The 114253-nt window shown below is 41.9% G+C and overlaps 2 protein-coding genes across 3 annotated transcripts; both read left to right on the top strand.

The window, feature by feature from the left end:
* Positions 1–12154: 12154 nt before the first annotated feature.
* Positions 12155–52373, top strand: LOC112261656 (gamma-aminobutyric acid receptor subunit alpha-2-like). Of its 2 annotated transcripts, none has more exons than XM_024437149.2 (10): positions 12155–12719; positions 13095–13180; positions 13882–14003; positions 25594–25661; positions 27532–27752; positions 28075–28157; positions 39549–39692; positions 39993–40145; positions 47715–47917; positions 49818–52373. In XM_024437149.2, the coding sequence occupies exons 2-10, from the start codon at positions 13110–13112 to the stop codon at positions 50121–50123; spliced, it is 1371 nt and encodes a 456-aa protein (XP_024292917.1). In that variant the 5' UTR covers positions 12155–12719; positions 13095–13109; the 3' UTR covers positions 50124–52373. The 2 variants fall into 2 exon arrangements, with proteins under 2 accessions (XP_024292917.1, XP_024292918.1); XM_024437150.2 differs by having other exon boundaries at positions 12155–12659.
* A 6517-nt stretch (positions 52374–58890) lies between these two features.
* LOC112261657 (gamma-aminobutyric acid receptor subunit gamma-1-like) lies at positions 58891–74489 on the top strand. The gene is made up of 9 exons (XM_042329987.1): positions 58891–59190; positions 63236–63399; positions 64141–64208; positions 64822–65042; positions 65348–65430; positions 65997–66134; positions 66259–66411; positions 66557–66756; positions 70606–74489. Exons 1-9 carry the CDS (start codon positions 59090–59092, stop codon positions 70882–70884), a joined length of 1407 nt encoding a protein of 468 aa, XP_042185921.1. The 5' UTR covers positions 58891–59089; the 3' UTR covers positions 70885–74489.
* Positions 74490–114253: the final 39764 nt, after the last annotated feature.

Below are 114253 nucleotides of genomic sequence, written 5' to 3' on the forward strand. Positions count from 1 at the left end.
GAGTGCGTTTACTTTAGCTTTTAGTTTCTCTGGCATTCTAGTCCACAAGCCGTTCAGGCAAGAGGGTGGTTAAAGATGGTGGCCACCTGTAGTCTCTTGCGGTGTGTGGCCACCTGTAGTCTCTTGCGGTGTGGCCTCAATGGCAGAGTCTGTAACTTTTTTCCTGAGGAGTATGTGGAAGGAGAGAGAACCACATTGTAAGTAGGAGAGTAGGCACAGTGTGGCTGTCTTCCTAACTGCTCCTCTTGAGTGAGGTCCAGCCTGCATTCCCTAATCAGTTGATCAGTTGATTAATCAGCTTCTTGATATGCCACACCTGTCAGAATTATGGAATGCCATGATAATCCACACCTGTTGAATGGATTATAATGGCAAAGGAGAAATTATCACTAACAGGGATGTAAACAGGGATGTAACATTTTTGAGAAATAAGCTTTTTGTGAGTATAGAACATTTCTGGGATCTTTTATTTCAGCTCATTAAACGTGGGACCAACACTTTACATGGTGCGTTTATATTTTGTTCAGTGTAGTTCTGATTATTTGCCATCAATACAGAAATCCTGGAGACTAATTTGAGCAAAAAACACCAAAACTAAATATCCCAAGTTTAATCCTCTGAAAAAGTTGTCCTTCTAAACTTCTCCATAAGATGGCATACTAAGTTTGCTTAATATCCCTATATAAAATATGCAACCATAGCTGTTATTATCATGTGCCCATTGTGGTAACAGTGTACTCACCGCTACCACAGTTAATTTGTTGTGATTTGATTTCCTGTTATTCATGATATTTTCAGATACAACATTGAACTATCAATTTATCACATTGATGTTGAGACTATTGCAGAAATTAGAATATGTATTTGCATATGGTTCTTGGAAATTACAGTGCAGATGTTTTAATAACAGCTTGTCACTAATGTTGTTACTCTTCATTAGCAGCGTCATCGTAATGTAATAATTGTATTTTTAATCTCTTGGAAAAAGGGAAAACCATCATTGAGGCAGCGGATGCCCTTGCATTTCTAATTTGGGCTTAATTACCTTATTGAGATGACTACTAAATTGATTATCTGGTCTGCATATTTACATTTGATTCATTTAGCAGACACGCTTATCCAGAGTGACTTACCCTAGTGTTGCAAGCCCCATGTGCTACCAACTGAGCCACATGGGACCAGCCTCAAGAGGCTAGCGTATGGGTCGGCTCCTAATGGCCTCTGTTCCTTTAATTGCTGTGATACTTCAATGTGTTCCCTGTTTGTCTCCATGGTCTGGTCATGCCTTCTCAACAATTCACACCCATTGCCGCACTGCTCCTGAGTTACAATAAAAGGTTAACATGTTAATCATTCAATGCAGTAGGAAATGTGATGACAGCACAGAGAAATAAGGGATGACAAGGCAGACAGAATAAACATACAATAAGTGAAACACACAGCCCAAAGTGATGTATTATCATTGCTGGATTCAAAAGAAAATGTGGGTCTATAAATCTGATGCATAGGCCTACTTCCACTGTTGCTAAATGACTAAGCTTAGCAGAATCAAGAAAGAAGAAGTAAGTCACCTTTCAAAATGTACCATCATTTCCCCATGCTGAGCATGCACCAGTGAAAATCCTAATAAACTACTTAAATCTGGTGGTCTGAAATGACCTCCCATCCCCATGAGGATTTAGTGAATGAACCAGGATAATAGGCACACGTGTCATCCACACCCGATTCATAACACCTACAGCCAAGGGTTAAGGGATGGATTCCCTATTGACGTTTTACAAGCGTTGAACTCAATCAGCCTTGCATGTTACTTGTTGAACGATCATTTAAACCACATCAGTCCCCAATTTCAAACCCATTAAACCACCATGCATGCTTTTCAGGTCCCCTTCCACCCATCCATCAATGGATATCCATACAGCAGCGGGCAGACTGGACTCCCCGAGGAGAGTGAGGGGCGTTGTGGCCTGGATCTAATGTGAAGATCATCGTAGAACTGTAGTTCATTTGGCAGCTTTTGGGTGCAGATCAAAACATCTCACTAGAATTATATGTGAATTCCAGTCAGGGCAATCAAACACAATAAACCAACCACTCCAAGTGGTGGACAAAAACAATGACTTTCATCTCTGTGCTGATTGAACCTCTTTAATAAGGCCTAAATGTAGAATGGAGACCTGGGTCTTGGTTGTTGTTGTAAAGTTTATATGCCAGTGTTGTCAGGATTTTTTTGTGTCCTAATCACTCAACCAGAACAGCTGCTTTGGAGTATCCGTGGAAGATGTTTGTTATATGTCATAAAATGTCAACAAATGTCATATACTAACTAGGCCAAATAAAACAGCACATTTCCCCTTATGCAATGATTGGACTAATAGGAAAACAATTAAGCAGCAAAATTCTGAACACTAGCTTTTTGGTACAGTGTGTGAAAACAGTCCAACAATAATTAAGCAAAGCATCAAGTCCCATGAAAGTGCTAAGCTCTTTTGTAATACAGAAATGAGTAATATACACATGAGGAACATAATCCAGTCCCAAATGTCTGCCCACGGCCTTTTCCCAACAGGGGATTGAGAGTAGGTTCAGGCGGAGCGGTTATTTGAAAAGGGAATAAGGGATCTGAACTATCTATCTATCTGAACAAATGAGGAATCAGCTTCATTACAGTATGTCTCACTGGGACTCACTAGGGTCTGCACGCAGTTACTTCTGTGTGGGGAGTTACTTCTGTAATATTTATACTTTCACACTTCATATGAACAAAAACTAAGTGAAGTAATACACTTTTGGAAATTAGACAACAAGAGCCCCACACCCTATGGGTCCACAGAACCAGGCTTGAAGAAAGCTGGAATAAACATTTTCATTTTCTGACAGGAAACTATTATATTTGTCTGGCATGAATTTTGCATATTAAGTGTGCTGTGGTACAGTTTCCACACGATGCTAAATATGTATGGCCTCTTGAGTAATGACTATTGGTTTAGGTGAGACAGAAGGCAAGCCATCAGAGATAAATTAATCCTATACACAATACCTAATGAATACTTAATGACCATATATGTGAATTTCAACATTTTGCCACTTTAGCCTTCTTTAACTCATGTTACATGCGTCACAAGTGAAAGCAGATTTTTCACAATACGTTATGTTTCAAGATCATGACAATTTCTGTGTTGACTAATCAGATTGTGGACATTTTTAAGGCCTTTGTTGTGTGTGTGTGTGTGTGTGTCCCCATTCATACCCTCTGCACTCATCCACTGGGAGATAATACAGATTATTGCAAATCCTCTGTTGATGACTGGGTTCGTTCTTGTATGACGTTGCTGTTAAATTGCTCTGCCATTATTAGTATTAGTATTATTGTATGAGGTATTCTTGTTGGGGTTACCCCTGTGCTGTGATGTGGGTTTTATATGTTGTGTATTCTCTTTTCTCTCCACTGGCTATCTGGTAAACAGGCTACACTCTAGGCAGTCTCTTCTGCTGATGTGTGTGGGTCTGGTAGTGGTACTCTCTCTATTCTACTCTTTTCCTTTCGACATGGTTAATACCTGCCTGGTGCCCAAACAAAATCTTTCTTTACCCCTCTCGAATAAATACCGCTACAAGCTTATATGAATCATGGCCATACTATCAGGGCCAGATTAAGAAATCATAGGCCTGTGGCTTAAGGTTCGGGTTAGGGTTAGTGGAAGGGTAAACTAACATGCTAAGTACTTGAAAAGTAGCAAGAAGTTGAAAAGTTGTCTTTGATGAGACTAGAACTCGCAACCTTTGAGTTGCTAGACATTGGTGTTATATGCTTACCAATCAACCCTCACCAACCACCATACTTTTATATTTGCCTTATGCAACCATACCAAACATAACATATCATACTAATTTGAGAGTGTCCTGGATTTACATTTACATGTGTATAAAACAAGTATACAGCCATGCAATCTCGATAGACCAACATTGGCAGTAGAAAGGCCTTACTGAAAAGCTCTGTGACTTTCAACATAGTCATAGGAAACATCTACAGTAGGAGCAACAACGGCTCAGCCACAAAGTGATAGGCCACACAAGCTAACAGAATGTGACCGACGAGTGCTGAAGCAAGTAACGCGTAAAAAATCTTCTGTCCTTGGTTGCAACACTCACTACTGAGTTCCAAACTGCCTCTGGAAGCAACATCAGCACAAGAACTGTTCGTCTGGAACTTCATTAAATGGTTTTCCATGGCCGAGCAGCCGCACACAAGCCTAAGATCGCTATGCGCAACGCCAAGTGTCGGCTGGAGGGGTTTAAAGCTCACTGCCATTGGACTCTGGAGCAGTAGAGACGCGTTCTCTGGAGTGATGAATCACGTTTCACCATCTGGCAGTCCGATGGACGAATCTGGGTTTGGCAGAACGCTACCTGTCCCAATGCATAGTGCCAACTGTATCGTTTGGCGGAGGATTAATGGTCTGGGGCTGTTTTTCCTGGTTCGGGCTAGAACCCCTTAGTTCCAGTGAAGGGAAATTTACAATGACATTCTAGACTATTCTGTGCTTCCACCTTAGTGGCAACAGTTTGGGGAAGGCCCTTTCCTGTCATGACAATGTACCCATGCACAAAGTGAGGTCCATACAGAAATGGTTTGTCGAGATCGGTGTGGAAGAACTTGATCGGTGTGGAAGAACAGAGCCCTGACCTCAACCCCATCGAACACCTTTGGGATTAATTGGAAGGCTGACTGCGAGCCAGGCCTAAACGCCCAGCATCAGTGCCCAACCTCACTAATGCTTGTGGCTGAATGGAAGAAAGTCCGTGCAGCAATGTTCCAACATCTAGTGGAAAGCCTTCCCAGAAGAGTGGAGACTGTTATAGCAGCAAAGGGTGGACCAACTCCATATTAATGCTTATGATTTTGGAATGAGATGTTCGCAGGTGTCCACATACTTTTGATCATGTAGTGTATTCCTTTTTTTATTATTATTTTATATAAATATCTTAATGTTAGAAATAGATTAGGTCATTAACAATCATAAAGTCCTGAAGCCCTCATAATAGTATCACAAACCTCACACATTACAATTCAAGGTCCTGAAAAAACTAGATACTGAATCCTGTCATATTTATATGCATGTCAGATGCTGTTAGACAAAGTTTATACAGTGATGTCTTTATTTTATAGACCGCAGACATTGTAGAAGCTTCCGTCACCAGACCCAACATATCCCAAGCTGCCTTTCCTGAAGCTCAACTCAGCAGCCAAATTAGTTATGACGTGTTCAGTGCAGTATACACATTTCTCCTGAGGGTAAAGAGCCTTTTGCTCATAGGGTCAGACTGGGAATTTTATCTTGCTGCCTTAATGACTCAAGTCATATACGGAACAGATACAAATTGGGGAAATGTCCCTTTCAAATAATTCTTCAGGGTGTAACACAGTAAAGATGTAATCTATAGCAACATTTTTAGTGCCTATTGAGCGTACTTGTATTGAATTGTAATCACACTTCTGCAACAGTGTCACAACCACAGCTGGGTTATACTACAGTAATTTGAGCATTCGCTTACAGTGACAAAAGAGGTCAAGCTGCTGTAATTCTACAGCGTCTGTTGTGAGGTTATTTCAGCTCTGCCATGGACTGCAATAGCATTCAGAGACAGAAAGTTTGAGCTCTGTCTAAATGGAGTCATTCTAGGTTACCATTGATTCGTATGATTCATAGCTACTCGACCAGGAGTGTTTCAAAGGTATCCTAGGTTAGGCTATATCTAGATCAATCTCTTTTTATGGTGTTAATTACTGTTTGGTCCTCCTAACTTTTTAAGGTTGGGAGCACCATTGCTACTAATGTTTTTATTTATTTAGAGCCCTGCTCATAGATTCCCTGGCTACTAAAGACTTGACTACACATAAGCTGTCACCTAGACTTTTTAATGGGTTAACACGCTCTTCTCTGGTTGGTGGGCCACTAACAATTCTTGTTAAAAAACAAGGCTGTGGAAGATAGTGTTATTATTACATTTCGTCCCTCACTATTGAATTCTTGTTTTTGTAAACCCATGGGACCCAACCTCTATGCAGTTTGTTGTGATAGGTTATTGTGACCCCACATTCACAAAGTAGATTCTCAGCTGGTGGCTGGCAATCCCCTAAATGACCCTTTTCTAAAAAAAAAATGTTTTAATCATACCTCAGAGGGAACACACTGCACTTTCAGTCACTCATTCTCCTGCTAAACTACTGAATGGTATTCTTCCCAGGCCCCTATCTCCCTCCATGGTCCATGTTCGTTAGTTGCCCCTTCTTGCTGGGCAGGGCGAAGCTGGCAAAAAGACACTATGAACAGAGCAGCATGTCCCCAAACCCTTCATCTCTGAGAAAAGGAGTTGGCCTATTCTCAATCAAACACCCTAACATCATAGCAAGGAATTGTTATAACCCAAACTCTTTATCTTTGTGGCATGTTATTCAATGGAGCCATTTCAGTACTAACAGAAATTTTATTTGAATTCCATAATTTAGAATTTGTATTACAATATTGAATTTGAATGTAATGCTTTTAAATTTGTAACGCACACATTTAATCATTGAAATCATAAATTGAACATGGATTTCATGACTTAAAACGGAATATTGAATTCCATTTTACAATTCAATTTCAAAGTAATTGAGTATTCAAAATCAATATTTATATATTCAATATCAATATGGTACATATTGTATTCATTGTATGTGTGTCAAGTTTATAAACAATCATTTAAAGTTGATCAAAGTTACATATATTCAACTTCTCAGTTGCATTCAGATTCAGTTTTCAAATTCAGTTCTCTATATTCAGATCAAAACCAGAGACAACACATGGTACTTTGCCAGCCAGGAAAGGTAGAAGAAAACAGATAGAATCGAACACTCGCTGTGGTAAACAGATGGGTCCGTGCTATCCCGGCTCATTGGGATGTCGCTATCTCATTGAAGTTGACATTTAAAATTGTTAAGGTAGGGTTAGAGTTAGGTAAGGGTTATGGCTAAGGTTAGAGTAAGGGTTATGGTTGATGATCACAGTCCGCGTTAGAAGGGAATGTCACAAAAAAATGCAATTTGGCCCCCGTAAGAATACAGTTGAATAGCCCTGTCATAGCCCTTCTAAGGATAGCCTTTCCACTCTCCATTTTATTTTGCTATTGTGACTGACTGGGTTCAAACCAGGTCTCCTGCATGTTTCAAGACTGTGTTAACCCACTTAGCTAAAGCCTATTGGGATACGTTCAGGAAGTTCATGTAAAGGATGACAAGCTACCTGCCATAGAGCATGAGTAACAATAACTTGGCTATTTACACAGGGTACCAGTACTGAGTGAATGTGCAGTGGTATGAGATAATTGAGGTAGAAATGTACATAACTAGGAATAAAGTGACATAATACACAGCAGAGTATATGAGGAGACAAAAAAAGTTAGTGTGAAAGGGCCAATGCAGATGGTTACCTGGACTAACTATTTAGCATTCTTATTGCTCTTGGGTAGAAGCTGTTCAGGGTCCTGTTGATTCCAGACTTGGTGTATCGGTACCGCTTCCTGTGGGAAGTCCCAGGGTCCTTGGCTTAGTGATGGAGGGCACTATGGCGTAGAACACTGAGCTGTAGTCAGTGAACAGAATTATCACATACATGTAGGTGTTCCTCTTCTCCAGGTGGGAAAGGACAAAGTGGAGTGCAGTAGAGATTGCGTCAACTGCGGATCTGTTGGGGCAGTATGTGAATTGGAGTGGGTCCAGGGTGTCTAGGATGATGGTGTTGATGTGAGCAATGACCAGCCTTTCAAAGAATTTCATGGCTACAGATGTGAGTGCTACGAGTCGATAGACATTTAGACAGGTTAACTTGGCTTTCTTGGGCACAGGGACTATGGTGGTCTGCTTGAAACATGTCGGTATTACAGACGGGGTCAGGGAGAGGTAGAAAATGTCAGTTTAGACACTTGTCAGCTGGTCAGCGCATGCTCCGAGTACATGTCCTGGTAATCCGTCTGGCCCTGCGGCCTTCTGAATGTTCAATTTTGGGGGGTAGATCAGCTTTAATATCGCAGATAGATTGTGGGGTCTATCAATATAATTTTTTGCATAATTTCTAATCTCTGTTATTTTTATTATTTAAATATGTTTTCCTTTTTATTATTTTCCCTAACCCTACCACCACTCCCCTAATTGGAGTAAACTAATGGACTTTGACTTCTACTTCTAGCTTATACTATATACATTTTAGGGACACAATACATTTTACAATGGTTATCTTTTTTAGTCCCACACTTCAGCTACCTTCAACCTCTCCCATGTACTGTATCTCTGAAAACCATCCAGTTTTGATTTCTACTTGCCATTCTTTTCTCAACTGTGCTGTAATGTTTCACAAAAGTTCTGAACCTTTCTATTCTAATATTTTGTATAGATTGTAAATGAAAGATTAACATTTTTACCAAGAGTATTATTATATTATACATTGATTGACTATGGATTTTCAAGACGCCCAACAGTGCTATTTTCAGAATGAGTTTTAGGTAAACGTTGTGATTTTTCAGCCATTCCTACATATGGGCAGCACCAAAACAAGTGATCTAATAATTCTGTCTCTTCGTAGCAAAATCTGCAGAGCTGGGATGGTTGTACCCCCCATATACATCACATTCTTTTGGTCGCAAAACTGTTGTATAATCAATTACAGTGGCAAGAAAAAGTATGTGAATCCTTTGGAATTACCTGAATATCTGCGTAAATTGGTCATCAAATTTGATCTGATCTTTATCTAAATCACAACAATAGACAAACATAGTGTGCTTAAACTAATAACACACAAATTATTGTATTTTTCTTTACTATATTGACTGCATAATTTAAACATTCACAGTGTAGGTTGGAAAAAGTATATTGGAATGCATTTCAATTAATAGGTGTGCCTTGTTAAAAGTTAATTTGCGGAATTTCTTTCCTTCTTAATGTGTCTGAGCCAATCAGTTGTGTTGTGACAAGGTAGGGGTGGTATACAGAAGATAGCTCTATTTGGTAAAAGACCAATTCCATATTATGGCAAGAACAGCTCAAATAAGCAAAGAGAAATGACAGTCCATCATTACTTTAAGACATGAAGGTCAGTCAATCCGGAAAATTTCAAGAACTTTTACATTTTCTTCACAGACAGTTGCAAAAACCATCAAGCACTATGGCTCTCATGAGAACTGCCACAGGAAAGGAAGACCCAGAGTTACCTCTCCCGCAGAGGATATGTTCAGTAGAGTTACCAGCCTCAGAAATTGCAGCCCAAATAAATGTTTCACAGAGTTCAAGAAAGAGACACATCTCAACATCAACTGTTCAGAGGAGACTGTGTGAATCAGGACCTGCCGAATTGCTGCAAAGAAACCACTACTAAAGGACACCAATAAGAAGAAGCGACTTGCTTGGACCAAGGAACACGAGCAATTGACATGAGGCCGGTGGAAATCTGTCCTTTGGTCTGATGAGTTCAAATTTGATATTTCTGGTTAAGACCGATGTGTCTTTGTGAGATGCAGAGTACAGTATGTGAATGGATGATCTCCGCATGTGTAGTTCCCACCGTGAAGCATGGAGGAGGAAGCGAGATGGTGTGGGGGTTCATTTGCTGATGACACTGTCAGTGATTTCAAATTCAAGGCACACTTAACCAGCGTGTGTCACGCCCTGACCTTAGATATCTCTGTTTTCTATATATTTTGGTTAGGTCAGGGTGTGACTAGGGTGGGTACCCTAGGATTTTTTGTATGTCTAGGGTTTTTGTAGATCTATGTTGGCCTGATACGGTTCCCAATCAAAGACAGCAGGCAGGCCTTTTTCCCACTTTCTGGTGTGGGATCTTGTCTACAGTTTGGTGCCTGTGTGCACACTAGTAGCGTCACGGTTTGTTCGTTCGTTCGTTCAGTTGGTTTTGTTTTGGTGAGTTTCAGTTCATTTAAAATATGCGCTACTCTATTCACGCTGCGCCTTGGTCTCATCATTACGACGATCGTGACAGCGTGGCTACCACAGCATTCTGCAGCGATACGCCATCCCATCTGGTTTGAGCTTAGTGGGACTATCATTTGTTTTTCAACAGGACAATTACCTAACACACCTCCAGGCTGTGTAAGGGCTATTTGACCAAGAAGGAGAGTGATGGAGTGCTGCATCAGGTGACCTGACCTCCACAAATCCCCCGACCTCAACCCAATTGAGATGGTTTGGGATGAGTTGAACCGCAGAGTGAAAGAAAAGCAGCCAACAAGTGGTCAGCATGTGGGGAAACACCTTCAGGACTGTTGGAAAAGCATTCCAGGTGAAGCTGGTTGAGAGAATGCCAAGAGTGTTCAAAGCTGTCATCAAGGCAAAGGGTGGCTACTTTGAAGTATCTCTAATATAAAATATATTTTGATTTTTGAACTTTTTTGTTTACTACATGATTCCATGTGTGTTTATCGTATTTTTATGTCTTCATTATTATTCTAAAATGTCAAATAAAGAAAAACCCTTGAATGAGTAGGTGTGTCTAAACTTTTGACTGGTACTGTATGTTTCGGGGAGTGTCGACTTCTGGGGAGGGTCGCCCGGGGAGGGCCAACTCTCCCAACAAATCACAAGGTAGACTTGCCAAAATGTTGCGATTGAAAACCAAAGTCGACAGGCAAAACATTTGCAATGGTTTTTTTGTGAAAGTAGTTATTGCAAACTTGCGAAATTCACTCATAAATCTCTATCTTGCCAAGTACTATTTTGTGTCTGGGGATGTGAACAACAGCGGATAAGACAGTGAAGTAGCAAGTGACGTAGTTCCTCTACGCCAAACTGACGTTGTATGCGTACAGACATGTAAGCTGGAACATTGGCAACCCATCTGTCTAGACAAGAGAGGTGAGGGGCATGAGATTTTAAAGGTTACATTTTCAATCACTTCATATAGCGCCAACATGTGGCCAATTGGCATGGTATTGCATGAGAAGGTGTGGCCCATGACCCTTGACCACCTTGCAAGGTTGTACCCTCCTAGGTCTTATCTCACAGGAATTTGCCTTTTTTCACCAAAACGGCAGAAGAACTGGAATAATATTAGTGGACATAAAACAGTATGGGAAATTCAATAGGGTTTAACCCCGAATAAAAACACTTCCCGACCCCACCCTGAGAGCACACATCTTGTCATTATTGCATGGTGTTTATGGTGTTTACAGATGTCATGAAAATAAACTTCAATCTAACAATATGCGGCAAATCTAAAAGACAAGGCCATAATTCGCTGCAGGTTATACTACATACAGTGCATTTGGAAAGTATTCAGACCCTTTGACTTTTTCCACATTTTGTTACCTTACAACAGTTGATTAAATTGTTTATCCTCTGCAATCTACACACAATACCCCATAATGACACAGCTAAAACTGGTTTTTAATAATTTTTGCTAATTTATAAACATAAAAAAAGTGTATTCAGACCCTTTAATCAGTACTTTGTTGAAGCACCTTTGGCAGTGATTACAGCCTTGAGTCTTCTTGGGTTTGGCGGTACAAGCTTGGCACACTGGTATTTGGGGAGTTTCTCCTATTCTTCCCTGCAGATCCTCTCAAGGAGGGGGATACCTCCTCTCAAGCCAAAAATATTTTTATTGGGTTGTTAACACATGTTTGTATATAATGCCAATGTTTTGGCATTATACACAAAAATGCCAATTTTTTAATGCCAATATTATTTCATTTAATGCCAATATTATTTTCCGGGCTCACGTGTGGTTCAGTTGGTAGAGCAAGGCACTTATTACGCCAGGGCTGTGGGTTCTATTCCCATGGGGGACTAGTACGGACAAACATGAAAATGTATGCTCTCACTACTTTAGTCTGCTAAATGACTAAAATGTAATACGGTTATGTCATCCAATTTGTATGCTGTTTTGTAACCGGGTAAGATACAGTCTCCTAGTATATGTCCTAGAATGCATATGATATTGTACAACTGCTATTCCATTCATAATGTAACCTAATATACAGTATCATACCAAATGGATTGTCACAGAATAATACCAATTGCCCTGAGACCATGTTCATTTCTGAATTAATTAGGATAGGCGAAGTCACGCAGCCTCTTGAGCGCATCCAAAGTGCCTCAAATAACATCTTAGCATCTATCCAACTCCTTTACTTGAGACCAGTTCTAGTTTTTACATTGTGGTGTGCTTTGTGTTGCAGAGAAATAGCTTTTCCAGAACCCTCAAACATAAATTTGTCCCTGGAAATCACATCTGGGATTTATTCTGGTGGACAAATGGTGGAAGCTTTCTCTAGGACCTAGTATTTCTGCCTCGCTCGTCTTCCTCACTTTTCTCCGTGGCTCGAGCCACGCGGAATTGGGCGCGCGGGTGCTTCCGTTACAGGTGAAAGGCGGGAGCCAATATCGAATATAATTGTGAACCACGGCACTTGGATACAGATGGACAGAGCTACATTCGGTCTTTTGGATTTTTCAGGGTTTGGAATACAATCAACATTTTTACGCGCACTCCGAGTACATTGCCAAATCTCCGTGGTGTAATTTAGATAATGCACAGTGCTCTTGGGCGCAACTTTACAGCTGAGTTCTCAGAAAGAAAATCAAAGGGGAGATACCTTGCGCTAGTCAGGTAGCCTAGCTGTCAATCGCCTCATTGTTTTTCTGCGTCTAAGTGACAGTTGCCTTGAAGGTTTGATGATTTCCAAAACGTTTTCAAAACATCTTCTTGCTCTCCATTCCAGCAAATAATAATGGAGTTTTCAATAACTTCAATACGTTAAAAAAAATTATGTATCATGTTTTTTATGGAGTGGTCGAATTTATTTGTGTTTGCATGTTGCCATCACATTTGATGTCTTTGCATGGACTTTATAGACTATACAGCGCATGACTATTTGATTTTGGATAGAGAAAAATATTTATAGAATTAGTTTGCATTCATTTGTTAACATAAGACAATAATTCAGAATGAATGGTATTGCTTAGCATTTTAATCGAATGTCTTCACGAATGGAATTTCGGGCTCTGAATATTGCCTATAATTAGGCATCCTCCCATTCTGTAGGTTTGGATTTCAGCAATGAGCAAGCGGTTGGATTTATCACATTATCTAGCGGTGTTCTTCTCGATGATGGTACTGTGGCAGTCAAGGTAAGTTTCGTTGTATTTTCTTTATAAAAAAATAAACAATCAATAGAAAAAACAGTAAGCGGTGTTTGCGTGCACTGCATCTGCACGTTCAAAATCTTCTCAATTTTGGCCACTCTAAATGGTTCTCAGATTGGAATAAAGCAGTCACGCGAAATGACTTTTTAATTTTTTATTATTGTGATAACATGGTGGCTGGCACAATTTGTGTGGAGAGCGGAGACACCAATTGCGCGGTGACCTGAAAAGGAGACTATAGGTGGAGATTGCGCACAGCTCCAGGAAGTTAGAACATTTGTATGAATCTGAAGAAAGAAAACTTAGTAATGTGATAATCGATTGATGCTCGATTTCTTGGTGCCTTCCTTCATTTATCTTCGGAAATGTTTAGGAATTTCTTTGGTGAGGTGGAACTGTCTGTTCTATAATGAACAAATGAGAGAGAGAGGCTGGTTGTCTTTGCAAGAAGCCAACTGAGCCACATTAATTCACTTTTGTGGTCCTTAATAGTTGGCTACAGAACAATTGTTTTTCCCGTAGTGCTCTGTCCAATTTCAAGAGAGGAAGTTGGCAGAGAGAGGTTGAATTAGGTTTTTATGTTCCTTAGGAAAACACACAAAAACAATGTTTTTCCCACATGTCAATTTTCCCCTCACATCTCTCCTAATCATTGATGTTTCTGCTACTTAATGTTACCTACATAGATCAAGAGTGGAATCATCGGCATATGCTTCAGAAGCCTTCAAAAACAACATCACTCTGTTCACCCGGATCTTGGACAGCCTTCTGGATGGCTATGACAACCGATTACGACCTGGACTTGGCGGTGAGCAGTTAACATTGCATACTTTTCATATAAAATTAAATAAAATGAAAGTTAAATTGGTTTTAAATGTTGATCAGCTGCTCAGCAGGACCTTGATTAATATAATCAGGTGTGTTAGAGTAGAACTGGAGAAAAAGCCTGTACACCCAGTAGGACTCCAGGACATATATTTTATTCAAAGTTTTAAATATCTTTGAGATTTAACATGTTCTTGTGTCAATCTCTTGCATTTCCCCAGATAGAAGCTTGTTTAAATTCCCAAATAACTTGTCTGGTGTCAGAATGAGTTACTGAGCTTGCATTTGCATCCCCCTTATCACCAAGACAACAACACAGAAAGTATTATCTGCTGTAACAGAAGAGATACTGTAAGAGCTATTCTAGGCTGTTTTATTTAGGGCTGACCCAGTCAATTTGAAGTTTTGTTTGCGTGCATCCATTTAAACCGTTGACACTCAAATGTCGCTGTGTGTTTTGCTGTGTCTGGCTCACCATGATGATTGAGCTGTGTATTTTATTATTTATTTTATTTTATTTCACCATTATTTAACCAGGTAGGCAAGTTGAGAACAAGTTCTCATTTACAATTGCGACCTGGCCAAGATAAAGCAAAGCAGTTCGACACATACAACAACACAGAGTTACACATGGAGTAAAACAAACATACAGCCAATAATACAGTAGAAAAATAATTCTATATACGATGTGAGCAAATGAGGTGAGATAAGGGAGGTAAAGGCAAAAAAAAGGCCATTGTGGCGAAGTAAACACAATATAGCAAGTAAAACACTGGAATGGTAGATTTGCAGTGGAAGAATGTGCGAAGTAGAAATAGAAGTAATGGGGTGCAAAGGGGCAAAATAAATAAATACAGTAGGGGAAGAGGTAGTTGTTTGGGCTAAATTATAGATGGGCTATCTACAGGTGCAGTAATCTGTGAGCTGCTCTGACAGCTGGTGCTTAAAGCTAGTGAGGGAGATGTGTTTCCAGTTTCAGAGATTTTTGTAGTTCGTTCCAGTCATTGGCAGCAGAGAACTGGAAGGAGAGGCGGCCAAAGGGAGAATTGGTTTTGGGGGTGACCAGAGAAATATACCTGCTGGAGCGCGTGCTACAGGTGGGTGCTGCTATGGTGACCAGCGAGCTGAGATAAGGGGGGACTTTACCTAGCAGGGTCTTGTAGATGACCTGGAGCCAGTGGGTTTGGCGACGAGTATGAAGCAAGGGCCAGCCAACGAGAGAGTACAGGTCGCAGTGGTGGGTAGTATATGGGGCTTTGGTGACAAAACAGATGGCACTGTGATAGACTGCATCCAATTTATTGAGTAGGGTATTGGAGGCTATTTTGTAAATGACATCCATAAAGTCGAGGATCGGTACGACAGTCAGTTTTACGAGAGTATGTTTGGCAGCATGAGGGAACGATGCTTTGTTTCGAAATAGGAATAGGAAGCCAATTCTAGATTTAACTTTGGATTGGAGATGTTTGATGTGAGTCTGGAAGGAGAGTTTACAGTCTAACCAGACACCTAGGTATTTGTAGTTGTCCGCATATTCTAAGTCAGAACCGTCCAGAGTAGTGATGCTGGGCGGGCATGTGCAGGCAGCGATCTGTTGAAGAGCATGCATTTGGTTTTACTTGTATTTAAGAGCAGTTGGAGGCCACAGATGGAGAGTTGTATGGCATTGAAGCTCGTCTGGAGGGTTGTTAACACAGTGTCCAAAGAAGGGCCAGAAGTATACAGAATGGTGTCGTCTGCGTAGAGGTGGATCAGAGACTCACCAACAGCAAGAGCGACATCATTGATGTATCCTGTGGCACCCTGTGGCACCCCCATAGAGACTGCCGGAGGCCCGGACAACAGGCCCTCCAATTTGACACACTGAACTCTATCAGAGAAGTAGTTGGTGAACCAGGCAAGGCAATCATTTGAGAAACCAAGGCTATCGAGTCTACCGATGAAAATGTGGTGATTGACAGAGTCGAAAGCCTTGGCCAGGTCTATGAATACGGCTGCACAGTATTGTTTCTTATCGATGGCGGTTAAGATGTCGTTTAGGACCTTGAGCGTGGTTGAGGTGCACCCTTGACCAGCTCAGAAACCAGACTGCATAGCGGAGAAGGTGCGGTGGGGTTCGAAATGGTCGGTAATCTGTTTGTTGACTTGGCTTTCAAAGACCTTAGAAAGGCAGAGTAGAATAGATATATGTCTGTAGCAGTTTGGGTCAAGATTGTTCCCCTCTTTGAAGAGGGGGATGACCGCAGCTGCTTTCCAATCTTTGGGATTCTCAGACGACACGAAAGAGAGGTTGAACAGGCTAGTAATAGGAATGGCAACAATTTCATTATGATTGTGGACTCTCTAATTCATAGTGCCCTATGACTCACAAGGCAAAATAGCTCCCAATACCTCAATGGCTCCCAAGAGAGGCTCCCATTGTCCCAGTTCTAATGAGCGGCATAGACACTGGATGTAGTGTACAAAGATTAGTTTTAGTCACAACTAGGGCATTTTGTTCGAAAAGGTAAGATAACGAAAAACCAAATGCCTACTGTGCCAATGTGATTATCCTGATAACTGTGTCACAAGGCTTTGCTGAAAATTCACATCCAGGAGGATACAAATTCACATTTGGGACAGCACTTTAGTCATGTGCAGTTTACAACTGGCCTTGTTTCGAGGTAATTTCCCTTACAATGGTACTATAGCTCCAATTGTGAATTGCTGGCAAGGATGTACTTTGCTTCTGGCTTCTTACTGATCCAAGAGCAGCCCATATTAGGTGTGAGTGGTGTGATTTATAATGCCTGGTCCGTAAAAGATGACTGATCATGGTTATACAGTACACTGATCCCAGTACAGTCACTGATCCCATTTGTGTGATTGAATATGCTTTCTTGACTCGTTTATTGAGGACTTACTGAGGTTTTAACTTTTCATGGATCCTAGAATAGCCCACAAGGTGCTATGATTTATGTTGATGTTTATCTACTGTAGTTGTAGATATTATTTCATGACAGAAGCCCTCTACAGTCAGGCAGTAATGTTAATTTGGTTTCCCATGAGACCAAAGAAGACAGATGCACCAGATGTGTACTGGGAAATGGCTGTTCTATTTATGGGAAATGGGATTTTTTCACTGAGAGATTTTAGAATTGCACAATAGCTCCCAGGTTTGGCTTAAATCAAGGCTTACAGTTGTAGACAATTCAGTGCAATTCAAAATAAGTAGACTGTTTGTTTGTTTTTCACTCCTGACCTCAAAAGAAAATGTAAGAAGCTCAGCAAACCTCATAACAGACATGAATTCTGACGCGTTGAGATGACAAAGAATTTGAAATAAGTGATAATGATTTTCAAAACAATTACCAAAACTGTTGTTGCACAATTTGTGAAAGTCAATGTAAACCTTGTTTGAGATTACCCAGGGCTCCATTGTTTCTGCACCCAGTTATCACACAGGTATTAGGATAATCCATGTTCATGGTGTATTTAATAAAAGTGAAAACAAATTTCTTGAAATGTTTGCAAATGTGTTGAAAATGAAATACAGAAATATCTAATTTACATAAGTACTCACACCCCGACTCAATACATGTTAGAATCACCTTTGGCAGTGATTACAGCTGTGAGTCTTTCTGGGTAAGTCTCCAAGAGCTTTGCATACCTGGATTGTACAATATTATTTTCTAATTTCTTCAAGCTCTGTCAAATTGGTTGTTGATCATTGCTAGACAACCACTTTAAAGTCATGCCATAGATTTTCAAGCAGATTTAAGTCAAAACTGTCACAAGGAACATTGACTGTCTTCTTGGTAAGCAGCTCCAGTGTAGATATGGCCTTGTGTTTTAAGTTATTGTCCTCCTGAAAGATGAATTCATCTCCCAGTGTCTGGTGGAAAGCAGACTGAACCAGGTTCAGGTTACATCTAATTTTACTGTTTGCATGAGTTACTTGATGTGGAATAGAGTTCTATATAGTCATGGCTTTATGTAGTACTGTGTGCCTCCCATAGTCTTTTCTGGAATTGGGGACTGTGAAGAGACCTCTGGTGGCATGTCTTGTGGGGTATGCATTGATGTCTGAGCTGTGTGCTAGTAGTTTTTAAACAGACAGCTCGGTGCATTCAACATGTCAATACCGTTCACAAATATAAGTAGTGATTCAGTCAATCTCTCCTCTACTTTGAGCCAATGGAGATTGACATGCATATTATTAATGTTAGCTCTCCGTGTATATTTTAAGGGCAAACCGTGCTGCCCTGTTCTGGGCCTATTGCAATTTTTTGTGCCACCAAAAGTCCCTCTTGGTGGCACATGACCACATGACTGGATAGTAGTCCAGGTGCAACAAAACGAGGACCTGCCTTGTTGATAGTGTTAAGAAAGCAGAACAATGCTTTATTATGGACAGACCTCTCCCTATCTTAGCTACTGTTGCATCATTGTGTTTTGACCACGATAGTTTACAATCCAAGGTTACTCCAAGCAGTTTTGTCTCCTCAACTTGCTCAATTTCCGTATTATTCATTACAAGATTTAGTTGAGGTTTAGGGTTCAGTGAATGATTTGTCCCAAATATAATGCTTTTAGTTTTTGAAAAATGTAGGACTCAATTATTTCTTCCCACCAATTTTTTAACTGCATCTCTTTTTTAAGATTTGCAGTGATTTCACTTGCTGTGGTAGCTGATGTGTTGAGCCATCAGCTTTCATAGACACACAGGCTTTACTCAGAACCAGTGGCAGGTCATTAGTAAAGATTGAAAAAATTAAGGGGCCTAGACAGCTGCCCTGGGGAATGTCTAACTCTACCTGGATTATGCTGGAGAGGCTTCCATTAAAGAACATCCCCTGTGTTCTGTTAGACAGCTGACTCTCGATCCACAATATCAAATCACATTTTATTAGTCACATGCACCGAATACAACAGGTGTAGACCTTAGAGTGAAATGCTTACTTATGAGCCCCTAACCAACAATGCAGTTTAAAAAAATACGGATAAGAAATAAAAGTAACAGGTAATTAAAGAGCAGCAGTAAAATAACAATAGCAGACGACAGTATATAACGGTTACTGGTACAGGATCAATGTGTGGGGGCACCGGTTAATTGAGGTAATATGTACATGTAGGTGGAGTTATTAAAGTGACTATGCATAGATCATAACAACTGAGAGTAGCAGCAGTATTGGAGAGGGGGGTGGGGGGCAATGCAAATAGTCTGGGTAGCCATTTGATTAGGTGTTCAGGAGTCTTATGGCTTGGGGGTAGAAGCTGTTTAGAAGCCTCTTGGACCTAGACTTGGTGCTCTGGTACCGCTTGCCATGCGGTAGCAGAGAGAACAGTCTACGACAATTTTTAGGGCCTTCCTCTGACACCGCCTGGTATAGAGGTCCTGGATGGCAGGGAGCTTGGCCCCAGTGATGTACTAGGCCGTTCGCACTAACCTCTGTATTGCCTTGAGGTTGGAGGCCAAGCAGTTGCCATACCAGGCAGTGATGCAACCAGTCAGGATGCTCTCGATGGTGCAGCTGTAGAACCTTTTGAGGATCTGAGTACCCATGACAAATATTTCAAGGTCTCCTGAGGGAGAATAGATTTTGTCGTGCCCTTTTCATGTCTTGGTGTGCTTAGACCATGTTAGTTTGTTGGTGATGTGGACACCAAGGAACTTGAACCTCTCAACCTGCTCCACTGTAGCCCTGTCGATGAGAATGAGGGCGTGCTCGGGTCTTCTTTTTTCTGTAGTCCACAATCATCTCCTTGTCTTGATCACGTTGAGGGAGAGGTTGTTGTCCTGGCACTACACGGCCAGGTCTCTGACCTCCTCCCTATAGGCTGTCTCGTCATTGTCGGTGATTAGGCCTACCTCTGTTGTGTCATCTGCAAACTTAATGATGGTGTTGGAGCCGTGCCTGGCTGTGTGTCATGAGTGAACAGGGAGTACGGAAGGGGGCTGAGCACGCACACCTGAGGGGCCCCTGTGTTGAGGATCAGCGTGGCGGATGTGTTGTTACCTACCCTTCTCACCTGGGGGCGGCCCGTCAGGAAGTCCAGGATCCAGTTGCAGAGTGAGGTGTTTGGTCCCAGGGTCCTTAACTTATTGATGAGCTTTGAGGGCACTATGGTGTTGAACGCTGAGCTGTAGTCAATGAATAGCATTCTCACATTGTTGTTCCTTTTGTCCAGGTGGGAAAAGGCAGTGTGGAATGCAATAGAGATTGCATCATCTATGGACCTGTTGGGGCGGTATGCCAATTGGATGTGGGTCCAGGGTTTAGGGGATAATGGTGTTAATGTGAGCCATGACCAGCCTTTCAAAGCACTTCATGGCTACAGACGTGAGTGCTACCGGTAGTCATTTAGGCAGGTTACCTTAGTGTTCTTGGGCACAGGCACTATGGTGGTCTGCTTAAAACATGTTGGTATTACAGACTCAGACAGGGAGAGGTTGAAAATATCAGTGAAGACACTTGCCAGTTGGTCAGCGCATGCTCGCAGTACATGTCCTGGTAATCCGACTGGCCCTGCGGCCTAGTGAATTTTGACCTGTTTAAAGGTCTTCCTCACATCAGCTGTGGAGAGCGTTATCACACAGTCTTCCGGAACAGATGATGCTCTCATGCATGTTTCCGTGCCATTTGCCTCGAAGTGAGTATAGAAGTAGTTTAGCTCGTCTGGTAGGCTCGTGTCACTGGGCAGCTCTCGGCTGTGCTTCCTTTTGTAGTTTGTAATGGTTTGCATGCCCTGCCACATCCGACGAGCATCAGAGCCAGTGTAGTACGATTCAATCTTAGTCCTGTATTGACGGTTTGGCTGTTTGAGCGTTCGTCGGGGGCATAGCGGGATTTCTTATAAGCTTCCAGGTTAGAGTCCGGCTCCTTGAAAGTGGCAGCTCTAGCCTTTAGCTCAGAACGGACGTTGCCTGGTTGGGGTATGTATGTACAGTCACTGTGGGGACGAAGTCAACAATACACTTATTGATGAAGCCAATGACTGATGTGGTGTACTCCTTAATGCCATCGGAGGAATCCCGGAACATATTCCAGTCTGTGCTAGCAAAACAGTCCTGTAGCTTAGCATCTGCTTCATCTGACCACTTTTTATTGATCTAGTGACGGGTGCTTCCTGCTTTAATTTTTGCTTGTAAACAGGAATCAGGAGGATAGAATTATGGTTAGATTTGCCAAATGGAGGACGAGGGAGAGCTTTGTATGCGTCTCTGTGTGTGGAGTAAAGGTTGTCCAGAGTTTGTTTTCCTCTGGTTGCACATTTAACATGCTGATAGAAATTTGGTAATACGGATTTAAGTTTCCCTGCATTATAGTCCCCGGCTACTAGGAGCGCCGCCTCTGGGTGAGCGTTTACTTCTGGCGGAATACAGCTCATTCAATGCTGTCTTAGTGCCAGCCTCTGACTGTGGTGGTATGTAAACAGCTACGAAAAATACAGATGAAAACTATCTAGGTAGGTAGTATGGTCTACAGTTTATCATGAGATACTCTACCTCAGGCGAGCAATAGCTCGAGACTTCCTTAGATATCGTGAACTAGCTGTTTTTTAAAATAAAAATACATAGTCCGCCGCCCCTTGTTTTACCAGACGCTGCTGTTCTATCCTGCAGGTGCAGCATATAACCAGCCAGCTGTATGTTGACAGTGTTGTCCTTCAGCCATGAATGTCCCGTTGGTAGTTTAATCTTCCACGTAGGTCATCTATTTTATTCTCCAGAGATTGCACGTTTGCTAGCAGAATGGAAGGGAGTGGGGGTTTATTCGATTGCCTATGAATTCTCAGAAGGCAGCCCGCCCTTTGGCCCCTTTTTCTCCACTTCGTCTTCACGCAAATCACGGGGATCTGGGCCTGTTCCCGAGAAAGCAGTATGTCGTTCGTGTCGGGTTTATCAGACTCGTTAAAGGAAAAAAAGGATTCTGCTAGTCCGTGGTCAGTAATCGCAGTACTGATGCCCAGAAGTTATTTTCGGTCATAAGAGACGGTAGCAGCAACATTATGTACAAAATAAGTTTTAAAAATAAGTTACACAAAACACAAATAATTGAACCATAAAACACTATCGGTGGGGGACATGTAAAACTTATTTTTTAGATGAGGGATGTAAAGCGGCAGGGTAGCCTAGTGGTTAGAGCGTTGGACTAGTAACCGGAAGGTTGCAAATTCAAACCCCCGAGCTGACAAAGTACAAATCTGTCGTTCTGCCCCTGAACAGGCAGTTAACCCACTGTTCCTAGGCTGTCATTGAAAATAAGAATTTGTTCTTAACTGACTTGCCTGGTAAAATAAAATAAAAAATAAAAAGCAGGGTATGTAAAAGCCATGTTTTTTCAGCAGCAGATTATGATCTATAATCTCAAATGCTCCGCTGAAGTCTTACCAAAACAGCTCTCACAATCTTTTTATTATCAATTTCTATCAGCCAATCATCAGTCATTTGTGTAAGTGCCGTACATGTTTAATGCCCTTGCCTATAAGCCTGCTGAACATCTGTTGTTTGTTTACTGTGAAATAGCATTGAATCTGGTCAAACACAACTTTTTCCAAAAGTTAACTAACTGCCTGATTGAGCCTGTAAAGGGTGCTTTGCTATTCTTTGGCAATGGAATTACTTTTGCTTTCCTCCAAGCCTGAGGGCACACACTGTCCTGTAGGCTTAGATCGAAGAGATGGCAAATAGGAGTGGCAAGATCGTCCGCTATCATTTTCAGTAATCTTCCTTCCAAGTTGTCAGACCCAGGTGGCTTGTCATTGTTGATAGGCAACAATACTTTTTTTCACCTCTTCCACCTCACTTCACAGAATTCAAAATGTTAATCCTATAATTTGGTCAGTTATGCATGGTTGCGTAGGTTCAGAATTTGTTGTTGCCCAAGTTTGCTAACCTTGCCAATGATTTTTTGTTTGTTCCTTAGGTCTATTCCGTTTATTTTTTATCCTGAAACTTCCCAGTCCTTAACAATTACGAGCATATTCAGAACATGATGCAGACACCACAATGCTTGAAAATATGAAGAGTGGTACTCAGTGATGTGTTGTGTTGGATTTCCCCAAACATACCATTTTGTATTCAGGACAAAAGTGAATTGCTTTGCCACATTTTTTACTGTATTACTTAAGTGCCTTATTGCAAACAGGACTCATGTTTTGGAATATTTTTATTTCCACTATATTTTTATTTTCACTCTGTCAATTAGGTTCGCATTGTGGAGTAACTACAATGTTGCTGACCCATCCTGTAACTTTAAAATCACCATTGGCCTGGGCAGCAGGTAGCCTAGTGGTTAGAGCTTTGGACTAGTACTCTCTAGAGACCCTGTAGAGACAGCAGGAGTGGTAGAGATACTCTTAATGATTGGCTATGACAAGCCAACTGACATTTACTCCTGAGGTGCTGACTTGCTGCACCCTCGACAACTACTGTGATTACTATTATTTGACCAAGCTGGTCATTTATGAACATTTGAACATCTTGGCCATGTTCTGTTATAATCTCCACCCGGCACAGCCAGAAGAGGACTGGCCACCCCTCATAGACTGGTTCCTCTCTAGGTTTCTTCCTAGGTTTTGGCCTTTCTACTGAGTTTTTCCTAGCCACCGTGCTTCTAAACCTGCATTGCTTGCTGCTTGGGGTTTTAGGCTGGGTTTCTGTACAGCACTTTGAGATATCAGCTGATGTACGAAGGGCTATATAAATAGATTTGATTTGTAACCAAAAGGTTGCAAGATTGAATCCCTGAGCTGACAAGGTAAAAATCTGTCGTTCTGCCCCTGAACAAGGCAGTTAACCCACTGTTCTTAGGCCGTCATCGAAAATAAGAATTTGTTCTTAACTGACTTACCTAGTTAAATAAAGGTAAAATAAAACAAAATGGTGAAACCCCTGAATGGTTTCCTCTCTGGCAACTGAGTTAGCTAGGATGCCTGTATCTTTGTAGTGACTGGGTGTAATGATACATCATCCAAAATTGTAATTTATTACTTCACCATGCTCAAAGGGATATTCAATGTTTGCTTTTTTTTTACCCATCTAACAATAGGTGCCCTTCTTTACGAGGTATTGGAAAACCTCCCTGGTCTTTGTGGTTGAATCTGTGTTTGAAATTCACTGCTTGACTGAGGGACCTTACAGATAATTGTATGTGTGGAGTACAATGATGAGGTAGTCATTCAAAAATCATGTTAAACACTTTTATTGCACACAGAGTGAGTCCATGCAGATTTTTACTCCTGAACCTATTTAGGCTTGCCATAAAAAAGGAGTGGAGTACTTATTGACTCAGTTTTAAATGTTTCATTTTTAATTAATTTGTGAAAAATTGAAAAACTCAATTCCACTTTGTTGCGACTATGGTGTGTAGGCCAGTGCCAAAAATACCTCAATTTAATCCATTTTAGTTTTAGGCTTTAACACAACAAAATATGGACATTTCTGTAGGCCCAGTGTTATTGGTCACTGGGGTGCTTCCTGAACACTTTTGCTTTTGGCAGTTGTTTGCTGTTCCTTCACTATATTTTTGAGAGTGTGAATTATGAGTGTGACTGTATTTGTGTGTGAGGACCTGTGTTTGTGTATGTGTCTGATGGCCTGTGTATGTGTCCGATGGCCTGTGTATGTGTGTGATGGCCAGTGTATCTGTGTGATGGCCTCTGTATGTGTGTGATGGCCTGTATTTGCTTGCACGCATGCATTTACTATATATAAGAATGATCTTTAAAAAAGATCTAGGCAAGTCAGTTAAGAACAAATTCTTATTTTCAATGACAGCCTAGGAACAGTGCCTGTTCAGGGGCAGAACGACAGATTTGTACCTTGTCAGCTTGGGGGTTTGAACTTGCAACCTTGCTAGTCCAACTCTCTAACCACTAGGCTACCCTGCTGCCCCATATCATTGATGATACGTTTGTGTTAGATTGGATTTGGATTGTATTTTTCAGTTGGTATCATATGCCCCTTACTAGGATATTGCTTTTAGATTATATGGGAGTACATTAAATCACCCTACCCACGATCAATATGTAACTCCGACCTGGTAGACATCAACACTGCTTTTACTATACTTAGGTCAGAATTAATTCCTTTGCATGGAGAGTTGGACCAGGAAATGAGGCCGCTTTAGCCAATTGAGATGCCCCTAAAGTGTCTGAAGGGCAGTGAGGAGAGTGAGTGTGTTTTCCCCATGAGGACAGCGCAGACGTAACATGAAATAGTGTATGTTCCCATCCCACTGTTCACCAGGGAGTCCGAGGCAGGAAGATGAGCGATGAGAAAATGTAAATGTGGAATCGTGGACAAAGCGTTGCCATGACAGCACAGACATCTAAGTTTAAATGTGAAATCATGGCTTTCAGTGGCTGGATTGATCTCAACCCCATCTCATTCCAGATGTACCTCACAGTTCTCAAAAACATGTGTTTTAACATGGGATTTGCGAATGGATGCCTTGTTGACATGAACAGATAGACCTAAAAATATACATATGAAACATGAATGAAGCATTAAAATCAGTTGTTGCGACTATATAAAACAACAATTTTAAATACATTTAAAACATTTTTTGTGTGCATATATTTTACAGATCGGGTGACAGAGGTGAAGACTGATATTTATGTCACAAGTTTTGGTCCAGTGTCAGACACAGACATGGTAAGTGTTATACTAGGCATTAGACTACTACGATAAAGCTCTTAGTGAAATATATTCAGCTTCTTTCATCTATGAAGATACATTAATTCATTATTTATTTCAGATTTTTTTTTATATATAAGCTTATGTTTAACAATAGATATAAATTGATATATGTTAAGTATTTCACATATATTTTGAGTAGGACAGAGACTGACCCTTTAAATTGTGATTGGTCCATCAACATTTCATGTGATTTTGGGGTAGCATCACTACTGTGTCTGTCTCTGTTGCCGTTATAGCTGCACTTTTTTTTTCTTAGACACACACACATACTGTACATACACAGGCATATCATGTTCACAGAGTCCTCACTCTCTGTGTCCCATTTCTTTTTTCTTTCTCTGTCTCACCCTCTCGCCCCTTTTCTTTCCTTTGGCCTTGTTCTGCAAGCTCCAGGCTCGTACCTGCTGGGCTTTAAAAGCTTTTCTCAGTTTCCCTCCATCACACTCTCAGCCCTACATTTCAGCCTGCTCTCAAATATTTAAACCATAAAGAAGAGGGGGAAATGGTTGCTACCGAACTAGCGCCTTAAAAAAGAAGAAGAAATGGCACATGTATAATTCATTTAGAGGCTCCTTCCAGCTCACAGTGGATAATTTCACTCTTGGGCCATCACTCTGCTTTGATAGTGTTTCTCTGATAGTGGCATCTCTCTCGCTCTCTCTCTCTCTCTCTCTCTCTCTCTCTCTCTCTCTCGCTCTCTCGCTCTCATATATTTGACAGCATCCCTGCTGCTCCCTATGCTTTGTGTCTGTAAATATATGGCTTCTATATTTCCCTCTCTCCTTATTGGGATCCCTCCACAGAGCTCTTGTGACATAGAATCAGTGTCATAGTGTTAGATAAAACAAATCATTATTAGGCCGAATATTGGACGATACATTTCTAGACTACTTTCATTTGACTGACCAGGGCCCAGTTTTTCCAAAGTTATCTATTTGGATTTTGCCTATCAGACATTAAATGCACAGAAATAGAATGAATAGAATGGACAACTCATTGACTTGAATGGGAATACCAGTTCTGTTCATTTTATTTCTATGCATTTAATTCTATCCAATAGCTGAAATGATCCGTATTGGTAACTTTAAAAAAAAATGGACCCAGGTGATAATAGTGGATTGGACTGGTACAGAGCTTTTCTCTAGGCTTTCTCACAGGGCTTTCTCTGTTTGGGGTAACTCAACCCATTAACATCCATTGTGAGACATCACAGCACTAACTTGTGCTCTTGGAGTGTGTTAACAAAGAATGTAATTTACTCTGGGAAAAACGGATTGCAACTTCACAGTTGTCATTGAAGTCTTTGAGCATGTGTTTTTGTTTAAGGGCTTCAAATTCAAAGGGTTTCAGAGTCCAGGAATCATTTACCCTTGTGTGTCACCCCATGAACTGCTCAGTAAAGCCCTTGGGGGTCAGAAGCCTGGGGGCTTGCGTATGGGAAGGAGGGCTGTACCCACCAGACTCCAGAGGGCCAGATGCTGACGGGATAGGGGGTACTGATGTAAATCCACCCTGACATTAGCAAGAGGGCAGGGAGCAGGCATCCACCACTGACTCTGCATGTCCCCAGACATAACAAACCAGGTGCAACCTCAAACACTGACTCAGGAGGCACCACTTTAGAACACACTTTTTGATTTATTTTATTGATTGAGGAGCTTTAATACCCTTATGGTTTCACTAAACTTATTCAAAACACATGTTATGATGCAGCAGTAGGTTTACCAGATCTAAGTTGTTTTTATAACACCCTCTGCCATCGCAGTCTCTTCATTACCCATATCTCAACCTGTGCTAAAGTCTTTTGTACTCTGCTCTTTGTCAGGAATACACTGTGGACGTGTTCTTCCGTCAGAGCTGGATTGACGAGCGACTGAAGTTCAATGGGCCGATGAATATCCTGCGGCTGAACAACCTGATGGCCAGTAAGATCTGGACGCCAGATACCTTCTTCCACAATGGGAAGAAATCTGTCGCTCACAACATGACCATGCCCAACAAACTGCTCCGGATCATGGAGGATGGAACACTGTTGTACACTATGAGGTAACAAGTGCTTGTTTTTTTATTACCCCTGGTTTCATTAGAGAGCTAAAAGAGCTGTCCTCAGGTCAAAGGACAAGGGGATGTCAGTGCAGCAGCCAATGCCAGCATTGAGATCTACTGCTATTGTACAGGCAGTCAGCATCACAATATGAAAACCATACAGTATGTGTACATACAAGGTCTCAGCATAGCCTGAAAGTGAGGAGAGATGAGGCCATTCAAAAGAAACATGGTAGCACAACAAAACAACTGCACTGAGAGAGTAGCCCTGAGGTTCTGGGGTGATGGGAACTCTTGCGTCTGTATTTTTGTATTTACTCAGGTTAACGGTCCAGGCGGAATGTCCCATGCACCTCGAAGACTTCCCTATGGATTCCCACTCCTGTCCACTGAAGTTTGGCAGCTGTAAGCTTATCTCCTCATTCTTGCTTCTATTTTACTTTGTAAGGAACTGATATAGCTAGAGGCAGAACTTTGTTTCTTGCTAGATGTTTAACTGGTTGCCTGTGAGACTGAAACATCTAGTTAGTTGGATTTATTCTGAGTTCACAAGTAAAATTAGGCTTTTCCTAAACAGCAATGCCATGTGCCTCTCTACAAAGTCGTACTGTATCTGACGTGAGTTCTATCAATCTTCTATAAGATTGACTGTTTTGCTAGAGGTGATTGAATTTAGCTTCCTTTCATTATGCAATGTAATTTTCTCATTTCACAGTAACATAAACTCAGCAACAAAAAAAACATCCCCTTTTCAGGACCCTGTCTTTCAAAGATAATTAGGAAAAATCCCCAAAACTTCACAGATCTTCATTGTAAAGGGTTTGCTTGTTCAATGAACCATATACAATTAATGAAGATGCACCTGTGCAATGGTTGTTAAGACACAAACAGATTACAGACGGTAGGCAATTAAGGTCATAGTTTTGAAAACTTAGGACACTAAAGAGGCCTTTCTACTGACTCTGAAAAACACCAAAAGAAAGATGCCCAGGGTCCCTGCTCATCTGCGTGAATGTTCCTTAGGCATGCTGCAAGGAGGCATGAGGACTGCAGATGTGGCCAGGGCAATAAATTGCAATGTCCGTACTGTGAGACGCCTAAGACAGCACTATGGGGAGACAGGACGGACAGCTGATCGTCCTCACATTGGCAGACCACGTGTAACAACACCTGCACAGGATCGGTACATCCGAACATCACAGCTGCGGTCCTGGTACAGAATGGCAACAACAACTGCCCGATTTACACCAGGAACACACAATCGGCTTTAGTAAAAAAATAACTATTATAAGTATTAGGACCTGGAAGAGGTTGTGCCACAGATTATTCTCAGAAGGAGGAACCACACCATGCAGTTACATACCTAGGTAGAGACGGTGGGTTGTATTCTTAACGGCCATGCATAGTGCGTTGTCAGAACACAAGTTAACTATCTTGGTACTGTCACTGATTGCGAAGAGACATGGAGTTGTGTGCATCATTCCCTGTCATGGTGCCCTTCGAATTCACCACAATGTTATCCTCAATCCCCTGTGTATGCCACCACCTTGCATAGTATATTAGAGAGTAACAGCTAGGCAAGCAGCCTATTTGTTGAAACGAAAGGTAAAATAAAATAATATATGTCACATGCACCGAATGCTTACTTACAAGCCCTTAACCAACAATGCAGTTCAAGAAATATATAAAATATTTACTAAATAAAATAAGGTAAAAAATAAAATAAATAGTAACACAATAAAATGACATAACAATAACGAGGCTATATACAGGGGGTACCGGTACTGAGTCAATGTGCGGGGGTACAGGTTAGTCAAGGTAATTTGTACATGTAGGCAGGGGTAAAGTGACTATGCATAGATAAGAAACAGCGAGTAGCAGCAGTGTAAAAAACAAAGGGGGGGGTCAATGTAAATTGTCAGCGTGGCCATTTGATGAATTGTTCAGCAGTCTTATAGCTTGGGGGTAGAAGCTGTTAAGGAGCCTTTTGGACCTAGAGTTGGCGCTGCTGTACCGCTTGCCATGAGGTAGCAGAGAGAACAGTCTATGACTTGGGTGACTGGAGTCTTTGACAATTTTTCGTCCTTCCTCTGACACCACCTAGTATATAGGTCCTGGAGGGCAGCCAGCTTGTCCCCAGTGATGCATTGTAGCATTGTAGCACCTTATGGTCGGATGCTGAGCAGTTGAGAGCAGTCAGGATGCTCTCAATGGTACACCTGTAGTACTTTTTGAGGATCTGGGGACCCATGCCTCATAATTTCACTCTCCTGAGGGGGGTTGTTGTGCCCTCTTCATGACTGTCTTGGTGTGTCGGGACCATGATCGTTTGTGGGTGATCTGTACACCAAGGAACTTTAAATTCTCGAACAACTCCACTACAGCCCCGTCAATGTTTTAATTTACCTAGACAAGTCAGTTAAGAACAAATTCTTATTTTCAATGACATCCTAGGGACAGTGGGTTATCTGCCTTGTTCAGGGGCAGAACGACAGATTTTGACCTTGTCAGCTCGGGGATTTGAGCAGGCACCCCTGAGGGGCCCCGGTGTTGAGAATCAGTGTGGCAGATGTGTTGTTGCCTACCCTTAGGCTGCTGCCTACCCTTAGGCTGTCCCCACCTGGGTATACTCCTCAATGCCATTGGATGAATCATAGAACATATTCCAGTCTGGGCTTGCAAAACAGTCCTGTAGCTTAGCATCCACATCTTCTGACCACTTCCTGCTTTAGTTTTTGCTTGTAAACAGGATTCAAGAGAATAGCGTTATGGTCAGATTTGCCAAATGGAGGGCAAGGGAGAGCTTTGTATGCTTCTCTGTGTGTGGAGTAAAGGTGGTCTAGAGTTTTTTCCCTGTGGTTGCACATGTGAAATGCTGGTAGAAATGAGGTAAAACGGATTTAAGTTTGCCTGCATTAAAGTCCCCTGCCACTAGGAGTGCCGCTTCTGGATGAGAATTTTCCTGTTTGCTTATGGCCTTATACAGCTTGTTGAGTGTGATCTTAGTGGCAGCATTGGTTTGTGGTGGTAAATAGACTGCTATGAATAATATAGATGAGAACTCTCTTGGTAGATAGTGTGGTCTACAGCTTATCATGAGGTACTCTACCTCAGGCGAGCAATACCTCAAGACTTATTTTAATATAGACATCGCGCACCAGCAGTTATTGACAAATAGACACACACCCCCACCCCTTGTCTTACCAGACGTAGCTGCTCTGTCCTGCCGATGTACGGAAAACCCAGACAGCTCTATATTATCCGTGTCGTAGTTCAGCCATGACTCGGTGAAACATAAGATATTACAGTTTCTAATGTCTCGTTGGTAGGATAGTCTCCACCGTAGATCACCAATTTTGTTTTCCAGTGATTGCACATTGGCTAATAGAACTGATGGTTCTATTAACTTACAAATTTGTGCGTAATGGCATGGTATTTTATGTACACTTCCAAGTAATCTCACAGGCCTAGGTTTATAATCTTGTGAATGTAAATCACGGCTTGCGTGGAGAAGGATTGCGTGGAGGAGGATTGTGCGTCTCAGTCGGGCTCAATGGCTGCCCCAGAACCCCTGTCATTGACCTTGCATAGTCACGGGGCAGGGGGTTTGGGCAAAGCAATTTTACAGTCCATTATCTAATAGGTCTAGCCACTTGCCTCTATAAGGTGAACAAGTGGTAACCTAAGTTAGTGATATATAGCTGAGGCAAATAGCCTATAACGGAGACAATGCCCCTGTTTTGGGATTACCCATGTGTCCTTCATTCCTCCCTTCCTTGAAGACATCACTGATCATCATTGATCTAATAGGCCTGTATTTTTATCAACAATTATTTCAAGAACGGGAGAATCCATCCATTAATATATTCAAACAGAGCCTAAGAATAGCTGCTTTGCACATTAAGGAGTGGTCCTTGAGATGCCTCTTCTCCCACAGACAGGTGCTATAGGTTTATAATGGGCTGCAAAATAGTGGTGTTGTAACAGCTTGACTTGAGACACATACACGCATCGCCCCCGGTCTTCAGGATCCCAAGATAATTTGTTTAATTGGGTGTGCTCACATAGCCTAGCCTATAGTCGTTAGAAGGAAATACAACTGTTAGTAAAACACCATGGATAAGGTCATTAATGGTTGCCATTATGCACAGATGTTTTATTCCCCTCTATTCTGAACTTTTATTTTCTCATATAGGCTTAGCTATAAGACTCTCTAAGCTACTGTCTGTAGTCTATGCAAGGTGTTCGCCTAAGCTACACAGGAGAACATTTTATCAAATTCAGAGGGCAGACTGACAGGGATTAATACCCCTTTTATATCATGGTGTAATGCATATGTCATCTTCATGGAGTCTCGCCCCACTACTGATCAGACAAGTGTAGTGATTGTAATGCAAGATAGAGGCCACGCTATCTCTCGTCAGAGATTGCTTTATTGTGGGAGATTGCTAAATATGACCTTTTTATCCAAGACAGGGTAAATATATTGTTTCAGGTGATAATAAAACATGTTTTGTTTAGTTATTTTATCGTCAACTTGTTTCTCTAACTTTATAGCATGTCGAGCTAGCTAAAAGCCAATGCTAGGTTGAATGTCCAGAAGTACATACATTTCCAATGTAACACGGTGTTTGCCTTACAGAAATGCATTGCAGAGGTATTTTGTCTGGTGCATAGTTGGATTTATCGAACGTATGTGTTAAACTGTATGCATAGATGGCTTGACAGAAATGACAGCAGAAGGTTGAACTTTTGTTGCACACACATCCTATTGATGCTGTGTACCATTTTAAGCAATGATGCTGTCGGTGTGATCAATACATAATGCCTCGAACACACCTACAGCACCATTGTGCAAAATGGTACGCAGCATGATCTAGATATGTGTGCAACATACAGTACCAGTCAAAAGTTTGGACACACCTACTCATTCAAGGGTTTTTCTTTTGACTATTTTCTACATTGTAGAATAATAGTGAAGACATCAGAACTATGAAATAACACATATGGAATCATGTAGTAACCAGAAAAGTGTTAAACCAACCAAAATATATTTTAGAGTTCAGATGATTCAAAGTAGCCACCCTGTGTCTTGATAATAGCTTTAAACACTCTTGGCATTCTCTCAACCAGCTTCACCTGGAATGCTTTTCCAACAGTCTTGAAGGAGATCCCACATATGCTGCGCACTTGTTGACTGTTTTTCAACATATTTACCTCTGCAAGGCAGTGCTGCAAGGCAGTGCTGCAAGGCAGTGCTGCAAGACAGTGCTGCAAGGCAGTGCTGCAAGGCAGTGCTGCAAGGCAGTGCTGCAAGGCAGTGCTGCAAGGCAGTGCTGCAAGGCAAGCACAGCGTTCCATTGGAAATTAATGTACTTCTGGTGTACCAAAATGCAATGACGCTGTAGGTGTGATCGAGGAACCCCAGGTCTCTTCGCAGTCAGTGACAGAGCCAAGAAAGTTTTTTGTTTGCGCTCACAATGCACCATGGCCTTTAGAAGAGCATATGCCTATAGTATGAAGTTTTCAGGTGGAAACTTGATGTGTGCGTGCGCACATGCGGTGACACCTGTTTGAACTGAGTTATTAGATAATTAGACTGATAAGCGTGCGTGCACAGTGACACCTGTTCTAACAAGTGTATTAGATCATTAGATTGATGGCCATTTGTTTGTTTTGCCCCTACTTTTTAACACCCACACACAACACCTACATACATACACAACCCACCCATCTTTACCGATGTATGTAACCACATCGACTTGGATGAAATACCTCATCCAAGTCTGTGTGGTTACTCCTTCTGAAAAGAACCTCAACCTCTTCCAGGTCCTAATAATTCTAATAATATTTTTGGGGGGGGTACGACATTTAGCCTTTAGTACCACATCCCATTTATTTTATTTAATTAGGCAAGTCAGGTAAGAAAAAATTATTATTTACAATGATAGCCTAGGAACAGCAGGTTAACTGCCTTGTTCAGGGGTAGAACAACATATTTTTACCTTGTCAGCTCAGGGATTTGATCTAGCAAACTTTTGGCTACTGGCCCAACGCTCTAACCACGGGCTACCTGCCGCCACAAATAACACATCCATAAATGGAAAAAAAGACAGTAAAAAAAAAATCATGAATAATAAGGGTTTGAAGTATCTGTCCTATACTTAATTATATATACTTTTTTTTTTTTTTTACACATAACCCCTTTTTTATGGTAGGCACAAAATGACCTCCAAAATTCCATAACAAATTTGAACCGGTATGGTTACCTTCAGACGACTCTGTCACACTTGTGGGGGTCATAGAGCAAAATGGAGAACACCATAGTGTTTGTGAGAATCTCCCCTTTCCATAGAATGAAATGCTATAGCAATTTTCGGGATGTTTCATGGTCTGACAAACACCGCTGTGGTTTTGTCTACCTTCGCAGACGATGCAAAAAAACATATCTCTAGCATAAACTGACGTATTTTGATGTGGATTTTTTATTATACTACTTATATTGACGCACCAGTGATAATGATGTGCTAAAAGAGCAAGGATTTCCTTGTTACTGAAGCCGGCATATCTAACTCCAGGATTTTAAAGGTGGCACGGCACGCACAGCAACAGGGAGCCAGTGTCACATTCTGACCTTAGTTCTTTTGTTATGTCTTTGTTTTAGTATGGTCAGGGCGTGAGTTGGGTGGGTTGTCTATGTTTGTTTTTCTATGTTGTGTTTTGTGTTTGGCCTGGTATGGTTCTCAATCAGAGGCAGGTGTCTTTAGTTGTCTCTGATTGAGAATCATACTTAGGTAGCCTTTTCCCACCTGTGTTTCGTGGGTGATTATTTTCTGTTTAGTGTGTTTTGCACCTGACGGAGCTGTTTCGGCTGTGCTTTTTGTTTCTTTATTTGATAGTGTTCAGTTTAAATAAATAACATGAACACGTACCACGCTGCGCTTTGGTCCTCACCTTCTTCCACCGACGACCGTTACAGAACCACCCACCATCAAAGGACCAAGCAGCGTGGTATCGGGCAGCAGCAGAAATCTCAGGACTCATGGACATGGGACGAGATTCTGGACGGAGAAGGACCCTGGGCACAGGCTGGGGAATATCGCCGCCCCAAGGCAGAGCTGGAGGCAGCGAAAGCTGAGCGGCGGTGGTATGAGGAGGCAACTCTCCGTGCTTACCGTGGAGAGAGGTGGATCGGGCAGGCACCGTGTTATGCCGTGAGGCGCACGGTGTCCCTGGTGCGCAGGCATAGCCCGGTGCGTTACATCGCAGCGCCTCGTATCGGCCGGGCTAGAGTGGGCATCGAGCCAGGTGACATGAAGCCGGCTCAGCGCATCTGGTCTCCAGTGCGTCACCTTGGGCCGGGGTACATGGTACCAGCCCTACGCACGGTGTCCCCGGTTCACCAGCACAGCCCAGTGCGGTCTGTTCCACCTCGCCGCACTTGCCTGGCGACGGGGAATATCCAGCCAGGTAGGGTTGTGCAGGCTCGGTGCTCGAGACCTCCAGTGCGCCTCCACGGTCTGGTCTATCTGGTGCCTCCTCCATGCACCAGGCCTCCGGTGGAAGCCCCACGCACCAGGCTGTCTCTCCGTCTCCTTCTTCCAGGTGCTCCCTCCTGTCCAGCGCTGCCGGAGTCTCCCGTCTGCCCTGAGCTGCCGGAGTCTCCCGTCTGCCCTGAGCTGCCGGAGTCTCCCGTCTGCCCTGAGCTGCCGGAGTCTCCCGTCTGCCCTGAGCTGCCGGAGTCTCCCGCACCGTTTTGTTTCTTTGTTTGATAGTGTTCAGTTTAAATACAGTGCCTTGCGAAAGTATTCGGCCCCCTTGAACTTTGCAACCTTTTGCCACATTTCAGGCTTCAAACATAAAGATATAAAACTGTATTTTTTTGTGAAGAATCAACAACAAGTGGGACACAATCATGAAGTGGAACGACATTTATTGGATATTTCAAACTTTTTTAACAAATCAAAAACTGAAAAATTGGGCGTGCAAAATTATTCAGCCCCCTTAAGTTAATACTTTGTAGCGCCACCTTTTGCTGCGATTACAGCTGTAAGTCGCTTGGGGTATGTCTCTATCAGTTTTGCACATCGAGAGACTGAATTTTTTCCCCATTCCTCCTTGCAAAACAGCTCGAGCTTAGTGAGGTTGGATGGAGAGCATTTGTGAACAGCAGTTTTCAGTTCTTTCCACAGATTCTCGATTGGATTCAGGTCAGGACTTTGACTTGGCCATTCTAACACCTGGATATGTTTGTTTTTGAACCATTCCATTGTAGATTTTGCTTAATGTTTTGGATCATTGTCTTGTTGGAAGACAAATCTCCGTCCCAGTCTCCGGTCTTTTGCAGACTCCATCAGGTTTTCTTCCAGAATGGTCCTGTATTTGGCTCCATCCATCTTCCCATCAATTTTAACCATCTTCCCTGTCCCTGCTGAAGAAAAGCAGGCCCAAACCATGATGCTGCCACCACCATGTTTGACAGTGGGGATGGTGTGTTCAGGGTGATGAGCTGTGTTGCTTTTACGCCAAACATAACGTTTTGCATTGTTGCCAAAAAGTTCAATTTTGGTTTCATCTGACCAGAGCACCTTCTTCCACATGTTTGGTGTGTCTCCCAGATGGCTTGTGGCAAACTTTAAACAACACTTTTTATGGATATCTTTAAGAAATGGCTTTCTTCTTGCCACTCTTCCATAAAGGCCAGATTTGTGCAATATACGACTGATTGTTGTCCTATGGACAGAGTCTCCCACCTCAGATGTAGATCTCTGCAGTTCATCCAGAGTGATCATGGGCCTCTTGGCTGCATCTCTGATCAGTCTTCTCCTTGTATGAGCTGAAAGTTTAGAGGGACGGCCAGGTCTTGGTAGATTTGCAGTGGTCTGATACTCCTTCCATTTCAATATTATGGCTTGCACAGTGCTCCTTGTGATGTTTAAAGCTTGGGAAATCTTTTTGTATCCAAATCCGGCTTTAAACTTCTTCACAACAGTATCTCGGACCTGCCTGGTGTGTTCCTTGTTCTTCATGATGCTCTCTGCGCTTTTAACGGACCTCTGAGACTATCACAGTGCAGGTGCATTTATACGGAGACTTGATTACACACAGGTGGATTGTATTTATTATCATTAGTCATTTAGGTCAACATTGGATCATTCAGAGATCCTCACTGAACTTCTGGAGAGAGTTTGCTGCACTGAAAGTAAAGAGGCTGAATAATTTTGCACGCCCAATTTTTCAGTTTTTGATTTGTTAAAAAAGTTTGAAATATCCAATAAATGTCGTTCCACTTCATGATTGTGTCCCACTTGTTGATTCTTCACAAAAAAATACAGTTTTATATCTTTATGTTTGAAGCCTGAAATATGGCAAAAGGTCGCAAAGTTCAAGGGGGCCGAATACTTTCGCAAGGCACTGTAAATAACATGAACAAGTACCACGCCGCGCTTTGGTCCTCACCTTCTTCCACCGACGACCGTTACAGCCAGAGATGTATGCAATTAATAACCAAATTCCTTACTTTAATCACAGGTTGACTTTTATTGCCAAGAGTCTTGTCCTGGAGGAAGAACTGAGCGGTTTCCCATTAGATAGGCCAGCTATAATGTCAAAATTGGCTAGATTATGAAAATAAAAGTACGTTTTTAAAGTACTATCTCTTCACTTGGTCCAAATTCAAAATTACAATGCTTGTCTTTCATAATTTAATATAATTTGTTCAGTTATGTATTTTTTTTATATATATATATTTTATTTCACCTTTATTTAAACAGGTAGGCTAGTTGATAACAAGTTCTCATTTACAACTGCGACCTGGCCTAGATAAAGCAAAGCAGTGCGACATAAACAACAACACAGAGTTACACATGGAATAAACAAACATACAGTCAATAATACAATAGAGACCGTCTATATACAGTGTGTGCAAATGAGGTAGGATAAGGGGGTGAGGCAATAAATAGGCCATAGTGGCGAAATTATTACAGTATGTCAAAATAAACACTGGGGTGATAGATGTGCAGAAGATGAGTGTGCAAAGGAGCAAAATAAATAACAATATGGTGATGAGGTAGTTGAATGGGCTATTTACAGATTGGCTATGTGCAGTGATCTGTGAGCTGCTCTGACAGCTGGTACTTAAAGCTAGTGAGGGAGATATGAGTCTGCAGCTTAAGTGATCTTTGCAATTCATTCCAGTCATTGGCAGCAGAGAACTGGAAGGAAAGGCGGTTGAAGGACAAATTGGTGGGGCTTTACCTAGCAACGACTTATAGATGACCTGGAGCCAGTGGGTTTGACAACGGATATGAAGCGAGGGCCAGCCAACGAGAACATACAGGTCGCAGTGGTGGGTAGTATATGGGGCTTTGGTGACAAAACGGATGGCACTGTGATAGACTGCATCCAATTTGCTGAGTAGAGTGTTGGAGGCTATTTTGTAAATGACATCGCCGAAGTCAAGGATCGGTAGGATAGTCAGTTTTACTAGGGTATGTTTGGCAGCGTGAGTGAAGGCTGCTTTGTTGCGAAATAGGAAGCCGATTCTAGATTTCATTTTTGATTGGGGATGCTTAATGTAAGTCTGGAAGGAGAGTTTACAGTCTAACCAGACACCTAGGTATTTGTAGTTGTCCACATATTCTAAGTCAGAACCGTCCAGAGCAGTGTTGCTAGACAGGTGGGTAAGTGTGGGCAGCGATCGGTTGAAGAGCATGCATTTAGTTTTGCTTGCATTTAAGAGCAGTTGGAGGCCACGGAAGGAGAGTTGTATGGCATTGAAGCTCATCTGGAGGTTAGTTAACACAGTGTCCAAAGAAGGGCCAGAAGTATACAGAATGGTGTCGTCTGCGTAGAGGTTGATCAGAGAATCACCAGCAGCAGGAGCGACATCATTGATGTATACAGAGAAGAGTCGGCCTGAGAATTGAACCCTGTGGCACCCCCATAGAGACAGCCAGAGGCCCGGACAACAGGCCCTTCAATTTGACACACTGAACTCTATCAGAGAAGTAGTTGGTGAACCAGGCGAGGCAATCATTTGAGAAACCAAGGCTATCGAGTCCACCGATGAGGATGTGGTGATTGACAGAGTCGAAAGCCTTGGCCAGGTCTATGAATAGGGCTGCACAGTATTGTTTCTTACCGATGGCGGTTATGATATCATTTAGGACCTTGAGCATGGCTGAGGTGCACCCATGACCGGCTTATTTAAAGAATAACCAGGCATCCTCTACTGACAGAATGGGGTCAATATCCTTCTAGGATACCCGGGCCAGGTCAATTTAGAAAGCCCTGCTCGCTGAAGTGTTTTAGGAAGACCGTAATGAGTGATGGTCGCTTGACCGCAGACCCATTACCGACGCAGGCAATGAGGCAGTGATCGCTGAGATCCTGGTTGAAGACAGCAGAGGTGTATTTGGATGGCTATGTTTGGCTTTGAAGGTTCAGAGTTTGTTGTTGGCATGTCATGCCTAAGTTTGCTAATCTTGCCAATGAAAAAGTCATTAAAGTAGTTGGCAATATCAGAGGGTTTTGTGATGAATGAGCTATCTGATTCAATGAAGTACTGTATGTAGCTGAGTTCGCCTTTTTGCCCCAAATTTCTTTTAATGTGCTCCAAATTTTTTTATTATCATCCTTTATATAATTTATCTTTGTTTCATAGTACAGTTTCTTCTTACTTTTGTTTAGTTTAGTCACATTTACAATTCATCAATTTACAGTACATTTGCCAATCAGCTTGCAATTGCGCCAGACTTATTGTACAGACTTATTGACCTTTATTACTTTCTGCAGATGCTTACACAATGGCTGAAGTGACGTACATTTGGACTCGAAATGCATCAGCGTCAGTGGAGGTAGCAGGAGATGGATCCAGACTGAACCAGTATCACCTTCAGGGCCAAACTGTCGGGACAGAGACCATTAAATCAAGCACAGGTGAGTCTAGACCAGAATAATCAAAAAATGGTGTGCTCGAATCAAATAGTCTTTTAAAGAAAAGTATTTCGGTGAAGGGTTGGAAAGGAAACATCAACTGGAAAATGAAAACCCACACTCACTAGTAATAGTAACCTGTGAGTGTGTGTTTTCTAGTTGATGAGTCTACACCAGTACCCATTATTGGATCTGAGCAGCGACACCAAGCAGAGACAACAATCTCCTGAACCAATATAAAAAAAATACAATTATCACACCGCACTCTCACCTGTATTTGTTCTGCTTCTTCCCTGTCTGTAGGTGAGTACACCGTCATGACAGCCCACTTCCACCTGAAGAGGAAGATTGGCTACTTTGTGATCCAGACTTACCTGCCCTGCATCATGACCGTCATCCTCTCCCAGGTCTCCTTCTGGCTCAACCGAGAGTCTGTACCCGCCAGAACTGTCTTTGGTAAGCACTTTCTCACACAATTACTTGATCACAGCAAATAGCGAATACTACCACAACAGTGCCATGTTTGCAACGTCTCATATGTGATTTTGTCTTTAGTCAGGGTGAACATGTTTGCCTATGTAGTCAAGTAAAACATATTTTTCCACTGGAAGTCTCTGCTCTTTAGTGGTTGAGAGTGCTCCTCAATGTTCAGGTCAAACATATTGATGGTCAAGTCAAACACGTCATATGTTCCATTTTTCTAGTCAATCAGCCCTTGTCAGATAAAATGCATTCCACCATAGCTAGTTCAAACACCTGTTACTCTACAGTCAGGCCAAACACCTGCTCTTAAATAACAGCCTGGTCAAATGGTCAGATACAGTAAGTCACATGCTGCACATACACTCCTATCCCTGAGCAGGAGTGTTACATCTGACAGGCTAACGCTATCAGAGCATCACAGCATGCTTATCACAAGAAGCCCAGTCGACCCATAGAAAAAATAAATAAAAGCCCAGACCCTTATATCCTATTTGGAAATGTCAGAGACCTGTCTGTCTCTAAACTGGGGCTTCTATACACTCTCTCCGTCTGCCCCATAATGTAGATTCCCCTCATTTAATCAGCGCTAATTATGCATTGGAGTTCCATGTATTCAGAGCCAGTCAGTGTATTCACAACCTTAATGACATGAAGATTATGTTCTGTATCAGTTGAATGGTTTAACATTAAGGGAACTTGAATGGCTTTTAATAGGCCTTTTAGAGGAGCAAATTCATGGCTTTTAAGTTGACTTAACATCAAACTACCACTTTAGCCCTCAATGTAAACACAGACCACAGGCATATTAAAGATCAGCTACTCTAAATGCCCGTGGTTGCCAACATAACTGACAACATATGGAAAAAAACTTTTGCAGTTTTGTCTTTATACGCATTGTTGTTGGTTTAAATTATTGTAGAATAGTTTCTAAAGTTTTAGGAAATAGTATATCCATCTATTTGTTTTCCTTTGGATACTTCTATATTATGATTCCTTTCTTTTTCTTATTGTTTACATTTTTGGGTCAACTCACCATACAAATTCAACACCTGCAGGATTTTCTGTCTATACTTTTAATTTGTTCACAATTCTCCCTCAGTCTTCTAGTCTATCAAACAGATTGATAACTATTCTAAACATGTTCAATGATAATTCTCATGAATATCACTCATTGAGACAGTCTAGCTCAGCATTTCCTAAACTTGGTCCTCAGGACCCCAAGGAGTGCACGTTTTGGTTTTTGCCCTTACACTACAAAACTCATTCAAATGATCAAAGCTTGATGATTAGATTATTATTTGAATCAGCTATGTAGTACTAGGGCAAAAACCAAAACGTGCATCCCTTGGGGTCCTGAGGCCCGAGCTTGGGAAACCCTGGTCTAGCTATTCATGCAAGGTTATTAAACATTTCATATTCAGATAATAGCTGTTAAATCCAGCTTTCTAGAGGGGCCAAAGAACTGTGGCGACTGCTCCTTCTTTTCATTGGGATTTGGCATATTCTACACTGAAAGAGTGAACAGGTTTCATGAAGTTGTTATGAATATGCTTGAAAGGGGCTCTGAACCTCCTGATCTAGCCTCGGTTTCAATTATCCTCATTATGAAATGCCAGTGATAACGAGGCGTGCTTTGATGTGGGTGTCTCTTTTGTGTGTACGAACGTGGGAAGCGATGGTACATTCGCTCTGCCAAAACAGTACACAGTTAGTCATTCACCCTTCCAGATAACCTAATCAGGTCTTGTCTGGAAGTAGGCTAGACTAGCTAGCAAGCTAACCAACTTCTTTCACCAATTACCTTCAGCCGGCTGGTGTGTGACCATGTGAAAGTTGATTTGACTTTGAATAGCCTAGCTCTGTGGCTAGTTAGGGACCGTCAATAAATTACACAATATGTTCAGGTTGCATATCTTTAGTTGTCTCCTTAAATGCTTTCAATATTTGCATATTAATTTCTAAAATGTATAGTTGGTTTGAGTTTTTTAAGTCATTGAAATTTGGAGCTATTGACATTTAAAATATTGTCCAATGTACTTTTACTGATGGTCCCTAACTAGCCCCATAGGGATATCGAATGTCAAACGAAATGGACCATGGGCATTACGATCGGGTCCCGTGCAGCTGTACTCCGAATTGATGATTACTTGGGTGCTGCCAGCTGTGGGCATGTGGGCAGGATTGAAATAAACCCAACCCAAGGAAAACTGTTACGGTACCCTTCATTCTGTGACAAACAATTATTTTTGTAATTATCTCGCAAATCTCAGTTTTGGATGACACTTTATGGCGAAAATGATCCTATTTACACTTTGTAGTACATTTTGACACTACAATAATTGTTTCTGACTAATATCGATGCCACATTGGCCGTTTTCTACCAGAGAAGTTATTTATTGCCTTCAGTTGCTCTTTAAAGGCACACTGTAACACTGTGGTAGCTAGGAATGAGTTACATAAACAATGATGTTCGACAAACTCCTAACAAATATCTCACAAGTACACTGTAACATTAAGGGCTTGATTCAATCCATAGCACTGAAGATCTGCGCTGTAGTGCAATTGAAATTTAAAGGCATTGTTCTCGTGTTCGCGGAGACTGCATTTACGGTAAACGGTGCATATATTGGCTCAATCGGAAATAAATTGCGCTATAATGCAGATTTTCAGCAAAGGCCATCTAAGGAAAAGTGTTCCTTTTAGAACTGTGTTCCTTGTTGTCTCAGTTCTATGAGATCTGGCTCTGTGGTGGTGTTCTGGTTAAATTATTTATGTAGTCACCACTTCAAGCCTCCAAAGCATATCCCCACAGGGCGTTTTATCCTCGCAATCGGAGGATTGTTATTTTACCCTTTTAGCCTGCGGTATGTTTGATGTAGTTTCATGTTTCCTCAAATGCAATGAAAAAAAGCCACAACAAAACCTATCCATCAGCAGCCATGTGGGGAAAAAACACCCATTATTTCAATGTCATCTTAGTCAGAGGTTTGAAGGAAGAAATGATAACTCGTTGTCTATTTACATGCCTGTGTCTGCATGTTTAGAGTACACAATGACAATGTGTAGATTGTCAATGGAAAACATGTTTTCCAGATTTGTTTATCCTCTCACCTTCACCTGCAATGCAGTAATCTAAGTGTATTTTTTCTCTCTGAAAATGATGAGGCCAGGGAATGAATAAAGAGACAGGAAGATGCTTTGTATTTGCTTTGACTGAATTCATAGAACAGGGACTTGAGGGGGAGAGACACCTATTGATCATTTACAAGGAAACTCAAGGAAGCGGAGGAAATATGGTGGATGTCTGTGTTATTTCTGTGTGTATTCCCGTGTATGTAGGAGTACAGGTCTGGAGTGATGCAACATCAACAGGAAAACACATTATCCTCTCAAAGCATTGGAGTGGTTTGATAGGGTGGGATTCCCGCATGTCCTCCAGCACCTGATAGTCTTTAAATCAAATCAAATCAAATCAAATTTTATTTGTCACATACACATGGTTAGCAGATGTTAATGCGAGTGTAGCGAAATGCTTGTGCTTCTAGTTCCGACAATGCAGTAATAACGAGCAAGTAATCTAACTAACAATTCCAAAAAAACTACTGTCTTATACACAGTGTAAGGGGATAAAGAATATGTACATAAGGATATATGAATGAGTGATGGTACAGAGCAGCATAGGCAAGATACAGTAGATGATATCGAGTACAGTATATACATATGAGATAAGTATGTAAACCAAGTGGCATAGTTAAAGTGGCTAGTGATACATGTATTACATAAGGATGCAGTCGATGATATAGAGTACAGTATCAACGTATGCATATGAGATGAACAATGTAGGGTAAGTAACATTATATAAGGTAGCATTGTTTAAAGTGGCTAGTGATATATTTACATCATTTCCCATCAATTCCCATGATTAAAGTGGCTGGAGTAGAGTCAGTGTCATTGACAGTGTGTTGGCAGTAGCCACTCAATGTTAGTGGTGGCTGTTTAACAGTCTGATGGCCTTGAGATAGAAGCTGTTTTTCAGTCTCTCGGTCCCAGCTTTGATGCACCTGTACTGACCTCGCCTTCTGGATGACAGCGGGGTGAACAGGCAGTGGCTCGGGTGGTTGATGTCCTTGATGATCTTTATGGCCTTCCTGTAGCATCGGGTGGTGTAGGTGTCCTGGAGGGCAGGTAGTTTGCCCCCGGTGATGCGTTGTGCAGACCTCACTACCCTCTGGAGAGCCTTACGGTTGAGGGCGGTGCAGTTGCCATACCAGGCGGTGATACAGCCCGCCAGGATGCTCTCGATTGTGCATCTGTAGAAGTTTGTGAGTGCTTTTGGTGACAAGCCGAATTTCTTCAGCCTCCTGAGGTTGAAGAGGCGCTGCTGCGCCTTCCTCACGATGCTGTCTGTGTGAGTGGACCAATTCAGTTTGTCTGTGATGTGTATGCCGAGGAACTTAAAACTTGCTACCCTCTCCACTACTGTTCCATCGATGTGGATGGGGGGGTGTTCCCTCTGCTGTTTCCTGAAGTCCACAATCATCTCCTTAGTTTTGTTGACGTTGAGTGTGAGGTTATTTTCCTGACACCACACTCCGAGGGCCCTCACCTCCTCCCTGTAGGCCGTCTCGTCGTGCCGAGCACCATGCCGAGTACTTCATATCAGCTTGTTGGTAATACTTTACTTGAACTGCACTGCCGAAATGCCTTCTTAAACACATCATAGAAAGGATGTGCTAGACATCATAAAAGGTCATGACAACAGCTCACCTTTGACTTGAGATAATTGAACAGTAAAACATATTTTTCCAGATATTTATCTATATATCGTGACTATTTTTGTTAGGACTGTCAAAGTAAACGCGTTCATCATGCGTTTAACTCGTGACATGTTTATCGGCGTACATTTTTGGGACGCCATTAATCACATCTTTATATCTTCACTGCACAGAATCTTAACGCATCGATCCCACCAACAGCGTCTTAGCGCAAAATGGTACGCAGCATCATCAAGATATGTGTGAAACATAAGATCAACATTAACCTTCTGCTACCATTTCTGTCAAGCCGTCTACACATACTGTTTGATGAATACGTTCAATAAATCCAATGTATGCACCACACAGAACGAACTGCAACTGCCTCTTCAATGCAATGCTGCAAGACAAACACAGCGTTCCATTGGAAATGAATGTACTTAGGGTGTACTAAAATGCAATGATGCTGTCGGTGTGATCAAGGCGTAAGTGCACATGTTTCCGCACGGACACTTTTTAAGCGCAAAACACAACACTTAACACAGCTACGATCAATGGGTGTTTCTAGAAGGGACACATATTTTGTCAAAATGGACTTGTCATATTAGCTTTCGGAGAATTTATGCAGCAGGGTAAATAACGTAGGGTTATCTAAAACTACTTTTGACATAATTTTGACAATTTGTACCCCATCTAGACATGACCTAGTCAATGCTTGTGCCTTAACATGAAACCCCTTTACATCTCAGAAGACCTTGTGCCTCTAGCCAAAATCATTTAAAAATTATGCCCAATATTACCAGAGCTGTTTTTCTTTCTGCCGCAGATTTGTCCGCAAGTCACGGGCCACTGCGAGCCACTATTTTTGGGGGTTTGATAACAAAATATATTTAGCTAGCTAGTTATGTTACTTGACCACAGGAAGAACTGACATTTTATTTATTTAATTTTTTATTTAAACATTATTTAACCAGGCATTCTTATTTACAATGACGGCCTACCAAAAGGCAAAAGGCTTCCTGCGGGGACGGGGACTTGGATAAAAAAAATTTTTTAGGACAAAACACACATCATGACAAGAGAGACACCACAACATAACATAAAGAGAGACCTAAGACAACAACACAGCATGGTAGCAACACAACATGACTTCAACATGGTAGCAACACAACATGACAACAACATGGCAGCATCACAACATGGTAGCAGCACAAAACATTGTGCAAACATTTTTGGGCACAGACAACAGCACAAAGGGCAAGAAGGTAGAGACATCAATACATCACGAAAAGGAATAGGCTACTCAAAGAGATGCTTTAAAGGTAGGCTGCATATGCAAGAGTGGGGTGTTTATGATTGTGTGTGTGTAAGTGAGGATGTGTATGAGAACGGGATTAAGTGGGAGAGTTCGATTTGCCTGGCCCGTTTCCTGGGTGAATGGAGATTTCTGAAGGACCAACGGAATGGCCTAAAATGTTCAAACTCCGCTCACCCCGGGCACTGAGCCATGCAAAATGAACTTGCCCGGCAAGAGCGAGAGGAGGGTGTAGGCGGGAGAGTGTATAGGCCTATGGGTGTAAAGTTATCTGAACAGTACAGATGGTAACAGTGCTTTCATAACATTGTTAGACAAGTTTAAAAGCTCTTTGTACTTTGTATCCATAGAGCCCGCTCTTTTTTCCTATAGTCACACTCATTTAGAATGTTTGAAGCCTTAACAGTACTTAAAGCTGTGTTTGTGTGTGTGTGTGTGTGTGTGTGTGTGTCACTTCAAGAATATTGATAAGATGGAGTAGGCTTACTTAACCATCGGGAGTGTTAGTAAGCTGTGTGTGTGTGTGTCACTTCAAAAATATTGATAAGATGGAGTAGGCTTACTTAACCATCGGGAGTGTTAGTAAGCTGTGTGTGTGTGTGTCACTTCAAGAATATTGATAAGATGGAGTACGCTTACTTAACCATCGGGAGTGTTTGCAAGCTGTGTGTGTGTGTGTGTGTGTGTGTGTGTGTGTGTGTGTGTGTGTGTGTGTGTAAGTATATTGATAAGATGGAGTAGGCTTACTTAACCATCGGGAGTGTTAATAAGCTGTGTGTGTGTGTGTGTGTGTGTGTGTGTGTGTGTGTGTGTGTGTGTGTGTGTGTGTGTGTGTGTGTGTGTGTGTGTGTGTGTGTGTGTAAAAAATATTGATAAGATGGAGTAGGCTTACTTAACCATCGGGAGTGATGTTATGTATGTTAGTATGTTAGTGACTTGTGTTTACTGTGAAAATTAAATTAAAACCGTCTAATTTTGTGTTTCCGTCCCCAATCAATGCATAGTATGCCTGCAACTCAATGCACAGTTTTTTTTGTGGAAAAAGCTTTCTTTAGGGCCATTAACTCTATTAAATTATTGTATTAATTTGACAGCCCTAATTTTTGTGCATGGTATGGGGATGGGCATTTGCTTTGTAATGCTCGCGCGTGAGGAGTTTTCCCCAGGTTTTCACAGTAACAGCAGCCACAGTAGTTACATCTTGAAAGAATGCTTCATTCAACACACATACAGGTGTTTGCCACTACATGTGGGAATACTTAGCCTACCAGAGAATCATCCACATGAATAATCGGTTGTCATTGTGGATGGAAATACCATTTTCTGTTACACATGGAAATACAAGTGAACAAGGAAAAAACTACAGTACTCTTCACTTACTGCAGATGGAATTACTAGTATTAATCATTGAAATGAATTGTCAACATTTTTGATTTAGATGGTGATCACGTTTCTCTTATTGTGATGACACAGGTGTGACCACTGTGCTCACTATGACGACTCTCAGTATCAGTGCCCGTAACTCTCTGCCGAAGGTGGCCTACGCCACGGCCATGGATTGGTTCATCGCAGTATGCTACGCCTTTGTGTTCTCTGCCCTCATCGAGTTTGCTACAGTCAACTACTTCACTAAAAGAGGCTGGGCCTGGGACGGCAAAAGTGTGGTCAACGTCAAGGTAACCACGGCAACCCCACTGACCACTGACAGTCCTATATTGCTGTTCATTAAATTGAATGTCTCATGCAATCCTGCATTTGAGTTAACACTGCATCTTTATCATGGTACTGTACTCACTAATAGCAGTTTTCATTCAGTAATGCAATAAGAGGTATGTGCAGAACAAGTGAACAACGGCTGTCAAGACAAATACAAATCTGGACAATGTCATACATTCGGTTAATGTACAGATTCTACAGCCCCATGGCATTGCAGAGATAAATGTAAAGGAAATGCAAAGACTTACCGATGAAGCATATAAATAAATATATTATATTCAAAGCAAGCCAGGCTCTCTAATACTCAGAAGTGTTTGCCTGAATATCCATGTTGAGATATTGCATCTGAAGCGGTACCTTATTAAAAGAGAGGGAGGGATGAAAGAAAGAAAGGAAGATAAAATGAGATGAGGAGCTGCATGTTGGTGCTTCAAAAGCAGAGGTGAAACGCACAAATGATCTGTGATCTCTCAAGTAGGACATGGTTGATACAGTTACAGTGCCTTCAGAAAGTATTCATACCCCTTGGCTTATTCCACATTTTGTTGTGTTACAGCCTGAATTCAAAATGGGATTAAATAGATGTTTTTTTCTCACCGATCTACACACAGTACCCCAATAATGACAAAGTGAAAACATGTTTTTAGACATTTTTGCAAATGTATTGAACATTTCATACAGAAATATGTCATTTACATAAGTATTCACACCCCTGAGTCAGTACATATTAGAATCACCTTTGGCAGTGATTATGGCTGTGAGTCTTTCTGGGTAAGTTTCTAAGAGCTTTGCACAGCTGAATTGTACAATATTAGCATATTATTCAATATTTGCATAAAAAGTTGGTTGTTGATTATTGCTTATCTTGATGTTCAATCCGATTTAAGTCAAAACCGTAACTCGGCAGTTCAGGAACATTCAATGTCATCTTGGTAGGCAACTCCAGTGTAAATTTGGCCTTGTGTTTTAGGTTATTGATCTGCTGAAAGGTGAATTCATCTCCCAGTGTCTGTTGGAAAGCAGATTGCACCAGATTTTCCTCTAGGATTTTGCCTATGCTTAGCTCTATTCCGTTTCCCCCCTATTAAACTCCCTAGTCTTTGCCGATGACAAGCATACCCATAACATGATGCAGCCACCACCATGCTTGAAAAAATTAAGAGTGGTACTTAGTGTTGTGTTGGATTTGCCCCAAACATAACGCTTTGTATTCAGGATATAAACTTAAATTCTTTGCCACATTGTTTGATAATTACACTTTCTTCCCACAACTCACATACTCAGAGGAATGTATGTGACAGCGACAGTGATGGGTGTGCTTTTACTTCAGCTTAACTACTGAACTGGTTGAAACCTTAGACATATCCTGCCATAATACAGATTTGATAAGTGAGGCCAATTAGAATGGTCATGAGAGACTTCAAAGAGATTCACACTCCGTAAGGACCTCAAGGTTACTGTTCATTTCAATCCAAATTGATATTGAAATGAAACTCCATAAGGCTTAACAGGCAATTTAGCAGATTATACACTTTTTTTGGTAATACATCATAGATGGTTAAAGGCAGAATCATAATTACTGTGAAAAAGCTACTGTACAACAGATGCTCCATTTTCAAATCAGAAGAATAATTTCAAACACATTATGGTGTCTGGGTATTGTGCCTTGAGATGAGCTTTTAGCTGTGTGAGAGGTATTGAGAAAACAAATGCAATGATCTGGTAACAATCAAACACTTGAAGGATCAGTTAGCTTTCATAGTAGTATTACCTCTGGCTTGTAGTGTCTCTCATTGTATTACAACCAGTAATTAATTACAACCAATCTCTAATGTGTATTTTATTTCTCTCCTACAACAGAAGAAGGAGGCATCCGTCACGAAGAAGAACAATGCCTACGCTGTTGCCGTGGCAAACTACGCTCCAAACATCATCAAGGACCAAGGTGGTATGCCCACCATCTCCAAGAGTGCCACCTCTGACCCCAACAAGGCCAAGCCAGAGGTCAAGCCCGAGCAGAACAAGAAGACCTTCAACAGCGTCAGCAAAATCGACCGTATGTCCCGGATCATGTTCCCTGTGCTCTTCAGTGGTTTTAACCTGGTCTACTGGGCCACCTACCTGAACAGAGAACCAGTCATAAAGGACATGGTCCCGTCCAAATGAATACAAAATATTCACTTTGCAAGGAGACAGGATTAACTTTACACAGCTGACCCAGGACTGATGATCTGTGTGCTTTTATGTGTGTGAGTTTGATTACATGGAGCCATGGCATGCACTGGAGTCAATATGGTTGCTTTCTTTTGTAGGCGCATTCATTACGAGGAGATACCCAGGTAAATGATAACTAACTTCTAGTTGAATTGTAATTTGTTTGAGAGATTATACTTGTAAAGAGGTTAACATTTAACGATTGTTTGTTTATAGTGATGTAAGGATCTTATACTTACATAAATAAAGAAACCACTGGTGCTTTCTCTACCTTCTATTTGAACCTCCAAGAAACCAACTGGCATAATTATAGTTACCAACTCCTAGTTATAACCTTGCATTGAAGACTCCTGTATAAGAAAGCACAGGCAACCATTTCCTGTTTTTGTTCCATTATTAACCTATATCATGCTCTTCATATCTTACGATGTGAATGTTTACGTTTCCACTATTCTTTACTTTAATCGGATCAAATTCATTAGTTGGAAATAAAGACCGTACAGTCATGTTGCACCATTTTTTTCATCACACAGTAAACACAGATCTACACAAATTAGTGTTGATCCTCCAGGTTCCGGCAGTACACAGCTAGACTCACCATAAGTTCAGGGGTGGATGAAGGATCTCTTCCTATCACTTCCTATCGTAGGCTCAAAGACACTGTGACAGAGGACAGTGAATAGACAGTGTGAGTAAGGCTTGCAGGAATGTACTGTGTGCCAATATTTAATATCACTGTTATCTATCATAGAGTTATGACTCCTAATGACTCAAGTATGTGATTTCCTGTTGTCACCATTTTATATGCAATGTAGCTTTTTTTCCCTTTTTCTCAAAGGACCCAGATGCATACAGTGGAGTTGGAAATGATTGACACCATTGATGAAGATGAGAAAAAGCAACTATAAAATAAATTATTTAAATATTGAGCTATATTGTATGCATGTTATATGCTTTAAAAAATGGCCCCCAGGACAAGCAAAGATCCACCACCATATTTTACAGTAGGTACGGGGCCAAAGAGCTATATTTTCATGTCATCTGACCAAAGCACTGGTTCCAATCCAAGTGCCAATGCCATTTAGCAAACTCCAGGCATTTACATGCATTTGGACTAGGACATTTTTCTGTGTTTTATATTTCCACTCTATGAGGTTGGAGTAATACTGTGAAATTGAGAAAATTATTATAATGTCCTTTTAGTGTATGAGCTGTTACAAAAGGTCACCTAAAATTTCGGACAATTTTTGTGGGATGGAGTTTTGGCCTTCCATGGTGACATCACCATACGGTAAATGTGTGAATAGACCAGTAAGAAATAGAGTTCCAAACCTCTCTGCTAATAACATTTCAATTTCCGTTTTTCCCTTTCCACTCAGACCACTCCCAGACCGTCCATTCAAAATTCTTAATTGAGAAATTGTTCTTTGCTAAGAAGCTATTTTTGTTTATTTTTGGCCATTTAAATTTTTAAAAATCTTGGCCGCAAGTGGATGATAACCAAGACAATAAGCACAAGCCAAATCCACAAATAAATTGTTAATTGGCCACAAAGACATTATTTTGCAATGACTATTTCAGTCTCCTGACTTGAAACCCATTGAGATTCTGTGGTTTGAATTGAAGAGGGCAGTACATAAGTGTCGATTAAGGATATCAAGGATCTGGAAAGATTCTGTATGGAGGAATCTAAGTCTCAGTGCCGTTATCCTTTTAAGGTGAGGTATTCAAAGGTTTTGAAAACAGGGGTGTCAATAATTTTGACCCTTACCTTTTTGAGAGAAAAACAATTATATTAGTTGTTAACCAAAATCTGTTTCTCTGATTAATTGTATTATTATAAAATAATAAGATTACCATTTTTTTGCATACAACATAGCTCAGTATTTGAATTCTTATTTTATACCGGCATTTTTGCTCATCGTTATCAAGGGTATCAATAATTTTGGACCAAACTGTAAGTGCTTCTAATGTAGTCATATCAAGTCCAACAGGTAACACTTTGTTTAAAGGTCTGCTTATAAACTGCTTATAAACAGTATTACATAAATTGTTAACATTGAAGCTAATGCACAATATAAAGCTGTTATTCATTATGTATATATGATTACATGTCCTCATAATAAATGGTTCCTGAATTGTTTAATTAGTTCATAAATAGTTAATAAGCATGCTTAAAATACGAATTGTAATAAAAGTTCACAAATCAGTTCATATGGACAAGGTTGTCTCTGTTCATTTCTCTTTGACTCAACTCGATCATATAATCAAATTGTGAGATATTTTTCTTGGTCACATCACTGTTTCTCTTTCTATTTTAGCACTGTGTACCATGCCATTGCATTTTCTATTGTAAGTAAATATGTAGTTTAGTGGGATTTGTTACTGTGTTGTACACACATTTGGAATATAAAGAAATGTGGCACAAAACATTACATTTACTTTATGATGATATACCACACACAATACAATCATAAAGTCATGTATTTTTCCAATGAATACATTTGAACATTTTACTGTAAGTCTAGAATTCTTGTTATTCTCATGCTTTTCCATTGTGATATTGTCAAAATCACAGAAAGAGTTATACTCTCAAAACTTTGAGCACACAATCGGATTTCACTCCCATTCGAAGGTGTCCTCTTGAACTGAACATGTTTTTCTTGCAGATTCCCACGAGTTACCATATTAATGGCATTTCAGTTTGACATTGCAAACTGTCCGATGAAAAATACTTATCATGAGCTTCAACAAATCGTGTAGATACCCTACCCTATTACTTTAGGTTACAGATTGCAGAGGTTTAACAACCGTAAAATTTCAAATAGATATGATACAGAACCTTAAGATATCCTGAAGGCATGCGCCCTGACGTTGGAAGTGACTCTTAATGAATGGTCAAGAATTGAGCTGCCCTATTGAGGGTTTAGTCAGCGTACTCACACAGTAGCCCAAAGCGTCCAGCTGATGAATCACATAACAGGACATGTGCAGACATCCTCCGTCAACCTACCAGCTTCAGTTAAACAGACAGTATTTCTTTTTCACTTGACTTGAGGAAGCCATACACACAACCAACATAACACTGCCATAAGAGTGACATAATGCCTAAGGATTAAAAATGTCACATTTATGCCAGTAAATATATGAAGCAGGAAAATATTCCACAAAAATGGCTGAATTACTGTTAGACTTTTATTTTAAATTGCCTGAAAGGGGGTGTTACCAACATGACTTCTGCCCTTGCCTGTCCCGGATTATTACTGGCTTGGTGCTTCAAGCCTGGGTGTAGTGGCTGAATCACAGATCTAAATGAAGTAAGCAATCATTTCCCTTACTGTCAACACCAACACATCAATTCATATAGCAGATATTTCATACTGTACAAACCCCCAAATGCTCAAATTAAAGGGTTGTGTAACCACACACACACACACACACACACACACACACACACACACACACACACACACACACACACACACACACACACACACACACACACACACACACACACACACACACACACACACACACACCTCCATTAGACGGCCTCAGAACTTCCAGAGCCAACACATGACTGTCAGCAGCAGGACATCTAGCAACCAAATCCCAGCGCTGCTAAAATTATAACACTGCTGAAATCCCTACACTGCTGATACCCCAACACCGCTGAATACCTAGTGTTGCTGAAATGGGCACAATCGATATCAGAGCAGACTGTACAGTATAGTGCTCTAAAAGAAAACAGCAAGCAGTGCACTGTCTGTCAGCAGAATTACCTCACTGTGTGCTTCTTCCTTTCTGCTCGCCCTTAATCCTCAAATTGTCTCTCTACTTATCTGTTTCTGTGTTTGTCTGCTTTTTAATGTGTCGACTGCAAACTCCACTAAGATTAACCTCCCTAGAAACCCATATAGACCTAGATACTATAAATTAGCAACAATTTGAATGTTGCGTTAAAGACCTGTTCAGATTAACTGTACGGTCCTCTTGTAGCCTATAATTGCATTGGAAGGTAAAGTGGTGCTTGATGAGGTTGTTGAACCTGAATATAATGTAGGCCCTCTATAAACTAGGGTGATAGAAGATAGTAGGGTTATATTATTTTATTCTCTATTCTCTAGTCTAAATTCCACAAATTCTCGGACACTTTCCCATGCACACACATAAACTAAGGATGCCTTCAAACCAGACAAACTGATGCATAAAACTGAACAACTCAATGTTTTTCAATGGGAACAATGCGTTGGGGCAGGGCCTAGGGTTGTGTTGCACTATCCATCAGAAAAGTTCAATTGAAAACGTAGAACAGCGTTTCACGGAATCATTTCTCCCCACCACCATGTTTTTGTTTGAAGGTACCCCAAAGCATAAGGACATGTATGTGTTCACAGGCTCACAGAAAGATACTGTACACAGACACACACTGATACACACCCATTCTTTGGCTCTGTTACATTTGTCAACACACACACACTTAGCCCCCTGGCCATCAGGAGCAGCACAATCTCTCTTCCCTGATCTCTTTTAAGCTGGATCTATGAGGCCAATCGCCAGCGGGCAGAGCTGTCGCGTGTCATCAGAACTCTTATCTCCGCTCCCGCTCCTGCATCCCACTGTGCCCCCTTAACCAGTTGGCCTGTGTCTGTCTGCAGATGTCAAGGGAGCTTGTCTTCATCTTCCCACTATGCGAGCTCAAAATCATTGGTGTATCAGACTGAAAATACACAATGGCTTAGAAAAAGTCAAACGCGTGCTGGTTTAGTAGGGGCTTGTCCTATCAGCTTGATGTAAATCAGGGATGAAATACTCCAAATAATGGATGGCAGAGAGTCATCTGGTTTTGTTATTAAGAACTAAACATCCAGGTGAGTGTACAGTTTCTGTGTGCTTCTTTGCACTTTCTTCCTCTGTGCAATAATGTAACAATAAAGTTTCTTCCTCCGTGCTTCTACATTGCTTGCTGTTTGGGGTTTTAGGCTGGGTTTCTGTACAGCACTTTGTGACATCAGCTGATGTAAGAAGGGCTTTATAAATACATGTGATTGATTGATTGACTAATTGATTGATTGATTGACTATACCTGCATATTAGTGAGCATGAAATGAGACTGATGTATTTTTTCATCATCATTTTCTTTATTTTTGGGGGGAGGTTAAGGTGAACTTACTCCTCCAATAAAGTTAGTTACATTTCACTGTTTATGCACAGATTTCCTTTAACTAAGTTGATGTCACGTGAGACCACATGAGATCCCAATCACAGTGCCAACCCAGACAAACCACAACATCAGCATAATACGCACACTGAACAGTGAATACGTGAGCACAGACCACATACCGAACACAATTCTGCCTTAGCTCTCTTTGTACACAGACCCGACAGATCCCGCCAAACATAATCAATAGACTCCTTTGCCAGAAGATCCAAAGATGAATAACCTTGGCTTAAAAGAGAGCTCAGTGCAGTTTTTCTGTTTTAGGTACCTCCTGCCTACTCTTTTGGGCTACTCTTATTTTTGATGTAAAGTGTGTGAAACCAAACAGACAATTCATTTTGGGAACCAACATATACTTGCCTTGTTGTGTGATTACTGCTAATGCATTCAGAAGCTGCATCTATAGTCAGTATGTGATTCATTTGTAGGCCAAGGTCACTGCAGAGTCTACTCATTTTGATGCATGTTAATTAGGCCCTGGAGAAGTTCATAATGTGAACAAAGACAATTCTTCTCCTTCTCTCTTACTGTTAACCTTCATCACTCATCTACTTCTTGCCCCTTCAAAATAGAAGTCAAGGTAGTTTGTTCTGAAATAATCTTTCCTCTTTGGAGACTGGCATTAGGAACTGCTTCAGAAATGCAAACTTAATCAGGGTCTTCCCAAATACTTAGCTTTCAGCCATTTTAGAATTCCAACAGCATGTCTGTTCTCACTTTTATTATTATTTTTTTAAACATTATTATGATTACTTTTCTAAGCTGTGGAAAGATTTACTCTGGGAATGAGAAGGAATGGAATTGAACTGCGTTGGTGTTAGCATGAGAGGCTTGGCTAACCTGATAGAGCAAGCTTGTGATTACATTTGAATAAGGTCTTCTCTCACAGGTCTCCTAATGGGTGGGCAGAAAGACACAGCTCTGGTAAAGAGAGAATAAGAGGAGGAAACAGTGAAAACAAACCAGGAGATGTGAGATTCCCCTTTAAATGCACGCCAGTCAGGCATGAACAAGGTGTTGATACAGTTGCCTAGCAACAGAGGATAGGTCTCCGAACAGAGGCTTTGATGTTAAAACTAAGTGAAGGTCCCCTTTGAGTCTAGATTGTGTGGATTATCATTAGGATCATTTCATAAGATAAGACAGGTGAGAGGTGAAAAGTAATCCATCCAACAGAGAGGCATCACCTTGACTGCTGCATGGGAAGAGAAGTGGTTAGTCACCCCTAAGACAGCCATTCAGGGTCATGTTGCCTACTCTTCGTCTATCTTCAGTGAACTCCTTCAGCCTTTTATTTACCATGGCCTCTCCTTCAATGTCATCCTCCAAGGAAATTAGACTTCTATTGGGATGGATTGTATTTTGTTAGAGACAGACATCACCTTGGACCATTGGTGTCAGAACCATTTCAAACGAGATATGCTTTTCAACAGGAAATTACTGTATAGTAGCTCTAAAACAGAAAAGGAAAATGTATAACATGCCGGCTGACATTTTAAGAGGATGGGTGGGGCCTGGACCCCCTCCCCTTTTCTTTGTCCATGCCCAGGGGGCCTACTGAAGAAGTACATGTACATCAGTTGCTTTGTTTGGCAGAGGGAGACAGTCTCTGATGTTAGCCAGCCAGACGATTCAGAGCAGTTTGGAATGCTAATGGGGGCATTGCCATGGTGACATGCAGTTCCATCATGTTATTGCATTGAGAACTTCTGGAGTGCATCTGCATACTAATGTGACTAGCATTTCATTCTCCCCTGCCTAGGCAGCACCTATTATGATCATAATAATAATAAAAAATAATAATTAGGTGGATGTTTACATTTGTCCTATTTCCTGAAACGTCGCTGGTTCGAATCCCCGAGCTGACTAGTGAAAAATCTGTCGATGTGTCCTTGGGAAAGACACTTAACCTTAAATGCTCCAGGGTCACCGTCAATAATGGATGATCCCTGGCCGTGACCCCACCCCCCAAGAGTGACTTAGTGGGAGTGGGACGTGCAAAAACATTCACACAAGCATATAATAACTCACATGTAATGGGGTTGGCAGAGAAAACTACAGTCATTTTTAGTTACAAAGTGGGAATTTGGTTCTTATACATCAAATTCCACAGGTTAAATATCTGATGAATATTACAGGAGTTGTGGCATATTATCATCATTGATCTGGTTAATGATTGACTTGCACTGATAAAGACTGGATGCATAAAAATAAAAAATAAAAATAAAAAGTTGGCTACTGTCCAATGGAGGCATATCTAGTGAGAAATGTTCTGTAAGGCAGACTTTTCATAAGTTTTGGTGTGGGAACATGGGCAGGTGGCTGGAGTCACACACACAGGTACAAACACACACATAACATACACACTGTAGACATGTACACCTGGATTGTGTGTCGTAGTAGAGTAGTGGCTGGTGGGCACACACTTCATGTATTGTGAAATCTGTTGTAAAAATGTATTTACAAATTGTATTATAAGGTATATTAGTGTCTTCGTTTTTTATTGACCCCAGGAAGAGTAGCTGCTGCCATGGAAGCAGCTAATGGGGATCCATAATAAATACAAATACAAACTCCTTGTCACTCATTTTTGGCAATGCAATTCCATAAAGAGTTGGCAAAAGAGCACAAATGGCCGAAATACAGCGTATTTCACCACTTCGGCCTATGTATTGCCTTACCTCCCTAATCTTACCTAATTTGTACACACTGTATATATATCTTTTCTATAGTGTTATTGACTGTACGTTTGTTTATTCCATGTGTAATTCTGTGTTGTTGTTTGTGTTGCACTGTTTTGCTTTATCTTGGCCAGGTCGCAGTTGTAAATGAGAACTTGTTCTCAACTGGCCTACCTGGTTAAATAAAGGTTCCATAAAATAAAATAAAAACAAAGAGACCGGCACCAAGGCTAGAATGGCTGCACGTGAGATGGTCGCTGTCCACTGTCCTGTGGTGCTGAACTCCCGAATGCCGATTCCTTCGCTGTCCACTTTAGTGGTGCTGAATCGCTTATCGATGCTGTTGCAGCTTGTTTGTAACATCTGACCTTTTACTCTGTCCTGTGACAAAGTCGCCACATAGGGATAGTCCTCAGCTTGGTTGGGTTGTGCGAACATTGAAGTAGAGTAATTTACAGTCAATGAGTTATTCATTCTCCATAGGTTGGTTTGTGATTTGGGTTCTGTGTTTGAGGGAATGTTGAGGGACAGTTGTTCAATTAGTTGAACTGTGGGAATATTGAAAGATATAGCCTCACTAGTCACTATATCCAAATTTGCTTATGGAAATATTGAAGCATAGATTCAGATTATGTTGTCATTTAAAAAAAATCTAAAACAAATAACATTTTTGATAAATGTTCATCTACTGCAGAACAGTATAGGCTATATAGTATATACGGCCGTGTCAGCAGGTTAGAGATGCAAGATGAGCGTAAAAAACCCACTGGTGCAGCACTCCCTGAAACGTTTTTCTTTCCCGACAAAGAGTACGCAGGCTCTCTCAAGCCATATTATAGGTCTGTCTACCCTATCCTCGCCCACCTTACTAGAGCACAACACCATAAAGATAATGTATGCATCACTCAAATTCGGAAACATCTGTAACCATACCTATTCCTTCTGAATAACAAAGAGGGAGACATGGCGTTTATTTTCTAGACCTAGTTCCGATATTTTTGTGTCTTTTGTTGAAAATGAACTGTGGGATTTCCGCAATGTGTACCAAGCTTCTGCTGCAACATGTCAAAGGCAAAGCGATGAATGCGTGGCTGTTGCTAGCTCTTCTCGGAGTCTGGTAAGTTTGCACTGGACTAGTGGGGATATGAATGACCGATGAGTTTTCGGTGGTTCTGAATTAGGGCAGTAGGCGACAAGACGTCCGTTTATGGTACTAAATAAGGGTGAAAGGGGTTGAAGATCATACCGAATGTGTTTATTAGCTGCTACCCGTAGCATTGTGCCGAAGGATTCGTGCGCTGTTGTCAACACAATCCCGACACAATCTGTAAAATGTCTTACAATGTTGTTATGTTGGACGCATATAACTGCGAAACCTAGCGGAGCCTAATGTGTTTAGCGTAAAGAATGACAAGTGTAATAGCCTACCCTTGACTATAGCCTGTAGGGAGTATATACTATTCCGTTATTTCAGCGGGCAATGTCAATTAAATCAGAGGGACAACCTTGAGCAAAACCAAGGCTACTGCAGATTATCGTTTTCATTCTAAAGGAATCGCGCAATACTCGTTCAGAAATATTTTTCAAGCAGCAAACATGAGGTATTCTAAGCCTCAGCATCATAATTCCCAACTCCTGCCAACACTTCAAAAATATAATGATTAAGCTTAGCGTATAAAATGTTAGATACTGTACATTTTGCTTAATACATTTCATGTTGGCTATATTCTTGCCCATAGAGCAGATTTCACACAGGCCTATGCGGCAAAAAGGACCTTAATCTGAGTCTTCATGGCAATATCAACTGTCACTTCAAGAGCAAGATATATGATTTATGAGTTTGAACCTTACATTTAATTGACTAATGCCATAAACTAATGACAAAATCAAGGTAAAAAAGTTAGCTGTGAAGTTAGAATGAATGACTATTAGGCTATGTCACTACAGTTGGCTCTGTTCCTTGTATTGATTACCACCATGAACCTTCAGACATCTTTTTGTCATAAACTTATCTGTCACCTTGTAGTAGATTGGTTTTGCCCCTGCAATATAGTTTGCATCAGAACTGCATGGCTTTGATCAGCACAGTATATTAGTCCTTCATGCTTATTGAGGGTTAGGGTTTTCCGTTGTACCCAATAGTAGTGAGCTATATTGACTCAACTCACTCCCTGTTTTCCAGTACAAAGACCCTGACCACCGATTTACTGATCCCTTGTCTTCCCATGAGCATCCAGCTCCGCTTTCATCATCTCTTCTGGCAGCCAGCTAGAGGGGTAGTACCAAGTGCTGGTCTAGGATCAGTTCTGGGTGTTACAGTTCTGTTAAATTGGCTCCAATCAATAGATCAATCAATAGGCCTGTAGCAGTTGTCACCAACCCTGGTCCTGTTCCAGGCCAGCAGCACAATTCAACTGGTGAAGGTTTCGATGAGCATTTGAATAGTTGAAGGTGTGTTAGTGCTGGGCTTGAAAAAAAGTTTACACAACCAGTAACCCAGGACCACTGGGGTAGATTAAGCTGATCCTAGACCTGTGCTTTGGTTGTGACACTACAGTCTTGGTCACCGATTCTTGATCACCACAACATTCTTGTAGCCCTCAATAATATGCTTCCATACAATTTGCTTAGTTGTAGTGTTGTGATATATTTGTGAGTTTACAAAACAAATTATGTGGTGTAAATCCATAAAAAATTCAGTCATTATTTGACAGATTTATATGATGTATTATATATTAGAATTTATTGAGAGTTAGCTCAAGTTGCCTTTTCAAACTCTCAGCCACCTCTTATCATCTAAAAGGGCCCACTTGCTTCTAATGGACTATCAGTGGAGTAGGGTTATGGATATTTAGTGCTTTTAGGTTGTTTAACATTGCGGGTTATGGATACTCAGTGTTATTGGGAGTGTGAACCATTGTTGTAGAGATTACAGATTCAGTGGCACTGGACAAGTGGGTCTGGCCATATCGATTCTGTTTAAAGGCAGTTGTGCACTAGCATCTGGGAGGGACTGCTGAATGGCCTGGGCGAGGTGACAAGTCCTCAGGTCTCTTGTTAATTAACACGAAACAACAGTAGCTGGGCTTGGTATTACCGGAGCACTCGCTCATTTGTGACCGCCAGATACAGTGGCACAGTTACAGGGCGGATAGAATGAGATGTACAATTCCCAGATCTACCTCTATAGCTTCTCCCTGAATCAAACCCAAGACTCTACTGTAAGCTCGAAAGTGTGGTCTTTGGCCTTCTTTATCAAATAAATAATTTTTAGAGAAGCTGTACATCTGGACAGACTGACACCTTTTCCCCTATAACATGCCTTGGTCTGAATTCCAGTAAGTGTGTGTCTTGTAAACCCTCAACCTTTAGCCCCACTCTACCCCAGATTCCTATCCAGCTCTTCTGCCAAAACACCTGACTTAATGAATTGCTTAGTAGTCATCCCAGTGTTCCAGCTGCAGAACCAAACTCTCTCTCTCTATATACAGTGGGGCAAAAAAGTATTTAGTCAGCCACCAATTGTGCAAGTTCTCCCACTTAAAAAGATGAGAGAGGCCTGTAATTTTCATCATAGGTACACTTCAACTATGACAGACAAAATTAGGGAAAAAAATCCAGAAAATCACATTGTATGATTTTTAATGAATTTATTTGCAAATTATGGTGGAAAATAAGTATTTGGTCAATAACAAAAGTTTATCTCAATACTTTGTTATATACCCTTTGTTGGCAATGACAGAGGTTAAACGTTTTCTGAAAGTCTTCACAAGGTTTTCACACACTGTTGCTGGTATTTTGGCCCATTCCTCCATGCAGCTCTCCTCTAGAGCAGTGCTGTTTTGGGGCTGTTGCTGGGCTGTTGCTGGGCAACACGGACTTTCAACTCCCTCCAAAGATTTTCTATGGGGTTGAGATCTGGAGACTGGCTAGGCCACTCAGGACCTTGAAATGCTTCTTACGAAGCCACTCCTTCGTTGTCCGGGCGGTGTGTTTGGGATCATTGTCATGCTGAGAGACCCAGCCACGTTTCATCTTCAATGCCCTTGCTGATGGAAGGAGGTTTTCACTCAAAATCTCACGATACATGGCCCCATTCATTCTTTCCTTAACACGGATCAGTCGTCCTGGTCCCTTTGCAGAAAAACAGCCCCAAAGCATGATGTTTCCACCCCATGCTTCACAGTAGGTATGGTGTTCTTTGGATGCAACTCAGCATTCTTTGTCCGTCCTCCAAACACGAGTTGAGTTTTTACCAAAAAGTTATATTTTGGTTTCATCTGACCATATGACATTCTCCCAATCTTCTTCTGGATCATCCAAATGCTCTCTAGCAAACTTCAGACAGGCCTGGACATGTACTGGCTTAAACAGGGGAACACGTCTGGCACAGCAGGATTTGAGTCCCTGGCGGCGTAGTGTGTTACTGATGGTAGGCTTTTTTACTTTGGTCCCAGCTCTCTGCAGGTCATTCACTGGGTCCCCCCGTGTGGTTCTGGGATTTTTGCTCACCGTTTTTGTGATCATTTTGACCCCACGGGGTGAGATCTTGCGTCGAGCCTCAGATCGAGGGAGATTATCAGTGGTCTTGTATGTCTTCCATTTCCTAATAATTGCTCCCACAGTTGATTTCTTCAAACCAAGCTGCTTACCTATTGCAGATTCAGTCTTCCCAGCCTGGTGCAGGTCTACAATTTTGTTTCTGGTGTCCTTTGACAGCTCTTTGGTCTTGGCCATAGTGGAGTTTGGAGTGTGACTGTTTGAGGTTGTGGACAGGTGTCTTTTATACTGATAACAAGTTCAAACAGGTGCCATTAATACAGGTAACGAGTGGAGGACAGAGGAGCCTCTTAAAGAAGAAGCTACAAGTCTGTGAGAGCCAGAAATCTTGCTTGTTTGTAGGTGAACAAATACTTATTTTCCACCATAATTTGCAAATAAATTCATAAAAAATCCTACAATGTGATTTTCTGGATTTTTTTCTCTCATTTTGTCTGTCATAGTTGAAGTGTACCTATGATGAAAATTACAGGCCTCTCTCGTCTTTTTAAGTGGGAGAACTTGCACAATTGGTGGCTGACGAAATACATTTTTTGTCCCACTGTATATCACTCCCTCCCTCCCTCCCTCTGAATCATTTTCTCTCTCTCCTCTCTTCGCAGTGTGGCGTCATTTGGGCCCAGTACAAAGGAGGATGAGGACTATGAAGACGTCCCCATAAATAAGACCTGGGTTTTATCGCCCAAGGTCTATGAGAGCGATGTCACCTTGATCTTAAATAGATTGCTGCAGGGCTATGACAACAAACTCCGTCCTGACATTGGAGGCAAGTCTCATTGGGCCCACACTGGTTGAATCAGAATTGCATGGTTTTGATCATTGAAAAGACATTGAACCAACATGGAATATACGTTGAATTGACATCTGTACCCAGTGGGGTAGTTCTACAGCAGCAAGTGGGAATCTGCTTTGTTTTGAACATTTTAGTGCCCCATTAATTATGTAAGCTTGTGATAGATCATCATGAACTTACCCAGCATTGTTTAGCACTTACCAGTCATTTTCAGAGTGTATATAATTGTAGAATAAGTTGCATGCATATCTCAAAATCAGGACTCAGCCCATTGCCAGTGTATTACTCCTTCCTAAAATATCCCTCCAAGGCAATGACGTAACTGTGCTGTGTGCAGGCCAATGTGAAGTTATTTTTAAGCAGATTGATTACAGACAGTGGATAGAATGCTGAGCCAAATCATGATTGATCGTAAGGCTCTGGGTCATTGTTAGGAGTTCAGTTCATTCGATTGTCGTGTACACTGACGGAGGATACAAATGGTTTGCGAAAAAAAATATTATTCTACTTCTAAGCATAGTAGCCTAAAGTTGTTTGATTCGTTTGAGATTGTGGACTGTATAGCCTACTGTGTATAGCAGCATGGAAGCAGTAAGAATGTGGTTCTTTCTTGCACCTCGTACATACTTGCATTATTTGAGAGCCCCTGGTAGGCTATACTGTAGAGATAGGTTACATTCATAAAGGTGAAAGGTGTTGTGTTTTTTGTTTCAGTTAGGCCTACAGTGATTGAGACAGCGGTGTATGTCAACAGCATCGGACCAGTCGATCCTATCAACATGGTGAGTCTGGTGGCCTGGGGGGTCTAGCTGTCTAAGCCGCTGCCTCTAGAGCACATGTAAGATGTACAGCTGTCAGCATGGGTTTGAATCCAGCCCACTTTCAGCAGTCACTGTCCTACCTTTCACCTCTACCTCTCTTTATCCAATAAACATACAAAATACTTAAAAATATATATACAGTACCAGTCAAAAGTTTGGACACACCTACTCATTCCAGGTTAAGAATGTGGTTCATCGTGGCTACTTGGAATAATGTCAAATATATTTGGATTTGTTTAACACTTCTCTGGTTACTACGTGATTCCATATGTGTTATTTCATAGTTTTGATGTCTTCACTATTATTCTACAATGTAGAAAATAGTAAAAATAAAGAAAAACCCTTGAATGAGTAGGTGTGTCCAAACTTCTGACTGGTATTGTATATAAAAAAGAAACATGGTAAGTCCTGTCTGGTCATGTACTACATTAATGCTCTTCGTTGAAACAGAAGGAATACAGGAGAGCAACAATCTAATACAATGCCCAGAACATAATCATGGCAGTGGCACAATACACTGGTGTAAAATATCTGTTCCATGGCAAGGTTAACCCATGTGTCCATCTTGTTTCAGGAGTACACCATAGACATCTTCTTTGCCCAGACGTGGTATGACAGTCGCCTTAAGTTCAACAGCTCCATGAAAGTCCTGATGCTCAACAGTAACATGGTGGGAAAGATCTGGATTCCTGACACCTTCTTCCGGAATTCTAGAAAGTCTGACGCCCACTGGATCACCACTCCGAACCGTCTGCTGCGACTGTGGAACAATGGGAGAGTGATGTACACGCTGAGGTAGGAGGATGACGGCTGCCATTCTTTGTTTTTCCAGGACTCTGTGTTTAGTACTCGTGGTATGTGCAGCTCTAGTTTGTGCATCTGTACTTTTGTCTTGTAGCCCTCTTTTAGGCACCCGCTATTTGTCGAAGCATGATCTTGAAGCCATTGTTATTTTTCCCTAGCATTTGTTTAAATAAAAGAGAGGGAAACACTTTGTTTGTAATTGTTACGATCAAGCCTGTTTGGGAAAAAAAAAACACATTACAAAATCAATGTAACACATCATTAACTTTTCTCTGTCACAATTCTGTTTTTGTCAGGTTGACTATTAATGCGGAATGCTACCTTAAGCTGCATAACTTTCCTATGGACGAGCACTCGTGTCCGCTGGAGTTTTCGAGCTGTAGGTGTTTAAACACTCTCCCCGTTTTGATCCGTCATTTCGACTTCAGCTTCAGTAGCCAGCCCAGAGAGGGCGTCAGAGCGGGCCAGCATTAGGAGCTGAGCCCCAGCCCTAGCCCCACACAAGCCCATCTGCTTGAGGCTGTCCCTTCAGCCTGTATGATCTATCATCTGCTCCACCGGGGGAGAAAGGAGGTCACAAAGTACCATTCTCTGACAGACTAATGAATTATGCAGCGCTCCCAAACTGATTCATGCTCTGTCTGTGTCATTCTCCATCCGTCCTGCATTGTGCTTCAGCTTCTCATGTCTCGTTGTCATGATCTTAACCCCCACACACCCTGTCGAGCGCTACAGTGTAAACTGGAAGGGCATCCCATGGTTAGAGGAAAGATGTGTACCATCCTGAATGCTCCCCTGCTTGGCCATATAGTATGCCCCTGTGGTGTACTGAGATGCACTGTTGTGTTCTGGATTGTGGAATCAAGGCTGGACAAGGCTGGACATTGAGAGGTTCCTAATTTTACATGTGTGTGTTTGTGTGTGTTCAACCGTACACCCTTCTAGATGGCTATCCTAAAAATGAGATTCTGTACCGTTGGCAAAAGCGTTCCGTGGAAGTGGCCGACCAAAGGTACTGGAGACTCTACCAGTTTGCGTTCGTCGGTTTACGAAACACATCAGATGTGGCGCATACACAGTCAGGTAAGGGATGACATGCATCCTTTTAGAAACTGCACTCTTACCTCTGGTTTTTAAGTTTTACGAAATTATGCAAAACATTTTCACTTCTTTTATATGTGTGTATGATTCTCTTTTGAATGTCTAGGTGAATATGTCATCTTGACAATATTTTTTGACCTGAGTCGGCGAATGGGCTACTTCACTATTCAGACGTACATCCCCTGCAGCATGATTGTGGTGCTGTCATGGGTCTCTTTCTGGATCAATAAAGATGCTGTCCCTGCCAGAACCTCCTTAGGTATTATTAAACCTCAGTAGTTTCTTACACCCCTCTATAGCGGACAAACAATCTGCTTTTCTAATGGCTAGTGTCAGTTAGGTGAACACACAAAGTCAGCTCAACCAGCTAAATCATTCAACTGGCTTTGTGACTTCCTGTGCAGGAATCACCACGGTGCTTACCATGACAACGCTGAGCACCATCTCCAGGAAGTCGCTTCCCAAGGTATCCTATGTGACAGCCATGGACCTGTTTGTGTCTGTCTGCTTCATCTTCACGTTTGCTGCTCTGATGGAATATGGGACTCTACACTACTTCACCAGCAACAGGCAGAGCAAGAAGGATACGGACAAAAAACCACAGGTAGTGACACCATTGTTGCTTCCCAGTAGCTTCTGCTATTTCATTTGAAGATGTACATTTTCTAATGGGAATATACTATTTGTACAGTTTTAAAATCAAGGCAAGTAATCAAATTACAGCAATGTAAATAGAAGATTTCAATGAGTTGTGTGAACACGTACATACCATTTCTTAGTAATGAACTACGAAATAGTGCATAACAGCATATTGTTATGACTTCTACAAATGGTGCGGTGGAGGAGTCAAACGCAGAGAGCAGGTAATGTCATACGTGTATCTATTTATTCCAACGATAGCGGAGACTTGAACATGCCAACACTAGGGCGTAAGAAACCACCCGTCCAAAATACACAGGACTAAAACTGTCCGGAAAATAATGAGGAATACACTTCTACACCAACACCAAAATAACAGAGAACAAGCCCGCACAAATACCCAGCGGGCCTAGTGCCCTTAAATAGCCTACAAACAAACACTAACTCAAAACAGGTGTACCCAATTAAACCCAATAAACAGAAACAAACGGAAAGGGAATCGATGGCAGCTAATAGGCCGGCGGCAACGACCGCCGAACACCGCCCGAACAGGAAGAGGCACCATCTTCGGCGAGATTCGTGACACATATAACCTTGACAATGAATCAATCTGCATACATCAGCTACACAAATGAAGGAAGCTGCAGTAGCTTCTTTCTCTGACATGAACATTAACATAATTAACTTTAACACTGCCACTTCCAAGGTCAAATTCGTTAGTCGTTAGTAACAATGCTGCCTATAACTCAAGGCCTTATTTTGTTTTCCATTAAGGTAGATTTCCTTAATCTGATGTCTGTAATCATATTTATCCGGGTTTTAAAGACTTTGTGAGAAATTGGTTTCTGTGGGAGAGTAAACACACACTCAGCAGAGGAGTGGGAGTGCAGAGAGGGCATAAGTCATCGCTGTAAACGGGCACGCATCCTTCCAACTGGGACTGACAAGCAGTGACATTGAGCAGAGAAAAGGAAATCCCTGGAAGTTCAATACAAATGGCAACGTCGTCTCTTACAAATAGCAAACGGCACGAAATGCAGTGGAAAAAGGCCTATGCCAATTTCCAAAAGACTGTATGCCTTTTTATTAACTAAATATGGCTGAACAACTCTGCTCTTCCTAGCATATTCCCACAGCCACCGTGATGAATTTGAATGTCATATATTGCATTTATAATATACATCTATGATCTTCAACGCTCATTCACCATAAATGGCATCCAATATGTGGGATCATGCTCACCACACAAGTGTTGTCAGCTACAGTGCCTTCGGAAAGTATTCAGACCCCTTGACTTTTTTCCCCCCACATTTTGTTACATTACAGCCTTATTCTAAAATTGATTAAATAAAACAATTTCCTCAGCAATCTACACACAATACCCCATAATGACAAAGTGAAAACATGTTGTTAGAAAGTGTTTCAAATGTATTAAAAATAAAAAACAGAAATACCTTATTTACACAAGTATTCAGACACTTTGCTATGAGTCTCGAAGTTGAGTTCAGGTGCATCCTGTTTCCATTGATCATCCTTGAAATGTTTCTACAACTTGATTGGTGTCCACCTGTGGTAAATTCAATTGATTGGACATGATTTGGAACCACTAAGTTTTAAGTTCCTCGGCGTACACATCACGGACAAACTGAAATGGTCCACCCACACAGACAGCGTGTTGAACAAGATGCAACAGCGCCTCTTCAACCTCAGGAGGCTGAAGAAATGTGGCTTGTCACCAAAAACACTCACAAACTTTTACAGATGCACAATCGAGAGCATCCTGTCGGGCTGTATCACCACCTGGTGCGGCAACTGCTCCGCCCACAACCGTAAGGCTCTCCAGAGGGTAGTGAGGTCTTCACAATGAATCACCAGGGGAAAACTACCTGCCCTCCAGGACACCTACAGCACCCGATGTCACAGGAAGGCCAAAAAGATCATCAAGGACAACAACCACCCAAGCCACTGCCTGTTCACCCCGCTATCATTCAGAAGGCGAGATCAGTACAGGTGCATCAAAGCTGGGACCGAGAGACTGAAAAACAGCTTCTATCTCAAGGCCATTAGACTGTTAAACAGGCATCACTAACATTGAATGGCTGCTGCCAACATACTGACTCAAATCTCTAGCCACTTTAATAATACAAAATTGGATGTAATAAATGTATCACTAGTCACTTTTAACAATGCCACTTTATATAATGTTTACATATCCTACATTACTCATCTCATATGTATATGCTGTACTCTATACCATCTACTGCATCTTGCCTATGCTGCACGGCCATCACCCATCCATATATTTATACGTACATATTCTTATTCATTCCTTTACACTTGTGTGTATAAGGTAGTTGTTGTGAAATTGTTTGATTTCCCGTTAGTTATTACTGCACGGTCGGAACTAGAAGCACAAGCATTTTGCTACACTCGCATTAACATCTGCTAACCATGTGTATGTGACCAATAAAATTTTATTTTATTTTATTTGGAAAGGCACACACCTGTCTACATAAGGCCCCACAGGTGACAAAAAAACAAGCCACGAGGTTGTCCGTAGAGCTATGAAACAGGATTGTGTAAAGGCACAGATCTGAGAAGGGTATGGAAACATTTCTATAGCATTGAAGGTCCCCAAGAACACAGTGGCCTCCATCATTCATAAATGGAAGAAGTTTGGAACCACCAAGACTCTTCCTAGAGCTGGCTGCCCGGCCATACTGAGCAAGAAGGGCCTTGGTCAGGTAGGTGACCAAGAACCCAATGATCACTCTGATAGAGCTCTAGAGTTCCTCTGTGAATATGGGAGAACCTTCCAGAAGGACAATCATCGCTGCAGCTCTCCACCAATCATTTCTTCATGATAGAGTGGCCAGACGGAAGCCACTCTTCAGTAAAAGGCACATGACTGCCCGCTTGGAGTTTGCCAAAAGGCACCTAAAGGACTCTCAGACCATGAGAAACAAGATTCTCTGGTCTGAGGAAACCAAGATTGAACTCTTTGGTCTGAATGCCAAGCATCACGTCTGGAGGAAACCTGGCACCACTCCTATGGGTGAAGTAGGGATGTTTTTCAGCGGCAGGGACTGGGAGACTAGTCAGGATTGAGGGGAAGATGAACAGAGCAAATTACAGAGAGATCCTTGATGAAAACCTGCTCCAGAGTGCTCAGGACCTCAGACTGGGGTGAAGGTTCACCATCCAACAGGACACCAAGCCTAAGCACACAGCAAAGACAATGCATGAGTGACTTCGGGACAAGTCTCTGAATGTCCTTGAGTGGCCCAGCAAGAGCCTGGACTTGAACCTGATTGAACATTTCTTGAGAGACCTTAAAATAGCTGTGCAGCAACGCTCCCCATCCAACCTGACAAAGCTTGAGAGGATCTGCAGAGAAGAATGGGAGAAACTCCCCAAATACAGGTGTGCCAAGCGTATAGCGTTATACCCAAGAAGACTCAGTTCTGTAATCTCTGCCAGAGGTGCTTCAACAAAGTACTGAGTAAAGGGTCTGAATACCTTTGTAAATGTGATATTTCCATTTTTTGGAAAAATAAATTAGCAAACATTTCTAAAACACTGTTTTTGCTTTGTCATAGGGTATTGTGTGTAGATTGATGAGGGGAAAAAAACGATTTAATTCATTTTAGATTAAGGCTGTAACATAACAAAATGTGGAAAAAGTCACGGTGTCTGAATACTTTCCGAAGGCACCATACAACTTAAAGTGAATGGTAATTAAAAATCCAATCTTAAAGTGTATTCCTAGAAAGAAATGAATAACTCAACCCCGATATCACATATTTACCTACAGAAATCCAGCAGCTTGGTGAACATTAGGCCAGGGACGTCACTGCTCCAGATGAATAACATCGCCCCCTACCAAGACGAGGATGATTACGCCTACGAGTGTCTGGATGGGAAGGACTGCACCAGCTTCTTCTGCTGCTTCGACGACTGTCGCTCCGGAGCATGGCGCGAAAACCGGATGCATGTCCGAGTTTCAAAGATCGATTCCTACTCACGAATATTCTTCCCCACTGCCTTCGGCCTTTTCAACCTGGTCTACTGGATCGGGTATTTGTACTTATAAATCTAGTCTAGAAAAGAGGAGAAATAGCCTTTTACTTCAGAGAAAACAGGTCAAAATATTTGTTTACTCTCTTTACTTGCTATTCTTGGCACTGTTGAGGATAAGATGGAAGGGGGGTGGGTGTACTGCTTTGAAATTTAAAGCCAGGGTATGAATGGGTAAAATAGCTTCTTCTCACCAATATTTGAACAGCTCCCTATGTTTGTATCTGTACTATTTTTCTAGGTGTTGGCTCACAGATGAAGGCAGCAGGGTCAGAACAGGGCGAGACTCTGGGTCATACCCACCAGCAATTGCATGATGTTAGGTTCCTAACCTCTATGGATTTAAGGAATTTTATAAAATGGGTTGTTTGGATGCTAGATGCTAGTTGGGTGATAGCAGGGAGTTATTCATCACAATCCCTGGGAAATGCCTGTTAACAGTTTAATTTGAATTATCAATGCGCATCCACTGTCCCACAGTCCAGCCAGGCAATTTATAAAAATGTATAAACTCCCCTGGGAAAAAGTATGTAGACATTTTTTCCCCAAGCTACTAGGCTAGCATTTGGTTTGTAACAGTTAGGGTTTGTTTAGACTCTAAACCTTGCTGCCTGCCTCTCTGACCTGTGCAACAATGTTGCAGTTTATTTTGCGATCTGCACGGTGCCATAGAGAGAATGAACGTGATGAGACTGACAGCTTCTCTGAGTTAGGCACATTCATTTATTAGGATCATTGTAATTGATATATCAAAATAAATGGCAAAAGAAACCAAGGTGAAACAAACGGGAAATTCAAAAAGTTTGCTGTCATTTCAGCTGCTTTAATGTGATTGTGTGTTAACTTTACTAGTAGCTAGACTGCATGGCAACCTTTTTTAGCTTAGAACATTTGAAATGGGCGACCAGCTCGTTTGTCTAGCAACTTCAGAATCTCAGAACTAACAATTGGCTATTGCTTGGACTATGTCCTCTGGTGGAAGGATGAAATAAAACAAATGTAATAATTCAAATAAAGTTTTTAACTAAAACGTAATTTCTCTTTAAAAATTAAAAATGTTAATAAAAGTAATAAGGCCCTCGAACCTGGGAATTATTTTAAATAACACCCTCCTGATGGCTGTTTCCCCGGCCCGCCGCTCCACGTTGGGCCTTAGAACAGCCCTTAGTCGAAAACTATTCACACGATCATTTGCAAGCCTTATTGCTTAATTGATACACAAAGGTTGTGTTTTACAACAGCCTGGTTTTGTAACCTGTAACTTATTCGAAATTGCAAAATCTATTTGAATATATAAATATACATCAAATAAAGTATGCCTATGCGAAAAAAATAAACAGGCCTACATTTCCCCCTTCAATAATTATATCTGACGTCATGTTTTCTGTGCCACATTTTTACTGTAAGCAAAATAAATACAACATTTCCACCAGAGATCGATTCAACACAATTTAGTTCCATACTTATTGAGGCAGTTCATCATTTGAGGTCTGAAATAATCATTAGGCATTACTTAGGCTTAGCTCCTGTATTGACACAAAGTCAGTAAAGCAAGAAATTAATAGCACGTATTTTCATATTATTATATTCTAATGACACATATTATATCTCCTTCTTGATGTGATTCCCCCAAATTGGCAGCTGTAAATAGCCTTCATCATTATCATATATAAAAGCAGCAAAAAAAGCAAGACAAGAAAATCTACTTTTCATTTGGCTACATTGAAACTAGAACAAAGCTTTCCATCACTACTCTAGGTTTATAACCAGAGGCGGATTGTGCTGCAATTGTATCAAATTTGATTAGCGATGCATAGTTAATAAAGACATATTAGACTAATTTAAACCATATTTATACAACATAGACTAACTGAATAATATTCATGCAGCTCCCAAACCCTTGACTTATTTTGCTTGACAAGGGCGCAGTACTTACACTTTATAAAATGTAGCTGTGGATATAATCTTCTAAGCATATTTTAGCTGAAGCAATAGCAGACATGAATATCTTTACTAATAACAGCGAGAAGGGTGACTACATTTTTGATAAATAGAGCAAAACTCTTATAGTGCTTTATTCCACACAAAACCAAAGAAACTGTTGATAATGACTTTGTAGCATAAGTGTGTTTAATGTTATATTCAAGATCAATGCGATTCACAGTACCCCGATGTTTGGGCGATACTTAAGAGAAAAAGTCAAGAAGAATGAATTACCAAGCCTGAAATGGACCTTACAAATTTGAAAGTCCAGTGATTAACGAGGGGAAAATGACTTTAGTTTTAATTTGAGTTAATTTACATATGCAAGGTTACCCCATAGAGTTTGCCCACATCCGGTCCAATTACAAGAAAAAACAATTATTTGATTTACTGTAAAGATAATATAGGTGAGGCAAGTTGGTTATACACTCAGTGAAGATGGGAGTATTTCCATTACAAAGAAATTACGCTTTTTATGCTGACTCTTGTAGGATTCTCTCTCATTCATTTATCACAACTCCTTTGAAACTGCAGCTGTACTGTATAAAACATGGTAAAATTGGAAATTCAGTCAATGAAAGTCAACAAGGGGAGTAAATTGTGGAGATAAACCTTCTGAACCTCGTTTATAGCCATAATAATAGCGTTGAATATCTTTGATAATGTCATACTCCTGGTTATCCTCCATTTTACAAAATACATTTGTAGATGTGATGCTTGCTGAACATGTTAACTCTGCCTATAAAGCTTTAAATGTGATGTGTTTACTTGTTTACTGATGTGAAGAGAATATGATTATTACACTACAAGAATGGATTGCGTTTATATAGTGCTTTTTCACCAGCTTTTAAGGCACTTTGTATTGTAATGTCGTAACTAAGCTCATGCACCACAAGTGAGGTGACACACAGCAGCAATATTGTTCAGAGCACTGTATCAATAAGAAGTGATTGCAGTGGAAACGTGAGGAGATTAGATGAGATCAGATGATTCCCCTCCTTTTGGGTCTCGAAAACGTAATTTACCTCCCAGCTATAAGATACTATTGTTGCATTGTCCTTAATGTATTTGAAAATTAAAAAATGGATATATATATATATGCTATATTTTTTTCCATCATGACAGCCTCAAAGACATTAATATGATAATACTGTGTTAACATGCATATTGTTTGTGTTTGTTCTCTATAACACTGACGGACATGGAAACCATTATGTCATTTATGTTTTGTCATTGACATCCTCTCTCTATACCGTTCAAACATAGGCATAATTAATCCTGTCTTTCACCTTTGTACAATGCGCCATTCCTTCCAAATGATTCTGTGTTGTTATGTGAAAACGAACTCAATACACTGTGAGAGAATAAAACAGTGCCTGAAAAAAACATAAGTATCTTCCTCTTGAAGTACTTTTTCTTCAATATTGGTTTTGGAAATAAAATTGATCTGAAATGCATTCTGACTAATGTGCATGTACAGTGGTGTCTGAAATTACTGACACCCTTGAGATTTTGTTTAACAAGTTTTCTCAAATTCTTGACACCCCTGTCAATTCTTAGAAATAAGTCAAAAGTATAGTATTTGGTCCCATATACTTAGTATTTGGTCCAACTACATCAAGCTTGTGACTCTACAAACTTGTTGGATGCATTTGCAGTTTGTTTTGGTTGTGTTTCAGATTATTTTGTGCCCAATATAAATGAATGGTAAATAATGCATTGTGTCATTTTGGAGTCACATTTATTGTAAATAAGAATATAATAGGTTTGACCCTCTGTAACTTTCTCACTCATCATCATTCATAATTTATTCTGGATTATCCGTAATCATGGTAGCATCCACATTAATGTACAAGTGTTTAGAAACATATTATTATCTACAATAAAAATGACTTCAACTGCAAATGCATCCAACAAGTTTGTAGAATCACATGCTTGATGTAGCCATTGCATGCTAGGAATATGAAATTCCTGTTTCAGGAATATGAAGCTCCTGTTTCAGGAATATGAAGCTCCTGTTTCATGAATCTGAAATTCCTGTTTCAGGAATATGAAGCTCCTGTTTCAGGAATATGAAACTCCTGTTTTAGGAATATGAAGCTCCTGTTTCAGGAATATGAAGCTCCTGTTTCAGGAATATGAATCTCCTGTTTCAGGAATATGAAGCTCCTGTTTCAGGAATATGAAGCTCCTGTTTCAAGAATATGAAACTCCTGTTTCAGGAATATGAAACTCCTGTTTCTTAGTCGTCGTGCCTCTACTCCTTTCTCTTCCTGCCTCTTGCTGTGCTCAGGTAGCAATTACAAGCTGGGCTGACTGCCATAGTCAGGGAGGAAATCAGCAGTGCCAGAAAAAGTCTGTTGTTTCTGATAAATTAATTAATGTTCCAGTGTCATTTCCTGACACAATGAGATGCGTCAATATACAATACAATACCGAAACCCCAATACCATCCCTATTTTATTTATTTATTTAAATTGAACCTTTATTTAACTAACCTTAAGTATTAGGTACAACACCAACCAAACTGGCCTTCAGATCAGCACTCACAGGCTTTTTCATCCTTCACCTGATTAAACCAACCCTATCTTACGGAAAAGTAGAAAAGGGGGAGAGTGGATGTGTGCAGCAGGACAAAGAGATGGGCGAAAATGGGATGAATATAACATGAGGCCGGCCTGTAAAATATGCATCTCCATCCTGGCAGTGATAGACTTGTTCAGCTGCTCAGCCCCTTCACTTAATTTACCCAGTCCAATGTTTTTAGAACACGACTCACTCATAACATGGGAGAGGGAAAGCGGGGGAGAGTGAGAGCGCAAAAGAGAGAGAGAGAAAGAGAGAGAGAGAACCTTCAACCAAATGGCACAAATCCTGGCTGTCAGTTTGGGTTCAGGGTGGTTTGTTGACAGAGTGAATTATCGGCAGGGGATCAGATGGTCCTTGAGCAGCATATCGACCGATCTACTGGTCTATCAGATAGGAACTGAACCTTACCAGGGGAACATTAGTGTCAAATAATGACTGAGACAGCAGGTCTGTTTCCTTTATTTGGAAGGGGTTTTGTCTATGCCGAAAATGACATTACAGTATGTAATAAAGTACTGAGTGAATCTTGTGAATCTACAGGGCTCAACAGGTTAATGCTTTCCATGCCTTGGTAGACTTGAGAGTTAGGCGTAATAGGAAGAATGACAATAATTAATTAGAGATGAATAGAGACATGGACAGAATGAGTGTCACCAATGCTACACACCTGACTAAAACACTTAGACATTTTTACACCCTATAAATCAGCCCCACTGTCCAGATAAGTGTGAAACCAAATGCCTCTTCAAACCCAGGACCAATGGAAAACAACGACAACTCAATCACAGGTTGACAACCCTCCATTGGCAGGTTGAATGCCAAGGCTCGTTTAATGCGTGTTATTCGTTGCAGTTTTGCTTCCGAGCTTCATATACTGTGTCTTTTTAGAGCTGATGGGATTTCACAGTATTTAGAGGAGCGTGGGGAATGACGGCCTCCCACTGCAGGAGAGGGAGACAAACATACAGTCATTAATGCAGGTGTGAAGTGTAAACCTCTCCAGGCGGCCACCATCGCACGACCGCCAGTCTTATTGTTGTCGTGTCAATCATGTCTAAAGTGAGCGGAGGGCGTAGGAAGTGGGGAGAGGGGGAAGGTGGCATGTCTTGTAATGTGGGCATGTTAGAGTGCGGGTCAATTTAATATGAACTTAGTATTCCTTTTAGGGATTGAATAGAACAAGTTTAAAAAACAGACATTAGTACCACTTAGAGAAGACAGAGGAACATTTATTCTAAAACAGCATAGCCCACATGTACATGTTTTATCTTATCACGCACCACTTTGCAATCTTTTAGCCAACATTTCAAATCAGTTGTGTCTGCATCCTCTTATTAAGGATGTGCTCTCCTTACCAGGGAATAAATGCATGTAGTGACATTATCATCAGATTAACATTGGTACTGTGTGTGGGGGGGAAAGGCTTCAAAATGATGTTGCCATGGTGATGTTGTCTCTGTGCAGCTTCGACTTGGCAGTGTGTTGAATCATTGAGATGCAGCATGTTGTTGACTTGAATACAATGAGATGAGATACAACAAAGCCACAGAAGCCAGCATGACATCCCAAACAAGGCCATGTAAACCAGAATGGAATCACATTCAAAGTCATGGAAAACAGCACAAAATCAAAGCCATGGCAATAGCATTATCATTATTGAAGCCATTATTGAATTACAAACCAATCAACTGCATTATTATATAATTGCAGTGCAATTATTGAAATACTGTGTAACAACATGTTACTACAATGTGTAAAACTGGTGTGTTACTGTAAACGCTGTCACCCGCTCAAAGGGTTATTCAATGCTATGCACTTCTTCTAACCATGTAACATTCCATTTCCATCCATGCCCAGGCTTCATATCACTGGACACTGCTGCAATACAGGCACTCTGCCCAGGGTTCACTACCATGTTCCCTATGCAGGGGTACAGGCACCATGTACATCATGGACCTTATCACCATAACTGAAAGGTACACAGGTCTCCTTTAGCCTACACCCCAGTGAGCCCTATAGAGTGGACTACCATGCTGATCCTAAGTCTTCCAAGCAGAAATGTCATGTTCTTATGACTCAACTGTACCAGAGCTATGGCAATCAAGTCTGCTCTAACTCAAAGCAGCAGGAATCCATTCGCCTCCATGCACAGTCAAGGCCTGCACAACTCAGCATAAATGGGATTGTTAATGATGATGTGAGCATCCACACACATGCACACCCTCACTCATTCCCACACACGCATGCACATACGCACGCACTCATGCACATACGCACACGCACACACACAAACACATTTTAAGTTTAAAAAAAGTTTGGAGGCTCTTTAATTCCTGATGATTCATCCTGGGTCAAATTACCTAACAGCAAAAAAGTGTCCTCAGTGACTCCAGATTGAAAATTTGTAAATTTGCCAGTATTACACAGAGCCAGTGTCATGCAACTGAAAGCTACTGGACCCCAAAAAAACAAGACAGGCCAGGTCAAGATCTGAAAGGAGAGCGAATGATACATGCATTAGGCTTGGGCAGTGTAGCATATACAGCTGAAGTCGGAAGTTTCCATACACCTTAGCCAAATACATTTAAACTCAGTTTTTCACAATTTCTGACATTTAATCCTCGTAAAAAATTCCCTGTCTTAGGTCAGTTAGGAACACCACTTTATTTTAAGAATGTGAAATATCAGAATAATAGTAAAGAGAAGGATTTATTTATTGGGTCAAACGTTTCGGGTAGCCTTCCACAAGCTTCCCACAATAAGTTGGGTGAATTTTGGCCCATTCCTCCTGACAGAGCACACACTTTTCCAGGTCTGCCCATGGGATTGAGGTCAAGGCTTTGTGATGGCCACTCCAATAATTTGACTTTGTTGTCCTTAAGCCATTTCACCACAACTTTGGAAGTATGCTTTGGGTCACTGTCCATTTGGAAGACCCATTTGCGACCAAGCTTTATCTTCCTGACTGATGTCTTGATGTGTTGCTTCAATATATCCACATACTTTTCCTCCCTCATGGTGCCATCTATTTTGTGAAGTGCAGCAAAGCACCCCCACAACATGATGCTGCCAACCCGTGCTTCACGGTTGGGATGGTGTTCTTCGGCTTGCAAGCCTCCCCCTTTCACCTCCAAACATAAGGATGGTCATTATGGCCAAACAATTCTATTTTTTTCATCAGACCAGAGGACATTTCTCCAAAAAGTACAATCTTCGTCCCCATGTGCAGTTTTGGCGGTTTTGGAGCAGTGGCTTCTTCCTTGCTGAGCGGCCTTTCAGGTTATGTCGATATAGGACTTGTTTTTACTGTGGATATAGATACTTTTGTAACTGTTTCCTCCAGTATCTTCACAAGGTCCTTTGCTGTGGTTCTGGGATTGATTTGCACTTTTCACACCAAAGTACGTTCATCTCTAGGAGACAGAATGTGTCTCCTTCCTGAGCGGTATGACGGCTGCGTGGTCCCATGGTGTTTATAATTGCGTACTATTGTTTGTACAGGTGAACGTGGTACCTTCAGGCGTTTGGAAATTGCTCCCAAGGATGAACCCGACTTGTTTGATCTGCAATGTTTTTCTGAGGTCTTGGCTGATTTCTGTTGATTTCCCATGATATAGAGCAAAGAGGCACTGAGTTCAAATCAAATCAAATTTTAGATTGTCACATACACATGGTTAGTTTAAAGGTAGGCTTTGAAATACATCCACAGGTACACCTCCAACTGACTCAAATGATGTCAATTAGCCTATCAGAAGTTTTAAAGTCATGACATCCTTTTCTGGAATTTTCCAAGCTGTTTAAAGGCACAGTCAACTTAGTGTATGTAAACTTCTGACCCACTGGAATTGCGATACAGTTAATTATAAGGGAAATAATCTGTGTGTAAACAATTGTTGGATAAATTACTTGTGTCATGCACAAAGTAGATGTCCTAACCGACTTGCCAAAACTATAGTTGTTAACAAGAAATTTGTGGAGTTGTTTAAAAACGAGTTTTAATGACTCTACCCTAAGTGTATGTAAACTTTCAACTTCAACTGTATACAGTTTACCAGGCTATTTGGAAATAGCCAGGGGATGGTTTTTCAATACCGTACATAGGTTGAAACTATTTCTTTGAAGTCTTTAAAAATATTTTAATATTTGTAGCTACTTTAAGTAAATACCTGCAGTCAATTTATGCAATTGTTAGGAGATTGCAATGAACACGATGAGAGACAGAGAGCTGGTTTCAAGCGCAGGGTGCAGCAGGTGTTTATTGTAAAGGACCACAGGAGGAGGTTGGTAGCTGGGTCCAGGGGCAGGTAGAAGGTCATTCACAGGGGGTCCAAAAAGGGTACAGTACAGGCAGGGAAAAGGCTAGTAACGTCGTCTGGGGGCAATAGGTAGATAACAGGAAATCCAATAGGCTAAAGTACAGGCAGAGAATAGGCAAAAGGGGCGGCGGGCTATGTATTTTTGTAAATAACAGTTGGTGCACGATATCTAAGGAAGTCTCGAGCTATTGCTCGCCTGAGGTAGAGTATCTCATGATAAGCTGTAGACCACACTATCTACCTCGAGAGTTTTCATCTGTATTTTTATTAGCTGTTTACATACCACCACAGTCAGAGGCTGACACTAAGACAGCATTGAATGAGCTGTATTCCTCCATAAGCAAACAAGAAAACACTCACCCAGAGGCGGCGCTCCTAGTAGCCGGGTACTTTAATGCAGGGAAACTTAAATCCGTTTTACCAAATTTAAATGTTAAATGTGCAACCAGAGGAAAACAAACTTTGGACCACCTTTACTCCACACACAGAGACACATACAAAGCTCTCCCTCGCCCTCCATTTGGTAAATATGAGCATAATTCTATTCTTCCGATTCCTGCTTACAAGCAAAAATTAAAGCAGGAGGCACCAGTGACAAGATCAATAAAAAAAAGTGGTCAGATGAAGCAGATACTAAGCTACAGGACTGTTTTGCTAGCACAGACTGGAATATATTCCGGGATTCCTCCGATGGCATGGATTCTGTGTTAACGTGACCCCTAAGTTTGCTAGATATCTAAGTAAGTGGCTGAATTAATAAGGTGATGGGGCATCGTATTGTGTGAGCTTTCTGCCGTGTTTGAGAAGTCAAAGCCCTTTGGATTAGTTATCTGTACAGCTGCCACTGCAGCTACATTTCCTTGCATTTTTCTCCTCTCCCTTCTGGGCCCATCTGCTCCTCCCCCATCTTTTCTGAGCAGAGCATGCAGGCCTGTTGCCCGAGTGACTCCAGACTCCACACAGACACAGCGTGTACTAAGGCTGTCCTCGACTTTAAAAAAATCTTGGTATGAGATTTGTCTGTTCTTTCAAACAACAAATTGTAAAATGTGTATTGGCCTCCAGAGTGGCACAGCGGTCTAAGGCACTGCAGTGCTTGAGGCGTCACTACAGATCCAGGTTCGATCCCGGGCTGTGTCACAGCCGTGACCAGTTCTACGGTGTTTCCTCCGACACACTGGTGCGGCTGGCTTCTGGGTTAAGCAAGCAGTATGTCAAGAAGCAGTGCGGATTGGCAGGGTCGTGTTTCAGAGGACTCGTGGCTTTTGACCTTCGCCTCTCTGGAGTCCGCATGGGAGTTGCAACGATGGGAGAAGACTGTAACATGTAACATATCATGAAAAAGGGGTCAAGTGTAAAAAAATAATAATATTTGTACCTATATAGACACACGCTATGTGGGTAGATCCCCTTTAATATTGCAGATAGATTGTGACTTCCATCAATGTACTGTTTGCATCATTTCCAATCTCCCTTATATATGTACTGTTCCTTCAGAAAGTATTCAGACCCCTTGACTTTTTCACATTTTGTTACGTTACAACTTTATTCTAAAATGTATTGAATCGTTTTTTTCCTCACACACAATACCCCATAATGACTGAGCAAAAACAAGTTTTTAGAAATGTTTGCTAATTTATAAAAAATAAATAAACTGAAATATCCCAGCATATGTGGGAACTCCTTCAAGACTGTTGGAAAAGCAAAAGTGTGCAAAGCTGTGATCATGACAAAGGGTGGCTACTTTGAAGAAACTCAAATGTAAAATATATTTGATTTGTTTTCCACTTTTTTGGTTACTACATGATTCCATATTTGTTTTTTCATAGTTTCGATGTCTTCACTATTATTCTACAATGTCGAAAATAGTAAAAAATAAAGAAAAACCCTGGAATGATTAGATGTGCCCAAACGTTTGACTGGTACTGTAAGTATTCAGACCCTTTACTCAGTACTTTGTTGAAACACCTTTGGCAGTGATTACATTGAGTCTTTGAGTCTTCGTGGGTATGACGCTACAAGAGGGGCACACCTGTATCACACCTGTATTTGGGGAGTTTCTCCCATTCTTCTCTGCAGATCCTCTCAAGCTCTGTCAGGTTATTTGGGGAGCATTGCTGCACAGCTATGTTCAGGTCTCTCCAGAAATGTTCGATCAGGTTCAAGTCCGGGCTCTGGATGGGCCACTCACGGACATTCAGAGACTTGTCCCTCTTGCGTTATCTTGGCTATGTGCTTAGGTTTGTTGTCCTGTTGGAAGGTGAACTTTTGCACCAGCTTTTATCAAAGATCTTTCTATACATTGCTCCATTTATCTTTCCCTCGATCCTGACTAGTCTTCCTGTCCCTGCCGCTGAAAAACATCCCCACAGCATGATGCCACCACCATGCTTCACCGTAGAGATGGTGAAAGGATTCCTTCAGACGTGACGCTTGGCATTCAGGCCAAAGAGTTCAATCTTGGTTTCATCAGACCAGATAATCTTGTTTCTCATAGTCTGAGAGTCTTTTGGTCCCTGTTGGCAAACTCCAAGTGGACTGTCATGTGCCTTTTACTGAGGAGTGGCTTCCGTCTGGCCACTCTACCATAAAGGCCGGATTTTAGGAGTGCCGCAGAGATGGTTGTCCTTCTGGAAGCTTCTCCCATGCCCACAGAGGAACTCTAGAGCTCTGTCAGAGTGACCATCGGGTTCTTGGTCACCTCCCTTCCATTTAAGAATAACGAAGACCACTGTGTTCTTGGGGAGCTTCAATGCTGCAGATTTGTTTTGGTACCCTTCCCCAGATCTGTTTCTCTACACAATCCTGTCTCGGTGCTCTACGGACAATTCCTTCGACCTCATGGCTTGGTTCTTGCTCTGACATTGTGGGACCTTATATAGACAGATGTGTGCCTTTCCATGTCATGTCCAATCAGTGGAATGTACCGCAGGTGGACTCCAATCAAGATGTAGAAACATCTCAAGGATGATCAATGCACCTGTGCTCAATTTGGAGTCGTATACCAAAGGGTCTGTATACTTATGTAAATAAGGTATTTATTTTTTATATTTTAAATACATTTGCAAAAATGTCTAAAAACCTGTTTTTTATTTATTTTTTACTTTGGGCTATTGTGTGTAGATTTCTGAGAACTTTTATTTATTTATTTTGTTTTAATATAAGGCTGCAATGTAACAAATGTGGAAAATGTCAAGGGGTCTGAATACTTTCCTGAGGTACAATATTTTGAAATATTTATAAAGTATATATATTTTTCATATTTTCCTTTATAATTTTCCCCTAACCCTACCACCCCTCCCCTAATTGGAGTAAACTAGTGGACAACAACACTTAGGCTTCTACCTCCACTGTATATAGACTTTTTGTTTTCTTTTGTTCTACTGTATTATTGACTGTATGTTTTGTTTATTCCATGTGTAACTCTGTGTTGTTGTATGTGTCAAATTGCTACGCTTTATCTTGGCCAGGTCGCAGTTGAAAATGAGAACTTATTCTCAACTAGCCTACCTGGTTGAATAAAGGTGAAATAAAAAAATTAAAAATACATACTATTTACATTTTACTGACACAGTCAATTTTACAATGGTTCTCTTTTGTTTGTTTTTAGTCCCATCCTTCAGCTACCCTCAACCCCTCCTATGTATCTCTCAAGACCATCCAGTTTTGATTTCTATTTGCCATACATTGTCAACTGTGCTGTGAAGTTTCACAGAAGTTCTCAGAGTTTCTAAAGATTGTAAATTAAAGATAAACATTTTTGCTAAGAGTATTATTATATTATTGATCGATTGACTAGGACTTTTCAAATCACCCAGTAGTGCTATTTGCTGTTAGCTCCTGGTAAATGTTGCAATTCTTCAGCCATTCCTGAACCTATGACCAAAAACAAGCTACAGTACTAAAACAAATGATCGAATGATTATGTCTCTCTTCACAGCAAAATCTGCAGAGCTGGGATGGTTGTATCCCGCATATATATATAACATTCTATTGGTTGCAATAATTTTGTACAATAAGTTAAATGGAAAAATTTTAATAATTTGGTGTATCAGTTCATAAACCATGTGCCATGGAATCAGTACACTGAAAATCTCTTACTAACTGTTTGGCAATTTTTTGGTCCTAAATTAAACTTGGTTATTTACCAGAATTTTCTTTAACCAATTTTGGTCTTTAATACAAAGCCTACAGCCAAGGTCCTTAATTACTCCCCTTCCGCTGGCCTCTTCCATTTTGCGGAAGGGCTGCAATTAGTTGGTTGTAATTTTGAGTAGAGCAGTCATTTCCATATATTTTTGTTAGCTGCATGTGTGACATAACTCTACCAGTCCTATTTATGATATAATTTACAAGGACTATACTGTTTTTAAACATTTTTTCCCCAAAATATATATTTTTTTAATAAATTAGAATATTTGAGTTTAACCATAATATTAGTTGTCATATTTGTTCTGTCTTTTCTGGAGGTTTAAACTGAAATTGCAACCAACTATCTATGGCTTCTTTTAAACCCAGTGATATTTTGGAGATGATTTCAATTTTTTTTAAATGAAAGTGAGAGGTTGTAATCTGAATAAGGTGAAAAAAAAGCCACTCTTGAACATGGGGTGAGTCAGTCTTACTAATCAAATCAAATCAAATCAAATGTTATTTGTCACATGCGCCAAATACAATAGGTGTAGATCTTACAATGAAATGCTTACTTACAAGCCCTAACCAACAATGCAGTTACATTTGATTTGATTTTAAATACTTAAAAAAAACAAGAATAATAAGTAACTAATAATTCAAGAACAACAGTAAAATAACAATAGTGAGGCTATGTACAGGGTGTACAGAGTCAATGTGCAGGAGCACCGGTTAATCAAGGTAATTGAGGTAATATGTACATGTATGGAGAGATATTAATGTGACTATGCATAGATAATAACAGAGAGTAGCAGCAGGGTAAAAGACAGGGGGGGGCAATGCAAATTGTCTGAGTAACCATTTGATTAGATGTTCAGAAGTCTTATGGCTTGGGGGTAGAAGCTGTTTAGAAGCCTCTTGGACCTAGAGTTGGCACTCCGGTACTACTTGCCATGAGGTAGCAGAGAGAACAGTCTATGACTAGGGTGGCTGGGGTCTTTTATCATTTTTAGGGCCTTGCTCTGAAACCACCTGGTATAGAGGCCCCGGATGACAGGAAGCTTGGCCCCAGTGATGTACTGGGCCGTACGCACTATGCTCTGTGTTGCCTTGCGGTCAGAGGCCGAGCAGTTGCCATATGCAACCCGTCAGGATGCTCTCGATGGTGCAGCTGTAGAACCTTTGGAGGATCTGAGGACCAAATCTTTTCAGTCTCCTGAGGGGGAATAGGTTTTGTTGTGCCTTCTTCATGACTGTCTTGGTGTGCTTGGACCATGTTAGTTTGTTGGTGATGTGGATGTCAAGGAACTTGAAGCTCTCAACCTGCTCCACTACAGCCCAGTCGATGAGAATGGGGGCATGCTCGGTCCTCCTTTTCCTGTAGTCCACAATCGTCTCCTTTGTCTTGATCACGTTGAGGGAGAGGTTGCTGTCCTGGCACCACATGGCCAGGTCTTTGACCTCCTCCCTATAGGCTGTCTCGTTGTTGTCGGTGATCAGGTCTACTACTGTTGTGTCATCGGCGAACTTAATGATGGTGTTGGAGTAGTCCCTGGCCATGCAGTCATGAGTGAACAGGGAGTACAGGAGGGGACTGAGCATGCACCCCTGAGGGGCCCCGTGTTGAGGATCAGCTTGGCAGATGTGTTGTTACCTACCCTTACTACTTGGGGGCGGCTCGTCAGGAAGTCCAGGATCCAGTTGCAGAGGGAGATGTTTAGTCCCAGGGTCCTTAGCTTTGTGATGAGCTTTGAGGGCAATATAGTGTTGAACGCTGAGCTGTAGTCAATGAATAGCATTCTCACATAGGTGTTCCTTTTGTCCAGGTGGGAAAGGGCAGTGTGGAGTGCAATAGAGATGGCATCATCTGTGGATCTGTTCAGGCGGTATGCAAATTGAGTGGGTCTAGCGTTTCAGGGATAATGGTGTTGATGTGAGACATGACCAGCCTTTCAAAGCACTTCATTGCTACAGACGTGAGTGCTATGGTTCGGTAGTCATTTAGGCAGGTTACCTTAGTGTTCTTGGGCACAGGGACTATGGTGATCTGTTTGAAACATGTTGATATTACAGACTCAGACAGGGAGAGGTTGACAACGTCAGTGAAGACACTTGCCAGTTGGTCCACGCATGCTCGGAGTACATGTCCTGGTAATCCGTCTGGGAGCGAGCATAGAAGTAGCTTGTCTGGTATGCTCGTGTCAATGGGCAGCTCTCAGCAGTGCTTCCCTTTGTTGTCTGTAATGTTTTGCCAGCCTTGATACATCCGACGAGCATCTGAGCCGGTGTAGTACGATTCAATCTTAGTCCTGTATTGACGCTTTGCCTGTTTGATGGTTTGCCGGAGGGCATAGCGGGATTTCTTATAAGTTTCGGGTTAGAGTCCCACTCCTTGAAGCGGCAGCTCTACCCTTTAGCTCAGTGCGTATGTTGCCTGTAATCTATAGCTTCTGGTTGGGGTATGTACGTACAGTCACTGTGGGGACGTCGTCATTGAAGCACTTATTAATGATGCCAGTGACTAATATGGTGTACCCCTCAATGCCATCGGAGGAATCACAGAACATATTCCAGTCTGTGCTAGCAAAACCGTCCATTAGCTTAGTATCTGCTTCATCTGACCACCTTTTATTGATTTAGTCACTGGTGCTTCCTGCTTTAATTTTTGCTTGTAAGCAGGAATCAGGAGCATAGTATTATGGTCAGATTTGCCAAATGGAGGGTGAGGGAGAGCTTTGTACGCGTCTCTGTGTGTGGACTAAAGGTGGTCTAGAGTTTTTTCCCACTCTGGTTGCACATTTATTTGGAAAAACGGATTTAAGTTTCCTGCATTAAAGTCCCCGGCCACTAGGAGCGCCTCCTCTGGAGGAACGTTTTCCTGTTCGCTTATGGCGGTATACAACTCATTGAGTACGGTCTTTGTGCCAGCATCGGTCTGTGGTGGCATGTAGACAGCTGTGAAACATACAGATGAAAACTCTAGGTAGATAGTGTGGTCAACTACTTATCAGATACTCTACCTCAGACGAGCAAAACCTTGAGACTTCCTTAGATATCGTGCACCAGCTGTTGTTTACAAATATACATAGACCCCCAACCCTTGTCTTACCAGAGGCTGCTGTTCTATCCTGCCGATACAGTGTTAAACCTGCCAGCTGTATGTTTTTCATGTCGTCGTTCAGCCACGACTCGGTGAAACATAAGATATTACCGTTTTTAATGTCCCGTTGGTAGTTTAATCTTGTTCTCAGGTCATCGATTTTATTTTCCAAATATTGCATGTGGGTGATTGTTTCCGTGTCTGTGTTTTACACCACACGGTACTGTTTTCGGTTATTCACGTTACGTTTATTGTTTTTGTATGGAGTGTTCAGTTTATGTGTTTAAATAAACAACTATGGACACTTACCACGCTGCATATTGGTCCTCTGATCCTTCCCGCCTCTCCTCTTCAGACAAAGAGGAGGAAAACCATTACAGAATCACCCACCAAACAAGGACCAAGTGGCATGGTAATGAGCAGCAACAGCGGCCGAAGACACAAGACTCCTGGACGTAAGGGGAAATCCTCGACGGGAGAGGACCCTGGGCAAAGCCAGGGGAGTGTCGCCGTCCCAAGCTGCAGCAGGAGAAGCAGCAGCAGCAGGAGCAACAGCAGCAGCAGCAAAAGCAGCAGCAGGAGAAGCAACAGAAGCAGCAGTGGAAGCGGCAGCAGCAGCAAAAGCAGCAGCAGGAGAAGCAACAAAAGCAGCAGAAGAAGCAGCAGCAGCAGCAGCAAAAGCAGCAACAGGTGGAGGCATTGCGGAGAGCAGAGGCAGCCGGAGAGAGGAGCCATCGATACGAGGGAACGCGACTGGCAAGGAAGCCCGAGAGGCAGCACCAAAAATGTATTGGGGGAGGCACTTGGAGCTGTCGGCGAAGCTGAGGGCTAAGTCTGAGAGGGTCGAGGACTTATTGGACAGATTGGAGGCGAGTGAACGGACGGGAGATGAGGAGACACTCAAGGAGTTGTTAATAGAATTGGAGGAGAGTGAAGAGAGAGAGCTGTTGATTTGGCGTAGTATGCAAGGCATTCGCCCTGTGGTGCGTGTCCCCAGCCCGGTATCACCAGGGCCGGCACCCCGCACCAGGATGTCTCTCTGTCCCATCAATACAGGTGCTCCCGCCTGTCCGGCGCTACCAGAGTTTCCGCCCCTCAGTCCAGAGGCACCAGAGCCCCTCTGTCCAGCGCTGCCAGAACCTTCCTCCTCTCTAGCGCTGCCGGAGTCTCCTGCCTGTCCGGCGCTGCCAGAGCTTCCGCCCGCCTGTCCAGAGCCGCCAGAGCCCCTCAGTCCAGAGGCGCCAGAGCTCCTCTGTCCAGCGCTGCCAGAGCCCCTCTTTCCAGCGTTGCCAGAGCCTTCCTCCTCTCCAGCGCTGTCGGAGTCTCCCGCCTGTCCAGAGCCGCCAGAGCCCTCAGTCCAGAGGCGCCAGAGCTCCTCTGTCCAGCGCTGCCAGAGCCTTCCTCCTCTCCAGCGCCGCCTGAGCTGCCCATCTGCCCAGCTCCGCCTGAGCCGCCCGTCTGCCCAGCGCCGCCTGAGCCGCCCGTCTGCCCAGTGCCATCTGAGCCGCCCATCTGCCCAGCGCCATCTGAGCCACCCGTCTGCCCAGCGCCATCTGAGCCACCCGTCTGCCCAGCTCCATCTGAGCCGCCCGTCTGCCCAGCTCCATCTGAGCCGCCCGTCTGCCCAGCGCCATCTGAGCCGCCCGTCTGCCCAGCGCCATCTGAACCGCCCGCCAGTCAGGAGCTGCCAGAGCCGCCCGCCAGTCAGGAGATGCCAGCGCCGTCAGCCAGGCAGGACCTGCCAGAGCCGTCAGCCAGCCAGGAGCTGCCAGAGCCGTCAGCCAGCCAGGAGCTGCCAGAGCCGTCAACCGGCCTGAGCTGCCTCTCAGTCCTGAGCTACCCCTCAGTCCTGAGTTACCTCTCAGTCCTGAGCTACCCCTCAGTCCTGAGTTACCCCTCAGTCCTGAGTTACCTCTCAGTCCTGAGTTACCCCTCAGTCCTGAGTTACCCCTCAGTCCTGAGTTACCCCTCAGTCCTGAGCTACCCCTCAGTCCTGAGCTACCCCTTAAGTCCAGAGGTGTCCCTCAGTCCGATGGGCCTGTTGTTTAGGGTTCCCAGGTCAGGGTCGGCGGCAAGGGTCGCCGTTCCTAGGAGACCACAGGGGCGGACTAAGACTATGGTGGAGTGGGGTCCACGTCCCGTGGACAGATGCCCACCCAGACCCTCCCCTATAGGTTCAGGTTTTGCGGCCGGAGTCCGCACCTTGGGAGGGGGGTACTGTCACGTTCTGACCATAGTAGTTGTGTTATTTGTTTGTTTGAATTGGTCAGGACGTGAGTTGGGTGGGCATTCTATGTTTTGTGTTTCTAGGTTGGTTTTCTGTGTTCGGCCTAGTATGGTTCTCAATCAGAGGCAGGTGTCGTTAGTTGTCTCTGATTGAGAATCATACTTAGGTAGCCTGGGTTTCACTGTTTGTTTGTGGGTGATTGTTTCCGTGTCTGTGTTTTACACCACACGGTACTGTTTTCGGTTTCGGTTATTCACGTTACATTTATTGTTTTTGTATGGAGTGTTCAGTTTGTGTTTAAATAAACAACTATGGACACTTACCACGCCGCATATTGGTCCTCCGATCCTTCTCGCCTTTCCTCTTCAGACGAAGAGGAGGAAAACCATTACAATCAGGGCGTTTTTTTTTTACACAAATAGACAGGTATTTTTCTTTCCGTGGTAGCAATACCTTATCTATTTTTGCTAACTTTCAATTAAAATGTATTGTAGTGAGATAATTTACTTGTTTCAGGATATGAGTACAGAGTATGTCCCCTTCACGTCACACCATTTTATTGGTAAACTACACGGTAATGTAAAAGTTTTATTTTTGAGTGATCCAATACATTATCTTCATTCGGTTGTAATCCGGAGAGGTTAGAAAAATGATCTAGATCCTCTATGAGGCTGTGGAGGGATCCAAATTGTGAATTAAAAAGAAAACATGACTCATCAGCGTACAATGACACCTTTGTTCATAAGCCCTGAATTTCTAGCCCCATGATATTATTGTTGGCTATAATGCCCATAATAAATAGATATGCTGATAGTGGACAACCCTTGTTTTACTCCTCTTGACTGTTTAATACTTTCTGAGAAGAAGCCATTATTTATGAATTTACCTAGGGTTACTATACATAACTTTACCTCATTGTTTAAGAGATTCTCCTTAATTGAAATATTCCAGGCATTTATATATGAATTCTAGTCATACTTTATCAAAAGCCTTTTCAAAGTCAGTTATGAATACCAGGCCTGGTTACCAAGTTTCCATTACTTGTCTTATATTATCTCCAATGTATCGTCCATGTAAAACACATGTCTGATTAGGATTAATAATATCCAATAATACCTTTTAAATTCCATGCGCATTGCATTTTGCGAACATCTTTGCATCACAACACTGAAGTGTAAGGGGCCTTCAATGTTTTTAATGGACTGGATATTTACCACTTGGGTCCTGTTTCAGTAATAATGAAATCAGACCTGGTTGAGTATCTGATTATCTAACATTTTTATAGCAGTGGTTAAAACATGCTAATTAGCGGTCCTCTCAGTACATAAAAAAAATGTTTGGTATACCTCAACTGGTTTTCCCGGACTTAAATTCTTTAATTGCATCAAGAAGTTCCTCCTCTGTCATTTGGCCTTCACATGAGTCTTTCTGTACAGCAGTTCATTTTACATTATTAATAGAAATAAATTCTTACATTTAACTCCAGTTAGTGGAGATTTGTAACAAGTTTCATGACTCCGTCATTTGTAACAAGTTTCAGTATATTATTTTTGGTAGTATTTCTATGTTGAAGATATAAAAATAATTGTATGCATTTTTCCCCATATTTCATCTAGTTTGCTTTATTTTTATAATATATTACAACTTGATCTTTCTTGAATAAATTCCTAAATCAATTGTTGTATTTGATCGTTTTCCTGTTTTTATTATTACAATCCCTACCATGGATAGTATTTTCGTGTTCCATTATTTGACTCCTCTATGGGAACTTTGTATTATTTAGAATAGCCATGGAGTAGTCTTGGTGTCTCAAAACAGTTGGTTATCAATGTACAGTTTTTCAACTACGAGAGCTACACATTTCCCTATTCACCTTGAAGAGTTGGTATAGAACTTTGCGCCGTTTTCCAATTTCCTTTGGGAACTGATCATTCATGCCTATTTTCATGCCAGCCTGTCTTTTGCCCAGGCTTTTAACCATTATTTTATCTTTAAAGGATTCAAATTTGGCAACGATTGGGCGCTTGTATTGCTGTCCTCTCTGCCCGAAACAGTGTACACTTTAGAGTTTGATTTTGTCAACAGTATCACCTGGGATTTGTAGCACTTTAAAAATGATTTTTTTTCACCACACTTTCAGGATCATAACCCTCATTTTCTTTAATACCAGTAAGTACGAGATGTTCTTGCATAGAAATAGTCTGTATTCCAAGTCAGGCTTCTATCAGAAACATGTTCTCCTTGTTAAGTTCTTTAACGTCCGTTTCAATACAATTGACTGTACCTTTTGGTTTGTTTCTTTCTCCATTGTCGCAGCTTTTTCATGACTCATCTCAAGGTTCGCCTTCAACTCCTTTATATCTTTACTAACTAGTTCAAGTATGCCCAATTGATCATTTATCGACTTTAGCAGGTCTGTTTCTACACTTACCATTCCCGTTGGTGATAAGCATGCATCGTCTGTGTCTGTTGAGGAGTCTTGTTTTCTTTTGGGGATTGGTTCTCTATGCTTACTCTCCAACATTTTTTTGAGTTGATTTTATTGGTGATATTGCTCGATAAATTTCCCTAACCTTATAATTTGCTTTGTGTTGTTATCCAGATTGAAAGTTATTGCCCCCAATTGCATGGAGTGAAGTGCTAATATTTAGTCAAATGTACAGATATTGAATATTAAATTTTTATATCGTGAGGCATTCTGCGCTGCTGTCTTCATTCCACCATTGAAGCTTGCATTGTGTTAATAACATCAACTATATGTAGGCTACTGAGCTTGTTTGATGCTTTTAATATTTAGCTAACAGTCTCCATGGAAATGTACTATTACTTGTGCTAATTTTGTGAGCGTTCTGGTAATAGACGCAGAATTGTATTATTTTTGGAGCCCGCTTGTGTACTAAGCCGGTAATACCGTACATTTCGGGATGAGAGAAGGATGGTATGACAATATGAAAATCTGGATACCACCCAACCTTAGCATGCATATTTCCAACAGCAGGTGATTGTATCTTTAATTTGTGGGCTGAGAGATTACCCTATACCCGGTTCATACCGGCATTGGCATGGCAAATTCAAGGACTTTCAAGTACTTTTTCAAGCACTTAAAGTGTCATTTTCATTTTCAAAACAAGCTTTCACAATCTCACTGCAGAATTAGACGTTCATCCATGTTCTCCAAACGTCCAATTTCAATGTTGCTCCAAGGTCCATTTTCAAAGTGTTTTTGTTGCTTCTGCGGCTCTGTATCATTCCACCATTCCAAAGGTTAAATTTCGAAGTTAAGGGTTAAGTTTAGGAGGAACTCACTCTGAATGGTTAAATTAAGGATTAAGGTTGGGGAGAGGGATTAAAACATTAAGTTTAGGCACTCATTCCAAATGGTTAAAGTAGGGGTTAAGGTTTGGGATTTTAAAAAAGGAATTAAAAAAATAGAAGTGTCCGCAACTGAATTGAACACACAGCCTACTGATCCAGTGTTATTGGATTACACCCATCCACCACCTCTGTCAACAAAACTTTAGCAAAAGCCAAGACTACTTGATGATAATAGCTCTCACTGTTGCCCCAAGTGGCCAGTTTTGAAGGCATTTCCCGTCGTTCCTCAGGACATGGACAGAAGTCCAATTTCGACGTCACTCTTGATTGACTTGGCTGAATTTTCAAGTACCTATATTTGATATGTAATTGTTGTAATAGCCTATAGAACAAGCAACTTAAATCAAGGCTCAAGGGCACAACAAATTGCAAAAATCACTGAAGCTGGAGACATATCTCCCTCTCTAACTTGAAGCATCAGCTGTCAGAGCAGCTTACCGATCACTGTACCTGTACACAGCCAATCTGTAAATAGCACACCCAACTACCTCATCCCCATATTGTTATTTATCTTCTTGCTCTTTTGCACCCCAGTATCTCTACTTGCACATCATCAACTGCACATCTATCCCTCCAGTGTAATTATTTAGCCTCTATGGCCTATTTATCGCCTTACCTCCCTAATCTTCTACATTTGCACACACTGTACATCAATTTTTCTATTGTGTTATTGAATGTATGTTTGTTTATGTGTAACTCTGTGTTGTTGTTTTTGTCGCTTTATCTTGGCCAGGTCGCAGTTGTAAATGAGAACTTGTTCTCAACAGGCCTACCTGGTTAAATAAAGGTGAAATAAAATAAAATAAAATAATAAAACAAGCCAATTCAACTTAAATTCCATTATATTGCAGTTTGTTTTTGTCTGCAGTGTAAACAACAGTTAAAGTAAAAGTCCAATAAAGAGATTAAATAAATGGAAGAGAGATGGAATGAAAAGAGGAAAGACAGACAGTGGTGCTGTGAATGTGTAAGGATTTAGATGCCGTCCTCAAACCATCAGCAAGATGGGAAAATGATATGCCATAATTCTGAGGACAAAATGACCCTGCAACACAGTAAATAAGTCTCCTTTTGAAAAGCCAGCAACACGTGTATTTGTGTCAGGAGCAGTCAGCATTTTTGGCACACAGACAGGATTGGAGTACTTTTCATACATTATGTAATTGAAGAGACAACTCTGCCTCTATTGTAACCTTCTTATCAACTAACCCAACATAGGGCGGATTTCTTGTCACTGTGTTCAGGTTAAATGGGTTTAGAGCAGTAGTGGGGCCTCAGCCCTATAGCGGCCTTTGGCTCTGCCTGCTCTGGTTGGCCCGTCCCCTACTCTCATGATAATTTATTTGTTCTCTGAGTCGACAGCTCAACTGTTCTCCTAGGTTTTGAGTGGTGATTGATTTATCCACAGATTCACCTTTACTAGCGGAGTCAGACAGCAGAAATAATAGTGATGAGTGTAATTATCATTGTCTTAGGCCTGCATGGTTGATTGGCATTGGACATTTGATTTTGGACTGCAATTACAACCACTCATAATCCCTCCTGTCGATCTGTTTTAGCATGGCTTGACTGTATTATTATAGCATGTTTTAAAGCCAAACTCAGTAAGTCAGAAGCACTACCCAACAAGTTGCTGTTTTTCCATAAAAACATGTTGTTGTGGAAATGGGGCGCACTAAATCATGGTCCGTTGGGCAGATTTGTTACTCCAACAAATGCCTATTGAGCATAGTGAATCAATCAGACAAGCGCCAACAAACACAGAGAAGCAAAACAATCAGACATGTTTGGCATTTGATGGCCGAACTTGTCACGCCCTGATCTGTTTCACCCGCCCTTGTGCTTGTCTCCACCCCCTCCAGGTGTTGCCCATCTTCCCCACATATACTCTGGGTATTTATACCGGTTTTCTGTCGTGTCTGTGCCAGTTTGTCTTGTTTGTACAAGCCTACCAGCGTTTTGTCTCAGGTCCTGGTTTTCCCCAGTCTCTCGTTTTCTCTGCCTCCTGTTTCTTTTTTATCCTAGCCTCTCCTGACCCTGTACCCGCCCGCCTGACCACTCTGCCTGAGCCTGCCTGCCGTCCTGTACCTTTGCTCCACCTCTGGATTACTGACCTCTGCCTGGCCTAACACTGAGCTTCCTTGTCGTCCTGTACCTTGGACTCTACTCTGGATTATCGACCCCTGTCTGCCTTGACCTGTCGTTTGCCTGCCCTTGTTGTTACAATAAACATTGTTACTTCACACAGTCTGCACTTGGGTCTTACCTTGATTCCTGATAGAACTGTGTAAGTGCCTTCAGTTTGTTTATCGCACAAGCTCTTGAATAAACATTTGTTTGAACTTTTCAAAAGGAAATCCGTTTTTTTCCCCTAGATCTAATTGAAAAGGGGCATTATAGTATGCATAAATAATAACTGAGTGGAAATGTATTATCATGCTACCGTGTGGTTGTGTATCCTGTTCCAATTTATGTAAATACAGTCGATGGAGAAAGTATGAAGCCATTTGATTAGGCTGTCAGATAGGCTCTTCAGGATGACACAGTGTCGCCTATCTTATGGCACCATTCACTCAGCCAGGCATATTTTTATATGCAAATTATCCATCCCTCAGACAGCTTCACACAGTCACAAACAGAGAAACGGGTTAATTGATAAATGGGAAAAACCCTTGAATGAGTAGGCGTGTCCAAACCTTTCACTGGTAGTGTATACCGTGGGGCAAAAAAGTATTTAGTCAGCCACCAATTTTGCAAGTTCTCCCACTTAAAAAGATGAGAGAGGCCTGCAATTTTCATCATAGGTACACTTCAACTATGACAGACAAAATGAGTCAAAAAATCCAGAAAATCACATTGTAGGATTTTTTATTAATTTATTTGCAAATTATGGTGGAAAATAAGTATTTGGTCACCTACAAACAAGCAAGATTTCTGGCTCTCACAGACCTGTAACTTCTTCTTTAAGAGGCTCCTCTGTCTTCCACTCATTACCTGTATTAATGGCACCTGTTTGAACTTGTTATCAGTATAAAAGACACCTGTCCACAACCTCAAACAGTCACACTCCAAACTCCACTATGGCCAAGACCAAAGAGCTGTCAAACAAAATTGTAGACCTGCACCAGGCTCGGAAGACTGAATCTGCAATAGGTAAGCAGCTTGGTTTGAAGAAATCAACTGTGGGAGCAATTATTAGGAAATGGAAGACATACAAGACCACTGATAATCTCCCTCGATCTGGGGCTCTACGCAAGATCTCACCCCGTGGGGTCAAAATGATCACAAGAACGGTGAGCAAAAATCCCAGAACCACACGGGTGGACATAGTGAATGACCTGCAGAGAGCTGGGACCAAAGTAACAAAGCCTACCATCAGTAACACACTAGGTAGGCCGCCAGGGACTCAAATCTTGCAGTGCCAGACGTGTCCCCCTGCTTAAGCAAGTACATGTCCAGGCCCGTCTGAAGTTTTCTAGAGAGCATTTGGATGATCCAGAAGAAGATTGGGAGAATGTCATATGGTCAGATGAAAAATATAACTTTTTGGTAAAAACTCAACTCGTTATGTTTGGAGGACAAAGAATGCTGAGTTGCATCCAAAGAACACCATACCTACTGTGAAGCATGGGGGTGGAAACATAATGCTTTGGGGCTGTTTTTCTGCAAAGGGACCAGGACGACTGATCCGTTTAAAGGAAAGAATGAATGGGGCCATGTATCATGAGATTTTGAGTGAAAACCTCCTTCCATCAGCAAGGGCATTGAAGATGAAACGTGGCTGGGTCTTTCAGCATGACAATGATCCCAAACACACCGCCCGGGCAACGAAGGACTGGCTTCGTAAGAAGCATTTCACGGTCCTGGAGTGGCCTAGCCAGTCTCCAGATCTCAATCCCATATAAAATCTTTGGAGGGAGTTGAAAGTCTGTGTTGCACAACAACAGCCCCAAAACATCACTGCTCTAGATTAGATCTGCATGGAGGATTGGGCCAAAATACCAGCAACAGTGTGTGAAAACCTTGTGAAGACTTACAGAAAACGTTTGACCTCTGTCATTGCCAACAAAGGGTATATAACAAAGTATTGAGATAAACTTTTGTTATTGACCAAATACTTATTTTCCACCATCATTTGCAAATAAATTCATTAAAAATCCTACAATGTGATTTTCTGGATTTTTTTTTCTCATTTTGTCTGTCATAGTTGAAGTGTACCTATGATGAGAATTACAGGCCTCTCTCATCTTTTTAAGTGGGAGAACTTGCACAATTGGTGGCTGACTAAATACTTTTTTACCCCACTGTATATACATTTAGTTCTGTCTCCATAAGTGGTAACTAACACGGAACCCAAACAGGCTGCGTGCGTGCACCATCATGCTCCGTTGTGCGCCATCGTGCACCATCGTGCATAAATGTATTTTGTCCCCCCACACCAAACGCCATCACGACACGCAGGTTAAAATATCAAAACAATGGGCCTCCTGGGTGGCGCAGTGGATAAGGGCGCTGTACTGCAGCACCAGCTGTGCCATCAGAGACTCTGGGTTCGTGCCCAGGCTCTGTTGTAACCGGCCACGACCGGGAGGTCCGTGGGGCGACGCACAATTGGCCTAGTGTCGTCTGGGTTAGGGAGGGTTTGGCTGGTAGGGATGTCCTTGTCTCATCACGCACCAGCGACTCCTGTGGCGGGCCGGGCACAGTGCGCGCTAATCAAGGTTGCCAGGTGCACGGTGCGGCTGGCTTCTAGGTTGGATGCGCGCTGTGTTAAGAAGCAGTGCGGCTTGGTTGGGTTGTGTATCGGAGGACGCATGACTTTCAACCTTGATCTCTCCCGAGCCCGTACGGGAGTTGTAGCGATGAGACAAGATAGTAGCTAGAAAAAAAGGGGTAAAAACAATTACACCAAATAAATAAATAAAATATCAAAACAAACTCTGAACCAATTACATTAATTTGGGGACAGGTCGAAAAGCATTAAACCTTTATGGCAATTTAGCTAGCTAGCTTGCACTTGCTAGATAATTTGTTCTATTTAGCTAGCTTTCTGTTGCTAGATAATTTGTCCTGGAATATAATACATTGAGTTGTTAGTTTACCTGAAAAGCACAAGGTCCTCTACTCAGGCAATTAATCCACACATAAAATGGTCAACCAAATCGTTTCTAGTCATTTCTCCTCCTTCTATGATTTTTCTTCTATTGACTTTATATTGCGACTGGCAACTTGTATAAATTAGGTGCATTACCGCCACCTCGTTCTTCTTTCAGTCACCCACGTGAGTATAACCAATGAGGATATGGCACGTAGGTACCTGCTTCTATAAACCAATGAGGAGATGGGAGAGGCAGGACTTCCAATGCGATCTGCGTCAGAAATAGAACTGACTTCTATTTTAGCCCTTGGCAAAGCAGACGCACGTTGGCGCGCGCGAGCAGTGTGAGTGCAATAATTGAATAATATAGATTTCTAAATGTATTTTGCAACGCTCACGCACGCGACGCGATCGGTGTAGTCAGCCTGTAAGACATCTATACTTACAGAGTAGCACTAACAAGGTTGTACAAAATGTCCAAGTTGTGAAAGGCTTTGAAGGGGCCAACTCGTTGAGGTTCCTGTTTGTCACTTAGGCGAGCCAAGCTGCCATGTGTTGGTTCTCCAGGCCTTCACGGCAGGAAGCCTGGGCTGCAGGCAGAGACAACTGCCACCCACCCCCAGGTTACTGGCTCTGAGCTCAGAAAACGAAGCGAGGCTAGCACTGGAGATTTAAAAGAACTGTCAACATTGTTCATGTTTACTGACATAATTTTGAGGCTTGTATGCTGCGTGAACCACGTATGTAACGGTGAAACAATACCTCTTTTAACAACAGACGGACTTTAATTATAGTAGCTGATTCCTCATCTGAACATCTATTTGGTATCTCTTTAATCTTTCATTATTTAAACAATTATTTGTATATCCTAGTTTATTCTATATCCTAACCACGAAATATTACATTTTTCAAAAACGGAGGAGATGCCAAATCCGTTTCAGTTCCATTTTACAGAGCAAAGACAAATTGTCTGCTGTACAAAGCATTCAACAAACATCTTCTTATCGGTGTCTGATTCAAACAAATGTTTACATTCTTGTTTACTTTTGTCTATGCTGTCCTTTCAGGGCACCTGAGTGTTCCTGAGTGTTCCAGGCCAAAAAGCACAACAAAAAAATAAAGCACACACCTCTGGATAATGAGAAAGCCCTGGCCTATATGTCCTGAGCTGCCGGCCCTAGTGTGATGTCAAGCTAAATCTGGGAGAACAACCTCCCCAGTTTCCTTGGCAACAGAGAAGAAATACAGTGCCTTCTGAAAGTATTCAAACCCCTTGACTGTTTCCACATATTGTTGTGTTACATCCTGAATTTAAAATTGATTACATTTAGATTTTGTCTCAAAGATAATCTCAAAGTGGAAATATGCTTTGGTAAATGTTTACAAATTAATTCAACTGAAAAGCTGAAATGTTGTTATGGCAAGCCTAAAATACAGTACGTCGAGGGGTAAAAATGTGCTTAACAAGTCACAACACACAATTATCTGTCAGGTCTCTCAGTCGAGCAGTGAAATTAAAAACGCAGATTCAACCACAAAGACGAGAGAGGTTTTCCAATGCCTTGCAAAATATGGGTAATAAAAAAAAAGCAGACATGGAGTATTCCTTTAAGCACGGTGAAGTTATTAATTACACTTTTGGATCAATACAGCCAGTCACAAGAATGAAACAGGCCTCCTTCCTAACTAATTTACCGGAGAGGAAGGAAACCGCTCTGGGATTTCACCATGAGGCCAAAGGTGACTTTAAAACAGTCACAGAGTTTAATAGCTGTGATAGGAGAAAGCTGAAAATGGATTAACAACATTGTAGTTACTCCACAATACTAACTTAAATGACAGAGTGAAAAGAAGGAAGCCCGTCCAGCATACAAATATTCTAAAACATGCATTCTGTTTGCAATAAGGCACTAAAGTAAAAGCGCAAAAAATATGGCAAAGAAACAAACTTAATGTCATGAATACAAAGCGTTACATTTGGGGCAAATCAAACACAACACATCACTGAGTACCATTCTTAATCATTTCAGGCCGGGCTAGAGTGGGCATCGAGCCAAGTGCCATGAAGCCGGCTCTACGCATCTGGTCTCCAGTGCGTCTCCTTGGGCCGGCTTACATGGCACCAGCCTTGCGCACGGTGTCCCCGGTTCGCCTGCATAGCCCAGTGCGGGCTATTCCACCTCGCTGCACTGGCAGGGCGACTGGGACCATTCAACAGGCTCCGTGCTCAAGAGCTGCAGTGCGCCTGCACGGTCCGGTCTATCCGGTACCACAGCTCCCCGCACCAGGCTTCCTGGGCGTGTCCTCGGCCCAGTACCACCAGTGCCAGCACCACGCATCAGGCCTACAGTGCGCCTCACCTGTCCAGCGCTGCCGCAGCCTTCCTCCTCTCCAGCGCAGCCGGAGTCTCCCGCCTCTCCGGCGCTGCTAGAGCCTTCCTCCTCTCCAGCGCAGCCGGAGTCTCCCGCCTGTTCGGCGCTGCCAGAGCTCCCGCCCTTCAGTCCAGAGGCGCTAGAGCCCCTCATTCCAGAGGCGCCAGAGCTACTCAGTCCAGCGCTGCCAGAGCCTTCCTCTCCAGCGTTGCCGGAGCTTCCCGTCTGCCCAGCGCCATCAGAGTCGCCAGTCTGCCTAGCGTCATCTGAGCTACCCGTCTGCCCAGCGCCATCTGAGCCACCCGTCAGCCCAGCGCCGCCAGTGCCGCCCGTCTGCCCAGCGCCGCCAGTGCCGCCCGTCTGCCCAGCGCTGCCAGTGCCGCCAGTCTGCCCAGCGCCGCCAGTGCCGCCAGTGCCGCCAGTCTGCCCAGCGCCGCCAGTGCCGCCAGTCTGCCCAGTGCCGCCAGTCTGCCCAGCGCCGCCAGTGCCGCCAGTCTGCCCAGCGCCACCAGTGCCGCCAGTCTGCCCAGCGCCGCCAGTGCCGCCAGTCTGCCCAGCGCCACCAGTGCCGCCAGTCTGCCCAGCGCCGCCAGTGCCGCCAGTCTGCCCAGTGCCGCCAGTCTGCCCAGCGCCGCCAGTGCCGCCAGTCTGCCCAGCGCCGCCAGTGCCGCCAGTCTGCCCAGCGCCGCCAGTGCCGGCAGTCTGCCCAGCGCCGCCAGTGCCGCCAGTCTGTCCAGCACCGCCAGTGCCGCCAGTCTGCCCAGTCTGCCCAGTCGCCCCGCCAGTGCCGGCAGTCTGCCCAGCGCCGCCAGTGCCGCCAGTCTGTCCAGCACCGCCAGTGCCGCCAGTCTGCCCAGCGCCGCCAGTGCCGCCAGTCTGCCCAGCGCCGCCAGTCTGCAAGGAGCCGCCAGTGCCGCCAGTCTGCCAGGGGCCGCCAGTGCCGCCAGTCAGCCAGGGGCCGCCAGTGCCGCCAGTCAGCCAGGGGCCGCCAGTGCCACCAGTCAGCCAGGGGCCGCCAGTGCCGCCAGTCAGCCAGGTGCCGCCAGTCAGCCAGGGGCCGCCAGTCAGCCAGGGGCCGCCAGTGCCGCCAGTCAGCCAGGGGCCGCCAGGGGCCGCCAGTGCCGCGAGTCAGCCAGGGGCCGCCAGAGCCCCTCAGCCCAAGGGCCGCCAGAGCCCCTCAGCCCAGAGCTTCCGCCCCTCTGTCCCGAGCTGCCCCTCTGTCCCAAGCTGCCCCTCAGAAGGGTCGCCGTGGTTAGGAGACCACGGAAGCGGACAATGTGGCGGACTAAGACTATGGTGAAGTACTGTCACACCCTGACCATAGTTTGCTTTGTATGTTTATATGTTTTGTTTGGTCAGGGGGTGATCTGAGTGGGCATTCTATGTTACATGTCTAGTTTGTCTGTTTCTGTGTTTGGCCTGATATGGTTCTCAATCAGAGGCAGGTGTTAGTCATTGTCTCTGATTGGGAACCATATTTAGGTAGCCTGTTTGGTGTTGGGTTTTGTGGGTGATTGTTCCTGTCTCTGTGTTTGCACCAGATAGGGCTGTTTTAGGTTTTCACGTTTCTTGTTTTTGTTAGTCTGTTCATGTATAGTTTTCTTCATTAAAGAACCATGAATAGAAACCACGCTGCATTTTGGTCCGCCACTCCTTCAAGTCAAGAAAACCATTTTACAACAGACTGGCATTTTTTCTAGCTGAGGTACATATATCATGATCCTCTTGGCCCCAGGGATCTCTATCTTCCTTCAGTAACAATCTCAGTTGATACATTGGTATCACTGCCTGCGTGTCAATGTGCCTAATCAGTCTCAGCATCATGTATTCTGGACCGGCCTGCTCAGGTGGAAACTACAGCTGGCTGATTTAACTCAGGAAAGAAGCCATCTGCAAAAATGAAAATAACAACTCTTAAACAAATCTTGTTTGAAAGTTTGTTGATTCAGATAAGTAGATTTGGATGTCCATGCTCTAACGTTGCTATGTAATAACCCCAATGGTAAACAACAGAGTTTGTTTTTTTTCACCCAGGAGAAATCAGTCAGTGGTCTGTCAATGTGACAGGTGTGAAAAGAGACCCAGATGCCAACAGAGTAGCAACAGAACCACAGACTCAACACTATGCCAACAGCAACACTGCAGGAACACCGCGATGAAGAGTTTCTCGCTAAGTCTTCAAGGTCGTGTCTATGTTTAATATTTGGTTTGTCGTGAAAAAACACTTTTCATTATATATACTGCATGCTCATTTGGGAGCATACAAGCCTGTGTGGCTTTTTGAGTGCTTTGGTGTTCAATGGTCTGCTATGCTGAAATAGCGTGTTTGATGAGGGAGATAAGGCTGACCGCCACATTGTTTGTGCCCAAGGGGACTGTGGTTAATGGCGTGTCCTCAGCCTTGCACTGTAATTAAAATTGAAACCCAGCTCTAATAAGCTTTGTTTATCATGAATATCTTGCATAATTCTGCAACTTTTTCATTATAAAAGTTAACTTCTGTATGTGTCACATAAGAGGCCTCTCTGGACTATTTAGGCTTTTGGGACAATTTTTTAAAATCAGATATTATGACATTGTCCCTAGCTTTTGTATTAATTTATTGGATGTTATCAACAGCTTAGAACTCCCCGAAAGTCAACTTTGAAGAGAAAAAAACACATATAAAAACATGTTACCTCTCAAACCTGAATTAACGAAGCATATTGTCAAACTTAAAGGGCGACTGCATTTCCTGATTTGGCCTCGTTTTAGATTTAGTTCACTAAGAAATGCTAGCGGCCATGACTGAATTCAAATGTGACATGGGAAATGTTAGCCAAATGATTTGGCCAATTAGCTTCAGCCAGCTGGTGTGTGACCGTGGCAAAGTTGGTTTGACTTACGGACCATCAATAAATTACACAATGTAAATTAGACAATATTTTAATGTTGCACACCTTTTACTTTTCTTATTAAATGCTTTCAATATTTGTATATACATTTCCACAATTTAAAGTTGTTTTGAGGTTTTTAAGTCATTGAAATTTGGAGCTATTTGAATTTTAACATATTTTTCCATGTACATTGTGTAATTTACTGATGGTCCCTAACTAGCCATATAGGGATATCCAAAGTCAACTCAAATTTACCATGGGCATTACGATTGGGTCGCATGCAGCGATTGGGTCGCATACTTGTGTGCTGTGGGCATGTGGGCAGGATTGAAACAAAACCGACCTTCATTTACGTTGTGATGCAGTCACAACTACAAGTCTCATAAAACTCTGTTTTTGAAAAGACTGATATTATCCTACCATATTTACACTTTGTAGTACATTTTGTCAGTATAATAAATGTTTCATATCGATGCCACATAGGCCGATTTCTAAATGAGAAGTTGGTTTTTAGGGGCAGTTGCTCTTTAAAGAGTAACTTTCTTCAAGAACACTGACAAAGGGAAATGAGACTAGAACAGTATACGGTGGCTTTGTGTGATCTTTAACATTGGCAAAATCTTGCTTCTTGACCAATGGATGCACCCAAGCGTGTGAAAAAAGCCTATGGCCCTGAGGTCTATTCCGACTCAATGCTGCTTTGCCATGGTACCTCGAGTGCTGTGCTCGCATGGCTGCTTCTCTACACACAAGGCTAAAGATAGATATGAGGCCGTTTCGTGAAGACATTCAGAATCTGTCATTTTTAATAAATAATAACCTAATCTCAGCAGCAGCCTATTTAAAGTGTAAAAAATTTCAGCAGTTAAACCTGAGCTCCATGTTTGTCTTCAAGTGGTTCTTGGTTAAGTTAAACCAGGCTGTCTTATACCGAAAAACCTAGTAAATAATGTATGATATACTGTATGTATGAATGGCAGGAGCAGAGCTCCTTTGGATTCTCTTTCTTCTTTGAAGTGATATTTTGTTTGGCAGGGTATGTTGCTATACTGTATGTTCACATGCCTTTTTTCCTGCTCACATTACTTTATTGGAAATGGTAATACCGTCGCTTTCAACACAGTAATGTCAGGAAGATAATTGTATCTTGTTTCTTTGTGTATATTGGCCTCTTTCTTTTTTATCTCTGCGGTATGTGTGACCTCACATTGTGCAAGTCATTATCCTAAAGTCTCTGTGGGAATGCAAAGAGATTTCTTACCCCTGACTGATAAATTAGTCCATTTGTGGAAATTCAACAAAAGCACAACTGCAGCAGGCGCAAACAAGGGCTTGCCTTTTACTTGTTTCATCAGTCTTCCATTCACACTCACTCACACAAACACACTCACACAAAGGGTAAACAACTATAAAAAAGGATAACACATTCAAGGAACAGCAGTGTAGGGCCACATATACGTATATTATGACAGCTATAACAAAGCTTCACAAACACATAGAAGGCTGGTACTGCAGCAGTGCAGCAGTGTGCAGCAGCACTGCAGCAGTGTGCATCTTGTGCAGTGGTAAGGGTGGTTCTAAAAATGCAGATGATTTTGTGCAGAATGCAGCATATTAATGGGAAGGTTGGCCAGGGGTCCCATCCAGAACCAAAAGTCATTAGTAATAGTGGCATCATAATGTATTGTGTGGGTGAAATTGAGGCTTTGAGATCACACCACAGTCTGAATGAACTCTGGCTGCTTCTTTTGACCCCCCATGGTGCAATATAATATGAATACAAAGCTTCTCAGTCAGTGGATGTTATGCCGGCAATAAGAAAATATGAATACATTTTATTAGAAGCAAAAAATATGTTTTGATGGAATCCCATACAGTTCTATTTAAGCAATAAGGCTAAGGGCTGTTCTTATGCACGATGCAACGTGGAATGCCTGGATACATACCCTTAGCTGTGGTATATTGGACATATACCACAAACCCCCGAGGTGCCTTATTGCTATTATATATGGGTTACCAAATGAATTAGTAAAAATACATGTTTTGTCATACCATGGTATACGGTCTGATATAGCACAGCTGTCAGCAAATCAGCATTCAGGGCTCGAACCACCCAGCTAATAATGATCTATTGATCACATAAATACAGAACATGTAAGGGTTTATTATGATGTGGTTTAGTAGCCATATTACCATTCTTTGACTGTGTATTGCAACCTTTCTTTGACTGTAGGCTCACTTCATAAGACATATCATGTTTTAAGGAAAGAGCTTACACTTTTTGCCTGGAGTACAATTTATCTGTAATTACAATCAGTGCTTGACTTGGGCAGGAGCTCACCGGAGCTGAATACGGGCACATCAAATCATCTACTGCTTGAGCTCCTGTGCCTCTTAAAGAATATTAGCTCAATATTATTGTGTAGCTCCTGCCGATGCACCAAGTCTGGAACCAACAAGACCCTGAACAGCTTCTACCCAAAAGACATAAGACTGCATAATAGTTAGTTAAATAGTTAACCAAATAGCTACCCGGACTATCTTCATTGACCCTTTTTGCACTAACTTTTTTTGCTGCTACTGTTTATTATCTATCCTGTTGCCTAGTTGCTTTATTCCAAGTAGTTATATGTACATATCTACCTCAATTACCTCGTACCCCTGCACATCAACTAGGTACTGGTAACTAGGTACTGGTATATATATATATATAGACAAGTTATCGTTACTCATTGTGTATTTATTATTATGTGTTATTATTTTTCTATTATTATTACTTTTTCCATTTTCTTTCTCTCTGCATTGTTGGGAAGCGCAAGTAAGCGTTTCACTGTTAGTCTACACCTTTTGTTAACGAAGCATGTGACAAATAACTTTTCATTTGATTTGAAATAAGTACCGACAACTATTTCAGTCCAAGTCAAGCATTGATTACAATGATCAATTATTACAATGCCTTACTGTGGCAGGAATGACATATCAATTCCCACTTGTCCTCTTTCGGAAACGGCTGGTTCACGACTTAGATGTGACAGGCCGTATGCATTCACTATTTAAATAACATAATGTGCAGCACTCCCCTTTCAGTCATAATGTGATGGAAGTCATGGCACTTCGGCTTGGCATCACAAATAACTTTTTAGAATGATACCCCTCCCAATGAATTTGGGGTGAGAGACAGATCATTTGGAAAATTGTTTATGCCAGGATTATGCAGACCTAGTGCAGAGGAAAGGCCCACTCCTCCGGTTTTATGCCGACAATAGAAGGTGGAGATTCATGGGGTCCTTCTCCTGCAACAACTACTGTTGGTACTACTACTGCTATTGCTATGACTGCTAGTCTGTTGCTTTTACTTATTCTACTATCAAATGTAATAGGGCAGTGATGGGGACACTGCCCTGTATAACATAGGTGAGGTACCATTGATATGCAGTGGCATACCAGGATGAGTACGGTCTAAAATCAATAGATTCTCTCCCTTTAGCGGTTGACATTCTGTACTGTCAAAAAGGGCCTGTAGCACGTGTCTTGACATGACTGATGTCAATTGTCTTACTATTATTGCTCTGTTTCTGTAAAGATACGCTCAACCTGTTCAATCTCCTGAAATCAAGATGCTGTACACAAATATGGCCTGCAGCCTGTGCCACAATGCTCCAAATATGGATTTGCTGATCAAACATCTGCGTACAATGATACACACAATGATAACAGATTATAGACCTCAGACACGCTGAGACATCGTTGTTAGTCACCTCAGAGATGGACTAAGGGAAATCTGTGCTCCATTGTCAAGGAAACATCAATCACGCCACACACATCCATGCCAGTGGAGGCTGCTGAGGGGAGGACGGCTCATGATAATGGCTGGAACAGAGTGAATGGAATGGCATCAAACACATGGAAACCAGCCATTAGCACGAGCCCGTCCTCGCCAATTAAAGTGCCACAAACCTCCTGTGATGCACACACACACACCCAATACTGAAGTCCATTACTATAGGCTCTAACATCCATCCTGCTCCGATTTCAATTCTGTGTGTGTAGCCTTGATTGTACCCTACAGCCATTGTAGGAGAACTGACCTTTGTGACATTCTCAGTGAAATATATCCCTCTCCATCAAATCCTATAATAATGTAATGAGTCCATACACTTCAAAGGCACAGTATCATTGGAGGCCTCAGAAGGGGAGACATAAAAATATGTAAACAAAAAAGAAAAACACAGGGAGGTGTATCACAAAGCAGGGTTAATAAGTTGGCCAGCTAACTTTGGTTCATATACATGCCTAGCTGTTGATATTCACAATGTTCAGAGATTTCTACCTTGTGTTCACATTAATGCTACTAAGTTGCATCTGTGTCTTCCTATGACATAAATGCAGCCAATGTTCCACAGCAGAGGCCACTGGTTGACGCAGAGAACCAGTGGTGACCTGTCATTTAGGGCAAAGGCCCACCTGTTTTGAGCCCCAACTATTTAGCTAAAAAATATATATATACAGTACCAGTCAAAAGTTTGGACACAGCTACTCATTCAAGGGTTTTTCTTTACTTTTACTATTTTCTACACTGCAGAATAATAATGCAGACATCAAAACTATGAAATAATACATATGGAATCATGTAGTAACCAAAAAAAGTGTTAAACAAATCATCAAAATATAATTTATATTTGAGATTCTTCAAAGTTGCCACCTTTTGCCTTGATGACAGCTTTGCACACTCTTGGCATTGTCTTAACCAGCTTCATTCAGGTAGTCATCTGGAAAAAGGGTGGCTATTTGCCCACAACGGACTGACTCTCCACCTTCCTGTTCAAGTGAGCATAACACAACAAGGTGAGTCCAAAAATGTCTTGTTTGCTTCTCCATAAATTATGTAATATGCCAGGGAGATATGTATAGTGTAGCTAAGTAATACTAAGTGTATGTTGTGTAGTAAACTGTTAGTAACCCATGTGCATCACCTTAATAATTTGGTCCCCTTTCCCCTCATAATGTAGCCTACTGTTCTGACTTGGTGGTGCACATGTAGCCTACAAATGTCATCACTGAATATTGTAAGAGCTTTCATTATCTGCTTATATGCCCCCTTTATTTATCCTACAGTTCTGACTTGGTATACAGGGAGAATACTGTAAGAACGGCCCATGTTCTGAATTCTGTCGCTGTACATCTCAAAAGTGCTGAACAAATCGTTATATTGACTACGTTTTGCCTCTTATCTGCTCGTCGGCCCCTAATGCCATAGTTTGTACATCTCAGTTGTCAGTAGGAACCACATTTCTTTAAGCAAATAATGTTTTTTTAAAGGCAGTAAATGAGGCTGATTGAACTGTTTCCTTGTCAGACAAGGCTCCGCTGATAGCCAAGTGTAGCAGTGATGAGGTGATGGGACTGCTGTTGGGGCAGCTTTATGTTGGCCCTAACAGTTTGTGGTCACCGTTATAGTGCAATTAATGTATTGTTTAGTGTTGTGTAGTGGCTTTGCTGGCATGCGTCAAAAACTATTTTTTTGTGAGTTTTCCCAACCAAGATTTACATGCTAAAATCACCACGGTAGAGAACCATATGCAGGGGAGGATAGTGAGCCTCTGTGGACTAAACACAAATAGTAAATATTTTGGGCTCCTGGGACAGTTTGAGATTGAACCTCAGGTGTGCGTTCCAAGGCAATGATTTGGCATTCTTATATACTCTTAGGCTAATGTTTTGTCTCCCGGCTCCGTTTTCATCCATGCTCTGTCAAGCAGCACCTTTCACTGAGGTCAGTAAGTCTCACTGATCTGACAGTCTGATCTGAGAGGGACACAGGAGATATACAATGTGGATGTGGGATTGTTGTGAGGCTATAGCTGGAATTCAACTCCAGCTGAATTCACAGTGGCCCTGTAAAGAGGCAATTCATTGTTTAATTTCATAGGAAAGAGTTCTGTTTTGTTCTGAGATCAGAAGTAGTCAACTTCAGAGGGTCAGAACTCATAAGTTACATTTACTTACAGTCACTCATCTGTTATTTTCCTGGGAAATATAGATTATGCTTGTGTTTTTTCTGTCTCTTATTTGTTATCAGTAACTGTCACGCCCACTGCTCTTTTCATGTTTCTCATATCAAACTAGTTCCTTAGTTTCCATGAGCAGGGAGGCCAGCAAGGCCATGACAAGCATACAAGTACAGTGGAAGTCGAGTCAGAGAATCTACGCATGTCCGACACAAATCAAATCAAATCAAATGTATTTATATAGCCCTTCGTACATCAGCTGATATCTCAAAGTGCTGTACAGAAACCCAGCCTAAAACCCCAAACAGCAAGCAATGCATGTGTAGAAGCACGGTGGCTAGGAAAAACTCCCTAGAAAGGCCAAAACCTAGGAAGAAACCTAGAGAGGAACCAGGCTATGTGGGGTGGCTAGTCCTCTTCTGGCTGTGCCGGGTGGAGATTATAACAGAACATGGCCAAGATATTCAAATGTTCATAAATGACCAGCATGGTCCAATAATAATAAGGCAGAACAGTTGAAACTGGAGCAGCAGCACGGCCAGGTGGACTGGGGACAGCAAGGAGTCATCATGTCAGGTAGTCCTGAGGCATGGTCCTAGGGCTCAGGTCCTCCGAGAGAGAGAAAGAAAGAGAGAAAGAGAGAATTAGAGAGAGCACACTTAAATTCACACAGGACACCGAATAGGACAGGAGAAGTACTCCAGATATAACAAACTGACCCTAGCCCCCCGACACATAAACTACTGCAGCATAAATACTGGAGGCTGAGACAGGAGGGGTCAGGAGACACTGTGGCCCCATCCGAGGACACCCCCGGACAGGGCCAAACAGGAAGGATATAACCCCACCCACTTTGCCAAAGCACAGGCCCCATACCACTAAAGAGATATCTTCAACCACCAACTTACCATCCTGAGACAAGGCTGAGTATAGCCCACAAAGATCTCCGCCACGGCACAACACAGAAACAATGACGCATATCTTTCGATCATACAATGCACTTTGAAAGTATTTAGACTCCTTCACTTTTTCCACGCTTTGTTACGTTACAGCATTATTCTAAAATGTATTAAATAGTTTTTTCCTTCCTTCAATCGACACACAAAACCCCTTAATGACAAAGCAAAAACAGGTTTTTAGACATGATCAAAATAAAAACAGAAATATAACTTTCACAAAAGTATTCAGACCCTTTACTGCAGCCTTTACAACCTTGAGTCTTCTTTGGTATGACACTACAAGCTTGGCACACCTGTATTTGGGGAGTTTCTCTCATTCTTCTCTGCAGATCCTCTCAAGCTCCGTCAGGTTGGATGGGGAGCGTCACTGCACAGTTATTGTCAGGTCTTTCCAGAAATGTTTGATCGGGTTCAAGTCCGGGCTCTGGCTGGGCCACTCAAGGACATTCAGAGACTTGTCCCGAAGCCACTCCTGTGTTGTATTGGCTGTGTGCTTAGAGTCGTTGCCCTGTTGGAAGGATAATCTTCGCCCCAGTCTGAGATCCTGAGCGCTCTGGAGCATGTTTTCATCAAGGATCTCTCTATACTTTGCTTTGTTCAACCTTCCCTTGACCCTGACTAGTCTCCCAGTCCATACCGCTGAAAAACATCTTGTATCTTGTCTTTTGGCAAACTCCAAGAGGGCTATATCATGTGCCTTTTACTGAGGAGTGGCTTTCGTCTGGCCACTCTACCATAAAGGCCTGATTAGTGGAATGCTGCAGAGATGGTTGTCCTTCTGGAAGATTCTCCCCTCTCCACAGAGGAACTCTGGAGCTCTGCCAGAGTGACCATCAGGTTCTTGGTCATCTCCCTGACCAAGGCCCTTTTTTACCTTCTTTTTTTAACCTTTATTTAACTAGGCAAGTCAGTTAAGAACAAATTCTTATTTTCAATGACGGCCTAGGAACAGTGGGTTAACTGCCTTGTTCAGGGGCAGAACAACATATTTTTTACCTTGTCAGCTCAGGGAGTCGATCTGTGACCTTTCAGTTACAAGTCCAACACTCTAACCTCTAGGCTATCTGCCGCCCCTTCTCCCCCCGATTGCTCAGTTTGGCCGGGCGGCCAGCTCTAGGAAGAGTCTTGGTGGTTCCAAACTTCTTCTATTTAAGAATTGAGACCACTTTGTTCTTGGGGACCTTCAATATTGCAGAAATGTTTTGGTACCCTTCCCCAGATCTGTGCCTTGACACAATCCTGTCTCGGAGCTCTTCGGACAATTCCTTCGACCTCATGGCTTGCTTTTTGCTCTGATGTCCAATGAAGTTGTAGAAACATCTGAAGGATGATCAATGGAAACAGGATTCACCGTAGCTCAATTTTGAGTCTCAGAGCAAAGGGTCTGAATACTTATGAATATAAGGTATTTCTATTTATTTTATTTTATTGTCATTCTGGGGTATAGTGTGTAGATTGATCAGGGAAAAAATATATTTCATCCATTTTAGAATAAGGCTATAACAAAACAAAAATGTGGAAAAAGTGAAGTGCTCTGAATACTTTCCGAATGCACTGTATATAGTTTAAAAATATATATTTAACAGATTTAAGGCAGAGACGTAATTATAACAAAACATTTGGGGGGCTTTTCACATTGTTACGTTCTGCTTTTTTTGTGACTGACATTCTTCTCCAGTGATTCTCTCCAAAGCAAACGTGTTAACATTATTACGGTATCTAGTGCTATCACGGCTGATGCACATGGCCATAGAGTTTGAGACAACATTGTCTGGGGCTCATCACAGTGGCACGACTAACAGTTTCCATGATGACAGTGCCCACACTCTGCCAAAGGGATTTCCAACCCCATTTCCGAAGGGAATTCTTATCATACGTGTTAGGGAAAGGAGCGCAGGGGTCAGAATGTAGTACTGTCAGTCAATGATTATTATTTTTGACCAGGTAAGTTGACTGAGAACACATTCTCATTTACAGCAACGACCTGGGGAATAGTTACAGGGGAGAGGAGGGGGATAAAGGAGCCAATTGTAAACTGGGGACCTAAACTGTCATAAAGAGCTACAGCATCATTTAGCAGCCTAATAAAGCCACACTCGGCAATCTCTGTAAATGTAATATTGAGCCATAAGCATTTGTTTTTGTAAACTATAGGGTGGGTTTGAGCAAATTTAAATGTCACAGATTGGTTTGAATTCTTTGGTAGCCACCCCCAAATTCAAAGAGGAAGAGGCAGTTTCCACACATTTGAAATAACTCTGGACGGTTCTGACTTAGAATATGTGGACAACTACAAATACCTAGGTGTCTGGCTAAACTGTAAACTTTTCTTCCAGACTCATATTAAACATCTCCAATCCAAAATGAAATCTAGAATCGGCTTTCGATTCAACAAAGCCTCCTTCACTCACGCTGCCGAACATACCATCGTAAAACTGACTATCCTACCGATCCTTGACTTCAGCGATGTCATTTACAAAATAGCCTCCAACACTCTACTCAGCAAACTGGATGCAGTCTATCACAGTGCCATCCGTTTTGTCACCAAAACCACCCACCACTGCGACCTGTATGCTCTCGTCAGCTGGACCTCACTACATATTCATCGCCAGACCCACTGGCTCCAGGTCATCTATAAGTCTTTGCTAGGTAAAGCTCTGCCTTATCTCAGTTCACTGGTCACCATAGCAGCACCCACCAGTAGCACACACTCCAGCAGGTATATCTCACTGGTCATCCCCAAAGCCAACACCCCCTTTGGCTGCCTTTCCTTCCAGTTCTCTGCTGCCAATGACTGGAACGAATTGCAAAAACCGCTGAAGTTGGAGACTTATTTCTCCCTCATTAACTTTAAGCATCAGCTATCTGATAGCTGCAGCTGAACACAGCCCATCTGTAAATAGCTCATCCAATCCACCTACCTCATCCCCATATTGTTTTTATTTACTTTGTTGCTCTTTTGCACACCAGTATTTCTACTTGCACATAATCATCTGCACATCTATCACTCCAGTGTTCATTTGCTAAATTGTAATTATTTCGCTACTATGGCCTATTTATTACCTTACCTCCTCGCCATTTGCACACACTGTATATAGACTTTTTCTATTGTGTTATTGATTGTACGTTTGTTTATTCCATGTGTAACTCTGTGTTGTTGTTTGTGCCGCACTGCTTTGCTTTATCTTGGCCAGGTCGCAGTTGTAAATGAGAACTTGTCCTCAACTGGCCTACCTGGTAAAATAAAGGTGAAATAAAAAAAATAAAAAAGAGAATGCCAAGCGTGTGCAAAGTGTGGCTACTTCCCAGCTCTCTGTAGGTCATTCACTAGGTCCCCCCATGTGGTTCTGGGATTTTTGCTCACAGTTCTTGTGATCATTTTGACCCCACGGGGTGAGATCTTGCGTGGAGCCCCAGATCGAGGTAGATTATCAGTGGTCTTGTATGTCTTCGATTTCCTAATAATTGCTCTCACAGTTGATTTCTTCAAACCAAGCTGCTTACCTATTGCAGATTCAGTCTTCCCAGCCTGGTGCAGGTCTACAATTTTGTTTCTGGTGTCCTTTGACAGCTCTTTGGTCTTGGCCATAGTGGAGTTTGTAGTGTGACTGTTTGAGGTTGTGGACAGGTGTCTTTTATACTGATAACAAGTTCAAACAGGTGCCATTAATACAGGTAACGAGTGGAAGACAGAGGAGCCTCTTAAAGAAGAAGTTACAGGTCTGTGAGAGCCAGACATCTTGCTTGTTTGTAGGTGACCAAATACTTATTTTCCACCATAATTTGCAAATAAATTCATAAAAAATCCTACAATGTGATTTTTTTTCTCATTTTGTCTGTCATAGTTGAAGTGTACCTATGAGGACAATTACAGGCCTCTCTCATCTTTTTAAGTGGGAGAACTTGCACAATTGGTGGCTGACTAAATACTTTTTTGCCCCACTGTACATTTGTATATTTTTATTTTAGTTATTTTTTAAGTTGGCTTTAGCTAGCACATAGGTTCTCAATCTCCCGACCTCATAGCTAATCAAGTTAGAGTATATAGCTTGTCTAACTACTGTATCTTAGCTGGTATGCCTGCTGGCAAGGTTGGTAGACTTTACTGAATAAGACTCACCTTACTTTCAATCTTTTAGCAGAGATGCAGAGCACATTTAGTTTGTTAAAAAAAAGAAACACTATTCAAGAGGATACAGACAGCTCAACACGTATGCTTATATATGCAGAAACATAAACATATTTTTGACATAGAATTAAGCATAATGATCACGGCTCTAGATTGCATGAGAAGGCTGTTTCAGATGTTTGAAAAATGGTAAATCCTCCAACTTCCGTATGGGGGGAGGGA

The sequence above is a fragment of the Oncorhynchus tshawytscha genome, linkage group LG11 (genome assembly GCF_018296145.1).
Source record: "Oncorhynchus tshawytscha isolate Ot180627B linkage group LG11, Otsh_v2.0, whole genome shotgun sequence".
In the NCBI taxonomy this organism is placed as follows: Eukaryota; Metazoa; Chordata; class Actinopteri; order Salmoniformes; family Salmonidae; genus Oncorhynchus; species Oncorhynchus tshawytscha.

Excerpts from the sequence above, each read along its gene's own strand:
- LOC112261656 (XM_024437149.2), top strand. The coding sequence starts at position 13,110 with ATGAGCAAGCGGTTGGATTTATCACATTATCTAGCGGTGTTCTTCTCG. Across the intron at positions 27,753-28,074 it reads ACACTGTTGTACACTATGAG|GTTAACGGTCCAGGCGGAAT; the intron begins GTAACAAGTGCT and ends GTATTTACTCAG. Across the intron at positions 47,918-49,817 it reads AAAGTGTGGTCAACGTCAAG|AAGAAGGAGGCATCCGTCAC; the intron begins GTAACCACGGCA and ends CTCCTACAACAG.
- LOC112261657 (XM_042329987.1), top strand. The coding sequence starts at position 59,090 with ATGAACTGTGGGATTTCCGCAATGTGTACCAAGCTTCTGCTGCAACAT. Across the intron at positions 64,209-64,821 it reads CAGTCGATCCTATCAACATG|GAGTACACCATAGACATCTT; the intron begins GTGAGTCTGGTG and ends ATCTTGTTTCAG. Across the intron at positions 66,412-66,556 it reads CCCTGCCAGAACCTCCTTAG|GAATCACCACGGTGCTTACC; the intron begins GTATTATTAAAC and ends CTTCCTGTGCAG.